At 34.9% G+C, this 140,658-nt stretch overlaps 8 protein-coding genes, 2 long non-coding RNA genes, 1 other non-coding gene and 1 pseudogene across 20 annotated transcripts in view; 5 read left to right on the top strand and 7 right to left on the bottom strand.

Moving 5' to 3' along the window:
• LOC112091566 overlaps positions 1-1,040 on the top strand; it is a 1,263-nt gene extending 223 nt beyond the window's left edge. Inside the window, exons 1-6 of the long non-coding RNA XR_002902192.1 lie at positions 1-75; positions 170-255; positions 390-482; positions 568-619; positions 747-836; positions 939-1,040. The exon at positions 1-75 is cut by the window's left edge and continues 223 nt beyond it. This is a non-coding gene — a long non-coding RNA (uncharacterized LOC112091566). The remainder of the gene's footprint in view (positions 76-169; positions 256-389; positions 483-567; positions 620-746; positions 837-938) is intronic.
• Positions 1,041-15,759: 14,719 nt separating this feature from the next.
• LOC112091573 lies at positions 15,760-15,866 on the bottom strand. Its single transcript, XR_002902196.1, has one exon. It is a non-coding gene; the product is annotated as a small nucleolar RNA R71 (small nucleolar RNA).
• Positions 15,867-28,271: 12,405 nt separating this feature from the next.
• On the top strand, positions 28,272-33,644 carry LOC21409654 (PRKR-interacting protein 1). The gene is made up of 2 exons (XM_010097983.2): positions 28,272-28,577; positions 33,215-33,644. The coding sequence occupies exons 1-2, from the start codon at positions 28,326-28,328 to the stop codon at positions 33,491-33,493; spliced, it is 531 nt and encodes a 176-aa protein (XP_010096285.1). The 5' UTR covers positions 28,272-28,325; the 3' UTR covers positions 33,494-33,644.
• A 15,875-nt stretch (positions 33,645-49,519) lies between these two features.
• On the top strand, positions 49,520-55,263 carry LOC21409655 (protein unc-50 homolog). 2 transcript variants are annotated; one of them, XM_024165524.1, is made up of 10 exons: positions 49,520-49,819; positions 51,517-51,584; positions 51,780-51,805; positions 52,556-52,646; positions 53,130-53,225; positions 53,515-53,583; positions 53,868-53,926; positions 54,015-54,137; positions 54,641-54,712; positions 54,805-55,263. In XM_024165524.1, exons 1-10 carry the CDS (start codon positions 49,730-49,732, stop codon positions 54,867-54,869), a joined length of 759 nt encoding a protein of 252 aa, XP_024021292.1. In that variant the 5' UTR covers positions 49,520-49,729; the 3' UTR covers positions 54,870-55,263. The 2 variants fall into 2 exon arrangements, with proteins under 2 accessions (XP_024021292.1, XP_024021293.1); XM_024165525.1 differs by having other exon boundaries at positions 54,048-54,137.
• Positions 55,264-56,871: 1,608 nt separating this feature from the next.
• Positions 56,872-60,247, bottom strand: LOC21409656 (cinnamyl alcohol dehydrogenase 1). Its single transcript, XM_010097985.2, has 5 exons — positions 60,065-60,247; positions 59,848-59,961; positions 59,382-59,609; positions 58,210-58,649; positions 56,872-57,349 (listed from the first exon to the last, which is right to left on the bottom strand). Exons 1-5 carry the CDS (start codon positions 60,151-60,153, stop codon positions 57,147-57,149), a joined length of 1,074 nt encoding a protein of 357 aa, XP_010096287.1. The 5' UTR covers positions 60,154-60,247; the 3' UTR covers positions 56,872-57,146.
• Positions 60,248-63,277: 3,030 nt separating this feature from the next.
• Positions 63,278-66,654, bottom strand: LOC21409658 (cinnamyl alcohol dehydrogenase 1). The gene is made up of 5 exons (XM_010097987.2): positions 66,472-66,654; positions 66,255-66,368; positions 65,789-66,016; positions 64,617-65,056; positions 63,278-63,755 (listed from the first exon to the last, which is right to left on the bottom strand). The coding sequence occupies exons 1-5, from the start codon at positions 66,558-66,560 to the stop codon at positions 63,553-63,555; spliced, it is 1,074 nt and encodes a 357-aa protein (XP_010096289.1). The 5' UTR covers positions 66,561-66,654; the 3' UTR covers positions 63,278-63,552.
• Positions 66,655-70,638: 3,984 nt separating this feature from the next.
• Positions 70,639-74,490, bottom strand: LOC21409659 (RNA pseudouridine synthase 4, mitochondrial). 2 transcript variants are annotated; one of them, XM_010097988.2, is made up of 11 exons: positions 74,122-74,490; positions 73,969-74,040; positions 73,742-73,879; positions 73,601-73,648; positions 73,418-73,498; positions 72,923-73,036; positions 72,726-72,827; positions 72,255-72,366; positions 71,792-71,838; positions 71,275-71,690; positions 70,639-70,884 (listed from the first exon to the last, which is right to left on the bottom strand). In XM_010097988.2, the coding sequence occupies exons 1-10, from the start codon at positions 74,458-74,460 to the stop codon at positions 71,331-71,333; spliced, it is 1,413 nt and encodes a 470-aa protein (XP_010096290.1). In that variant the 5' UTR covers positions 74,461-74,490; the 3' UTR covers positions 70,639-70,884; positions 71,275-71,330. The 2 variants fall into 2 exon arrangements, with proteins under 2 accessions (XP_010096290.1, XP_024021283.1); XM_024165515.1 differs by having other exon boundaries at positions 70,969-71,690.
• A 14,631-nt stretch (positions 74,491-89,121) lies between these two features.
• LOC21410821 lies at positions 89,122-97,838 on the bottom strand. 6 transcript variants are annotated; one of them, XR_002902184.1, is made up of 7 exons: positions 97,191-97,838; positions 96,022-96,304; positions 95,853-95,931; positions 94,283-95,700; positions 93,631-94,174; positions 92,753-93,191; positions 91,408-92,271 (listed from the first exon to the last, which is right to left on the bottom strand). It is a non-coding gene; the product is annotated as an uncharacterized LOC21410821 (long non-coding RNA). The 6 variants fall into 6 exon arrangements; XR_002902185.1 differs by having other exon boundaries at positions 92,753-92,900; positions 93,069-93,191; positions 94,283-95,931; XR_002902183.1 differs by lacking the exon at positions 91,408-92,271 and adding an exon at positions 89,122-89,483 and having other exon boundaries at positions 94,283-95,931.
• A 5,609-nt stretch (positions 97,839-103,447) lies between these two features.
• LOC112091564 (putative UDP-glucose glucosyltransferase) lies at positions 103,448-112,413 on the top strand (the record flags this gene model as incomplete). Its single annotated transcript, XM_024165558.1, has 7 exons — positions 103,448-104,689; positions 109,481-109,576; positions 110,319-110,562; positions 111,202-111,390; positions 111,462-111,539; positions 111,703-111,968; positions 112,114-112,413. Coding segments are annotated over 7 exons (2,415 nt in total), but the record flags the coding sequence as incomplete, so codon positions are not given.
• A 4,059-nt stretch (positions 112,414-116,472) lies between these two features.
• On the bottom strand, positions 116,473-121,437 carry LOC112091544 (triacylglycerol lipase 1). Of its 3 annotated transcripts, none has more exons than XM_024165518.1 (10): positions 121,037-121,437; positions 120,447-120,557; positions 119,884-120,024; positions 119,147-119,257; positions 118,912-119,061; positions 118,791-118,831; positions 118,623-118,699; positions 118,411-118,506; positions 117,189-117,751; positions 116,473-116,983 (listed from the first exon to the last, which is right to left on the bottom strand). In XM_024165518.1, exons 1-9 carry the CDS (start codon positions 121,232-121,234, stop codon positions 117,426-117,428), a joined length of 1,251 nt encoding a protein of 416 aa, XP_024021286.1. In that variant the 5' UTR covers positions 121,235-121,437; the 3' UTR covers positions 116,473-116,983; positions 117,189-117,425. The 3 variants fall into 3 exon arrangements, with proteins under 3 accessions (XP_024021286.1, XP_024021285.1, XP_024021284.1); XM_024165517.1 differs by having other exon boundaries at positions 117,176-117,751; XM_024165516.1 differs by having other exon boundaries at positions 116,474-116,983; positions 117,197-117,751.
• A 9,953-nt stretch (positions 121,438-131,390) lies between these two features.
• LOC21409663 (methylthioribose kinase) lies at positions 131,391-135,491 on the top strand. The gene is made up of 6 exons (XM_010097992.2): positions 131,391-131,676; positions 132,457-132,766; positions 133,151-133,325; positions 133,414-133,615; positions 134,747-134,961; positions 135,150-135,491. Exons 1-6 carry the CDS (start codon positions 131,491-131,493, stop codon positions 135,316-135,318), a joined length of 1,257 nt encoding a protein of 418 aa, XP_010096294.1. The 5' UTR covers positions 131,391-131,490; the 3' UTR covers positions 135,319-135,491.
• Positions 135,492-137,196: 1,705 nt separating this feature from the next.
• Positions 137,197-137,907, bottom strand: LOC21409664 (annotated as a pseudogene).
• Positions 137,908-140,658: the final 2,751 nt, after the last annotated feature.

The raw sequence follows: 140,658 nt of genomic DNA on the forward strand, positions 1-140,658 counted from the left end.
CAGCTGCCGCCTGCCCTCAAATTTCCACAATGAGTTTTCAGATTTGGAGCAACTCTCTCTCAAAATAGCGACAAGGTAAGTTATGTTCTTCTATTTTTTTCTTATGTTGTGTTTTTCTTCTTGCTTCTATTAGAAAATGTTCGGTGCACACACATTGAAAGCTCGGCAGATTTTCAGTTTGGGGTTGACGAACTGATTGAGTTGTGTAGGAAACATGCTGATGTGGAGGCAGATTTGTCTTCCAAGCTTACAAATGTATGTTGGTTTCGAGATCTTATGCTTTATGTTATATGCCAAAATTTGTTTAGTTAATAAATTATATTTTATGCATAAACCCGAAGAAACTCCCGACTTTTCCAGAATGCTTAATTTCTTGTTAACGTGTTCAGGCTCAGAGACAATTCGATGAATGTTCTAGCTCTTTAAAATGGAACAAGGATCGGGTGGTGGGGCTTGAAATGAAGCTAACCTCATTGCAGGAGGTGATATTTCTGGGGTTTGAAAATTCTATTGACTGTCATTCCTCGTTGTTTCCAGGATACTATATATTTCCTTATAAATGTGTAGGAGTTACGATCAACGAAAGAGGTGGCTGTAGCAAACGAGGAGCAACTCTCAGGTGAACTATCAATAGTGTGTTCTACGAGAGATCCTTCCATTCTTGGAGAAAAAATGGTCATTTGAGATACTTGTTTATTTATTAACACCTTTATTATGTTTTATGTGAATCATTCCCAAATTTTTAGGCAAACAAACTTGTGGAACTATACAAGGAAAGTTCTGAGGAATGGTCCAAAAAGGCAGGAGACCTTGAAGGCGTGATCAAAGCCTTGGAGGTGATTTTTTTTTGGTCGCCGATCTTTTATTTTAATGAATTTGAATTAGCATTTTGGGGGTTTTCCCACCTTATGTGTTCTTTTACTGCTATTTTTGTGTAGACACATCTTAATCAAGATCGGAATGATTACAACGAAAGACTTTAAAAGGAAGTATCTGCAAGGCATCAATTTGAAAAGGTTAGCTTCTATTGTATATTTTTTCCCCAGACATGTAAAATATATTGTGTATTATGGCATATGTTTAAGTTTTCTTTTCTACCAAAAAAATTATATTTCTCACTTTTGGTTAACAAAGAAGCTATTATTTTCCACTTGCTAGTGGAATATTAGTGACAGATCTTTGGCGATTAATGTTATCCATGACTCTTGGTTTGGTTACTAAATGAAACTGCTTTCAAGTTTTTGAATAGGATGAGATTCAACAGATACATAAGAGTTGGGGGAAATGATTTTGCTTGTGAATTTAGATTATTGTATAAATTATAAGGACTACTGTTTTCCTATTATCCAAGTTATTTCGGAGCAATCTTTTATTACGTCATCATTACTTAATGTTGCTTTGAATATTATAATAATGATTGTATGAGACTTTTGTATCATTGTTTCTTTGGCCGTGTATGGTATATCTTGTTTCTTTGGCCGTGTATGGTATATCTTGTTTCTTTGGCCGTGTATGGTATAAATACGGTTACTCTCAGTCTCACAAATACTAATCAGTAACCCTTTTTCCTAGCCCATGTTTGATTAACCAAACAGACAAACGACCCTGCATCTTTTTTCTCTCTCCCGCATTTTTATTTGTATTTATTTCTATAAATATTATAAAATAATTATTTCACATTTACGATAAAATTTCTGAAGATTGACTCGCTGTTTGTTATTCTGTACTTGTACAAAAGGATCTTGTCTAATTCACTAATTCGTGAGAAGATACTGAACTTTTGTATTCGAAAAAAGTTTCAGTGGGGATCTCTGAAGTAGATGGTGATTGATACAGTAATCCTTGATTATAATTTCCAGTATGAGTACTGCGTCCAACACGAAACTTGTGGCTGGTAGTAAAACACCGATTCTCCTGTTGAGATCTAATTCGATCTTCATGAAGAAAAAACTGTCAACCAAGCTACTAACTCCGGATGCGCTTGAATTTGATTTTTATTATGGTTGTGTAATGTTTTTTTTTTATTTGCTTCATTTGAACTATGTGGTTGTTAGGACTTTGTTATGTAGGTTTCATTTCATGTGATTGAAATCTATAATTTCAAGTCAATTTCGGTTCAACAGGTTCATGTCGTGTCTCGGGTTCGCGGGTCAATTCGTGTCGCGTGTCATTTTCGGTTCGTGTCGTGTCAACCCGCAACATGATCGTGTCGTGTTCGTGTCGCGATTCTCAACTATTTTAATGTCACGGGTCGTGTACGGGTCACACGAAAAAAAAACTGACACGGTGTAAACACGACACGAACACGACACGCGACACGAATTGACACCCCTACTTACATGTATTGTTATGTAGATAGTTGGAGAAAACATAAGTCTTCATTGCCTACATTTAAATCCGAAGAAGAAAGAAAGGAAAAAACCTGGTAACAACTCCTGCATAAAATCGTTTAACAAAGCAAAGCAAAACAAAATAGCAAAAGAGCGAAGAAAACCCAAACCAAAGCAAAATAACAAATTAGCAAATCAACAAATTAGCAAAACTAAAACTAATCATAAACATAAGCCTCTGCAAATCAATTCCATTCCAACAAATCCTCCAAATCAAACGCATAGTTACACCCCTCAAAGAAAACCAACCTATTGTTCGCATCTTGGCTCCTAGAGATCACCTTCTCCGACGACATATCCCCATTGTTCAATTTCACGCATAGTAGGTTCAGAAATGTGTAATGGCTCTCATCGTCCCCTTATGGAGCTTTATCCTAGACTATGACATAGTTTGCTACCAAGATTTAGCATCACTTTAGCATAATGTAAAGTTCTCACTTCACTTTAAATAAACCAATTCTCCATATAAGGTCACTTATGAACATAGTTTATACACCAATATGCCAAGAGTTTTTGCATAAACCGGCAACCAACAATTATCACACCATTGAAAATCACTGGACATAAGGATCCACGGCCTCCAAACACATTTAATCATGGCATTTAAATTTCATACCATAAGCGGCCATGTATATATTTTTTATGTAAGGAATGTGTGGTGGCCTTAAGGTTCCACGTATGGAGCAAACTTCATAGGCAATGACAATTACGCTACCAACGTTTAGCTAACTTCGACATATTGGTGGGGATGGCCGTTAGAGTGAAGCAAAGCATACTTACCAAGGAGTTCTAAACCGAAAAGGTTTAACAATATGCCAAGCGAAATGGAATACACCGGCAACACATTATTGTCATAACTTCAAATATCACTCGACATAAGGAATTAGGCCATAATACACAAATTAAACATCATAGCCACGGTGTATATGTACCTGAAAGTGCAGTGAAATATTAAACTATCACATAGCAGTACTTTCACCTAAATCAAACACAAACAAATTATAATTCAAGATAAAAAAGGATCAGATTGATTATCTGACACGAGTCAAGTTCAAACCATTGGTCATACACAAACAAATTATAATTCAAGATAAATGCCTGGCTCCATAAAATTTTCTAAAAATTGACAGGTAGAAAATGGAAAATTGGGAGTCTTAGTAACAAGTGTTGCTGTAACATTAGAGCAATTATTTGGCTCTATAGGTTAAGTTATCCAAGATCAGATCTCGTAGTTTTTTATTTTCATGTCGTTTGATGATCTATTTGTCGTTGAAAACCTGATCATAAAGTTTATTAGTTGTTGTTCTTTGCTATCAAATGAGTAGTGGATGCATGTTATTAGCCCAGAAGCAAGAATGGCATAATAATAACACCATTTTTATATCAACTTAAGCAAAACATAAGAATAGAAAACTTCATTAAACCTGAGGCAAATGACGACTAGCTTCCGTTTCATGTTCCGGTCCAACAACAGGGACGCTGCCCTACCCTTCTCCTGTCGTGGAAGGACTTCAGCCAGCAGTCAAACCATTATTCTCCAAAATTTAGAGCAATTACAGTTTAGAGTAAACAAAAATAACACCCAAAATGGAAGAGGTCATAATTCTCATCAAACAATGTACTTATAAAAACTCGCCCAACATAATAAACGCTCTGAAAATCAAAATGACCCTCTCGAAGCACTTTATGCAATAGCTGCTGCTCCCTTCCTCGCTTGTGTACCTATTGAAACAAAAATTGTACTTCCCAAGTCCAAGGCCCGAGCAAACTAAAAACTACAATCTCATTTCAACACAAAATACAATCAAACAAAATTGATAAGCCAATGCAACTTTAGAAATATTTAAATGAAGTATCTACCAAACTAAACCAAAAAGTACTTCCCAAGTCCAAGGCCAGGGCAAACTATAAAACAAAACCCACATTCACGTTTCAGCTAAAACGAAAATCAAATAATCACCAAAGCCATTAATTACCGACCTGAAAAAGCCAATGCAACTTTTGGAATTAAAAAAAAGGAAAGGAACACAAAGCCCACATTCACATTTCAATCAGAGCAACCATCAAATATTCAGCCATATCCCTAAATGCACCGGAATAAGTAAATTCAACCTCAGAGACAAAAAGCAAAAAGGCCCAAATCAGCAACAAATGAAATAAATAGAAACCTGATCTGAGGTTGATAACGATGAAATTGCTCTGTGAACAACGATCTGAGGCTGAGGATGATGAAAATAACTGAACAAATTAACTTCAAAGTGAACACAGATCTAAAATGGACAGGAAAAATCCTGGAACCCTTTTTGCTGAAGCAAAGAATCTTTTCCCGAAGGTCAAATTCCTGAAGCGGCGTGCCGGTAGGTGAGGGTGAGCCGGTGACGGTGGGTAGGTGGGTCTGGACTGAGAGAAGCGGTGGATCAAAAAAGAACAAGACGAAGCAGAAGAAAATGAAGAAGAAGAAGCAAAGAAGCCGCGGTGCCGGTGGGTGAGGGTGAGCCGGTGACGGTGGGTGGGTGGGTCTGGACTGAGAGACGCGGAGGAGAGAAGCATCGGAGTGTTGGATCAAAAAAAAAAGAAGAAGAAGAAGAAGCGAAGAAGCGGCGGTGCAGGTGGGTGAGGGTGAGCCGGTGACGGTGGGTGGGTGGGTCTGGAGTCTGGACTGAGAGACGCGGAAGAGAGAAGCGGCCGAGTGTTGGATCAAAAAAATGAGAGAGAAGAAGAGTTTGAAAATTGAAAAGTGAAAACCTAATAGGCTGAAATATTTTTTTTGGCCGGCTAAGAGGATCTTCGACTGATCAGTGGGGAAGCTACAACAACATTGAATTTGGGAATCTAGTAGAGCAAATAAAAAAGAGCGAATAGAGCAGTTAATTTGGGAATTTGGGGGGAAGAGCGGATCGAGTGAGGTTTTCTTTTTTTCCTTGGCTGGCTAAATGCCTCTTCGAACAAGTAAGGAAGCTTTTGTTCGTATGGGAATTTCAGTAGCAAGCAGAGTAGAAAAAAAGGGAGAATGCAGCAAGGGGAAATTTGAAAATTTGGGGGAAGCAATTTTAAAAATAGATTTTCAAGTGAGAATTTAAGGGGAAGTTACTTTCACAACCCGCCGAAATATTACATAATCTTTTAATATATATATACATACAGAACATAACTCTTTTAGAACGCTATTAAATACAAAAAAATAGATTTTAATAGCATTTATTTGAAAACGCTATAATGAAAAGTTATTAAAAGTCTCTTTTGTTGTAGTGTTTATGTTTTTGTTAATCTTTCTACACTTATAATTTGTTACTACTGAATCAAAGAAAAATATATCCATCTGCACGTATCTGTCATCAGTGTTACAACTAGTGTTATAACACTCTTTGTGACACCGACCGAAAAAAGGACCTTACAATTGGTAACCGAAAAACAAACCTTTCAATTGGTATCAAAGCGGTTCACTAACCGTTTGCTTGGTGAGATTTTGGGAGTTGGTTTGTTGTAATAGGGATGGATTTTTTGAAAGAAGGTGGTTCGGTTTCACGCCCTCCTCTCCTTGATGGTTGTAATTATTCTTATTGAAAAGCTAGCATGAAGGCGTTCGTCAAAGCACTTGATGAGAAAGCGTGGCGTACTGTGTTAATTGGTTGGACGCACCTCGTTACCAAAAATGAGGCTGGAGAAGAAGTTATGAAACCCGAAGAGAAATGGTCTACTGAAGAAGATCGATTGGCGAATAGCAATTCAAGTGCACTTAATATCATTTCAACGGGGTGGATGCCAATCAATTCAAACTCATTTCTACATATGAGTCGGCCACGGAGGCTTGGGAAATTCTACAGATGACGCATGAGGGCACGGCAACTGTGACACTATCAAGGCTTCAAATTCTCACTACCAGGTTTGAAAACTTACGCATGCTTGAAGATGAAATAATTTCTTATTTCAATTCGATGTTATGTAATATTTCTAATGAGGCTTTTGCACTTGGTGAGAAATTCCTGAGAAAAAAGTGGTGAGGAAGGCGTTGAGATCAGTCCCTCGAAGGTTTGCTTACAAAGTGACAGCTATTGAAGAGAGCAAAAATGTGCGGTCAATGAAGCTTGACGAATTAATGGGCTCTTTGCGTACTTTCAAGATGAACCTAAATGAAAACAAGAAGGAGAATGAGAAAAACATTGCTTTTCAAGCCGAAGTTGAAGAAGTTATGTCCGATGATGAAAAAGACTTAACCAAGTCCATAGCACGGTTATCGAAGAATTTCAACAAGGTGATGAAGAAGTTCAACAAGAAGAGCCATACACCAAACTTTAGAAACTCAAACCATTTCCAGAAGAATAAAGCTGCAGCAAATAACACAGAGATGAAGACAAAAAATAAGGGTATTCAATGCCGAGAATGCGATGGTTACGGCCACATCAATCCGAGTGTGCCAACACTCTAAAGAAGAAGAAGTCTCTGAATGCGACATGGAGTGATGAAGACTCTGAAGGTAGTCAGGAGGATGAAGACCATGTGAGTAACTACGTTGCTTTCAATGTTTATACTGATCAAGGTGTTTCTGTAGACTTACAAAAGGTGTCGCAGACAGTGTTGCAACAAATGCTGAAACAAAATCTGTGAACAGTGAAAACGAATGAGACTTTTTAGATTCTGAAAGTAACAATGATGGTGAGGAATTGACTGTTGATGCCATACATGAAGCTTAAAAGACCATGTTAGGCAAATGGGTTAATGTGTGTGAAATAAATAAGTCTCTACGGGAGCGCGTCAATGAGCTTGTCAAAGAGAATGATGTGTTGAAGAGAGCTACTGATAATTATGAATTCCTTGCTACAAAGAGAGAAAAGAAGTTGAAGGAAACAATGGTTGAACTGGAGAGCACTCAGAAAAATTTGAAAATGATGAATTCTGGTACAAATAAACTGGAACATATTCTTTCATTGGGAAGATCAAGTGGTGATTATCAAGGCCTTGGATACACTAGTGAAAGCTCAACATCCAAGATAATGTTTGTGAAGGAGATACCCACTCCTGAACCTCAGACTATCCCCTGTAAGAAAGTTGTTATCTCACGCCCTCAACATAAGTCAAGAAGGTTTGTTCCTACATGTCACTATTGTAATTTGTCTGGCCACATTAGACCTAGATGTTACAAATACTTGAATGCTTTAAAAAGAGGTATGATCATTGATCCACCAAATTCCACATTCACAAGAAGAACACCTAGAATGAAGATTGATGTACAAAATAATTTTCCTAAACATGTGTGGATAAGAAAATCTAGTTTGAGGTGTCATAGGACTTATACTTCCTTAGCAGCATGTATTAATAGTTGTGAGTGTAGTAATGGTGGCTGGTCCAAGCATTTGACAGGTGATAAGAGCAAGATTGAGAGAGTGTTGTATTCAGGGGGAGTAAGACGGAGAGAAGATTCAGTGGGAGCGAGCTTCAGGGATTAATGACTTGGAAAGATGATCTGTAGGAAAGTGTTGCACCGAGTGTTCTGATTAGTGTTGGTTTCTGAATCGAATTCGGATGCGGAAGCGTGGGGATAGGGGATCAAGTATAACAAAATTTTCATAAAACCTTTGAGATACTCTATAGATTATATTAATTTATGCACGAATAAATTAATCACATTAATTTATTTATTAAGAACTCAATTAGGAATAATACGTGGCGGCCGATTACGATGATAACTTGACTTCTTTGACCTCGAACAATCCTTGCTCCAAAGCCTTGTGTTTAGAAAACCAATGTCTTCCACGTCAATTCTTAGAATCCACAAAGACGTGTGCGTGGGCACACCTAAGACAAAACGGGTTAGAATAAACACTTGAATTTTCACAAACACCAACGCATGCACGATGTGAAATTTTTAGAGAAAAAATATTTTTCCATCCTACAATAAGTGAATTTCGGCCACACTCTGAAAGTTAGGTCAAAAATTGTTTTCAAAAATTGTGTCCACAATTTTCTATCATTCTCTTATTTATAGAGTAGAAGTAGAAGTCAAACTTCTAGAAGGAATCCAATCTCTATCTCCAAGATAAAGCTTGTTAATTATCTCCTATATGAATTTGGAACAAAATATCCTCTTCTATTTTATCCGTTATGGCCGGCCAAGTGTAGATGATTTTATCCCTGTGTGGCGCCAAAAACAGATAGGGAAGGAAGAGAAAATCATCTTTTATCCTGCAGTCCAATTTTGACTCAAATTTAAATTCTAATTTAAGTCACACTTAAATTAATTTGAATTCTAAATTGAACAACTTATCAAATAAGTTTAAATGGATAAATCTAGATGTGTTCAAATTCAAATTTAAATAATCACATTATTTAAATAATAATTAATTCTCAATTAATTATTTCTAAGTGTTTAATTTTAGAATTCTGTAATTCTAAAATTCCTATTTTGCCCTTTGTGTCTGGCAGAATTACTAGGATAACGCGGGGACTAATGGACCTATAATCCCGAGCTCCAATAAAATTAATAATTAATTAAACTCTTTAATTAATTAATTAATTCCATTAATTCCAATAGTTACTCCACTATAAACTTAGAATTGCACTCTCGAAATTATAGATATAAATTACTTCTAAACTGTGAAGTGTCCATTTGATATAGTCATTGCATATAGATCAATCCTCCATAAATAATTCATAATTAGTGCCAGGTAGAATCCGTTAACATCTCTAATTATATCTTCATCCTTGAATACCATTGATTCTCTAATGGATAGTGATTCATAAAACACATTCATGAACCAGAGCGCTCTAACTAATCCAAGTACCGAATCAACATTCAAGAGAATTATTTATCTACTTCTTTCTCAAGAAGGAATGGATTCCATCTCGTATAATAACATTCCCAGCTACCTACTTCATCATGTCTCTAAAATACAAGGAATAGGATTCAGGGTCTCAGAATCCGTACCAAGCAAATCAAAAGACACAAATCCCTAAATAGGAGTTTGCTAAGAACTCAGGATTAAGATCATTCTATATATGACCATTGGTGGACTCAATTAGAATTTCTATACTTAACGAAAATTATTATAAATTCATATTGTATCTCTGTCACTGTTCCACATAATTTCAGTATGCGTAATACACTCATTCAATATCACACCATATTAACAGTGCGGATAACACCGTTCCATTCTAAATGAGAATAACATGTATTAGTAATGTTCTAATTAAAGATTCTGAACTTTAATTAGATTTATTACGAACATCACCTTTTGATTATTATCCTTAAACATTACCTTCTCGTATACAACATTTATATACAATGTTTAAGGTTACATAAATAATCACAAAATTTTCATTTGATATTCATGAAATATTCATAAATATATGCACATAAAATGATGAATAAACTCTTTTATTAAATAAATAATAAATATCCTATTACATCTCATGCTTCTAGGACACCATTCCTAACAATTAGTGCATGAAAATGCACCATAAATATTGCTTTCCATTTATATAATATTAAAATATTTAACATTTAATTAAACAATTCTATTATTTTTATTTAGAGTATTTTTCATTGGAATTTGTCTAGTTGTTGCTTAATTATTTACAGATAAAAAGCAGTGTAAAAAGCTACACAAAAATAAGCCATGAAAGCCATGTTTTCAACCACCCTGAGCCAAGCCTTTCAGCCGAGCCACACAAGCCAATCAGCTTAGCCGAGCCAAAATCAACGCTGTGGGCCCCACCAGTCAGTGCGGAAATCCTCCAGCACACTTCTTCCACTCCGCGCGCGACATGTGGCAACTTTATCCTTTCCTCCAATCGAGCTTTGACACGTGTCTATATAAGGTGCTGAATCCGGATTTCTTCTCCGCGAGTTGCCAAATTTCTTCCCCAAATCATATAGTTGATTTCTCCTAATTTATGTGTAATTTTATTTTATCTCCTTTTCTTTTGTAATTTTCTATTTTTATTGTTTGTTTCCTTATTTGACAGGCAACCTCTAAACACTATAAATAAGAGGGTTAGCCTAAGGTTTTTGTAAGTTTTTAATATTTGGTTTTATGTCGTCTTGTTGTCACTCTCATATTTTCTCTTTAGAACTTGTGAGAATATTTTGCAAGCTAGGCTAGAGTTCTCTTGGTGAGGTTTAAGATGAACTTTTATTAGTGATCCAATTCGGGCTTTTGATTCCTTGTGCTGTAAATTTCAATATCTGAATGAATTAAATCTCATATATCTTTCTATTACTTTTCAAAATATTGTGTGTCAATTTTTATATAAGTCCAGTCATGTTTTTCTTATGTAATTCTGTCACGTATTATTTTATTATTTAAATTAGTTTACAAATTGTCTTTTACTGCAATATTGTGAAATTGATATATTGTCGATTTTGGATAACTTGTAATAATAATATTTTCGGAGTCAACATAGAAATTTAATTTATTCGATTCTTTTATTTTGTGAATGAAAACTTAAATTGGTGAATGAAACATTATGGATTCTCGACTCTTACCCTTTTTTCTACTGAATTTATTTCGCACAAATCTTCTCTCCTTTTTATTTGGAACAAAGTCTCAAAAACTCTTCTTTGTCATTAGTTTACTTGTTATTTATTTTTCTCTAACGCTCTTATTCTGCTAATCTTTCTTGTGATTTTGTTATCTCTCTGTGGATACGACCGCCATTTGTGCTACAATTGACCGCTTGTGAACATCATTTTTGGGTGTTAATTAAATTTTGGTGCCGTAGCCGGGGAGGTGCTACTAGCAAGACTGATCAATAGATTTTTTAGCTAAAGAGATAAGTGCATTTTCTTTTTATTTTATTTTACTCAGTTTCTCTTTCTTAATTTGCGTGATCTATTTTAGCCCCTATTATACATTTATTATTATTATTATTATTATTAATCTTTTCTTTATTATCGTTTATTTCAAAAAAAAAATGCTAGTTGTTGGCTATCAACCTAAGTCACCGTGTATTACTGTTATTGGCTGACGTGTCATTATTCAAGTAATTCATAATTGCTGCATATATATATACTTTTTTTTCCCCTGTCGTCCCTTAATCGAAGCCCAAAAAAAAAAAAAAAAACGTTACCTTTTTTGTATTGCTTACCTTTTTCTTTTTTTTTTTTCCGTAGTCGTGTTGCTGAAAAAAAAATCTCACATTTTTAGGATTTATTTTTATTACTTATTTTATTTTCCCTTTCAGTTTTAAAATTGATTGTGATTTGATTATATAATCTTTTATTTTTTTTAAATTAGGATTTTATTTTATTTTTCCATTTGTATATTTTAATTGTTGACTATTATATTGTTGCCTAATTAAATTTTTCCTTTCAAGTCTTTATTAATTTTTAGGATTGTGATTAGGTTGTAATTAGTTGACTAATTTAGATTCCTAATATAGGAATTTCATAATTTGATAGATTTAGGCTTTGACTTTAGGAATAGTTTCTATTAATTAGATTTCATTTCATAATCTATTCAATAAAATTTAATAATTGATTTTGAGGATAATTGTGTGGTTGCATGGAAAGTACAATCTGAGAGAGTTCTATCTAGGAAAATTGGTACTTAAGTGGGCCTCGCCCCACCAATCTTTCCTGGGAACGTTGCTCTGTCTAGGAGACTATTCATTGAGCTAGAGGTGTCAAATGGGCCGGGTCGTCCATGGACAACCCGGCCCAGCCCGTAATAGTGTCGGATTCAGCACGGCCCGGTTTGCTACTGTTACGGGCCGTGCTGGCCCGGCACGTGTAGTGGGCTAGGGCTGGGCCTCAGCTTCTCAGCCCGCGGCCCAAGCACGGCCCAAGCACGTGGAGGCCCGTGGCACGGCCCTGGTTCGACACGACCCAAGCCCTGATTCGGCCCGACCCAAGCCCGCAAAACGGCCTATGAAATAGCCCATTTCAATCGGTCCAAGGGGCCCTTCACGGGCCCAACGGGCGGCACGTGACGGGCCTCCTGTTTGGCCCGTCATGTGCCTCCCGTTTGGCACGTGACGGGTCAAATAGGAGGCGCCCAACGGCTAGAATCCAGAATTTCACCCAAAAATCCCCTATAAATACCCCTTAATTCCACCATAAATCCCATACAATAATTCACTCTCAACTTCTCATCTCACTCTAATTCTATCTCTCAACTTGTCTCTTTGATTTTGATTCTAAGCTTTTTTCTCGCGTTCATTCATTTTCTTACTCTTTCATTTACAAAGTTCAATCAAGTTCTATCAATTTCCAGAAAATGGCCGCACCAAACTTTCTTGATTTCACTGATATTCCTGAGCTTGGTGATGAGGCATTTTTTGAGGAAGAAATGATGCCTCCCCACCCCACCCCCACTGAACCAAAAAATGTTCTTGTGGATAATGTTTCAGTGCACAACGAGGAAGCTGGAGAACGCAGCAGGGAAAAAAGACCGCGAACTTCTCCGTCATGGCAGCATTTCACCGTGAAGCCCCGACCAAATCCAAAAACAGGTGAGATGGAAATTCGTGCGGTATGTAAATATTGTAAAAAACACTTTTCTAATAAAAAAGGTGGGGGTACTGGTCATCTAGATAGACATTGGAAAGTATGTCTACCGTTGCACCAAGATGGGAGTGTGGACTCCCACCAACAAACATTATCACTCACATCACAGGGGTTACAAAATTTTACATACGATGCACAACGTGCTCGTGAGGCACTAGCTAAATTTCTAGCTAGTGCCGAATTGTCTCTTTCTTTTGCAGATGATGCCTCGTTCGAAGAATTCATCCAGACAGCCTTTTGCCCACAATTTTAACGGGTAAGTAGAAACACACTCGTTCTGATTGCATGAAAGTTTTTTATGCAATGAGACAATCTCTTATTGATAATTTTAGGACTTTTAATTCTACTGTCTCTTGCACTTCTGATCTGTGGGAGGGGTGCAATAAAATTGGATATTTATGTGTCACAGCGCACTACGTTGATGACGATTGGATTTTATAAAAAAGAGTAATTGGTTTTCATTTATGTCCATATCCTCATAACGCATCATCCATTTTTAGTACAATAATGGAATTTTTTGGGTTTTATAGGATAAAAGATAAAGTTTTAACAATTACTTTTGATAATGCGTTAGCTAATATAGCTGCAATTAATCTGTTTAAACATAGTTTGAAACCAACATTTGGAGGGGAAATTTTTCATCAACGGTGTGCATGTCACATAATTAATATAGTAGTTCAGGCATGAATTAAACATATCTCAGCTAATCTTACAAATATTAGAGAATCATTATCATTCATATCTAGTTATGGAGCTCGGCTCCAAGAATTGAAACAATATTGCAGGAACAGTCATACGCGGCCAAGAAAGTTTCCAACTGACGTGAGACATAGGTGGAATTCAACATATTTAATGTTGAATGCAGCACTCCCGTATTCACAGCTTATCACGACATACGTAAACAATAAGAATGATCAAATTTTAATTTTCAATCCTAATTGGCAGATTGCTGAGTATTTTTTTAAATTTCTAAAAGTTTTTTACAATGCTACTGAATTACTTTCTAGAGTTTATTATCCTACTGGACATTTAGCTTTACATCAACTATTTAATATTTCAGAAACATTTTCTTATTATAGGGCTACACAACTTTTTGGAAATATAGTTAACTTAATGGAAAATAAATTTAAAAGTTATTGGTCAGGTTGTCCTATCTTATATGCATTGGCAACCATTTTAGATCCTAGGTGCGGAGTAGATGGAACTGAATCATTGATGACTGCTACCGCGTAGAATTTAGAAATAGATATGCAACTAAGTATTACTAACGTTAAAAAAAATGTTAGAAAAGGTTTTTAGTTTATATGAAGTAAAATACAGCACATGTCAAAAAGAACAGGGAACTTCGTCGTCAACTACCAGTTCGGGGCCTAAAGGATCTTCGTGGAGTTTCTTGAAGAAGAAAGAGAAAACGGCAGGATCATCCTCAACACAAGCGTCTATGAAACTAGTAAAATATTTTGAAGCAAATTTTATAATCGATGACGACAAACTAGACATCTTACAGTAGTGGAAGAGCAAGACCAATCATTTTTTGACACTGTCCATAATAGGTCGTGACAGTCTGACGACTCCAGTGTCAACGGTAGCATCAGAGCAAGGTTTTAGCGCAAGCAACCGAATTCTTAAGGAGAAGAGAAGCAGAATGCATCCAGATATCTTGGAGGGACTAATGTGCGTTAAAGACTGGGAATATGCCAGAAGACAAAAACAACAATACACAGATGATTCGATGCTAGAATATTTTTCTAACTTAGAAATAACAAAATCTTCTGGAAGCACTTAGGTTTGTAATTTACTATTCCTAGCTACTGCACTCTTTTTTCCTTCGCTAAGGTGTTGTCCCGATCTCCCCACGAGTTTTACTTAGCAAGGTTTTTAACAAGGCAATCATTTATGTGTACTCCTATTATGTCAATTCAATAAAATCACATCTTTTGGGGCATATGATATATATATTTTTAATTAAATTTTAAAAAAAATACAAGGGCCGAGGCCTGCTCGTGAAGGGCCTGGGCCCAGGCCCGGCCCTGGCCCTTATGGACTAGGGCCAAGGGCCAGGACCGGGCCTGAGTTTTTCTTCTCAGGCCCGGCCTAAGCACGGCCCTGCACTGTGCATGGCCGTGCCAGGCACGACCCAAGCCCTTAATGGGCTTGGTGTCAAGCGTGCCGTGCCAGCCCGGCACGGCACGTTTGACAACTCTACATTGAGCCAAGAGCTATAGTATTTCCTGTGAGCACTCTCGGTGGTTACAATTTACGTTACTATATAATTATTATCTTTTGTTTTGATTAAAAATTAAAAAAATTAAAAAATTAAAAAAAAAGAGCCGCTTAGGGTGAATGCATCGGTATAGAGAGGAGCTAGGGAGATTTGCTGAACATCCACACTTAGAAACCCATAGTGAAATTCTATCCGACTCGTATTCTACGCCTCTATCTTCACACTCGACGTTGAAATTCGCACTTCAAAATCTATTCGCAATGGCACAACACGAGGAAGTTCAGCAGAGGACGTTGCAAGATTACCTGCACCCAATGCGCACGGCCACCCCATCTTGTATCATGTTCCCACCGAATGCACCACCTATGGATTTCAAGCCGTGAATGATTGCACTTCTCCCAACCTTTCACGGGTTAGAGAACGAGAATCCATATGTACACATCCGGGGGTTTGAAGAGGTGGTGGCCACCTTTCACTGCCGTGCTGAGGCCGCAAACACTATCAGATTAAAGTTTTTCCCTTTTTCTCTAAAGGACTAGGCCAAAAGCTAGTTGTATTCTCTTAGGCCTAGGTCTATTGGTACGTGGGAAGAAATGACGACGACATTCTTCAACAAGTATTTCCCACACCATAAAACTAATAATTTGAAACGACAGATCTCAAATTTCACTCGAAAGGAAAATGAAACTCTCTATCAAGCTTGGGAGCATTTTAAAGATCTGTTAAATCTGTGTCCCTACCATGGATATGAAAGTTGGCACCTTGTAAGCTATTTCTATGACAGACTCAAAATCCGAGAGCTCCAATTTGTTGAGATGATGTGCAATGGGAATTTTCTCCAGAAGGATCCTGACAAAGCTATCGAGTACCTAAATGAGTTAGCTGAGAAAGCTCAAACTTGGACTGGACCAAATGCTACTAAGAGCACCAGTAGGTCCCGACCAGTTGGAGTTTATCAATTAAGGGAAGAGGACAACCTCAAGTCTCAACTTGAAGTTTTGACGAAGCAAATCGAGGCCCTCAAAAGTAAAGATAGTAAAGGAATCCACAAGGTGGCGAGGACAGAGGCACGTGAGCCATGTTTTGTTTGTGGTGGATAGGGCTATCTAGCTCAGGATTGCCATACTTTAAGTGAAATGAGAGGGGTATACGAGGAGCAGTGCAATGCAATGAGCACATACAAGAAGCCTTATGGACCTTTCTCAAGCACTTATAATGATAGTTGGAACCACCACCCAAACTTCAGTTGGAGAGATCCAAACCAACATCCACAATCATCTGAAGGGCAATGGAGATCAGAGCAACAATCTCAACCACCAATGACATATTTTGCGCCTCAAAATAACATGCAGCCGGAAGGGAATTCTCTAGAGGATACCCTAAAAGCTTTTATGGATGCGCAAAATAAGACGAATCAAAGGGTTGATTCAATGCTCACGCAAGTGGTCGAAGAGAACGAGGAAATAAAAAGTCAGATCACAAAGCTGATAGAAGCTTTAACCATTCAGGAGCACGGTAAATTTCCATCACAAGCCCAGTCCAATTTGAGAGGACAACACATGGCTCAAACTTCCAACTCTAAAGGTCAAAATATCAAGGAAGTTAACGCCACTCTACTCAAAGTGGTAAGAATTTTGACACGCCATCGACAAGTAAAACTACTTCGAGTAATGAAGAATCAGCTCAGGAGAAAGAAGAGCCAACAAAAATTCTGGTAAAGGTGCCTTTCCCCCAAGCTCTCCGACCTGCTAGGAAAGTGCCAGAAAATCAAAGTGAGATCCTGGAGCACTTGACACAATTAAAGATCAATCTTCCCTTACTACATGTGATCAAGCAAGTGCCGGCCTATGCTAAGGTTATCAAGGATCTGTGCACCATAAAGAGAAAGCACCATGTCAAGAAAACTGCATTCTTGACGGAACAAGTAAGTGCGGTGATTTAGTAGAAGACACCGCCGAAGTATAAGGATCCAGGTTGTCCCACAATTTCTTGCCAAATCGGGACACAAGAATTCGGCCAAGCGTTACTAGACCTAGGATCGAGCGTTAACCTCATGCCTTATTCGGTCTACTCATAATTGGGTGTTGGAGAGATTAAGCCCACATCTGTGGTTCTGTAACTGGCCGATAGATCCATTAAGAGACCATAGGAATAGTGGAAGATGTTATGTTGCAAGTCAACAAGTTTTATTACCCCGTGGACTTTCTTGTCTTGGATACACAATCTGTGGTGAATATGGAGTCATCCATTCCCATCATTCTAGGAAGACCTTCCTTGCCACAACAAACACACTTATCAATTATAGGAATGGTCTCGTGAAGATATCTTTCGGGAATATGACCCTTGAGGTGAATATTTTTCATATTCAAAAGTAACCACGTGATGATGACTAGTGTCACCAAACATTCATGATCGGCACACTTATCGAGGAAAAGGTTCTTCTGTAAAGCAACTCTGAAGATCTTGGAAACCCCCTCCAAAATTCTAAATCTGAAAGTTTTGGTCCTTGTGAAGTGGCTAATATTTCTGCCATTTTCAAAGAATCATAGGACAGAGGAACCAAGTTTGGGCCACCATGTTTTGAGGAGCTCCCAACAGAAGGAGAAAACCGAAATCATCCACCGAGGAGGCTCCAAAAGTCAAGCTAGCCCAACTACCTCAGGGCTTAAAACATGTGTTCTTGGGAGATGAAGGCACATTCCCAGTCATCATCTCATCTAAACTTGATGCATTACAAGAACAACGATTGATCGACATGCTGATAGAGCACAATTCCAGGATCAAGGTAAAAATAAAAGCGGCTCATGACAAACAGGTCCTGAGGAAGAATTTCAAGTCGAATCAACGGGTTTATCTCTATGATTCCCGTTTGCATCTCTACCCCGATAAGTTGAGGTCGCGGTGGAATGGCTCGTTCATAGTGAAATACATTTTTTCCACTGGTGCTGTCGAGGTTGAGGACCCGACCGATGGAAGAATCTTCAAAGTAAATGGCCAACGTTTGAAGAATTACTTAGAGCGGGAAGCTCAGGCTGTGCTCATATATGGAATGCTCATCATCCAGGTGTCTTCTTTCTCTATATTTCCATAATTTTTGACATTGAGGACACTATCTGATTTTGGTTGGGGGTGGTGAGCATATTCATGCCTAAGAATGAGTTTTGTCATGTTGATATTTGGGTTAACATTTTTGTGTATGATTTAAAATGATTGGTTTGGGTCGATTTTTGCTGTCTTGGTTACTAAGAAATGACTTCCAGAGTTTCTTTTTACACGTGCTAAATCTTGTGGTAAGATGGATGTTAATGCAGCTGAGAAAATTTTTGAGTTTAAGTGCTTGATTTTTAGTGAGTTAAGAGAGTAGAGAAAATGACTTTTGAACCTTCATTGATCTTTTGAGCTGGTAAAATCATTGTTAGAACATCATTACATGGTTAGTGGTATGCTTGGTGCATATGCTTGAGGGATGGATTTTCGGTTAGATAGGAATGATCTTATGTAATAGAGCCTAATTTCTTATCTTATCTTTCATAAAAATAAAAATAAAAATGAGCAAGAGCAACATTTCACAGATCCTATAGTTTGGTGTTAATCACATTTGATGCTATATAGCTGTTTGTCAAAAGAACACCTTTCTACATTCACTTCATTATTGCAGGTTGTCTCTTGCCAAAAAAAAAGAAAAAAAAAGAAAAAGAAGAAAAAAAAAAGAGTAATTTATTTTCCTATGCATTTTTTTGGCTCTTTGTTCGTTTCTGTAAATTTCTGTTTGACCTGAATGAAATCCCAAAAGCAGGTTTGTCGTAAGAATGGTGGAATGTTCTAGTTGTTGATTAACCTATCTTTTGGTCAATGTTCGTTTGGCTGTTTGTCCTAAATTTTACCTTCCTTACATTGAGCGTTGATTATTCCATTTCCAACTCCATGAGAGAAAACCTTTGCACTCAAATATTTCTGACACCTGTGAGATCAATGGAGTTGAGACTTCTACTTGGTGAATTTTTCAAAGCTATATGTGTTATGGTCAGTGGTAAGAAGGTTATGGTTTGGAGCACACACACACGACTCTGGAGTTATGACTGAAATAATCTTGATAGTATCTTTTGACTTCTTACCGACAGTTTGTTTGAAATACTCAGGTGACTAAGCTAGTTAAGACTCAAATTTTCTTTGTGACATGATTTCTCTTGCGCTTGGATTGCTAGAGACTAGCAATAAGCTGGTTGGGGGTTGTGATTAGTGTATGAAAATGTACCTTAAATATTGCTTTTGATTTATATAATATTAAAATATTTAAGCTTTAATTAAACAATTCCATTATTTTATTCAGAATATTTTTCATTGGAATTTGTCTAGTTTTGCTTAATTATTTACAGATAAAAAGCAGTGTAAAAAGCTACACAAAAATAAGTCATGAAAGCCATATTTTCAACCACCTTGAGCCAAGCCTTTTAGCCGAGCCACATAAGCCAATCAGCTTAGCCGAGCCAACATCAGCGCCGTGGGCCCCACCAGTCAACGTGAAAATTCATGCCTGTTTCTTCTCACCATCTCGCACCTCGTACGTCACCAGCACGCCACACCTCAGAGCGCGCGTTCCTTCCACGCAGTAATCAATGCGCGTCCCAGCTTTCTCCCGCGTGGATCCCATGTCTGTGATGCTAGCCTGATTTCCCAATGAATGCTCGCCAACTGTCAACTGTGGATCCCAGCTGTCTCCAACTGCTAGCACACTTCTTCCACTCCGCGCGCGATACGTGGCAACTCTATCCTTTCCTCCAACCGAGCTTTGACACGTGTCCAGATGAGGTGCTGAATCCGAATTTCATCTCCGCGAGTTGTCAGATTTCTTCCCCAAATCATATAGTTGATTTCTCCTAACTTATGTGTAATTTTATTTTATTTCCTTTTCTTTTGTAATTTTCTATTTTTATTGTTTGTTTCCTTATTTGACATGCAACCTCTAGACACTATAAATAAGAGGGTTAGCCTAAGGTTTTTGTAAGTTTTTAATATTCAGTTTTCTGTTGTCTTGCTGTCACTCTCATATTTTCTCTTTAGAACTTGTGAGAATATTTTGTAAGCTAGGCTAGAGTTCTCTTGGTGAGGTTTGAGATGAACTTTTATTAGTGACCAAATTCGGGCTTTTGATTCCTTGTGCTATAAATTTCAACATCTGAATGAATTAAATCTCATCTATATTTCTATTACTTTTCAAAACATTGTGTGTCAATTTTTATATAAGTCCAGTAATGCTTTTCTTATGTAATTCTGTCACGCATTGTTTTGTTATTTAAATTATTTTGTAAATTGTCTTTTATTGCAATATTGTCAAATTGATATATTGTCGATTTTGGATAACTTGTAATAATAATATTTTCGGAGTCAACATAGAGATTTAATTTATTCGATTCTTTTATTTTGTGAATCAAAACTTGAATTGGTGAACGAAACATTAGGGATTCTCGACCCTTACCGTTTTTACTATTGAATTTCTTTCACACAAATCTTCTCTCCTTTTTATTTGCAACAAAGTCTTAAATTACTTGTTATTTATTTTTCTCTAACGTTCTTATTATGCTAATCTTTCTTGTTATTTTGTTATCTTTCTGTGGATACGACCGCCCTTCTGTGCTACAATTGACCGCTTGTAAACATCACTTTTGGGCGTTAATCATGTCCCATCAGGTGTTGCAACATTTTCTGTAATAACAGTTTCTAGAAGAATTTTGTTTTTAATTTTTGCTTTGGCTTATTTTTGTCAAAAAGGGGAGAACATTGTACTTTTATGATTTGTCTAGTTTTTGTAAGTTTTTGAATTTTTATTGAAAATAGGAACTTGTGTTAGTTTTGCCAAAAAAATGTCAAAGGGGCAGAGTGTTAGGATTTTATTAGTTGGCATGTTTTGGTGTTGGGTTATACAAAATTGAAAAACAGGGTCAAGTTCATTTTTGGCGTTTGTGGTGGAAACTCTATTTCAGGATGTTTGCACCGGATTTGGAATGATTTCCACCATAGAAGGAAATCAATGAAAATCAGTCATGGAGCTGATTGGTTTAACTTTTGGTAGCTTTTGATGAGACTATTTTGAAAAGAATCCGTTGAGAAGAAGTTGCTTTATTTAGGGTGATTTTGGTGGGAGAATAGATGGATCTGTTGACCAATTTAGGTTGTATATCAATTAGTGTGCAACCATGAACGTGATGTAGTGCTTTTTGAATGAAATATTCTGCAGCCAAAGGCTGCTTTGATGCTCTTTGAGTGAAAAAAATAAAAGGTGGTTCTTCGGGAGAAGAACGTATTGCTTTCGGGAGAAAGTTTTTAAAGACGAGTGGTGCTTGCTGAACAAGGCCACTAAGAGAATTCTCCACAACGGCGACAACATCAAGGAGAGAGTCTTTGAGTGTATAAGACCGATTGGTATTTGTAATCTCTTTATCTTAGTGGATTGTTCACTGTCTGAGCGTAGCTCCACAGATGTAGGTGTGTGCACTGAACTGCGATATCAATTCCTTGTGTCTTTTATGTTTTTGTTAATCTTTCTGCACTTATAATTTACTGCTGCTGAATCAAAGAAAAAATATATCCATCTGCAAATATGTGTCATCAGTGTTACAACTAGTGTTATAACACTTTTTGTAACACTGGCCGAAAAACGGACCTCAGAGTGAAGAACGCTGCGTTCACTTAGTTTGCGAAATGTCAAGGTATTTTTCAATTTTCTCTTAGATTAAGCAACAATAGTTTGTTAGCATGTTAGTTCACCATGAGTAGTGGATAAAAAACTCAATAAACTAAAATCAGTTCCAGCTCGTTTATTCTAAATTTTTATGTTAATTATATGTTATCAGGTCTATTTCATTTTAACATGCATTCTCTGCAACTAATTTCATTTACTTGAAACACTGCTCTTTTGGATATATAGAAAGAAAACTCGTATTCTTCAAAGGCAAGTATATTTAAATTCCCTCAATGCAAGTATATTTAACTTCCCTCAGAGTTCAGCATCAAAGTTTATTTTCTCCAGTGGTTGCTTCTTATGAGTTATTAAAAAAAAAAAAGCATTTTTGTTCTGTTTTGTGGGAATAAATTCATAGATCTGCTTATTAAATGATAACGTTTCTTCCTTGAAATATAAAGCTGAATATATACACACACATACATATATATATATATATATAATAGTTTGCTAATAAGCATACTTCTTGCAATATGCTAGTTATCTACTATGAATTGAAGTCACATTGCTCTTTACTTACCGGTCTAATAGGTCCAAGTTCCAAGCTCTCAGAACCGCAATCATACATGGATTGAACAACCATTATCAACATCGACAAGCTCGTTTTTCTTGTCATTTCAATATGTGAGTAAGCCCAGCCACTGGCTTTTCGATCGCTTCTGAGATTTTGATATTGTTTTACAAAAATGTGTGTGTGACTAATTCTACTACTTGCAGTGCCCTGTGAGCGTGTGACTGGCTGATTGCTTGAAGGATGAAACTCTCCATATATACCCGTGCACGCTGCATATTTGCTGCTTATTCCCTTTAAAAACTGAAACGTTTTTCTTATACAAATTTATAGATTCGCATATCGTTGTTCCCTTTTGTTGTTTAAAAAATGCAGTATTGTAATGTTGAGAAGTTCTTATTATATATTTGTAGATTAGCATATCCTTGTTTTCTTGTTATACTGAAAATATGCATTGCTATATCCCGCCGACCTCCTAAAATACTGAAAAGTTATTCTTATAGACTTTGTAGGGTAGCATATATATTTGCTAATTATCCCCTTTAATACTAAAAAGTTATTCTTATACACTTGTAGACTTTGTAGATTGACACATCGTTGTTCCAATATTTCTGCAATCATATGAAATCTTGATCATTAATTTTGTTGGACTTTATTTTGTTTCAATCATCTATTATGTAAGACTTGTTTTATATTTATACACATTTTTCAATGTTGTATCATATTTTAAAATATTAAAAAGCAATATTAAATTTTAAAACAAATATAAACAATTCCATTTTTTCCTATATTTTCACAGATTTCATAGATATATTTTTTTCCAAAATTCAGATACCTATATTTTCAACTTTGCTTGTAGTTGTTATAATACTTATATTTCAACCTTGAGTATATGAATAAAGAGTTAAATCCATCAAAAGTCTCCGAATATTTTTCTCTTTTTATAATTAGTTTATGTACTAAAAATTGTACAAACTTAAATCTTAAACTCTTTAAATGTCACAAATTTAGTCCCTCGGTTAATATTCCGTTAAATATTGGATGGAAATTAAGTTATAAATAAATTAGTAAATACCTTTTCTCACCATTTCTTAGAAAAGGGTACATTAAAAGCCCAAGCAATTCATAAAAAGTTCACACATCTGAATTCATCAATAATAAAAAAAAAATTAAATAACCTGTCCATAATCATGGTTTTATTTTTTTTTTAAATGTTTCATGGAAAAAAAAATCTTAACTTTTCCACCAATATATTCAATTTTAACTTATATGTATTATATCTATATATATTTACAATATGTATACATAATAAATGTATAAAGATATTTTATGTAACATACATGATAAATTTTTTGAATATGTTAATGTGTGTTATTTGAGAAAATCAGATCACGTTCTTACTTTCCTACAACAAACAAGGGAATAAGCACAAAAGAGAGAAGTTTTTTTATTTTTTTTAAGACAATAGCATAGCTTTAACAAAAAATCATTAAAGAGTTAAGATACAGGACTAAATAATACAAACACACTCCTTACCCAATAACAGAGAGAACTCCTCAAACTAGTGGCACTATAATAGGGTTCAACCACTTCAAATGACTCCAGATGAACCACATCTCAGTCCTAAAATGGACTACATAAATAAGACTTAGAGCGGTGGGGAGACCACCCTCTAGCGAAGACCTAACACTGGTAGATAGGGACACCATCACCATTATTACAACACAAATAAAAACATAAAACAAAGAAACAAAAAAAGACTCTATAAAGATTCTGAGAATCAAACTAACAAAATCAATCTCCTCAACGCCGGAGGTGTGTGAAACACAGTAGGAGTGGCGTCGGAGAACAGCTCCAAAAATGGCGACAAAAACACCGAAAGCACGACGGCGCGTGGGTCCCACGTGCCACCGCCAACGAGTGGCGACTACCACATGCTTTGGACCACCTTCATCGTCTCCCTTCCACGATCTAGTTCCTGGAGTTTCAACAGAATCCCAAGGCGAATGCGTCCTAGATTTAAGATAGAAGACTAGAAACTACTTCCCGTTGAACAACTCTATTTTGGTGACTATCCACACTTCCGTCGGCACGAACCTGATGCCGGTAACCTCTGCGATCTCTCTGATGAACTTTGGAGGCTGACAACCGACGGATATTCAAGCCACCAACCTGAGAGAACCCATCATCTAAGCTTATTGCAGAGTGTCTCTCTATAACTTTATCTCTCTAGAACTCTGACGGCTAAGGCTTGTCTTATTCATAAAATATTAAGGTGACGTTTGTTTCAAGGGTTATGTCTGGTTTTGGATCGTGGTTCTTGGTTCTGCTACAGTGTTTTTCTCTCACAAAAAATTTAAATTTCAAAAATCAAAATTATGAACTATGGTTTTGAACCCATGAACCAAACGTCACCTAAAAGAGATAAGATTTTAAGGATAGGAATTGAAAATGTATTGAGATATAATTGGACAGGTTGTTTAGTTTTTTTTTTTTTCATTTTTTGAAATGAATTGGATTTTTATTGTACTTTTTTGCAATAAATGGTGGGCAAGTGAATTTACTCATTTATTACAACTTAACTATTAATATGTTAACTTTTTTCATTTAAAATTTAACCCAATATTTAATTGAGGGATTAAATTTGAAACATTCAAAGATTTTAAAGTGTAAGGTGACGTTTGTTTTAAGGGTTCTGTCTGGTTTAGGATTATGGTTCGTGATTCTGCTACAGTGCTTTTCTCTCACAAAAAATTTAAATTTCAAAAATCGAAATCACTAATCATAGTTCTGAACCTATTTACTAACCGTCACCTAAGTTAGTATACTCTTGAGTACATAGACTAATTGTAAAAAGAAAAAAAAAAGAGTAAAAAAGTTTACAGCACGTTTGGTATAAGTGTTCTAGAATCTATAACTATGATTCTGGTTCAAACCAGTGTTTGTTTACAAAAAAGAAAAGTGGTTCTGATTTGACTCACCCAGAAGCAGTGTTTAGTTTGAATGATTATGATTCAAAGTTTGAATCCTGATGTGATGTTTTAAACCAGAATCACCCCTGTTTCTAAAACCACTCCCTTTGATTTTAAGTGATTTAAACCTCTGATTCTGATTTTAGTTTCAGAACCATAATTTAGACCTAAAATCATAAATCATAATTCTAATTCTAAAATCAAAATTAAAATCAAGAGACTTTCGATGAATTTAACTCACGGATAAATTAAAGCCAATGAAAGGAGGAGTGCGGCAGAGAAAAGCCTGCTTTTGGAATGTCTCTCACTGGTGCTAAATTCATTCCCTACAAACCAGACCCTTCACTTCCTCAGAGTTTATAGCCTCATTCATTTTACCGATTTGAATTTAAAATTTGAGTTTTATTACAATTAGTGCTGAACTTTCGGGCGGCGGGCATGCCCGATGCCCAAAAATTTTCGGTCACGGCGGGCAGGCGCCATTCGCCACCCGCTGACCTTTTTGGCTAGGCAAGGGCTCGGGCAGCCCGAAAAAAATCCATTCCGGCTGCCCGCCGCCGGTGGAGAAGTCGACCTCGCCGCCCACAGGATTTTTTTTTTTAATTTTCCCGCGTAACCCGAATTTGCCTGAATTTGCCCAAATTTTTGTGACCGTTAGCCCGATATGCCCAAATTTTTTTGACCGTTAGCCCAAATGTCTGCCTGAATTTTGAACTCTAACGGCTTTTTTTGCCCGACCCGACCGCAGCCCGAATTTTCAAATCCTAACGGCTATTTTTAAGATCGTTGCCCGATTTTTGCCCGAACCTAACCGAAAGCCCGAATTTCACGTAGCCGTTGGAACTGAATTTTTCGGGGCCAAAAAATTTCCTATAAATACCCCCTCCCCCAACCATTTTTCTCACCCAAAAACTCTCATTCTCTCTTAATTTCTCTCAATATCTCTCAAATCTCTCTTAATCTCTCTTAATCTCGCTTAAATCTCTCTCAATCTCTCTTAATCTCTCTCAAAGCGCTCTCAATCTCTCTTATTTTTCATAATGGCTTCTTCCGGTTATAGTGGTGATATTCCCATTGATGCCCAATGCAACATCGAAGAAGGGTAATTTCCTAATGTTTTTCAAACGCAGGAATCACAAACTACATAAAGAGTTACTAAGAAAACTGCAAATCTAAGCCTTGGTGGACGTACTAGAGGTCGTGGACGTAATGGTGGTGGGTGTGGAGGAGAGGCAAGCAGAAGTGCTAGTGCTAGTGTAAGTGTTGCAAGTTCGAAGAAAAAATACAAGCGCACCTCAGCAGTTTGGGACCACTTTAACACATTCGAGGAGGTCGACATAACGGTAACATTAAATACATAGCTCAATGCAAATATTATGGTGATAAATTACAAAGTAACACTATTCACGGCACTACACACTTGAGAAGACACTCTAAAAAGTGTCTTCAAAAGCAAGGAGGCGGACCTGATCTCCGCCAAACACAATTATCGTTTGATTGCCAAACTGACAGTCTAACCACTTGAAAATACGATCCACAAGTCGATCGTATGGAAATGACACGCTTAGTAGCCACATTAGATCAACCACTTAGTTTTACTGAACAAAGGAATTGGCAGCATTGTATTAAAATTGTACATAATCCTAATGCATAACTTTTTTCAAGAACTACTCTTAGGAAAGATGCATTAAAATTATATAAACGAAAAAAGGAAGAATTAATCAACCTTTTACACTCTACTAGTGGTTGTGTTGCGTTAACGGCGGATATTTGGTCTGCCGTTGCCAACAAAGATTATTTAACTGTAACTGGACATTATTATAAATGTTTTGATTTAGATAAGAGAATATTAGGTTTCAAATGTGTTATAGGATCCATACTGCCAATTTAATATATAACACAATTTTATCTGTCATTGATGAATATAGTTTAAGGGATAAAGTAATGGTCATAACATTAGCTAATGCAACTGCAAATACTAAAGCAATAGAACTTTTTAAAAATGATTTAAGTTTATTCGGTAATAATGATATATTTCACCAACTTTGTGCATATCATATAATTAATTTAATAATAAAATCTGGTTTAAAATCAATGTCAGGTCATATTAAAAGAATTAGAGATAACATTGTTTGGATTCAAGGTAGTAATCAAAGAATACAAGATTGGTTTAGATTTCTACATGCATGTAATCAAAATCCTAAAGCATTAGCCTTAGATATGCCCATAAGATGAAACTCCACTTATATGATGCATCAAGGTTTGGGATCGTTCCGACCAACGCTTACACGATACAATCTCACCGGCAAGCCAAGAATGGATCAACGAATTTAATAGATTAACTTTTAGATTTTCAAGACGATCATTCTACTTCAAATTAAATTTTATTATTGTAATTTGTAAATATTTATTTACTTTATATAGTGTTATTGTAATCTTGTATAGACTTTGTAAGTTCGTCAAATTTGTAATTCATCCCCCAATGATTGCACTGTTTTTTCCTTATTAAGTTTTTATCTCAATTGAGTTTTTCTTGGTAAGGTTTTTTATATAATATAAAAAATATTTAAAAATTCGAGCATTTTCAGTCGAGTTCGGGCAGCCCGATCGGGCACGGGCAGCTAAATGCTGCTCGATGCTCGTCTAAGGAGAAAATCGGGTCGAGTCGGGTAGCCTAAAAATTTGGGTATTTCGAACTCAGTCATCGGATAAAAATTCAGACTTTTCGATAGTCGCGAGCGGTCCGTCCAAAATTTTAGCACTAATATAATTAAAAATTCTAAAATATAATTATATTTAACTTTTTTATTATAGTAAAAAAATTTCACATAAAATTATATTTTAACTCAAATTAAAAATTTAAATTAACGAATTCTATAATTCTAATCTTCTCAACTAATTACAGAATTTCTAGACAATTATTATTGGGGCCAGAAGAGAAAAGAAAAATTGAACAAAGAAGTTAGTTTGGGTTTCGAAGACCAAATGTCGACGGGCAAGCCCAAAGACAAGGACTTGCAGATGGTGGCGGGGCCGGTGCCGAAGAAGAGAAGTCTCGCGCTTCCTCCGAAGCCGCCGGCGACGACCGGGTCGACGGCGCTTGTGGAGTATACCCCGCCCGTGCTACAGGAAGAGGATCTCGAAATTAAGCTCCGGCGAATCCTCGAGAACGTCCCCGTCCGCGTCAGCAACACCTCCGGCAGTTCTGCCGGTTCCGGCTCCGGCGACTTTCATCAGGTACAGTTTTTTTGGAATTGGAGTTCTTTTGTTTTGAAACTATTGAGTGGAAATTATTCGCAGAGCTTGTTAAATCCTCAAATTTTCTTGTCTGTTTATGTAGAATAGGGATTAGGATGTATTTGACTTTATTGCAAATTTTGTGTGTGGAAATTCAATTGATTGAAATATACTCATGTAAAACTTTGGCGTTGCTTGTATTGTTGGGAAACTGCTCCTCGTTCAGCTCGGAAACAATTAGTAACTAAGTTCTTCCTTCTTAGAATGATAATCACTATACCATATTAGAGTGACAATAACTAAGTTCTTATTTATTAGAATGATTCCTAGATGGCTTTAATTGGGCTCTTAACACGGTAATGAAATTCCCAAGTTTGTTTTACGGATAAGTATATTTTGTCCTTGCTCTCAATAGTATCGATCCTCAAATTGTTGGGGGGCTATCAGGATGTATACTTGTCTGCGAGGGTCTTTCCAAACTCTAAAGGGGATGCATGTCCAGTGTCCACAATGATGTTAGGCACTCATTTATGGCGACTCCTCAAGTTACAATGTTGGGATATGTGAACTAGTGATTAGGATACTTTGATATTTACTTTTGATGTCTTAGATGTATTGGTTGGACATTAAATCCCTTTAGACCATCTCCTATGCAAATGTCAATGCCAATGCTATATTCTTCATAAAGGTATAAAAATAGCATATATGATGAGTTGTTCTATTCTTTGTTCCAATGCATAAAGTTATTTCACATGCTATACCTACATTTTGTTATAAATTTCAAGCTTTGAAACTTATAAAGGAAAATTTCTAATTTTCAAAATATTGGGAAATGACAATATTTGTAGTTATTAGGTGAAAGTGTCAATTCATTATCAATTAAGCAACCAAAAGGCAAACGTTGGCATATGCTATACTTGGTGCAAAATTTGAATTAACTTACCAAAGTACTGCATTGGAGAATGTTTTTCTTAACAATGTCAAATTTTGGCATTGGCATAGAAGTTTGTATTGCATTGGAGATGGAAATGAAACTGATGAGTGGCTATAGGGGAAATCCACCACCATGTTGAGTGGCTATAGTTCAGCGTCATCAGTTATTGTGTTTTTATGGCCTATCTCACTTTGAATGTGATTCACCCCAAGTTGGAAACGAGTCCCATGCCAATTGAGAATCATATTTTTGGCTTGTTCGCAAAAATTCATACTTTTGACTCTAGAACAAAAGTCAAATTCTCGTAGAGGCTTGAATTAATTAAATTAGCAATTCCACAATTGTAGGAAAGAGATGAAAATATGTTATTGAAGAAAAAGAAATCTGTACTTCTACTAGCCTCCAATCTTATCAAGATTTTACTAAATCTTGCTTCTTTTGTATATGCTTCTGGCAGTTGCTAGTTGTTGTTATGTACCTCGTTGGTCTTGATGATTTAGATTGTCATCAACTGCACGCCCAGAAATTTCCGTCCTGTATATTATGCAAATACTAGTCGATAATGACTCATCTTGTACAGCACTCGTGAATTTGTGTGGCACAGAGCATTATGCTGGCAATGAAGACTACTATTTCTTGGAAGAAAGTCATTGGAATAGGTTGTCTGTTGGGCTGCACTATGGACGACCGCCTAACATTACATCAAGCATCGAACATCTCTCTCTCTCTCTCTCTCTGTATCTCTCTTTCTATACGATTACCTTAGGTTGATCAAACTTGGGGAACCTTTTTTTTTACCCAGAAATCAAAACAGCACACTCCACCTCTTGAGCAACTTATTCTGCCTATAATCAAGTCCAAGCTTCTTCACTGGAACTATCTACGTTAGTGAAACTATTTATCATTTATTGTCATTCTCATTTAAGGTTTAGCTTTAGTTGTGACGCCTCCCTCCCTAGCGGCGGGGCGGCCACCCTATACTACTACTCGTAGGCCGGAATATTGTCTAATCTCGTTGTACCACGTACATACATAGGTGCATTTTTTTTCTTTTTACCTCCGAGTTCTCAACATGTTCCTTAGCATGTTCTTTTGTTATATTAATGTTACATCTAGCTAATACTTTGTAACTTCGGATATGGAAATAATCCCCGAAACTTAAACTTAACTTATTACAGTCCGATGCTCTTTACTAACACCGTACCATCTCTTTCTTAATACTTAATACATAAACTTTTGTTCTACGTTACATTATTTCTGCAGCGGAATTTTTCCTACGCAGACGAAGTAGACACCACTCCTGTGAACCCATGACATATCTGCCATCTTGCATCAGCCATTCCATCAAACATAACTACTATATAGCTGGTTGTTTACCTGTGTTACCTGCAACACGAGTAAACTGATGAGCGTATGCCCAACAAGTATAGACATGCAAACATCTTGAAACTAGTAAAACTGTATAATGTGTCATAATTCAGGAATGCACACATGAATATGTTTCCTTCGCAAAAATGCTTTAATAACTACTTTCTGTCTTTCTGTTCTTGTTACTGTGGGCCTGAGTCCCTGCTTAACTGCCTGGTCTAGTCGGGATCTCTTACTCTTTGAGATTTCCTCCCTTGGGAGGCCGACGACTCGTCAGTCTTTTAACTTTACCAAACTTTAGATTTGCATTTCAAAGTATTTTAAAACTTTATTGAATGCTATGTAATGCTTTCTCTACGTGCACATGCTTAACATGCGATGCATAATGCTTAATGCATACCTTAAACTGAGCATTAGGGTAACCGTATGTTGCCCTTCTGCAATCTAAGGCAGTAAGCCCTCAAATACTCAATATCACAATACTTAGAAATATAAACAATTTTGTAATTCTAAGTTTATCCTACAGTTTACTCGAGTACAAACAAACATATATATATATCTACACTTACAAATAATCTGCTAGTATTCCTGCTTGTTGAGAATTCCTCCTTGCTTCGGTTTTTGTGTCAAAACCTGTATCATGGAAATCGGTATCAATTTCCTATTCTCAACATCAAAATTCCTCATAGTTAGATTTCTAAATCCAATCTCAAACTCATTTTTGACCTTTTTTTCCTCTAAGCCGAATTTTCTAGCTTAAGAGACAAATTCTACAATTTGAGTGTTTCGATTTCTGAAACCTCAATTTACTCATTTTTGGATCTTAAAACTATTACTCATACTTGAAATTTGAAACCATAACTTAACACTTACTATCTAGGTTTAGGAAATTTCGGCAGAGTTTCGCCTAGTTTTTCTCGTTACCCGAGCTTTTAATAGCTCGTTCTAACTTCCGATTTCAGTTCCTGGAGTCAAGATTCATAAGTCTCAATACAAATTTCAACTCAAAAATTGAACAAAAACACAAGTTCCTTCGTATTTAGGGCTCACAGATTTTTAGTCAAAATCTACCAAAATCTCGTTTGATCGTTTCAATTCCTACGCCATTAGACTCCTATCATGGTGCTCTACAAAACCTCAGTTTCGGTTTTTACTTTAACGAAAGTTTTTCGAGATTGGTTACTATTCATCCAAATAAAAAACCATAGGATTTCACTATGAAAAACCCGAAATCTTACCTCTATAAGTTGAGATTTCCCGCTAGAACGCCACGGGTTTTGTTTCTACCGGACTGAACGGAAGAAATTCTAACGAAAACGCTTGATTCCCTTGATTTCTCTATGGTTTCTCTATTTTTCTCTAGGTTCAGCCACTCCAAGGAAAGAAGAACACATTTTGGCATCTAATTCCTTCTTAAGCCTTTTTAAGAAACAATTTAATTCTTGATTAATTTTTCCTATTACTTTCTAATTAAAAGAAAATACTTTTAATTCATTTTCTATTTCTTTCCAACAAAAGAAAATACTTTAATTCTCATAATTTAATTCTACTAATTCTACTTAAGTTGAATACTTAATTTGAGTTGTTCTAAGTTCCTCAAATTTTTCTTGTCGAGACCCAACTTTCCGTTTCTTAAAATGAGTCTCTTTCCGGTACTGATAATCTCCTTCCCGGTATAGGTTCTGTAATGCATTTCTGGACTGCCGGATACCCCGGGTCAAACTTCTTATATTCAACCCAATTCCTTTGGGGATCTCATTAGTAAATTTCTTTTTTTGAAATTTTCATTTCAATCGATCCAGAATTGCTCAAAACGCTTACCCTTGCGGTACTGGTTTTTGAGCTATTTCTCGCTCTAACTGACTCGAGAAAATCTTATTTCAGGAACTCTTGGTATTTTCTTTAATTTTGACATTTATGCTCTTTTTCTAACTTGTCATTTGGTCGCATACCAAATTTTTTAGTTTTTTAGAATTAAAATATACCTGTTAAAATTTTTAATTTTTAACTGATATTGCACTATGCATAACTGATATTTACGAATTTCCTCTGGAGACATATTCGTATTATAACTTTACACATTTTGAGAAATTCTGTTCCGTACATAAAGTTTCTGCACAACATTCTTTCGATCAAGTCAAAATTTCACTACTTATAATTCCGGAAAGAATTATGGTCAAATGCCGGACTGTTCTGATTGGATCAAAATTTTCCCGACATTACATTAGTATGCTGATATTATTTCCCTACGAAAGCTTAATTAGTCTCTACACCTATTCTTCTTTTAATATTAGCTTCTTACGCATGTGTTTTCCTTAATCTCTACTTGCAACAGTATCGACAAATGAGACGAAAAGAGCAGGATAGACTTGCTCGGATGGATGTCGACTTTCAGCGAAGGAAAGAAGTTGCTGAATTCACTATGGGAAGGGAAGAAAGGTTGAAAGCCGCTGAGGAGAGAACTGCCAAAAAGCGCTTGAAACGTCAAAAGAAAAAGCAGAGGAAAAGGGAGAAGAAGAGCACGGGAAATGCAGATGGAGAACATATTAAGAAAGAAGAGTCTTCAGATGAAGAAGGGGGGGACTCTGATAACGGGGAGGTGGCAGCAAAATGAACCAATTGCGCACCAAATATTTGAGTTTTACACCGTAAAATTTGTTTCAAGCTTGTAACATGTGCCTCTTGTCCTCTTTGTAGTAAAACAAAAAATTTGGGAGATCCAGTTTTGGAGTCTAACTTAATTTTGTTTATTTTGTGCCTCGATAGATTTGATTGCTGTGCAGTCTGATTTTGCCGATGGATCAGAAAAAAGATCATTAATTTACAGGACCACACAATTGGAAAATTTTGCTATATTCAATTTTACTATCCGAAATTGTAGTAAATAATATTTTGATGAAACAAAATTTAGTAAATACCTCAGTTTAAAATATTTAAAGTGAATAGCAGTAAAAAAGGACTTTTTATCACCTGAATTTTTATTTATGACTTGTAAAAAGATTTCTTTTCTGTTTAACTTTTTAATTTACTATTATTTATTATAGTTTTTAAATATGTTATTTACTTCAATTTATTTACAGTTACATTGCTATTTACTTTATTCTCCTTTTTACTATTTAAATATTGTTAGAGAAAATGAAATAAATATTTTTAAATTGTATAGATTTTGAATTTTTACCTTATGCATCATAAAAAAAGGTTAACTTTATGAGAAAGGAAATTTAAAGTGCATGAATTTATTAATTTATATTTTTATTCTTTGTTTCTTATTATTATCTTTTTTTTTTGAAAGGTTGATTAATATCATTTTTAGTTAAATACTATATTAGTCAAAGGGTTATTAATTAAGAGTAAGAGGCTGAAATTCAGACTCATACACTCTAAGAGTAAATTGAGCAATTTTCTTAGATATTTGTTTACCTAATTTAATATGCTCCTCAAAATTTAAAATGAGTTAATTTCAAATCCTAAACTATACAAAACCGTTTAAAACACTTCTTCAGCTAATACTATTTTATAAGATTCCATCGAACCATTAATTTTATGAAAACTTATTCTCATTTTTAATTTACTCAAAATCAATAATTCGACTAACATTTATGAAATCCATCATTCTGTTAGTATAATAGTTGGAAGTATAATATCTGGAGCGGGTGTATTAAATGATTTTATGTTGCCCAAAAATGACATAAACCTTTTTTAAAATTCGTACCATGTTAAACTATGTTGAAAAGACATTTATCTGCATACAAACTTTGCATGATATTCATATTAGTATTCAAATTTTGTGGGGAAAAGTTTATGAGAGAGTGGAAGTCAATGTAATCAAGCTTTCAGTGCCATTTCATCAAATATTTGTCAAATTTAGTTAGCATGACACCCCCGGGACACCCCCGGGGCACTCCCGGGACACCCCCGGACACCCCCAGGACACCCTTACGGTACCCCTGGGGCACCCCCGGGACACCTGCGGGACACCCCCGGGGAACCCGCGGGACACCCCCGGGAACCCCCGGGAAACCCCCGGGACACCCCCGTGACACCCCCGGGGCACCCCCAGGACACCCGCGGGACTGATACGAACCCCGCCAACAACGTGACGAAACCCGTAACTAAATATGGGATTGCGATTCAAGATCTTCAAGAATTGATGGAAACCACGACCCGTTGCTTAGCAAAGCAAGAACCTTGGTATGGTGAAGACGCCACAAACGAGTATGGAAAATCCGTTTGATAAGTCAAGTTGAACGCCACAAGGAAACCTTGATAAGTTCGGAATAGTTTCTTCAAGAACTCAAGAAGAATATCTCACAATGTGAATAAAACATCAAAACTATGTTATTAATCGAATTTCAGCCTTAAATAGCCGAAAATAACATGAAGAGTTTAAAAATTATAAAAATCCTAATCTACCCTTAATGAGGTAGACGCCTAAAGCAAGATAATCACCTACAGATAAGATAAAACACTCCAAAAGATAATCCTAAGGAAGGAATCCGAATTTGACTCTAACTCCTTCCTTAAAAACGCCTAAAAGCTTATCCTAGGGAAGGAATCCGAATTTAAATCCAACTCCTTCCTTCTAAGCGCCTATTATGGAATTTAAATGTCTCAAAACTAAAACTTAAATAAAAAAAGATAAGATTATGATGAAATTAAGTCTTTATCCGCAAAGATAAGATTTTGACTAAATTCCTGGCTGTAAAACACGCCTAAGCCTCTTGGTCTCGCCCCTGCACGTGTATCTTGGAATGAGATGTGAATTGGCAATGCAATGGCTTAATTGGCCGTGTTTGGCCGATTCTTTCTCTTCTTCAAGACTTCTAGCTCAATACCTCGTCACCGGACCAACTGGCACATGAATTGGATCGTTAGTATTCCTTGCATTCCTGATGTTGACACCGCCGGGACACCCCAGGACACCACCAGGACATCCCGGGACACCCCCGGGACACCACCAGGGCACCCTCGGGCCACCCCCGGGACACCCCTGGGGCACCCCCGGGGAAACCCCGGGACACCCTCGGGGCCTCCCAGGGGCACCCCCACGCCACCCCCGGGACGCCCCCAGGACACCCCCGGGACACACCCAGGACACCCCCGGGAGACCCCCGGGACACCCGCGTGACACACCCGAGGAACCCCCGGGACACCCCTGTGGCACCCCCGGGAGACCCTCAGGGCACCCCCGAGAGACGCCCGAGTGACCCCCAAGAGACCCCCGGGGCACCCCCGGGGAACCCCCGGGACACCCCTGGGGCACGCCCAGGAGACCCTCAGGGCACCCCCGGGAGATCCCCGGGGCACCCCCGAGAGACCCCCGGGACACCCCCGGGACACCCCCAGGGCATCCCCGGGACACCCTCCGGACACCCCCAGGACACAACCGGGACACCCCCGGGACACCCCAGCACATCACCAGGGCACCCTCGGGCCATTCTCGGGACACCCCCGGGCCACCCCCAGCCACCCTCGGGACACCCCCGGGACACCTCCGGCACACCCCCGGGACACCACCGGGGCACCCCCGGGCCACCCCCGGAGAACCCCGGGGGCTCCCCCAGGCCACCCCCGGGACACCCCTAGGACACCACCGGGACACACCCGGGACACCCCCAGGGCAACCCAGGGGAACCCCCGGGGCGCCCCCGGAGAACCCCCGGGGCACACCCGGGACACCCCTCGGAGACGCCCGCTACATCCCCGGGAGACCCACGGGGAACCCCCGGGGCACCCCTGGGACACCCCCGGGGCACCACCGGGACACCCCGGGGCCACCCCCGGGACTCCCCCCGGACACCCCTACGACACACCCGGGACACGCCCGGGACACCCGCGGGACACCCCCGAGACACCACCTGGGCACCCCCGGGACACCCCCAGGCCACCCGCGGGCCACACCCGGGACACCCCTGGGGCACCCCCAGTGGACCCCGGGGGCTCTGCCGGGCCACCCCCGGGACACCTGATAAGTGCATGAAAATGCACCTAAATTGTTCATAATTGCTAAATAAATTAAGTTTTAATTATATATTTTCGTGGAATTAATTTATTGTAGAAGTATTTGATTTTAATTTAATTTAATTTGTTTTGTAGGGAAATAAGACATTTGGGCCAAAACTAAAGAAAATGAAACTGAAGCCCATCAGCCCATCTGAAGCCCTTTAGCCAGCCGTCAGCCGAGCCGATTTGAGCCAAGCCATTCGAGCCACTCCACAGCGCACGACGTGGCATTTTCTAGCGAGTCCCCCACGTTTCCCACTCAGCCGCGCGAGTGTTCCGTCCACGCCAAGCCCAGGTCGCGAGTTCCAGCCACGCGAGCGTAAGCCAGCCCTTCTTTCCTCTCCACGTGGGACCCAGCTGTTCCCCTGCGCACGCGCGCTTGACGCGCACGGATCCTTCCCCCGGGCGAGTCTCCTCCACGCGCGCGTCAGGCCGTTCAGCATTCCTCTCCGTGTGGGTCCCGTGTGCAGCAGCTGTCCAACCACATACCGCCACGTGTTCCTATGGGTCCCAGCTGTCGGCCACTTCTTCTTCTCTGCGAGTCAGCGCAGGCCACGTGTCCCATGCACAGTAACGTTTCCTTCTCAGCATGCGCCACGTGTACTAGCTGTTGCACTCCTCAGTTTTTCCGGTTTCAAGCGTTTCTGGTGGTTCTTTCTCCATCGTTATCAGCCTTTACCACCAAATTGAAGCCTTGTAAATCCATTTTAATTGGATAAAACGTTTCCGTTCTTTCATTGTTGTTTTTCTGCTAAGTGTTTTTTTTTAAATGCCCTAAAAACTCTATAAATAGGGCCATGTCAAGGTGTTTAGGTGATTGATTTTTAGCCTAAGTTTAGTGACTTTTTCTTTCTTTGGTGAGGTTAGAGATGAGCTTGTGTTGAGTGATCTAATTTGGGTTTTGATTCTTAAGTTGTAATATTCTTAAAATTGAGTGAATTAAATCTCATATTTTCTTTTATCTATTTTTCAGAATATAGTGTGTCATTTTTATATAAGTTCAGTCATGCTTTTCTTATGTAATTGTGTCATGCATTGTTTTGTCATTTAAATTATTTTGCGCGTTGTCATTTACTGCATTATTGTCATATTGATATATTGTCGATTTAGGATAACTTGTAATAATAATAATTTTGTGGAATTAACGTAAGGATTTAATTTGCTCGAAAACTTTTGTTTATGAATCAAGACTCAAATTGGTGAACGAAGCATATAGCGATTCTCGACGCCTTACCATTTTTAATTATATTATTTTCGCAAATATTTTTCTACGCTTATTTTCTCAACAAAAATTCCATTCTCTTTTATTTTTATTTTATTATTTATCTCTTGACACTTTTTATTTGCTAATCTTTTCTTGTCTCTTTTTATCACCTACTCGTGGGATCAACCGTCCATATTGTGCTACAACTGACCGTTTTGTTTCGACACAATTTAGGCGTAATCAAATTTTGACGCCGTTGCCGGGGAGGTGTATCAATAAGATTGTTCAGTAGATAATTAACCAAAGAGGTAAGTACATAGTTTTTATTTATTTGTCTTTTTGTTTGACACGTTTTCTTGTTTGAGTTTCTTGGTCAAGTTATTGGTTTTGTTTTTAGCTTGATGTGGCATTTTGCTTTGTGACGTTCTTTTTTTTGCTTTTTGTGTTTAGTTAAATCATTAGGTTGTCCATTTCCATAAGTTTCAGAGCGATTTCCGTGGCCAATTGTTGAACTTTAGGTTATTAGCTTTAACTATTTTCCTTCTTGTCAGGTAAAAAAAAAAAACGTGTTGCTTTTTGTTCTTTTTTCGTAGCTTTATTTGACCTTTTGTTGGTTTTATTTCCAGTTTGTTTTGGGTTTTGTGTCAGTTCCGTTACTTGTTTTGATTAATTTAGAATTACAATCTTCGTTTTTTTTTTTTTTTAAAGTTAATTGCTATAACTTTTTCGTTTTACTTCTATTATTATTAATTGTCTACAATTACTATTTAATTTTTCATTCATAAAAAGTAGAATGTTCATCAAAAAATGGTCTCACTTGTTGCATTAATTCCTAAAAATCATACATTAATTTAAGAATGTAAAACATGAATAAAATATTTAAATTTTTTCCCCATCCCGACCCCTAGACGCCACTACGCTGATAGGGGCCTTTTAGAAAGTGTTTTACTTTTTTTGTCATTTTTTGAGGCCAGTTTTTGCAGACATCCCCAAAAAAATGTAGGAATGGTGTCTGCCAAATTTTATAATTTTTTGACATCCTTTTTGTTTTATTTTATTTTTCAAAGATGAAAAATAAAGAAAATCATCAAAAAATAGAATATTCATAAAAAATTATTGCCGCTTGTTTCATTAATTTTTAAAAATTGTCTATGAATTTTTTAATGTGAAACATAAACAAAAATATAAAATTTTCACCGATCCCGACCCTTGGGCGCCCCACTACGCCGGCTGGGAGCTTTTTGACAGCATTTTACTTTTTTTTGTAACTTTTTGCAAGCACACCTAGAAAAATGTAAGGATGGTGTCTGCAAAATTTCAAAATTTGTTGGCGTCGTTTTTATTTTATTTTATTTTTTGAAGATGAAAAAATGTAAGGAACGTGTCTGCAAGATTTCATAATTTAAGACGTCACATTTATTTTATTTTTATTTTTCAGTGGTCAAAAATAAAGAAAATCAAAAAAAGTAGAATGTTCATCAAAAAATGGTCCCGCTTATTGCATTAATTCTAAAAAAATCATACATTAATTTAAGAATGTAAAATATGAATAAAATATTTAAATTTTTTTACCTATCCCGGCCTTTGGGCGCCCCGCTACGCGGACTGGGGGCTTTTTGACAGCGTTTAAAGTTCTTTTTGTCATTTTGTGTGCCCGTTTTTTGCAAGTGTGCTTAGAAAAATGTAAGGATCATGTATGCAAAATTTCATAATTTTGTGACGTACTTTTTATTTTATTTTATTTTTTAAATATGAAAAAGAAAGAAAATCATAAAAAATAGAATATTCATAAAAAAAATGGTGTTGCTTGTTGCATTAATTCTAAAAAATTGTGTATTAATTTTGGAATGCAAAACATAAATGAAAATGTAAATTTTTGACTGATCTCGGCCCAGGGGCACCCCACTACGCGTGCGGGGGGTTTTTGACAGCGTTTTATGTTTTTATCATTTTTTGAGGTCATTTCTTACACGCATGCCCAGGAAAAAAGTAAGGATCATGTCTGTAAAATTTCATAATTTTGTGACGTCGTTTTTATTTTATTTTATTTTTCAAAGGCTAAAAATAAAGAAAATCATAAAAAATGAATATTCATCAAAAAATTGTACCGCTTGCTTCATTAATTTCTAAAAATCATATATTAATTTTAGACTGCAAAACATAAATAAAAATATAAATTTTTTACCTATCCCGGCTCCTGGGCGCCCAACTACGCGGGTTGGGGGCTTTATGACAGCATTTCACTTTTTTTTACCATTTTTTAGGTAATTTTTTCTAAGCATGCCCAGAACAATGTAAAGAACATGTTTGCAAAATTTCATAATTTTGTGATGTCATTTTTATTTATTTTATTTTTTAAAGATGAAAAATATCAAAAATCATAAAAAATAGAATATTCATCTAAAAATAGTTCCGCTTGTTGCATATATTCCTAAAAATCATTTATTCATTTTTGAATGGAAAACATTAATAAAAAATTTAAATTTTTTACTCATCCCGGCCCCTGGGCGCCTCGTTACGCAGGCTGGGGTCTTTTTGATAGCGTTTTAATTTTTTTTGTCATTTTTTGAGACTATTTTTTTCAGGCACACCCGAACAAATGTAAGGATCATGTCTGTAAATTTTCATACTTTTTTTACATCATTTTTATTTTATTTTATTTTTCAGAGGTGAAAAATAAAGAAAATCATAAAAAATATAATATTCATCAAAAAATGGTGCCGCTTGTTGCATTAATTCCAAAAAATCATATATTAATTTTTGAATGGAAAATATGAATAAAAATATTAAGTTTTGACTCATCCTGGCCCTGAGCACCCCATTACGTAGGCCGGGGGTTTTTTGATAGCGTTTTAATTTTTTTGTCATTTTCTGAGGCTATTATTTTTCAGGCACGCCCGAAAAAATTTAAGGATTGTGTCTTTAAAATTTCATACTTTTTTGATGTCATTTTTATTTTATTTTCTTTTTCAGAGGTGAAAAATAAAAAAATTATAAAAAATAGAATATTCAGCAAAAAATGGTGCCGCTTGTTGCATTAATTCCTAAAAATCATATATTAGTTTTAAAATGCAAAGCGTGACAAAAAAATTTAAATTTTTGTCCCATCCCGGCCCTAGGGTGCCCCACTACGTGGGCTGGAGGCTTTTTTACAGTGTTTTACTTTTTTTGTCATTTTTTGACGTCATTTTTTTAGGCTATCCTAGAAAAATGTAAGGATGGCGTCTGCAATATTTCATAATTTTTTGACGTCCCTTTTACTTTATTTTTTTTCAAAAATGAAAAAGAAATAAAATCATAAAAAATAGAATATTCATCAAAAAATAGTGCCGCTTATTGCATTAATTCTTAAAAATGATATATTAATTTTAGAATACAAAACATAAAGAAAAATGTAAATTTTTTACCCATCCAGGCCCCTGGGCGCCCAACTACACGGGTCGATGGCTTTTTGACAGCATTTTACTTTTTTATCATTTTTTGAGGCCATTTTTTGTAAGCATGCCCAAAAAAATGTAAACATCGTGTTTGTAAAAGTTCATAATTTTCTGACGTCATTTTTATTTTATTTTATTTTTCAGAGACGAAAAATAAAGAAAATCATAAAAAATAGAATATTCATCAAAAAATGGTGCCGCTTATCGCATTAATTCCTAAAAATCGTATATTAGTTTTAGAATGCAAAACATAAATAAAAAATTTAAATTTTTGACCCATCTCAACCCCTGGGTTCCCCACTACGCGGGCCGGGGGCTTTTTGACATCGTTTTTATTTTTTTGTCATTTTCTGAGGCTGCTTTTTATAGGCACGCCAAGAAAAATGTTAGGATGGTGCATGAAAAATTTCATAATGTTTTGACGTTGTTTTTATTTTATTTTATTTTTCACAGACGAAAAATTAAGAAAGTCATAAAAGGTAGAATATTCATCAAAAAATAGTGCCGCTTATTGCACTAATTTCTAAAAATTGTATATTAATTTTAGAATGCAAAATATAAATAAAAAATTTAAATTTTTTACCCATCCCGGCCCATGGGCGCCCCACTACGCGGGCCGGGGGCTCTTTGACAGCGTTTTACGTTTTCTTTTGTCATTTTTTACAAGCACGCCTAGAAAAAGGTAAGGATGGTGACTGCAAAATTTAATAATAGTTTGACGTCATTTTTATTTTATTTTATTTTTCAAAGACGAAAAAGAAATAAAATCATAAAAAAATAGAATATTCATAAAAAAATAGTGCCGCTTGTTGCATTGATCCTAAAAACCGTATACTCATTTTAGAATGTAAAACATAAATAAAAATATAAATTTTTGACCCATCCCGGCCCCTGGGCGTCCCACTACGAGGGTCGGGGGCTTTTTGACAACGTTTAACATTTTTTCTCATTTTTTGTGGCCATTTTGTGCAAGCATGCCCAGAAAAATGTAAGAATCGTGTTCGTAAAATTTTATAATTTTGCGACGTCGTTTTTTATTTTATTTTAAATTTCAAAGATGAAAAATATAGAAAATCATAAAAAATAGAATATTCATAAAAAAATAGTTATGCTTGTTGCATTAATTCCTAAAAATCATATATTAATTTAAGAATGAAAAACACGAATAAAAAATTTAAATTTTTGACCTATCTCGGCGCCTAGACGCCCCACTACACGGGCCGGGGGCTTTTCGACAATGTTGTACTTTTTTGTATTTCTTTAGGCCATTTTTTGCAAGCATCCCAGAAAAATGTAAGGATCGCGTCTGTAAAATTTGATAATTTTTTGACTTCATTTTTATTTTATTTTATTTTCCAAATACGAAACATAAAGAAAATCTTAAAAATAGAATATTCATCAAAAAAATGGTGATGTGTGTTACATTAATTCATAAAAATTGTTTATTAATTTTAGAATGTAAAACAAAAATAAAAATGCAATTTTTGACCCATCTCGCCCCCGGGGAGCCCAACTACGCGGTTCAAGGGCTTTTTGACAGCATTTTTCTTTTTTTTTATCTTTTTTTGGGGCCATTTTTTGTAGGCATGCCCAGAAAAATGTAAAGATCGTGTCTCTAAAATTTCATAATTTTGTGACATCATTTTTATTTTATTTTATATTTCAAAGATGAAAAATATAGAAAATTATAAAATATAGAATATTCATCTAAAAATAGTTCCGCTTGTTGCATTAATTCTAAAAAATCATATATTAATTTTTGAACGCAAAACATGAATAAAAAATTTAAATTTTTAACCCATCCCGGCCCCTGGGCGCCCCACTACGCAGGCCGGGGTTTCACAACGTTTTAATTTTTTTTTTTTTGCATTTTTTGAAGCCATTTTTTGCAGGCACACCCAGAAAAATGTAAGGATTGTGTCTGCAAAATTTCATACTTTTTTGACGTCATTTTTATTTGATTATATTTTTCAGAGACGAAAAATAAAGAACATCATAAAAAATAGAATATTCATAAAAAAAATGGTGTCGCTCGTTGCATTAATTCCTAAAAATCGTATATCAGTTTTAGAATGCAAAACATGAATAAAAAAGTTAAATGTTTTACCCATCCCGGCCCCTGGGCGCCCCACTACGCGCGTTGGTGGCTTTTTGACAGCGTTTTTATTTTTTTTCATTATTTTCTGGGGCCGGTTTTTGCAGTCACGCCAAGAAAAATGTAAGGATTGTGCATACAAAATTTCATAATGTTTTGATGTTGTGTTTATTTAATTTTATTTTTCAAAGATGAAAAATAAAGAAAGTCATAGAAAATAGAATATTCATCAAAAAATGGTGTCACTTATTGCATTAATTCCTAAAACTAGTTTTAGAATGCAAAACATGAATAAAAAAGTTAAATTTTTGACCCATCCCGGCCCATGGGCGCCCCACTACGCGCGTTGGTGGCTTTTTGACAGCGTTTTAATTTTTTTCATCATTTTCTGGGCCGATTTTTGCAGTCACGCCAAGAAAAATGTAAGGATGGTGCATGCAAAATTTCATAATGTTTTGATGTTGTTTTTATTTAATTTTATTTTTCAAAGATGAAAAATAAAGAAAGTCAAAGAAAATAGAATATTCATAAAGAAATGGTGCCACTTGTTGTATTAATTTCTAAAAATCACATGTTAATTTAAGAATGCAAAACATGAATAAAAAATTTAAATTTTTGACCAATCCCGACCCCTAGGTGCCCCACTACACGGGCCGGGGGCTTTTCCACAGTGTTTTACTTTTTTTTGTCATTTTTTGAAAGCATCCCAGAAAAATGTAAGGATAGTGTCTGCAAAATTTCATAATATTTTGACATCATTTTTATTTTATTTTATTTTTTCAAAGATGAAAAATAAAGAAAATAAAAAAAATAGGATATTCATGAAAAAATGGTGCCGCTTTAGAATGCAAAATATAAATAAAAATATAAAATTTTGACACATCCCGGCCCCTGGCTGCCCCAGTACGCTGGTCGGGGGCTTTTTGACAGCGTTTTACTTTTTTCTCATTTTTTGAGGCTATTTTTCGTAGGCATGCCCAGAAAAATGTAAGGATGGTGTCTACCAAATTTCATAAATTTTTGACGTCATTTTTATTTTATTTTATTTTTCAACGATGAAAAAAATAAAGAAAATTATAAAAATAGAATATTCATCAATCAATGGTGCCGCTGGTTTCATTAATTTCTAAAAATCGTATTACTTTAGAATGTGAAACATAATAAAAAATTAAAATTTTTGGCCCATCCCGGCCCCTGGACGTCCCACTACGCGGGTTGGTGACTTTTTGACAGTGTTTAACTTTTTTTTACAATTTTTGTGGCTAGTTTTTATACAAGCATGCCCAGAATAATGTACCGATCTTGTCTGTAAAATTTCATAATTTTGTGACGTCGTTTTTATTTTATTTTATTTTTCCAAGATGAAAAATAAAGAAAATCATAAAAATAGAATATTCATCAAAAAATGGTGCTGCTTATTACATTAATTCCTAAAAATTGTATATTAATTTTAGAATGGAAAACATAAATAAAAATGTAAATTTTTCACCCATCTCGGCCCCTGGGTGCCGTACTACGCGTGTCAGGGGTTTTTGACAGTGTTTTACTTTTTTTTGTCATTTTTTGAGGTCATTTTTTGTAGGCACTCCCAAAAAAATGTAAGGATATTATCTGCAAAATTTCATAATTTTTTGACGTCTGTTTTATTTTATTTTAGTTTTCAAAGATGAAAAATAAAGAAAATAATAAAAAATAGAATATTTATAAAAAAATAGTGTCGTTTATTGCATTGACTCCAAAAAACCGTATGTTAATTTTAGAATGCAAAATATAAATAGAAATATAATTTTTGACCCACCCCGGCCCTTAGGAGCCCAAATACACGGGTCGGGGGCTTTTTGACACATTTTACCTTTTTTTACCATTTTTTAAGCCATTTTTTGTAAGCACGCCCAAAAAAATGTAAACAACGTGTATGCAACATTTCATAATTTTGTGACGTATTTTTTATTTTTATTTTTTTTAAAGATGAAAAATATAGAAAATCATAAAAAAGAGAATATTCATCTAAAAATAGTTCTGTTTATTGCACTAATTCCTAAAAATCATATATTAATTTTTGAATGCAAAACATGAATAAAAAATTTAAATTTTTAAATTTTTCACCCATCCCGGCCTCTGGGCACCCCAATACGCGGGTCGGGGGGTTTTTTGACAGCATTTTGCTTTTTTTGTCATTTTTTAAGGCCATCTCTATCAGGCACGCCGAGAAAAATGTAAGGATAGTGTCTATAAAATTTTAAAACTTTTTGACGTCGCTTTTATTTTATTTTTTTTTTCAAAGATGAAAAATAAAGAAAATCATAAAAATAGAATATTCGTCACAAAATGGTGTCACTTGTTGCATAATTATGAAAAATCATATTTTAATTTTAGAATGTAAAACATAAATAAAAATATAAATTTTTAACCCATCCCGGCTCCTGGGCGCCTGACTACGCGAGTCGAGGGCTTTTTAACAGCATTTTATTTTTTTTGTCAATTTTTAACCCCATTTTTTTGTAGGCATGCCTACAAAAATGTAGGCATCATGTGTGTAAAATGTCAGAATTTTTTTACGTAATTTTTATTTTATTTTATTTTTCAAAGATGAAAAATAGAGAAAATCATAAAAAATATAATATTCAGCCAAAAATAGTGTCGCTTGTTGCACTAATTTTAAAAAATCGTATATTAATTTTAGATTGTAAGACATAAATAAAAATATAAATTTTTGACACGTCCCGGCCCCTGGACGCCCCACTACGCTGGCCGGGGGCTTTTTGATAGTGTTTCATTTTTTTGTCATATTTTGAGGATATTTTTTACAGGCATGGCCAGAAAAATATAAAGACAGTGGCTATAAAATTTCATAATTTTTTGACATCGTTTTTATTTTCTTTTATTTTACAAAGACAAAAAATAAAGAAAATCATAAAAAATAGAATATTCATCAAAAAATAATGTCGCTTGTTGCATTAATTCTGAAAAATGATATATTTATTTTAGAATGTAAAACATAAATAAAAATATAAATTTTTGATCCATCCCAGCCCCTGGCGCCCCACTACGTGGGCTGGAGACTTTTTGACCACGTTTTACTTTTTTTTTGTCATTTTTAGGGCCATTTTTTCCAGGCATGCTGAGAAAAATGTAGGGACCATGTCTGCAAAATTTCAGAATTCTTTGACGTCATTTTTATTTTATTTTATTTTTTAAAGACAAAAAATAGAGAAAATATTAAAAAAAGTATATTCATAAAAAAATGGTGCTGCTTGTTGCATTAATTTTTAAAAATTGTATATTAATTTTAGAATGAAAAACAACGAAAAATATAAATGTTTGACCCATCTTGGCCCCTGGGCACCCCACTACGCGGGTCGGGGGCTTTTTGACAGAGTTTTACTTTTTTTGTCATTTTTAAGGCCACTTTTTGCTAGCATGTAAAGAAAAATGTAAGGATCGTGTCTGCGAAATTTCATAATTTTATGACATCATTTTTATTTTATTTTAATTTTCAAAGATGAAAAGTAAAGAAAATCATAAAAAATAGAATATTCATAAGAAAATGGAGCCGTTTGTCGCATTAATTCCTAAAAACCGTATATTTATTTAAGAATGCAAAACATGAAAAAAAATTTAAATTTTTGACCTATCCCGGCCCCTAGGCGCCCCAATATGCAGGTCGGGAGATTTTTGACAGTGTTTTACTTTTGTTGAGGCCATTTCTTGCAGGCACGCCTAGAAAAATGTAAGGATGGTGTCTCCAAAATTTCAGAATTTTTTGACTTCGTTTTTATTTTATTTTATTTTTCAAAGTTAAAAAATAAAGAAAATCATAAAAAAATAGATTAGTCATCAAAAAATAGTGCCGCTTGGTGCATTAATTTCTAAAAATCGTATATTAATTTTAAAATGCATAACATAAATAAATAATTTAAATTTTTGACCCATCCCAGCCCCTAGGCTCCCAACTACGCGGGCCGGGGGGCTTTTTAACAGCATTTTACATTTTTTTATTATTTTTTAGGCCATATTTTGCAGGCACGCCTAGAAAATGTAAAGATCGTGTCCGCAAAATTTCATAATTTTTTGATGTCGTTTTTATTTTATTTTATTTTTCAAAGATGAAAAGTAAAGAAATCATTAAAAATAGAGTATTCATAAAAAAAAATGGTGCCGCGTGTTGCATTAATTCTTAAAATTCGTATATTAATTTTAGAATGCAAAACGTGAATAAAAAATTTAAATTTTTGCCCCATCCCAGCCCCTCGGCGCCCCACTACGTGGGTTGGGGGTTTTTTGACAGCATTTTACTTTTTTTGAATCATTTTTTAGGCCATTTCTTCCAGGCACGCCCAGAAAAATGTAAGGATGGTGTCTGTAAAATTTCATAATTTTTTAACGTCAGTTTTATTTTATTTTATTTTTTAAAGATGAAAAATAAAAAAAATCATAAAAAATAGAATATTCATCAAAAAAATAGTTCCGCTTGTTGTATTAATTTCTAAAAATGGTATGTTTATTTTAGAGTGCAAAACATAAGTAAAAAATTTAAAATTTTGACCCATCCCGGCCCCTGGGCGCCCCACCACGCAGGCTGGGGGCTTTTTAACAGCATTTTACTTTTTTTTTATCATTTTTTAATCCATATTTTGCACGCATGCCCAGAAAAATGTAAGGATCGTGTCTGCAAACTTTCATAATTTTTTGACGTCGTTTGTATTTTATTTTTCAAATATGAAAAAGAAAGAAAATCATAAAAAATAGAATATTCATCAAAAAATGGTGCCGCTTGTTTCTTTAATTCCTAAAAATCATATATTAATTTTAGAATGAAAAACATGAATAAAAAAATTAAATTTTAACCCATTCCAGCCCCTGGGCGACACATTACGTAGGTCGGGGGCTTTGACAGCGTTTTACTTTTTTTATCATTTTTTGAGGCCATTTTTTGTCGGGACACCAAGAAAAACCTAAGGATGGTGTATGAAAATTTTCATAATATTTTGACGTCATTTTTATTTTATTTTATATTTCAAATATGAAAAATAAATAAAATTATAAAAAATAGAATATTCATTAAAAAATAGTGCCTCTTATTGCATTAATTCTTAAAAATCGTATATTAATTTTAGAATATAAAACATAAATAAAAATGTAAATTTTTGACCCACCCCGGCCCCTAGGCGCCCCACTATGCGGGCCAGGGGCTTTTTGACAACGTTTTGTTTTTTTGTCATTTTTAAGGCCATTTTTTTGCAGGCATGCCTAGAAAAATGTAAGTATCATGTTTGCAAAATTTCAGAATTTTTTGACTTCGTTTTTATTTTATTTTTCAAAGACAAAAAATAGAGAAAATCATAAAAAATATAATATTGATCAAATAATTGTGCCGCTTATTGCATTAATTCTTAAAAATCATGTATTAATTTTAGAATGTAAAACATAAATAAAAATGTAAATTTTTTACCCATCCCCGCTCATGGGCGCCCCACTACGCGGGCCAGGGGCTTTTATACAGTGTTTTTCTTTTTTTCATTTTTGAGTCCTTTTTTTGTAGGCATGAAAAATGTAAGGATCGTGTCTGTAAAATTTCATAATGTTTTGACGTCGTTTTTATTTTATTTTATTTTTTAAAGATGAAAAATAAAGAAAAACATAAAAAATAGAATATTTATAAAAAAAAATGGTGCCGCTTATTGCATTAATTCTTAAAAATCGTATATTAATTTTGGAATGTAAAACATAAATAATACTTTATTTAAATATTATTATACAATTAGACCATGTTCTCAAACATAAGCCATATTTCAATTCTAGATGTGTAATTTGGTCACAGGTCTAAATCACCCTTTTCTCTTTGCACAAATCAATCAATACTTGGTTTCCTATCATTTCTCTAAAGGGCCTTCACAAAAATGAACTGGGCTGCTTCATAATTTGGTAAAGTTGGGCCTTAGAAACGAAGAGAACGATGAAGACGAAGTCGTCGTCCTAAAGTTTGCTACCTGCCATTTGAAGCACGGGGGACGCAAAGAGAGCTTCTGGTGAAATTCTAGAGATCTCCGGTTAGCCATTGGAGGTGCTAGGAATCGAAGAAGAAGAAGAAGACGAGGGAGACAAAGAGAGATGTTGCCGACGGTCTCGAAAGTGCGGTCGTCGTCCTCTACATCTCGAAGTAACCCAATGTTCGTTCAGTATCTTCGCCGAATAATCAAGGTGCTCTCTCTCTCTCTCATGGCGGATCTGATATCTGTTGAGATTTCAGCTCCATTTTCTTTAATTTCTGTTTCTCTTACGCGCTCGTGCTTACGGATTTGATCGAATTCGGAGCGGAAATGGTGGACTTGACGTCTCGAACCATTGTTCTACGTGTATGTTAGTTTGTAGGATTAGGTCTTCTGGTGCACAACCTTACAATATTCTGCTATATAATTCAATTTTCTTAAATTGTTGCTGGTTTGTTGTGTAGTTTGGAGAATTTAGGTGTTCCTTGTGTTTGGAGTAAAATGGCGTTTGCGCTAAATGTGAGATTCGCGAGGAACGCTTTGATTTTCCTTCATCTGATGCGTGGAGAATTAAGTTCTTGATAGAAATTATTAGTTGATGAACAGAGTTAGGGATGTGGTTTTCTTTACTGAATTCAAAATTAATTTGGCAATTTTACAGTTTTTGAATAGGGAGTTTTAATCCGAAGGAATAGTTTTATAGTTTGCACCACAAGACACAGTGGTGTTGGATTATCCTCCGTTCTGGGGCTGGCCAGTGATGAACTCTATTGTCATTTCTTAGAGTCCTGGAGATTTTCTTTTAACCAGTTAGAGGCGTGGGCATTTTTTTCCCTCTCTCTAAGACTTTAGCTTTTTACCTTAGTGATCTAGCTTGGATGTTTATGAATAGAAATCTCTGGTTAAATAAGCTTTTCAGATTCATGAGTTGGATTTTCTCACGTCAATAAGACCCTGGATCTTGTGAGTCCATTTTTCATGATTAGTCATGATCTTGTAGGCATCCAAGATGTGGACCAAGATGGATCGAATCCAAGAAAGAGAGAGAAGTTAGATGGAGAAGAGAGAATCTAGAAGAAAAAGAGAACCTCAAGAGAGATAGAGATAGAATCATAGGAAGAAACAAAGGCCTCATTCGCTTTGCAGATTCGAGTTTTCAATCCGAGCTGAGATGTGATAATTTCTGAGAGCTTTTAACTGTAGCAGAAAAAGTTAGATGCGATATTTTCTGAGAGTTTTTAACTGTAGAAACCTAAAATTGAAAACTTGAATCGGTGAAATAAACGAAGCAAAAGTGTTTAGGAGAAGAGAAGGAACTCAAGAGAAGGAAATTATAGTCACTAAGCTATTTATAGAGAAATCAAAATAATAAGATGAACATAACTGCATTCTAAATGAGTCTAAACTTTAAATTAAATACTAAAGATAAATAACATATAACTATACAAATTTGAATTGTTCATCACTCACAGTCCAACTTCTGTTTGATAATACAGTTGTAGGTTCAAGTGTTTGCTGAGGAAGTATCTATGTTTTTACATTTTGTGCTAAGAATGGTGGAAGCCCAATGCTGCTCTCGTTGCACCTCCTCCTCCACCCCCCTAAAAAAAGTAAAAAATAAAAAAATTAGAGAGTATGAATCCGTTGACGGTGACCTTGCAGGTGTAAAATTCTGTACAAGCAGCTTTTTCTGCTCCTGAACTGTGTGGTTGTCTTTTTATGTCTTTTATTTGTTCACACTGCCACGGAGTACAACTTTGGAGCTACGATTTTGGCAGCAGCTTCTGCTGCAGCATTGTGTATTTTGTTAGTTGTTTTAGTACTATGCTCTTTTTGCACTTCCGTATTTGCTGATTTATCTGTTTGCTTACCTCAACAATCCCTTTTTCTTTTTTGGTTTATTTGCAGTGGCAACAAATGGATATTGAATATACCTTTTGGCAAATGCTTCATTTATGTACCTCTCCAAAAGTTGTGTAAGTCCAATTATTTGGATTATCATCCTCATAATTGTTTTTTTTTTTTTTTCTGTCATTAATATTTTCATCATGAATATAGTTGAATTTTCTTTTCATCGTGAATTTAGTTGTTGAATTTTCTTTGGGAGATGAATATCTTATTATTTATTGTTGAATTTTGTGCCTTGCATGTGAACTTTGCTGTGAATGAAGTTATCAGCACACCAAGTATCACAAACGTAAGTCCTCTGTCCTTGAATATCTTCAGGATCACACCTTTGCAATGCAATTCTAATGCTTTGAGCTGTATTCATCATTTATTTTTCTTCAGTTAGTTCTTTTATGTCTGGATTCGGTTTGTGATGAATTTTATGTTGCCGTAACAATAGGTCACAAAAATATTACAGTAACTATAGCTATAAACCCAACCTTGTGGTCTTGATGTTGTAAAATTGCAAGAAGTATGCCTTATTTCTTGTTTGAACCAGACTCTCAAATGTGTTGTATGTTTTGGTTTTTACCACACATTGATGTGCTATATCGAATGGGATAAGTTATTTCTTGATTGAATGAGACTCTCAAACACGTTTTTTGTTTTGAATTTTCATCTCGTTGGTTGCTATATAGTATGTTAAGTATTTGATGTCATGTTATGTTTGCTTTTCTTCCCAATGATGATATATCTAGCTGTCTAGCCTCACCATGGAACATGAGAAATTACGTTGAACATGTTTTATCTTGTTAGATATAGGTAAGTCCGGGAGGCAGAAACTACTTCCATTTATTACTATGCAAAAAGTTACTGTAGGTATTAGGATATTTGACCGGGATCAAATGCGTTTCACAATTTTATTTTAGTTGTGTTCACAAATGTCATATGTGTAGTTTGAATGCCTGTGGACTTCTTCTTTTGTCTAAGTGCGAGCTTTTGAAATTGATCCTGTACTCTCTAGGTGTGTTCCTTAACTTTTTTTCCCCTCTTGTTGCAGAAACTAAGAATCAATGGGCACGTGATGACCCTGCTTTTGTTGTGATCTGTAGCCTTCTACTGGCAGTGGCAACAATGGCATATTGCGCTGCGTAAGTTTATTGTTTACTTACTGTTGACTAGGGTTTACTACAGGATAAGACCGGTACCTGTTATATTTATCTAGCTTGGTAGAGGAGATCTTTTATCTGGTCACAGAGCTTGAGGAATGGAAACTCATGAGTTAGTATCTATCTATAGTCTAGCTTGCTAAAGCAGATAATATTTACCACCATTTATCTGGTCATGGGACTTGAGAAATAGATCTATTTTACTGGGTCAATTACCTATATTCATATCCTTTGAGAATCAAAATTACATTTAGGATCTTTTAACTTTTTCCTAAAGTTTAAAAATTAAAAATCTCTTGGTCAAAACTTGGTGCTAGTCATGGTTTCTTATTAAATACCAAAAAGTCTCTCATTGAGTAATAGTTCTTTTATGCGCTTGTAAAATGTCACTTTTCTAAGTTACCAAGTTCCTCAAGAACCGCTGAATTGTTTTGTATCTTATGTTGCTGTATTTACTTATTTCAGGTACGATCATAGTGCTGGACATGCTGTTTTTGTAGTTATTTCAGTGTTGCTTTTCCATTTTTTAATAATGGGGATACTTCTTGCGACATTTTGTTGGTAAGGGATTTAAAATCCTGGAGATTGTTGCTTATTAGTTTAGTAATCGCTTCCATGATAGCTAACCGTGTAACTTATTTATTGGTGATTTATGCATTCAAATCGAGTATGTATTCAATTTGCAAGATATACAGATCAGGCTACTTGATGAAAATTCCTGCCTAAATAAAAATTCTAGAGCTTATGGAAATTTTCAGTTCTTTATGGAAGTTCAATTCTTTTTTATGCTTGGCTGAATCCTGATTTTTAGTGATCCTGCATAATTGCAATATACTCATTGTTAATGCAGGTTCATCACTAATTCTTACCTCCGGGAAGAGGCTCCAAACAGTCACGTGGTAGAGCAACGAGTTGAATGGCAAGTGTTAAATCCTTTTTAACTTAAAATAGCTTTCTGATCCTGTCTGCACAACTGAATTTGGTTTCTCTCGAATCTATGTCATCAAACAGTGAATATTTTCTGTTGTAAATGTGAATAATTTTTTTGTTAAACTAAATCTTTTCTATCTGTTTCTTTAATATGTTCTTTTTCTTTTCTCCTTAAAGAAATCTTCGTCCTTATTTTCTGTGATTTACAGTTATCATCTAATTCAATTGTTTTTGGTTCTGAAATTATCCTTTGTTCTTTTGCGGTTGCTGAAGGCTGTATGCATTTGATGTGCACTGCAACTCTTTCTTTCCGATGTTTGTGATGCTTTACGGTAAGAACAGCAGTAATATTTCATCTTTCTTTCATACTTTTCACTTCGAGTAATGTACCATAACGTTATTGCTGTCCCGGCTTTGCAGTGATCCACTATTTTTTGTCACCTCTTCTGATAGCTCATGGTTTCATTCCTGTACTGCTATCAAATTTGCTATTCATGGTCGCTGCTTCATACTATCATTATCTCAACTTCTTAGGCTATGATGGTAAGATAGAGCTTTTGTTCCTAGTGGATAAGTTGCCGTTTTATGGCAGATAATTTGGTTAATTATGATTAAGATAGTTTGTAAGAGTTGTTTCTTTTTGTGAATTTCCCTAGAAAGCAAGTTTTCTTTATCCATACGTTAGACCCTTTAAATAGCATGGTTTTCGAATTAAATTTAACTCTCTGTTGAATTCTGTTACAGCAGTTATTCATTCTACCTAGCTAAGCGTCCACCATCTAGAGTCTAGACAAAAGTCTGCGTTTGTCCCAGCATTTGTTTTTAAGTTCAGGTCCTGTGACTCCTCGACGAAGAAGTTGGCTTAATAGAACATATTCCTGTTTATTCATCTTTAATACTTCGTAGAATTGAACCTCCACTTACTAAATTGTTTATATACATATAGCTGCATATACACAAATAGTATTATTTTATATGTATTTGTATTCGTATTTGCGTAGATAAGCGTCAGAACTTTGTGCGCCTAACGTAACTTCTTTCTGCAGTCCTACCCTTTCTTGAGAAGACAGCCTTTTTCCTATATCCAATTGGTGTTGTCATCGTCCTTTCTCCCATCTGTAAGTCTTAAGTTTTGCATTATACTCTTGAACTTGTTTTTGCTTTGTTTATATTACAGCTTAACGGAGATTTTTTTTTTTTCACTTGGCAGTTATTTTGATTGGCTTCAATCCGTCAAGATATTTTATTAACATCTACTTCAGTCATCGTTTATGATTTATTAGAACCCGACACTTGAAAAGAACACATAATTGAGGTGGGTGAACTAATTCAGAGACAACATGGAAAAGTAGAAAAAGAGTTTTAGGACGCTTGATTGTTTCTATCCTATCTAAAAAGTGAGAGAGGGTAGATGGTCCCACATGGAGAAAATAGAAGGCTTCTATATTTGTGTGGGCCCCTTTCACCACGATGAATGAAGACTATGAGAGAGGGCGTCCAAGTGTTTTTTGTTTTTTGGGTGTTCGGAATATTGATCAAAAGAGCTGTATGGAATGTAATGATTTCCACACCCCCCATGTTAAATCTATTTTCTGTACCAAAACATATTTTTGACAAATCTTATAGTTGTTGACTCCTTCAAGGGTTTGCTATTTCTGCCCTCTAAAAATGTCTCTTGTTATAAAAATAAATCGCTAAGCATGAATAAGAATAGAGAGACGTGAGAAAGAGAAATGGATTAACAGTTTTTTTCATTATTCATCTTTCTGAATGGACAAATACAAGCTCTCAAACTTGTCTATATAAGAACTATAAAGAAAGAAAGTCAAAAGTAGTTATAAAAATAAAATATCACCAAGTGCTGGTTAAGAAGTAATGAAAGTTGAGACATACAGGTTCTAATGGCATTCAAAGTGGAGATTATGAAGTTCATAGGTCTAAGTTTAAACTGACTGAACCAAACCAAAATGATTATACATGATTTGATTCGGTTTGTTGTCGTCGTCGTTGTCATTTTTTTCTTTCTTTCTTTTTATTTATTTATTTATTTATTTTTATGATTTCAAACAGAACAAACTAGGTTAACACCACAACTTTTAAGTTAATGCCCGATTTCTTAAAGAATACACATTCTCCCTTGTGCTACACAATTTTATTATCTTCCACCGAAGCAATAGGGATTGTTGGCTAAATTTAGATTAAATTTGTAAATAATTGGCTGACTTAAATTTTTTACTGTAAGTCATGGTTAAATCTCTTTTACTATTCTTTTAGTTATAAATATAGTTCTCTCTATATTCCCCTTTTGGCTAGACGTTGCGAGTACTTTTCAAATCCATGCGCTGTTGGTGAGGTTTAGAATATTAAGAAGAGTTGGTGAAGTCTTAAGTGGACAAGGGGAGCTGCTATTGCAGAACATGCGTATATAGAATAAAGCTTTGGTGGTGGGGACCAGATAGATATATTTATCCATTATCTGCTACCACATTTTATTTTTAACTTAAAAGGTCGATGTCCATATTCGAGTACTGCTGATAAACTTTCCCACAACAATTTCTGGTGCTAATGACGCCTCCTTTACTACTGCTGATGGTTACTTGTCGTCTCAACTTCTTATGTTCTTGACATTTCAACTTCTAATTAATTATTTCCGGTTTTACAAAGTCATAAATGTATGCTTTGGTAGGCCATTAGGTGGTAGAAACAAGGACTCCAATAATCATATAAAAACAACGAACTACACAATTGCGGCTTCACATTTTTGCCCTCACGATAATCAATTGAATAATTGACATTGGTGGTCCTAAATTCCTTTAGTAGGTTTTACTTTCATTTCTATTTTTTTTAATTTTAACAAAACGATTTTCTAACTATTTAAACATTGATAATTAAAACCTTTCTATCTATTTTCATTAATTTTGTCATAATTTCCTGTAAGTGACTCATTACTTGAGCTCAGATTGTTATGAAAAGACTAGAATATGCTCACTAATATGGACTCGTAAATGAAAACCAACGTGTCACTTATTAAATAGATTAGAGATCAACTATGCCTATATTGTGGTTTGTGGCTGTTCCTTTTGGTTTATTTCATATGGTGCATTTTTTCAGTGAGAGATTGGAGTACAGCAAGAATCCTTCAATGAGTGGCACCACACTAACTAAAGAATGCGACAGCACATCCTCGGATTTCTCAATGAATGGACTTTAGACCGCACATAATTCACCCAAATTAAATCCACTCAACGAGCGCAACATGGTTTTTTTCCTTTGGACATGACCAAATTTTGAGGCCTTTCACTCTCATTACGAGACAGACAAATCCAAGTGATAGATTGGTGACCACACTACCAAAACCACAAATGCAACACATATTTTATAATTAAACCGCAATAATTGAACTGTCCAAATATTAAACAAACAAAGCAACTTGGAACAAAAGAAAACAAAGCTTTTTCTCTCTTTTTCAACTTTGTACGCATGTAAACTGTTTGTTACTCAACTTGATTAGTACTTTCCCTTTTCTCTTCTTTTTTCATTTTGGTTTTTTGGTCACTCGTCAAGCTTGCTTCCGGCGACATCCACAACGAACCTATACCTAACGTCGTTCTTCTCCAATCGCTCAATCGCTTTGTTAACATAATCCATCTTCACGATTTCGATCATCGAAGTTAATCCCTTCTCTTTGCAGAACTCCAGCATCTCCTCTGTCTCCTTCATGCTCCCTATGAAGCTCCCGGTGATGGACTTCCTCCCTATACACACACAATTCCATCAAGAAAAAAGATTACTATCCATTTGAATCTTACACCCTTGAATAAAATATAAGCAAATTAATCATTAATGATCACCACTACACTTTTTTTTTTTTTTTTTAAATTATCACTACTCATTTTTAACTAAGCATGTATTCTGCGTCTAGCTTTTAAAATTGTAATTTTATGTCAATTTTTAGTTAATAGTTTAACCAAACTCACACGACTAATTTATGACATTTTACAAAAATCAAAGGATATTGAGCCTAACTCAACCTAACAAAACCGACTTGTTAAGGGATGATTGCCCTCACCTTATTAAGTGGATCATACCAATATCTCCGGCCAATGTAGAATTATAATAGGACCCACATATTTTTATGTTAAGAGGTACAATTTATGAATAATTAGGCTCAATACCACTTTTGAAAAGTCATTTAGTCCTGTCACTTGTTTGTAAATTAAACTTAAATGCTTTCTTTAAAGTGATAAATGTAAATTCTCTAACTGTGGTGTTCCTCTAACTCATCTTGTAATTACACAATAACTTCTGGAGCAATGCTACTACTATATCCCAGTGGAATTACGTAGGGTTGGACCGGAACGTCAAACATTGGTGAGCCCCACTTGATGAGTCATCCTTTGTGGGGCCTGCCATATCTTTCACATCCCCACCAAACTTCGTCGAGATGTAAACATTTTCCTAATTTCTAATAATTAGGAGATAGTCACCCTAGATAATGTTACCAATTTGATTTAAGTAATCGGAGATTTTGATCCAAAACAAGCAATTAATATAATATGAAAAGAAAAGGAAAAGAAAAGGAAAAAAAAAAGAATTTTAAATCTAATCTACTTACCAAGCATGACCATGGGGGTGACAAATTGAAGAGGCTTGTTGATAACACCCATCAAGATGAGCTTCCCATCAAGCTTCAATAGCGAGAGATAAGGCTCAAGAGGGTGGAAAACCGGCACGGTGTCGATTATGTAGTCGAAGGAGTCGAAAGCCTCTTGCATTTTGGCGGCATCGGAGCTGACGAGGTAGTCATCGGCGCCGAGATGGTCAAGAGCCTCCTCTTTCTTCTTGTCGGAGGAGCTTATGACAGTGACATGGTGTCCCATTGCCTTGGCTATCTTCACCCCTATGTGGCCAACACCTCCAAGCCCAAGAATTGCTCCTTTCAACATGCTCTGTGTCAGCCCGAAGTGCTTCAACGGGCTGTACACCGTCACCCCAGCGCACAATAGTGGCGCCGCCTGCTCTGGCACCATTCCTTCTGGTATCTTCGCCACAAACCTTTACGTACGCAACAAGAAAAAGAAAAAGAAAACTCAAATAGTCAGAAACAGTCTTCTGCATTTTTTTTTTTTTTTTACTATAATATGATTTTAATTTTAATAAAATCTAATAATTAAAAACTGTTCCTATCGATGGACCCACAAGAGAAAGTCCCATAAAACATACATATGAAGGTTTCTGTTATTTGAAAATGACCTCACCTTTGATTTTAAATTTTGCTAAATGTATAAAGAGCCCTTCATTTTACTAAAAGTTAAGTTAATGAGAACGTGGCCAACAAAGTTAGTTGGTACTTAGTCTTATTTTATTTTTTTATCTAGCACTAAAAATATTTTATAAATTATACAAGTTTTGATTTTTTTTCTTTTTTTACACCACTACGCACCATAAGTCATACTTGATAATTCACAATAATTGTGACAGTGACAAAAATAATCCAAACTCATTCTATCCCTGAATTATCCCTTCTAAATTCAACTCTTTTTTTTTTTTTATAATTTCAATTAAAAATTAGTTTAAGATAATCTGATGTTTTAGATACACTAAAAACAATAAGTTCTATTTCTAATAAAAATCATGATAACACTCTTTTTAAAATAGAATTTTTAATTGATTATGTAAAGAAAAGCAAACGGAATAGATAATTAATTAACGAAAGGAGTCAGAATATTATACATATGCATATATATATATATATATATGTATATATTTGTTAGTTAGGTAGCTTACTTCTGATCGACGACCATGGCCTCGGCGAATCCGCCATGAGTGGGTTTGCCGTCGGTGTAGACGCTGTTATATGACCAGATTTTCTTGTTGCAGTACTGCTCGCTGTCGGATTTGCAAGGCTTGCAGTTTCTGCAGCTTCCCACCAGGCACCCTGCTCCCACCACATCTCCCACTTTGAACTTTCTCACTTCCGATCCCACTTCCACCACTTCCCCCACAACTTCATGCCTATCACAGTGAGGAGTCCAGAAAATTTTGTCAGTGGAGGTTAATAATTAAAAAATAATAGTAATTAATGAGATTATAAAATTACAGTTTTAATGTTTAGTAGGAGCGATTTATGTATATATAATTTCTTGAAAAAAAAAAAAGTTGAGTGGTGGGTTACTGGGAATAACTAGGCTCCGTGCATGAAATAGATTATATGTATATATATATGTATATGTATATTGATATATGTACGTACCCAGGAACCATGGGATAGTTGGACATGCCGAGATCATTCTTGACCTGGTGAACATCGGTGTGACAAACTCCACAGCATAGGACCTTGATGTACACATCTTCCGGGCCTGTGTTTCTGCATGTAGTCATGTTTTTCATAATACATAATTAATTAGACCACATATATATATATATATATAAATATACATTTATGAATATTAGTGATTGGTGATTGTCACCTAAGAGTGTATTTGTAGGGTGAGAGAACACCAGATGAGTCCCTTGCTGCCCATCCTGTAATTGTTCTTTCCTCCTGGATGCTCCCCATTATTTCCGATTGAGAGATGATCACTGTTTCTGAATGAGAAGAGAAGAGAGATAGTGGGTGGTACACAAAACTGATCTGTTTGGGTTGGCTTAAAAAGCAAACCAATATATATATATATATATATATATATATATATAATATACACACACATATGATAAATACACGACAGGACGTGATGAAAATTAGAAATTCAAAAGCAAAGGAAATCTTGGACACCTCATACCCTTCTATAGTGGGGTCTGGTGGGGGTAGGTGAAGTCTGATTTGGGAATTTATCCTCTCTTGCTTCCACCAGAATTAAATATATGACCAAATTTATCAGAGGTCTGCTAATATATATTAATAGAGTTGATCCTATACCGTGTGTTCACTTTCTATTAATATGATTGCTAAAAATGGCTGATATATAATTATAAAGATCGTTGTTTGAATCATAGTGATTTGATTTAGTTTGTAAAATCTGTGATTTGAAATGTGATTCCAACTCATTTAGATACCTAAATAAATTGTAATTTGAATTGAAAATAAAATTCAAATTGTATTTGAATAGAGTATTGAAAACTGTCATTAAAGTATTCTAACAAAACCTTATTATGAATGACACATTTAAATATGCAATATAGATGAGGATTTGTTCTTCTTTTCATTATGAACATATTGAAAACAAATTATCTTAATCGGAATTTAAACGAAAAAATTAAAGATATTTTTAAACTTGAAGTTAAAGAGAGAAAAAATAAAAAGTAAATTATTTTAATTGTAGACAACAGATTGTTAAATTTAGAGTTGGGGTTAATATTAATGGTCCTCTATAATTAATTACCTTTGGAAGGCAATTTGTCATTTTTTTTAAAAGAAAAATAAAATTTAGGGTTGGATCTTGGCTAACAGTTGCGGGCTTCTACCCGGCCCGTTTAATCCGACCAAAACTTGCGGTTTTAGTTGCACCATAGTAGAAATAACATTTTTTTTGGAAAAAAATAGAAAATTACTCCTGAGAGTGTATGAGTCTAAACTTTTATCTCTTACTCTTGATAAATATCTTTTTATTAGTATAATTAGTTGACTAAAAATGTTATCAATCAAGAATAAATAGTAAAAATTTTGATTCATACACTTTTTAAAAAGTATTTATCAAAAAAAAATTTTTGAATTAGCACAAAGCAGGTTTATTACACTTTCGGTGGGAAATTTAATAAAATATATACATAACTTTGTCAAGATGTACATGATTTATATTTTATACAGTATATATATATATATATATATATATATAAGAGATGCTTGGTATACTTGATCCACTAAAGAACATGGGAGATGCATTAACTACGATCCCTTTAACTCTAGATGCTCTGCAATCATTAAAATGAAAGCATGGATCTAACCTCTAATACTTGTAATATAATACAAACAAATACTTTTTTTTTTTCTCTTACACAAACACTTTTTTTTTTCTCTTACACAAATACTTTTTTTTTTTCTCTTACTAAAAGTTCAAGAATTTTATTGATCAAGAGCTCTCAGAGAGCAAAATGTCAGCAACATTTGAGTTAAGGATCCCCGGTACAACAAACCCAGAGCATCTATTCCTAAAAGCTCAAACACACAAAGAATGAGCAGCCTGCTTATACCTTCTAGGAATTCAACAGAAATTTACACAAATTACATACAGTCATCACCATGAGCAAAAGCATCAAGAATTGTCTTGCAGTCACCCTCAATGTCTACTTCCAGCCCCCGCCTTTCACTAGAGCCAAACAAATATTTGATGAAATGATTGATATCAGCCAAGAAAGCAAAGTAAATCTACTAAAACTAAGATTTATATATATACACTATAAAATTGATTTGTATATAAAATTTTCTTTTACAATTTCAAAATAATAGCTAGGACATTATGAAATCATTAAAATAGACGTCATAAAGAATCCTCTATAATTTGGTCGCTGTTTAGTAGGTGGCATGTAATTAAGATCGTACATGTGTAAATTTCTGCAAATAAGAAATTTGATCTTTTACGCAATATCAACGGGTTGATGAGCATATATCGTTTTCTATAACAAACCTGACATGGATATATATATATATATATATATACACACACACACACACACACATATACATATATATATATATATATATAATTCCCCTTTTGGCTAGACGTTGCGAGTACTTTTCAAATCCATGCGCTGTTGGTGAGGTTTAGAATATTAAGAAGAGTTGGTGAAGTCTTAAGTGGACAAGGGGAGCTGCTATTGCAGAACATGCGTATATAGAATAAAGCTTTGGTGGTGGGGACCAGATAGATATATTTATCCATTATCTGCTACCACATTTTATTTTTAACTTAAAAGGTCGATGTCCATATTCGAGTACTGCTGATAAACTTTCCCACAACAATTTCTGGTGCTAATGACGCCTCCTTTACTACTGCTGATGGTTACTTGTCGTCTCAACTTCTTATGTTCTTGACATTTCAACTTCTAATTAATTATTTCCGGTTTTACAAAGTCATAAATGTATGCTTTGGTAGGCCATTAGGTGGTAGAAACAAGGACTCCAATAATCATATAAAAACAACGAACTACACAATTGCGGCTTCACATTTTTGCCCTCACGATAATCAATTGAATAATTGACATTGGTGGTCCTAAATTCCTTTAGTAGGTTTTACTTTCATTTCTATTTTTTTTAATTTTAACAAAACGATTTTCTAACTATTTAAACATTGATAATTAAAACCTTTCTATCTATTTTCATTAATTTTGTCATAATTTCCTGTAAGTGACTCATTACTTGAGCTCAGATTGTTATGAAAAGACTAGAATATGCTCACTAATATGGACTCGTAAATGAAAACCAACGTGTCACTTATTAAATAGATTAGAGATCAACTATGCCTATATTGTGGTTTGTGGCTGTTCCTTTTGGTTTATTTCATATGGTGCATTTTTTCAGTGAGAGATTGGAGTACAGCAAGAATCCTTCAATGAGTGGCACCACACTAACTAAAGAATGCGACAGCACATCCTCGGATTTCTCAATGAATGGACTTTAGACCGCACATAATTCACCCAAATTAAATCCACTCAACGAGCGCAACATGGTTTTTTTCCTTTGGACATGACCAAATTTTGAGGCCTTTCACTCTCATTACGAGACAGACAAATCCAAGTGATAGATTGGTGACCACACTACCAAAACCACAAATGCAACACATATTTTATAATTAAACCGCAATAATTGAACTGTCCAAATATTAAACAAACAAAGCAACTTGGAACAAAAGAAAACAAAGCTTTTTCTCTCTTTTTCAACTTTGTACGCATGTAAACTGTTTGTTACTCAACTTGATTAGTACTTTCCCTTTTCTCTTCTTTTTTCATTTTGGTTTTTTGGTCACTCGTCAAGCTTGCTTCCGGCGACATCCACAACGAACCTATACCTAACGTCGTTCTTCTCCAATCGCTCAATCGCTTTGTTAACATAATCCATCTTCACGATTTCGATCATCGAAGTTAATCCCTTCTCTTTGCAGAACTCCAGCATCTCCTCTGTCTCCTTCATGCTCCCTATGAAGCTCCCGGTGATGGACTTCCTCCCTATACACACACAATTCCATCAAGAAAAAAGATTACTATCCATTTGAATCTTACACCCTTGAATAAAATATAAGCAAATTAATCATTAATGATCACCACTACACTTTTTTTTTTTTTTTTTTAAATTATCACTACTCATTTTTAACTAAGCATGTATTCTGCGTCTAGCTTTTAAAATTGTAATTTTATGTCAATTTTTAGTTAATAGTTTAACCAAACTCACACGACTAATTTATGACATTTTACAAAAATCAAAGGATATTGAGCCTAACTCAACCTAACAAAACCGACTTGTTAAGGGATGATTGCCCTCACCTTATTAAGTGGATCATACCAATATCTCCGGCCAATGTAGAATTATAATAGGACCCACATATTTTTATGTTAAGAGGTACAATTTATGAATAATTAGGCTCAATACCACTTTTGAAAAGTCATTTAGTCCTGTCACTTGTTTGTAAATTAAACTTAAATGCTTTCTTTAAAGTGATAAATGTAAATTCTCTAACTGTGGTGTTCCTCTAACTCATCTTGTAATTACACAATAACTTCTGGAGCAATGCTACTACTATATCCCAGTGGAATTACGTAGGGTTGGACCGGAACGTCAAACATTGGTGAGCCCCACTTGATGAGTCATCCTTTGTGGGGCCTGCCATATCTTTCACATCCCCACCAAACTTCGTCGAGATGTAAACATTTTCCTAATTTCTAATAATTAGGAGATAGTCACCCTAGATAATGTTACCAATTTGATTTAAGTAATCGGAGATTTTGATCCAAAACAAGCAATTAATATAATATGAAAAGAAAAGGAAAAGAAAAGGAAAAAAAAAAGAATTTTAAATCTAATCTACTTACCAAGCATGACCATGGGGGTGACAAATTGAAGAGGCTTGTTGATAACACCCATCAAGATGAGCTTCCCATCAAGCTTCAATAGCGAGAGATAAGGCTCAAGAGGGTGGAAAACCGGCACGGTGTCGATTATGTAGTCGAAGGAGTCGAAAGCCTCTTGCATTTTGGCGGCATCGGAGCTGACGAGGTAGTCATCGGCGCCGAGATGGTCAAGAGCCTCCTCTTTCTTCTTGTCGGAGGAGCTTATGACAGTGACATGGTGTCCCATTGCCTTGGCTATCTTCACCCCTATGTGGCCAACACCTCCAAGCCCAAGAATTGCTCCTTTCAACATGCTCTGTGTCAGCCCGAAGTGCTTCAACGGGCTGTACACCGTCACCCCAGCGCACAATAGTGGCGCCGCCTGCTCTGGCACCATTCCTTCTGGTATCTTCGCCACAAACCTTTACGTACGCAACAAGAAAAAGAAAAAGAAAACTCAAATAGTCAGAAACAGTCTTCTGCATTTTTTTTTTTTTTTTACTATAATATGATTTTAATTTTAATAAAATCTAATAATTAAAAACTGTTCCTATCGATGGACCCACAAGAGAAAGTCCCATAAAACATACATATGAAGGTTTCTGTTATTTGAAAATGACCTCACCTTTGATTTTAAATTTTGCTAAATGTATAAAGAGCCCTTCATTTTACTAAAAGTTAAGTTAATGAGAACGTGGCCAACAAAGTTAGTTGGTACTTAGTCTTATTTTATTTTTTTATCTAGCACTAAAAATATTTTATAAATTATACAAGTTTTGATTTTTTTTCTTTTTTTACACCACTACGCACCATAAGTCATACTTGATAATTCACAATAATTGTGACAGTGACAAAAATAATCCAAACTCATTCTATCCCTGAATTATCCCTTCTAAATTCAACTCTTTTTTTTTTTTTATAATTTCAATTAAAAATTAGTTTAAGATAATCTGATGTTTTAGATACACTAAAAACAATAAGTTCTATTTCTAATAAAAATCATGATAACACTCTTTTTAAAATAGAATTTTTAATTGATTATGTAAAGAAAAGCAAACGGAATAGATAATTAATTAACGAAAGGAGTCAGAATATTATACATATGCATATATATATATATATATATGTATATATTTGTTAGTTAGGTAGCTTACTTCTGATCGACGACCATGGCCTCGGCGAATCCGCCATGAGTGGGTTTGCCGTCGGTGTAGACGCTGTTATATGACCAGATTTTCTTGTTGCAGTACTGCTCGCTGTCGGATTTGCAAGGCTTGCAGTTTCTGCAGCTTCCCACCAGGCACCCTGCTCCCACCACATCTCCCACTTTGAACTTTCTCACTTCCGATCCCACTTCCACCACTTCCCCCACAACTTCATGCCTATCACAGTGAGGAGTCCAGAAAATTTTGTCAGTGGAGGTTAATAATTAAAAAATAATAGTAATTAATGAGATTATAAAATTACAGTTTTAATGTTTAGTAGGAGCGATTTATGTATATATAATTTCTTGAAAAAAAAAAAAGTTGAGTGGTGGGTTACTGGGAATAACTAGGCTCCGTGCATGAAATAGATTATATGTATATATATATGTATATGTATATTGATATATGTACGTACCCAGGAACCATGGGATAGTTGGACATGCCGAGATCATTCTTGACCTGGTGAACATCGGTGTGACAAACTCCACAGCATAGGACCTTGATGTACACATCTTCCGGGCCTGTGTTTCTGCATGTAGTCATGTTTTTCATAATACATAATTAATTAGACCACATATATATATATATATATAAATATACATTTATGAATATTAGTGATTGGTGATTGTCACCTAAGAGTGTATTTGTAGGGTGAGAGAACACCAGATGAGTCCCTTGCTGCCCATCCTGTAATTGTTCTTTCCTCCTGGATGCTCCCCATTATTTCCGATTGAGAGATGATCACTGTTTCTGAATGAGAAGAGAAGAGAGATAGTGGGTGGTACACAAAACTGATCTGTTTGGGTTGGCTTAAAAAGCAAACCAATATATATATATATATATATATATATATATATAATATACACACACATATGATAAATACACGACAGGACGTGATGAAAATTAGAAATTCAAAAGCAAAGGAAATCTTGGACACCTCATACCCTTCTATAGTGGGGTCTGGTGGGGGTAGGTGAAGTCTGATTTGGGAATTTATCCTCTCTTGCTTCCACCAGAATTAAATATATGACCAAATTTATCAGAGGTCTGCTAATATATATTAATAGAGTTGATCCTATACCGTGTGTTCACTTTCTATTAATATGATTGCTAAAAATGGCTGATATATAATTATAAAGATCGTTGTTTGAATCATAGTGATTTGATTTAGTTTGTAAAATCTGTGATTTGAAATGTGATTCCAACTCATTTAGATACCTAAATAAATTGTAATTTGAATTGAAAATAAAATTCAAATTGTATTTGAATAGAGTATTGAAAACTGTCATTAAAGTATTCTAACAAAACCTTATTATGAATGACACATTTAAATATGCAATATAGATGAGGATTTGTTCTTCTTTTCATTATGAACATATTGAAAACAAATTATCTTAATCGGAATTTAAACGAAAAAATTAAAGATATTTTTAAACTTGAAGTTAAAGAGAGAAAAAATAAAAAGTAAATTATTTTAATTGTAGACAACAGATTGTTAAATTTAGAGTTGGGGTTAATATTAATGGTCCTCTATAATTAATTACCTTTGGAAGGCAATTTGTCATTTTTTTTAAAAGAAAAATAAAATTTAGGGTTGGATCTTGGCTAACAGTTGCGGGCTTCTACCCGGCCCGTTTAATCCGACCAAAACTTGCGGTTTTAGTTGCACCATAGTAGAAATAACATTTTTTTTGGAAAAAAATAGAAAATTACTCCTGAGAGTGTATGAGTCTAAACTTTTATCTCTTACTCTTGATAAATATCTTTTTATTAGTATAATTAGTTGACTAAAAATGTTATCAATCAAGAATAAATAGTAAAAATTTTGATTCATACACTTTTTAAAAAGTATTTATCAAAAAAAAATTTTTGAATTAGCACAAAGCAGGTTTATTACACTTTCGGTGGGAAATTTAATAAAATATATACATAACTTTGTCAAGATGTACATGATTTATATTTTATACAGTATATATATATATATATATATATATATATATAAGAGATGCTTGGTATACTTGATCCACTAAAGAACATGGGAGATGCATTAACTACGATCCCTTTAACTCTAGATGCTCTGCAATCATTAAAATGAAAGCATGGATCTAACCTCTAATACTTGTAATATAATACAAACAAATACTTTTTTTTTTTCTCTTACACAAACACTTTTTTTTTTCTCTTACACAAATACTTTTTTTTTTTCTCTTACTAAAAGTTCAAGAATTTTATTGATCAAGAGCTCTCAGAGAGCAAAATGTCAGCAACATTTGAGTTAAGGATCCCCGGTACAACAAACCCAGAGCATCTATTCCTAAAAGCTCAAACACACAAAGAATGAGCAGCCTGCTTATACCTTCTAGGAATTCAACAGAAATTTACACAAATTACATACAGTCATCACCATGAGCAAAAGCATCAAGAATTGTCTTGCAGTCACCCTCAATGTCTACTTCCAGCCCCCGCCTTTCACTAGAGCCAAACAAATATTTGATGAAATGATTGATATCAGCCAAGAAAGCAAAGTAAATCTACTAAAACTAAGATTTATATATATACACTATAAAATTGATTTGTATATAAAATTTTCTTTTACAATTTCAAAATAATAGCTAGGACATTATGAAATCATTAAAATAGACGTCATAAAGAATCCTCTATAATTTGGTCGCTGTTTAGTAGGTGGCATGTAATTAAGATCGTACATGTGTAAATTTCTGCAAATAAGAAATTTGATCTTTTACGCAATATCAACGGGTTGATGAGCATATATCGTTTTCTATAACAAACCTGACATGGATATATATATATATATATATATACACACACACACACACACACATATACATATATATATATATATATATACACACACATACATATATGAAAGTAGAGAAGCTTACGCTTGGTTTAGGACTCCACCACCCAAGTCCCAAACGTTCTACCTAAGAAAACGACCTTTTCTCGATAATAGAAGTTTGCTTCCAAGTTTTCCTTCTCAGCTCACCAAACCTCTTTCGACACTTATATGTAAAAAAGGACTTTGACAATCTAAGAGCCTGATGAGTGACAAAGACCGTTCATTTTGCTCATTCCAGTTTAGCGAACCGAACGGGTCCAAAGAAAGCAAATCCTTTTGATAAAGTGGTACCAAATCACTCGGTGGAATTGCATAACTCATTCATTCATCCATCAATTTTTCTTGCCCAATACAGAAATTTAACCCAACTAGGAAAAAGATTGTCACGTCCCCCCTACAATTTTTATCATAAATTATATTCAAAAGGTATGTCGTAATTGTTCTTAAGATAAGCTTTCCTTTGTTTTTTTTGGAAACGACAGAACATAATTATCTGATCAGTTAAAATGGTAATAACCTATAATTAAAAGGGAGCTGAAAAACAATTATTAATTTTTAGATACATGTTAAGGGTCTGATAACTTAAATATTGAGGAAATATTGAAGGTATATAGTCAAGAGAGCTGTTTATATTTCCTCGTATCAGTCCGAATTTTCAAGTGTGTATTTACAAGTAAAAACAAGAAAAGTTTTGAGGTTTGTAAAATGAATGAAATAAAAGGTCAAAGGCCATTCTATTCCAACTAGAATTCAATCTTTTTACTATAATATTTTCTCTCATAAAGATTTGAATTTTAATTTAAGTTTGCAACTTAAATCTATGAAAAGAACACCCCCATAATATTCTTAATCTCTGTTAAGATAATGATCAAAAATCAATTTTAACAACTACTTTTGTCGTCAACTCGAATGCCTTAGCAAATATGATAATCTCTAAAGAGTTTTGACTTGGTAGTAACATTTCGAAGAAGACCAATCTAATAACAGATATACCTACAAATATATTATATAATAAAAGAAGAGAAGAAATGAGGTTTCAACAGCTTATTGACGTAAACTCCAGCCTTCGAATAAATAATTAAGGGCGACCTTTTGCCTTTCATATACATTGTTCCTGTGCATTCGCTCCTTATCTGCTCGACTGCAATGATCATTATTATGATATTGATTGCCACTAAGAATTATACTTAAAAAGAAACAGTAAAAGAGGACGTGATATACATTATTATGTTACGGCGTGCGTGTCAAGTATAATTTTATTCCTTTTTAAGTATAATTCTTAGTGGCAATCAATATGAAGTCAGTGGTGGGGCCATCATGGTGTTCAACTTTTCACGCATCCAGCAAATACGAACCACAAATATTCCTTTTTTTTTTTTTTTTTCTACTCCACAAGTTAAAAGTGATAACGTAGCTTTCAATCTCTTCCACCATGCCCAATCGAAGATAAATGACCGTTAAAAAGGGAAAAAAAAAATTTTGATCTGCTTTTGTAGTATTGATTTGTTTAGTTACTGTGAGAATTACAGAGCATCTATTATTTGCCAACTGCTAGGTCTATAATTCTAGAACATAAGTCTCATTATAGCACGAGTCGTGGAGAGCCAGAGGTCAATACCCATAGAAGTATGACTAATTTAAAACCAAAAGAGTTCTCATCCTGCGGTTAAGAGGATACTCTACTGAATAAGATCGTTGCAAGGTCAACATACGTTTAGTTATTGCCAGTGATCTCGTTATGCATTAATTGCATAACGTGTCATGTTTTTTAAGACCGTTTAGTTCACTAATTCGAGTTTTTAATTTGAGTTGAGATGTGATTTTATGTGAAAATTTTTTACAGTAACAAAAAAGTTAAATGTGACTGTTTCTGAGAGTTTTTTACTGTAGTAAAAAAATTAAATGTGACTGTTTCTGAGAACATTTTACTATAACAAAATTAAAATTTTAAATTTAAATCGGTAAAATAAATGAAGAGGACCATACTTCCACCCACTTTAGTGCAGATGTCAGCGTCTGATGCATAAATCCCAAACGGGTAAAAGCTTGATTAACCAAAACTCCCGTTAGAGTGGAAAATGGCAACATAAACAATACGGAGGCATGCTAAAACTCCTATTGTGCACTTTAAACAATATGAACGGGCATTTGGAATTTGTACTTGAAGCCACAGACTTTGTCCTGCCTGCAGAAAAATCCACTGGTCAGCATAGTGTAGATAGAAATTATCTTATAGCAAAACAGGGACAATATCAGCATGAGCACTTACAAGACCATTACTACTTCTAGGTTGTTCGAAAATCTAACCAAATGCCTCTTTGTTTAACACGAATTTATGGTGGCTGCTAAGCCAGAAAGTAACTGAAGCAAGTCTTTTGTTCCGTCTCTTCTCTTAGACTTTAACGGTACAGCACTTGTATTTCAGAAATAGAATTTACCAAGAAAAGGTGGGCACGGCAAAAGATTGCCTCATCCCAAAGTAATAATATGCCTTTAAACTTAACAAAGAATGGAATGTCTTGGTGAATAATTCTGAGTCGAAACTGCTAGAAATAACATGAATTTTAAAAATCACCTCAAAAGATGTTGATATAGGAGAATGAAGAGGAAACTTGGAAGATATAGGTGTCTCTATGAGTTTGTAAGATGCCAACTTCTCTGCATGTATGAAGGCAGAGGAGCATCCAACTTGAGCCTTTCTAGCCGTGAAAGCTCATAGTCTGAATACCGTTGAACATTTTGCAAAACATGAGATATATTGGGCAAAACCATTTGTTTACAATGAAGATGTAGTCGTGGATGTTTCTCGGAGATACTTCCATTATCCATATTCAGACCAAAGGGGAGGTTTTTCCTCTTTGGCAGCACCTCAATACATTTGTTATCAGGATCAGGCCAATGTAAAGGTTTCCAGTCCCTATGCGCCTGCCACCCGTATTTATAATCTCCAACCATCGGGGTTCCCAAAACCTCAGCACAGTGGACACGGAGCTGTGCACAGGGTTGAAGTAGTCATGAATGCAAAAGAAGTCAGTAACACCAAAGGAAAAGTTTTTAGTAAGACATCGAGATCAATACTTTCTCAGCCATACCTGGTGCTTTCTACCAGTTAGAGGAGAAAGCTCTAACCATGTATAACCTGCATATTAACTACAGCATAAGAAGAATAATATTTAAACGAGAAAAGTCATTTTGCGTACTAGTTTCAAGTTTATTCACAGCAGCTGAGCAGGGTAGTTATCTTCAATCAAAAGAGTTCGAAGAAAATTGCAGGTTAAACCAGCATTAAATAACGAAAATTACACTGGACTACTCCAAATAGCACATCAAAGATTAAAAACACAATTAATAATTATTCCTCTTGAGACATATACAGATCCTAAAAGTAGTTTATATACCTCCTGCCTGCTGTCTTAAGCAAGGTAACATGTAAATGATAAATAGCGAAACTCAAAAAGAGCATATTTGACTTATGCTTCCTAATTTGAGATCTAAAGCTGTTTAAAAGCTGCATATAACAGCAATGTCAAATTTGCAATGGATTTTATTGCTAACCATGGGATGATGATCCAATCACTTTATACTTTGTAATCGCATGCTGAGATGACAAAGTATGTGAACCATTCACAACTGTAATTCGATCAGATTTCCCATTGTCCAACACCACCTGAAAGCAATCAAACTTACAAAATTTCAGTAGCCGCAACATACCAAAGAATAAAAATAAGATAAAAACTGTCATCCTGTTGTTTATCATGCATGCAACGCAACATCCTCGATCAAGTGTTTGGCTTGGCCAAAGATATCTTTGATATCCAGCTGATAGCTGGAATGAGAGTAGCATATACAATATAATATAACATCAGAGTCGATGAGTTTGTTCAGTACTAGCAAGACATACTTTTATTAGACTAATCTTGGAAGACATCTAAACAATGAGAACATTTAAGCTGTGAAAAAGGCAACTCAATAAATTTCAGTCAAAAAATTCCGAACTTACATTCCCTAATTGAATCTACAACTAACCTTTCTCAAAGGTGCTGAAATTAAACCATTTGGATGTCTTGGAGATCCAATGACAAAAGCCCAATACCTTCGTTGTAGAACTATTTTTCCCTTGACAGTTTCCTTTTAAAGATAAAAGCATATCAGGTTGATTTAATATGTTTAGCTTTTCACTGATGACAAATACAAATATACACCTAGATTCGGCATTTACACACATCATTGGATGCTCCAAATGTTTTTTCTCGGAAGATGGAGTGCAAAACTGTGGCGCTTGTTTGTGTCCGTCCCATGACCAAGATTCCACTACAATCTCGGTCAAGTCGATGTACCTAAAAGACACAATGCTTATAATTACAAGAAGACGAGACATATGTATGAGAAACCAGAAAAATATTGCAAAATATAAGAAAGATCCCAGTTAACGATGCTATGAAAAGAATAGAACGGCCAAAGACGCTTGAAGTTGAAAAAACATGTCATAGACTCATAGTAATAATTCCTCCTCTGGGGAGTGAAGTGAAGGCGGTATTCTCTAGTTCATGCATTCTTCATATTGTCAAACGGCAACCAAAGCCTAAACTAAACAATAGCTCTAGATGGAATTCCCCTTCCGACTCTCTTTCTTCCCTTCCACCTTTTGCCAATGTTCGGACATTCTATAATAGTTCCTATCAATGAAAACCAGATAAGAAAGTTCGCATTAAACTCACCAGACGAGGGGGTTCCGTATAATCATAACTTAAGCAAGTGACAGCCAATTGGTCTAAACTCGTTTTGATTCCAATACCTCCCTGTCCAATAAGACACATTTTCAAAGCTAAATATACAAATCACTCTCAATCCACAACCAAAAACATGAAACCACCAATGAACTTCGAAAAAAAATAGCTAACCTGAACAGGAAGCCCCGGAGGTTTATTGACAACAACAATGGCCGGATCCTAAAATTTCAACAATCAATGAGAGTCATATCATATGTTTTTTACCCAATTATGCACATCAAATAAGAAACAAAGCAAAAGTATCTAGAAAACCTTATACAACTCAAGGCTACGGATAAACTTCACTTCTTCTTCATTACAAAAGCACTCTTTTTTCTCCACAGGAAGCTCTTTTACAGAAATGGGAAGAAATATCTTGTCTCCCAAGTTCAGGGAATCTTTGGCCGACACCTTAAAATCAGCTTCAAACATCAAAAATCAAATCTTTCTTACGAATAACCATAACAACATGTTAGGACGTAAAAAATTACATCAGTTACCCTTCTTAATCGAGGTTTGCCTAATTGATCACCGGCATTACAATCTTCCACGTTAAAAGATTCTCTTCGAACCTGTAATAAAGTAAAGCAAAAACAGTAAGAATTGGCTACACGCTAGGGTTTCGGCGAGGAAGAACCGGAATGAAATCGCACCTGTCTGAGGCGGAAGAGCTTCTGAACGAGGCTTCTCGGGAGCTCCGGGCAGCACCTGACGACCCATTTCAGCGCCGTGGTGGCGGCGGATTTCGAAGCTTGGAGGACCTTTACGTCGTCGTCTTTTGCTCCGGCGATCGCCTTCCCCAAAACGGCGCCGTCCACGGTGGCTGTGTGCGGTGGCAAAGTGAACCATTTCGTGCCGTTCTTCTCGGAGGAGGCGGAGTAGTGAGAAAGATGATAGTGGAAGGTTGAAGGAGAAAGTTTGGCGACGCAATGGTCGGCGGTGCGAGGTGGAGAGAGGAGGAGGAGGCGGCGGAGGAGGCTGGAATTTGACATGTTGGGGTTTTGGACTTCGACGTGTGGGGTGATATGGTGGTGACTTATTGATAGAAGCGGGCTTTCGTGTGAGAAAATCAGCCCAGAGTTTAGAGCGTGGGCTTTGAAAGTTTGACAGCCCATATAATGTATAGTCATGTTTTTGAGTAATTGCGGGAAATACCACGAATTCTCGGTGTGGATTGATTTATGCCACCCATTAATAAGGTTTTGCAAATTCTACTAACAATCTAAAACAAAAAATGATTGTGAGGACGATTTTCTCTTTTTCTTATTCCCCACGGTCTATGGTCGACGACTTCAAAGTATAACGGTAGGATACCGGTTATTGCCGTTTAAAAACTTTGACATACATCTTAGTATCATGCTAGTAGACTAGCAGTCACTGGCCGGATGTCACTGATTGCCAGAACTTTTAGTATCACAACGGGATACCTATAAGTATATGGTAGGATATAGGCGGTCACCCGTGGTTACTGGTGGTATTGTAGTATGATAATATAATATTAGTACTTTTGATATTTATTCTTAATATGGCACTGTGGAATTTTCTGTAAAAACGTTTTTCAACGAACGAAAAAAGAGCAGTTTGAATATTTTTATTTACTTTTAAATATGGTATAGGTAATGCTTAAAAATTACACTATCATCACTCAAACTTGCAAGAGTCATTGTGCTCTTTCAAACTTTTTGTTGGTCAACTTTTGAGAGAAAACAAAAAAAATATAATGATTAAAGTAACACTATTTTATTTCGACCACTGTTGTAAATTTATCTTATGCTACTAATAATCTACAAATTATTGTTTCATAACCTTTAATTTATTTTTCATAACATGCAGGTTATCTTTTCATAACTTACTAGTTGTTTTCCATAATGATATTAAAATTGTGTAGTCACATAAATAATAAAGTTGGAAAAAATAATGGTTAAACTTTAATTTTTTTAATTTTTTTGTTATTTAAGTCTTAATTAATTAAACTAATTAATAAAAATTAATTAATTATTAAAGTTACCACAATGCATTTTAAAAACATCTGGGGCCTTGGCTCAACCTATAGCCTCAGGCAATTACCTATGTGGCTTTATGGTTGAGCCGGGTGTTTTTTTTTCTTTTTTTTTAAGGAAGGTACTGAATTTTTTTGGTGTACTGGATATTGCAAGCTATATATATCTTTTTTGGGGTGACGTTGAAACTTGAAAGCTATATTTGGCTGGTAAAGAGGATTTTTTTTCTTAAAAAAAAAAATCTGTTATATACTGAAATATGCACTGGTTTGGATAATAACAAAAGTAAGAATAATACTAACAATAACGGAACGGTATTTAGGAATATTTTTGCAATTAGCCATTCTTTTTACGACTTCCATACGGTTTCAACAAGTTTAATGCGGATTTGCTATGAATTAGAAGATTGGGCCGTATTGTATCCTTCTAAAGGCAAGAAAGATCGTTCCAAATTAACTCTCTCTTTCCTTTTACTGTTGCTGTACTTCTGAACATCATTAATCAAAACTGTGATATAGAACTGGGCAAATATATAGCAATAGGCATTAAGTCTGAGCGTGTGGCACCATATTGGAAATCCAAGTATGATATAACGATATATACAGTTCGATTCGAACTCTCGTACAGTAAATAAAGTAAATAAATATGTAAATTAAATTATCACCTATAAACATATAGTTCTTGTAAAATGATCACATTATGCCCTGCAAAAATGTTATAGGTATACACATACACATATTACATATATATATATATATATATTTTGTCGAATAACTGAAAATAACAAGATCAAATCAAACACAAGAATACTATATTGGTCGATCTATTCTCAGTTGTGCCCCTCTCTAACAGAAGCTTTGATTCGAACCAGAAGCCGACTATTTACACTGGATCTGTGACCCGGACCGCTTGGACTCGGTCCTGAATGCTTAACCGCCCTAAGTGTGAATTGGTCCAACGTACCGGCCTCTATGCCTCTCCAAGAACCGGCCAACTTCATAGTGTTGGACGCCTGAGTTTCGGTACCATAAGAGAAAAAACTCAGTAGAAGAAAAAGAAGAAGAAAAACAGAACCAGAACGCAGAGTTCTCGCTACTCCAGCCATTATCTTCTTCTTCTTCTTCTTCTTCTTTTGTTGAAAGTCTGACAAAATCGATTTTGACACTTGTAAGATTTAAGCTACGGTGCAACTAGTACTATTAACATGTTGTTTGCATGGGAAATATTTAACTATTTTTTTCGGTTATGTGCTTCACAATTTATGGATACTACAACTAGTAATGCCTTTTTATAGGAGTGCTATAGTAGTGAAGGAAATTTTTGAATATTTTTTCCTTTTCCACCTAATTTTTTGTTGGTAGTCACGTGCTGTTTTCATAAAGAGAAGTGCATTGAACGGAGAAAAAGGCACAATGAATTTTTCTTGCCGCCGTTTGTGGTCTCTTTCAAGTTGAAAATTGATATGTTTAATAGTTTATGTAGGTTATACTTGTACGTCAAAAAGAGAAAATATTACATTACGATTGATATATTTCGAGAGGATGAATAGTAGTACTATCAATATCAGTTAGACATCTTGGTCACTTCTAATTAAGCAAAGGTCCACAATTCTCTTATCTTCTACTAGAAGCCATCCTCTAAAGGCCATCCAATATTTTAACTCAGTCTGAAAGTTTAGGTAGATTATGAAAGAAAAAACAAATATATATTTTTGTAACGTTTTCTTAGATGTCATTTGTGCACAGTTTTAGTTTTTTCTTTTTGTCTGGAGATTTCTACGATAAATTTTGAAAAAATAAACTATTAATAGTTCTTTAATTTTAACCATCAGATCTTCATAAAAAATTATCTATCCATTCTACTTTTTCAGTTTTATATGATTTGATTATATTTAATTATTAGAAATAGATATTACCATTGAAAGGCTCATCTTAGAAGGACGCTGTTTGTTTTTCTCAATTACTTTGACTATAAAGATACAGATGAATGATTCTATAAGAATTAAGAATTAAGATCCCATTAAAAATATCACTGTTAAAGCTCGATCCACAATGTTTTTGTTTCATGTTGAGACTCCGAAATTTAACCTTTTCTTACGCGATACTTCACATACTTAAATTAATGTATTTGATTGACAAAAAACAGCCACTCCTCTGGAGTAACATGGATCACCTTATCTTATCCCTCAAGGCACTTATTTTTCAATTACTTTATTTAGATTCTATTCATGATACTTTCAACGCTTAGATAGCATATTTCCAAGGTTAAACTTTTCATGTGTCACGTAATGAAATTCTGCCACTAGGTACAAGTTACTTGCACAAAACATTTGACTCCAAAACCATATGTGGTGATGGTATAGCAATGATAATTTACCAGGACTCTTTCAACTAGCATCTAGAGATCGACCCTAATCATAGTCTGCAATGAAATTAAAAGCATGTTTTTTAACGGCCTACCCAATATTAATTGGGCTCATGTGATTTTGGGCTCTTTAGATGCTAATCGATGAAAATATGAGTTAGACATTTTTTTATTTCTCAAACTGTCAAATGACCGGTGGGCTGAGTACATGAGGGCACTACTATTTTTGTTTTCTCTTTTTCTTTATTTATTTATTTATTTATGATTATTATTTTTATTTTTACAAGAATAAAAACCTTTGACTCCAAAATTACTTTTAAAAGAGTCCGTGAAGTCATTATCCGAATTCCTATCTGATTTTGGAAAATAAGGTCATCCTGATAAGAGAATATTACAAAGTAGGTGGTAAGGATTTAGTCGTGATTCACCTTCATATTCAACGTCTCTTTCACTTCCCAATCTAAGTCCTAGTCAACTTAGTTTCAAATACTTGGAAGTACAAAAAAAGATTTGATTTCGGTTCCATGCAAGAATCAAGGGAATATTACCATGTTTTCACTGTAACAAATGAACATTAATGGAATGTTACCTAATTTGATGATTTGAAAGTTAGGTTCTAATGGCCCCAATATTCGGATGTACAGAATGTTACTTTAACAGATAATAGTCAAGTTTATGGTTCTATTTCTTATAATATCCAAGTGCTAGTCAACTCAGTTTCAAATGCTTACAAGCAAATAAGATTTGGGTTTGGAGTTTCGGTTCCATGCATGATCAAATCACGGAATCCTAGATTACCATATTTTTACTGCAACGACTGATTGGAATGTTACCTGATTCATAGATTTGAAAGTTAGGTTAAACTCTAACAAATTATGGAAAATTTTGTGGTTCTTATTACTATTATATGATATTGACGATTGACATTGTCATATAATATGGTTGAATACTCGTATCACTTTCGTAAATGTCATACTTCTCACTTTATTATCCGTCACTCATTATATTGGTAAAGAGAAAGTCAAATATTGCGTACTAATGAGTGGCATGTACGTTATGGCCGGATAACAAAATCCTATACCTTTAAATTGATTCAAGAGGCTTTACATTTTAGTTATAACAATTGTTATTTGTCTTTAACTTATCAACTTAATTATAATTTTGTTGTTTATTTATCGTTATTTGTTTATTGTGCCGTTTATCCTAATTTGTATATTATTAAGTGTACGTTATAAATAACCAAATTAACTATTGTAATGAGAAGATTTTATTGTTGAGATGTGCTTTCTCTTTAATTTGGAATTTTTCTCTTTGCTATGGATTTGGCGCGATTTTCCCAATTCCGCTGAATCATAAATCTTCGCTATAAGCAAGGTGGTGATCTACTAAACATTCTAAGATTTTGAGATGCATATACTCATTTTTTTCAAGTATTGGACGATGCAATGGGAAAAATTGCTTGAGCTTTGAAAAAAAGTTGACAACTGTTGGAATTGTTCAAGTTTAAATATAAGAAGGAGACTTGTAGCTTAACAACTAAAGTCACGCATTAGTAACTTATGAGGTGGAGTGGCACTTTATAAGCTATCACACAACATAGTGAATTCATGAAGTGGAATTAAGTGAGTCTCTTGTGGCTTGCAATGAAACTCTAACGTGACACGTGGTGTATGAAGAGAATAATATTTATTTTTAATTTTAATTTTAAAATTCAAATATAAAAGTAAATTAAATAATTTTAATTTATTTTTTGGGTTTTTGAAAGGTTGCGGCCTTTTAGAAACAATATGTTTTCGGTTTTTTAAAATTACATGAAGATTACAACTTTTTTGATTGGATAGCATTTATCTTTAAAAGATGCAATTAAAGGTTGCCATTTAATTTTAAATAAGGAAAACGTGATCAGAAGAATTCACTCGGAAAATCTCATTTTCTTTCTTTCTCAGAAAAATGCTTTCTTTGTTATTAGTGTTTTGTGTTTTTTCTCTTCTGCTAGAAACACACATAAAGACTTGTCATGTCATATCGTGGAGGCAATTTGCCATTGAAATCCGCAGGCAATCAGCTCACATAGGAGAGGGGGCAAATAACGCTTTAAAGAAAGTGCATTTGTTACGTGTTTCAAGTCTTTATTATTAAATTTTCAACAGTAGTGTTATTCAATGGAGACTAAAACCATTGTTGTCACAATCAAATTGATGAATTAAAACTTAGTGAAACTAGACTGATTTGATGGAATGAATTCCACTCGCTGCTGGCAAGACAAACTGAAGGTCTTGTTAACCGCTCTGGGGATTTTCTATGTTCTTGATCTATTGTAGACTTAATGAAAGAACAAATTTCACGGCATGGAGAGTGGAAAGTATTGGATTGATGTACTGTAAAGTTCAGCAAAGTCCTTGAATCGCTTGTGTTTTCCTTTTTTTCTTTTAATTGTACAATTAATTTACGCATGTTTATTTATGTGTTGAGACATGAACAGGGCATACATTGTTACCTCTATAAAATTGGGAAATGGAATAACTTAAATTATGTACTAAAAGTCTAAAATATGTGTCAGCTGAAAAATGTTAGACCTAGCTATATAACAGGTAGAAAATTATTATTTATTTTGACTGCTTGAAAGGTAGAAAATTAGCTACCTAATTTATAACCTTCACCGAATAGCAACGTTCAATAAGCTTCTTTTTTTTTTTTTTTTAATAGTTGACTCGGATGTTGGGAGAAGAGACGTAAACGAGAGAAAGAATATGTGGAAAACAAATGCATGACATGATCCGACTTCATGGCGATTAAGTTAGAGAACAAATGTAATAACATCTGAATTTTTGTATTAAATTTTAAAATCGACCAATGTAGCAAGTACTGATTTTGTTCATCTTTTAATTGGTAAGATACATTTTCTTTTATAAATTCAATTAAAATACTTATTGCTTGATAATAAAAGAATAACGTGATTTATTTTATAATGTTTACAACTATTAAAATGTTGGTATAAAAATAAAAATTCATGTATCATTTCTAGTTGACAGAGTATCGGAAACTGATGAGCAGAAACACGGAAACATGTAAATCAAATGATAACTTTATTTATTTTGCTTCCATACTTGATTTAGCTCAATTATGTCCATGTTTTCTCCAAATCAAGCTTCCGGTCGGGAAAAGGATGGGCTGCTACTTTCTAAAGTATTGCTTAATTTCCGTGGCCTTTGTTATTAAAACTAGAAAGAATATTCCTATCAACTTACCGACAGAAAGGAAGAGCCAGAGGGAGAAACAGAGGAATAGGAGAAGGGAGAGAAATATAGCAGATGGGGAAGAAATAGTTATTTAGGAAGAAGAAAATCAGAGAAGGGAAAATATTTGTATTTTATTAATTATCAAAGTCTGAATTGAAACATACAAATATCATATAGACATAGTAATTGTAAAAATAATCTAACTCCTAATACTATTTAATCTTAAATAATCTTAATAAAGAAACATAAGGGTGACGTTTGGTTCATGGATTCAGAATCATGGTTCATAATTCTGATTTTTGATATTTAATTTTTTTTTGAGAGAAAAACACTATAACGAATCAAGAACTATGGTTTTAAACCAGACAAGAACCCTCGAAATAAACATAGCATAAATAAAATAACTTTAAAATAACTCTAATTCTAATAAAATTCTAATCGTGTTCTCCATCAATTGCATATAAAGTTTCTTATTTCAATGTCTCAAAACCAAATCTAAACTCCAAACCAAACGAATATTAGCCTACCCCACCCTCAACCCTCCATTATGAGGCGGTACCTGTGAGAATAATTGCCAACTCTAGTAAAATCAACTTCTGAGCTGAAAGAACTATTTTAGCTTAGAAAAAACAAATGAACAAATAATAAGATAACAATATAATAATTACATAAATAGTTATTCATCCGTCCTTAAAACTCCATCTCCCTCTGACCAAATTATAACTTGAAAGATTTCTAGAATACTCTTTCTTTTTCACTTGTAATAATACCTGAAATCAGCAAAAGCTTGTTTACTAAACAACTGCAATTTTAAGAATTAGGTTTTGGATATAAAAAGTTTGGCGTTCAAGTAACTTATATATGTTATGTTTCATGTAATGTTATAACTGATGTGTTATTTCTTCATGATAATTTGTTCTGAATAGTATGTATACTATTTCCCGCATGATCAGCAAATTATTCACAGAGTCAACAATAAATTTTGAATTAATACAAAAGTTATGTACTGTGATCAAACTTCCTTGCATTCCATTCCTCAGCAAATAAATAAATAAATAAATAAATAAATAAGCATGTTTATGACATTTGCAATTCCATGTATGTTTCGTGATATTTAGCTATTAACTAGCACATTGGTCCTCAGTGTGGGACGTCCCACAATTTTCCGTGCACGAACCAAATGATGAATCGAACCATTTGAAAGCCCTAATTATATATGCTTGTCACTATCCAGATTTAATATTGTATATTATCATTATTGGTTAATTTATCATATACCAAAGATCATCTCTGATTTAATTTAAGCCAGTCTTTATGAGAAGAGTTGCCTAAAGTTTTCTTGATCCATTATAGCTATTAACATAAAACATATAAGCATAGAATAACATTAGTGTTTGAAGGGAAAAAAAGGTAAATATTTCACTTGAACAATAAGACTACTGTCTTCAGTACAAGTACAAAGTGGAAAAAGACATTCTGGCCCTGGGATCTCTTCCAAACAAATAATAGATCAACATTCATGCATAGATATATAGTTTTGTGTAATATTGAGAATTAGGCAACGATTCCTCTGAAGCACTGTTATAATGCATGCATTGAGTAAGCAGCATAAAGAATCTTTCTTTTGACTTTGATTCATGGCATTGTCGTACACAAAACCAAAATTCTGACTTCATATGCATATGTTTTCATGATTTCCATTAAACTCTGCCTTGTGGGTTCCATATTGGAAATGGCACAAACCAAAAATGGTGCCTCCTCAACAAATCAAAATCTTTACTTATATCAACCAAATTACTTCCCTTTTCTAGTCAAACAAGCTACCCTTTTGCCCAAAGGCCAAAAACCGTAACAAGCATAAATCTTACTATATTATCATTATAATGACATGTCTTTCTCTTGTTACTAAAGTTACCTCAAACACTATAAATAGCCCTGATCTTTTCCAACTTATTATATAGCTTAGAGCTCAAGCGTGACTAGCTAACAAATTAAAATTTACAAAAATATACATTCTTAAGCTTACATTTATAAAACCAAAATGGATAGGAAACTGATGATCAGCTCCATTTCCTCTTTCCTTATTGTTGTTTCTCTCCTTCTGATCTTGATGATCGTTGATCTTTCTTCAGCAGAAGCTCGGCCATTGAAGAGCTTGAGGTCAAACAAGTACTACTTCATGATCAAAGAGATTGAGACTAGTAGTACAACTTCGACAGCGCCGGGACCCGACGAAAAACGACACAAATTTCAAAGCGTTCAAACTCTGAAGTGGGCCAAGAATTCTGGTCCTGGCCCTGGACAAGGACACAAGAATGTTTCTGCAGACAGTAACAAGTGAAGCAATAATAATTCTATGCATGTCGAACATTGTTCCGCTGAATATGCTAAAGGGGTCTGGTCCTATGTATAGTATTTCCATACTTATGTTGTAATAACGTCACTGTTACTGGATTAATCATTAGACATACAATATACTACTTGTGAAAGTGAATTTAAGTGGATATGTTCACTCTGTAAGTTTGTGAAGTCGTACTTTTTTTATTTGAATGAAATACTAAAGTTGTCTAATTAATATACATTTTCGTATTAAAATAATAGAGGTAATTGAGATATATTTAGAACTTGTCATGTAATTCTAGCTGCAAATCAAGCATGCTAGCTAGCTTACGTATAACAACAAGCTATAACATTGCTTCTCGGCCGATATATGATCCTTGCCCAACTATTATTGTCTAAATTGATAGATATAAGAGAGTATGTATAACGACATAAATAACATATATGCGCATATATATATATATATATATATATATATATATATATATGTATAAGTGTGTACGCGCGCGCTTGATGCATGTATGTATGTATGTAAAACGTCTTAACTTATATACATTATTGCGCGTTGCAAGTTGTAGAAAGGTAAACCCCATCTCAAGATACTGGGCACTTCATTAATATTTCATCTTTGGATAAAATATTAACTCGTAAGTGATATCTTGGTGTAGTAATCAAACACTGATAATAAGAACACGCCAAATAATAAATCTTTCTTTGGACTGATTTATTGTTCACATGTAAAACTGAATAATCATCACGCGTTTATTACCATAGGTGCACATGCAATTCTGTTAAATATTGACATTCCTTTGGGCCGATCAATATTCACATAAATTACATATACACAACCGTTTATATTTCAAAACAAATTAATTTCCACAAGAGAGGTCACTTTGACAACATGTTACTTCAATTAATTCATCTCAAAATATATATAACCATACCAATATCTGAATTTAAAATTACACCAACCATACCAATATCTGAATTTAAAATTACACCAAAATGAACAAAAAATTAAAAAAAAAAAATTAGTCAAAGTCAATGGTCAAGTCAACTGTCAACAATTGACCGGTCAAAGTAAATTGTTAAAAGGTTGACCAGGTCGGGTAAACCCAACCCTGATCCTAAACCATCCCACCTCTTTGTTACCTGTGGAGGTAACCCTTCTATCCTTTTTTTTTGGTTGGAGCTGCGGGCCAAAGCCCACGCCCCCTTCTCTTCCATCTACAGGCCTAAATGGGCCCGAGCTTGTCTACAGCAGCTCTAGGCTGAAGCCCATAGCTTGCTGCCCTAGGGGTCACAACATCATGTTGCGACCCTGATCTGTGCGGCCGCCGACTAGCGGCCGCTTGTCCATCTACCACAGCTTACAGCTGCGGCCTTTCATCGCTGGTGCGGCCTAGAGCTGCGCTGGTGTTCCCATAGCGCCGGCGGCGGCAGAAGCGGCCACCGGCGTGGTACCTTAAAAAAAAAAGTTTTTTCTTCTTTGGCGGCAGCCAAAGGCCGCCGCTCTCCTTATGCTGCTGCGGCCAACAAGCCGCGGCTGTTCTTACCGGTGCAGCCTTACGGCTACGACCGGATTCTACTATGGCGGCGGCGGAACAGTGCCGCTGGTCAATAAACAATCAAAATCCCTTTTTCATATTTTTTTTAAACCGAAAATAATATATATAAAAAAATATGAATTCATTCATAAAAAAAATTCATCCAAGTTTCTTCTCAATAATTCGACATGAATAGACTCTGATACCATTCGTTAGAAATCAATGATTTGGTGAAAATCATCACCTAAAAATTAAGAACATTCATGTTAGATCATCAAGAATTAATAAATCTAAACGGAAACGTACCTGAATCCATATTGACTGATAACTCTTTAGAGTCGTGTAATTTATCTTTCAGATCAAAACATTTTCTTAGAGAACCCTTTAACTTTCTCTCTATACTCTCTCTGATGATGGTATATTGACTGATAACTCTTTAGAGTCGTGTAATTTATCTTTCAGATCAAAACGTTTTCTTAGAGAACCCTTTAACTTTCTCTCTATACTCTCTCTGATGATGGGTTGTCAGAAGGAATAGAATGTAACGTGCGATATGTGGATCATAACCGCTATATATAGATAATTTTCCTGTTATCTTTTGGTATTTCTATTTTAATCCATCATAAAAATAAAAATTACCCTTAAGTCTCTACACGTTAAAGGCCCACACCCTATTAGATACATTAAAGCTTAAAATACTCAAACCTTAATAGATCACTTTTAATTGGACTTAATCTTATATAACAATCCATAACACATAATTATTTACATATAAGCCTAATATTAAATTAAGAATCCAACATAAGTGCATGCTTGATGCATGCATGTATGTATGTAAAACGTCTTAACTTATATACATTATTGCGCGCTGCAAGTTGTAGAATTTTTTAGAACAGAAATAATGGGACAAAGTTTTAGCCAATACCTAGATGAGGCTATTCTACATCCATATCCACTATCATTCCGTCCCATGTACACAGAGGAACTGTAGATGGTTAAGCAGGTTGGAGTATTGGATAACTAAGGGATATGCAGCCTCTCTTAGCATATTCACAGATAATACTTGTAATTTTACAGGTTACACCTAATATTAGATTAAGGATCCAACATAAGTGCATGCTTGATGCATGCATGTATGTATGTATGTAAAACGTCTTAACTTATATACATTATTGCGCGCTGCAAGTTGTAGAATTTTTTAGAACATAAATAATGGGACAAAGTTTTAGCCAATACCTAGATGAGGCTATTCTACATCCATATCCACTATCATTCCGTCCCATGTACACAGAGGAACTGTAGATGGTTAAGCAGGTTGGAGTATTGGATAACTAAGGGATATGCAGCCTCTCTTAGCATATTCACAGATAATACTTGTAATTTTACAGGTTACACGTAAATATGCCTTTTAAACTGAATGCTCTGTTAAGCTCTTAACAATTATTATTTTTTTTATATAGATATGTGTAAAAACACTAAAAAAATATATGCATATACATATATATATATATATATATCGGAAATTTTCAAGAATGCCAAAAAAAATAACACTATTTTATTTCTATCATTAATTTAAATTTAACATTTATGTCATTAATATTTTAATATGATGAATGCTCTTAAGCTCTTAACAATTATTATTTTTTTATATAGATATGTGTAAAAACACTAAAAAAATATGTGCATATACATATATATATATATATATCGGAAATTTTCAAGAATGCCAAAAAAAAAATAACACTATTTTATTTCTATCATTAATTTAAATTTAACATTTATGTCATTAATATCTTTCATATTCTAATAGATTTTTTTCTGGCAGGATATTTTTTATACTCTACTAGAATGCATTTTATATTCTACTAGAATATTTTAAATAACACTATTTTATTTCTATCATTAATTTAAATTTAACATTTATGTCATTAATATTTTAATATGATATCTTTCATATTCTAATAGATTTTTTTCTGGCAGGATATTTTTTATACTCTACTAGAATGCATTTTATATTCTACTAGAATATTTTTTGATGACATAAATAATAGGATGGTGAAAAACAATGATTATCTTATAATTTTATCAATATTTTTTATGTCCTACACGTTTCATTTCTATTAACGCCATATATCAATCAAATCATATCTTTAATTTGAATATGGTTTTTTAGATTAAGACAAACGCATTTTGTAAGATTCAGTTGGTTATTCTTGGACAACTTTAATTTATAGGAACGGACTTCAATAAGGTATAAGAATTTTTCCCCTCTAATAGGAAAAGATAATTTTATGATTATCACTCTAAAGTACTGGTCAAAAGTCAACAAAATACATTTTATAGAAATCATCTCCTCGACTGTGGAGTAGTCTACTAAGTTACCAGCGTTAATCGACCCAATAATGTTCGGCCTCCTTCATTGGCAACTTTATCGTCTGAGTAATCTACCAGATTACCAACGGTAATCCACCAACATTCTCGTCTTTTTTTATGTAGACTACCGGTTGTCTCTGGCGTCGGTTGCCGTAGTAATCTAAGACCTTACTCGGTAATCTACAAACTTAATTAATTCATGAAAACAACACGTATCATTGGCCATTTCCAGGGCCGATCCCTAAATAATCTATTAGATTACTACCTGTAATCCACTAAAAATAACGAGCACACAGGGTGGAACTTTCTTGATCTTCTTTTTGGATGAATGATTATTTTCTTAGCGAGAGAAAAAAAAAAACCCAATTAAAGGTAACAAATAACAAGGACAGATCACAATGCAGCAGATTATCCAAATTCAAATTATGAACAAATTAATTAGATTTAAAACTTGGACTACTTTTTCCACAATGTAAGAAGAACCGAGGATGCTACGGTACTGTTTAGCATGATCTGGAATCAACTTTACATGGCAACTGATATGCTGGTACATCCTTTAGCTATAGCCTATCGTTGTTATCAACGTACAATTAACGATCTTCAATTTATGTCAAATAACTTGGAAGGGTTGAGAAACAATTAAATAGACGAAAGAATAGCACAACAAATGTTGTTTCTTACCATTAGATTTAAAGCTAAATAATGGTAGAAGACTGTTATCTCTTGGTTGTCTTCTGCAACATCGGACAAGAACTTTGGATCGCGTTGATGTGAAAATGAGGCCTTGGAGTATTCAATGCTGCAATCAAGCCCCCCCAAATGTAGTTTGAAAAGTCTACCAAAACACCACTTCAGGAGGTGTTGTCACTGGGTCCAAATCTGCTGTTCTATAAGTAAATAATTGACCACACATTCTTACTAAAGAAAGATTATTAGAACTAGAAAAACCACTTCCAGATTTTATTTATTTTTATATAAAAAATAGATTTAAATATCTAAATCTCAATTGTGCAGTTCCTTTTTCCATTATTTCAAAAAAAAAAAAAAAAAAAAAAAAAAAAAAAAAAAAAAAAACTGATTTCAAAATTTCAACCGTGCGAGAGATTTACAATACTAAATCTGCCGGTACCCTTCCTCACATTTTAAGTTGAAACCAAGCATGTAAAAATTGAAACCAAAGCTGCAAAAGCTTTGTATAGTAAGGTTGTCTATCACCTTTATTACTTCTTATTTTGTTTTTACTTTAATCGAAAGAAAACACCCTAAATTGGAGAGTAAGCAATCAGTGATCTCTTATATAATATGTCATGACACTAAAATATTATCTTGTATTAGAATGATACAACATAATATAATACACTTTAAAATACAATACAAAACTATCCAACATGACCATATATATATACACACGTGTGTGTACATACATACATGTATGGGAAAAATCTCCCCACCAACGAAACAAAATTCATAAAAATTGGAAACAGTAATACGTTGGGAAGCTACGTGCCTGATTCCCAGCTCAATGTCAGATCACGTTAACCTTCTCCACATGCTAGTTTTGTTACAAACATATAATAAACATTTTATGCACTAGTGTTTTAGTCGATTTCTGACAAATTTTTAAATTCGTGTCATGTTATTGAGGTCTAACATGTTTTGTCGAATTCATGTCCACAATAGCACGATACATTAACACAAATGACCATCCCTTTTTATTAGATTAGTTGAAATATCACATCAAACTTAAAAATTAAGCAAAACTGACAAAAAAAGATTTGACAGTACCGGTTTAAACTTTGTTGTTAAATTTGTTGCAGCAAATATAAGAAACACATGAAATAGTAAAAAAAAAACACAGGAAATTGATATCACGGTTCGGTAATCACTTATCAGCAGGGCCACACCTAAATATTAAATAATCCACTAATTGAATAGTGTTACAACTCAAATGGACTTATGCAATCTAAAGACACCCTCTCTTAATTGCCGCCTAGGTCTTCCTGTAACAATTAGCCGGATTTGTTCAATGAGCACTACTCGTCTTTAAACTGCATGACGAATTCTCTTTGGCTGGCAATGCGCTCCAAAACTTCTAATTCTTCTCTCGAAGAACATTGGTTGAACTCCCTTCAACACTTCAAATCGTCTTCTCCTGAAGAATGTGAAAAATAAAGACTCACAAAATGAATTGACTCTCAGTAATTCTAAGGCTCTAAAGCCCACCGAGACCATTATGAGACTCCAAATATATAGCTAAATAAACTAGTTGTCAAAGATCTTTAATGCCATCCGCTGTCAACAATTGTTGCAAATTATGTTGCAACAAACACTGCAACAGAGCTATAGAATCTGATTCGAAGTCAACTTTTACAGATTCCTAATATCACTATAATGCAGTATAATTCTTGTCGAATATTCCATGAACTTGGACATTTTGGTACAATAGAGTAAAATCTCTTCTTGCAAATTAAGCAACTCATCAAAATTTAACTTTCCAAAAACATATAAAAGTTGACTTCAATCAAATCAATTCAATAAAAAAGTTTCTTTAAATACTTGCTGCAAATCATAGTTTCTTAAACATATTCCATCAATCATCAAAGTTATCCAAAATAATCATAGTTGACTCATCAAAATAGGAAACTAGATAAGGGAAACAAATTTCAATCAAAACCGATTCTTTCTAACTATAAAACCTGCAGCATATCAATATCCAAAAATCAAATCACAGCTGAAAATCAATCTCCAAATCAAACCCAAAATCAAATCCTTCAATTTGTAAAATAATGCCGATCAAAAATCCCAACAGACAGTTAAAATTAGGGTTAACAAGACTTAACTATCTGTAAGTTTTATTTCTCTTACTTTATTCTAGAATTCTCAAAAAAAAAATACAAATAGGAAGAAAAATATAAATGGGGTGCTTTAGTCATCTTCTCCACCATTGAAACAATATTATTGCTAAAGATCCATATGCGCTCAGTAAAGTCAGTGACTACGTTAGCCGAGTTAAACAAGTTGTGCAAAGTGATAGTTAACCATCACTAGTTTTTCAATACGGTGAAAAAAATTGTCACATATAAACTAATTTTCTGTATTCGTGGGTATCAATTGTCGAATCTTGATATCGACAAGTGAATTAATGATTATAATAAAAATATCATGAGCTGAGGACGCCACGCTGCTTTTTAGCATCATTTGGAGTCCACTTTACATGGCAACTCCTTTCAGACAATTCAATGGTCGTGAGAATAGCACAATGTTTTTTTCTTACCATGAGTTGAATAATGGTGGAAGAATGTTATCTGTTGGTAGTCTTCAACTACTGAGGCGATAAAATTAACACTAGTAAGTGCACTAATCGTTCAAGTAATAAAATGATAAGTAAGATATCGCTTCCCAACGAGGATTGGTAAAATTCACAAATAAAGTGATTAAACTGACTATGTTATTCGAGATTGTAAAATTTGGAGTAATGTGAAGTAAAACTAAATAAAAATTAAAGATTAGAAAAATATAAAGATGCAAGATTTAAGAAAGAATTCAATAAGAGAAAATGTTAGAGAGTTGATTTCACCTACACCGTTTCATCCATAAGCTCAAAAGAATGAATTTCAATTATTATTAACCATGAGATGGTAGAATTCCCTAATGCTCAATTATCCATATTTCGGGTCTAATCAATTATCACATACATTCTTAACTTCAAATATCCTTATTTCATGTATATTCTAGATTAATTCAATATGAGATGCCTTAGAATTTGTGGAATCGTTTTTCAGTTAAATCTCCCCCTTGGTTACAATTTAAACTGACCACATGAATCCTTGAATCTCTATTCGGTTAATTCTCATCCACTCATGGCATGTTCTATATTTTGCTTGAATATTATTCACATCCAAGATTCAATTCACAATTTAATGTTTCATATCACATAGCTCCTCTATTGGAAACATCACTATGATCAATTCCAAATTAAATGAATAAAAAGCCCTAAGAACAATAGAACACACTCTTCACGGAAGAATAATAAATTGTAACTCATTCAAATTGAAACTCAGAAATCATAGGTTCGGATCCATCAATCTCTAACTAAAAGTATTAAACCATAATGAAATTAAATAAACCAAAGTAAAGTCTGGAAAACATCACCATAGAAAATCTGAAAGAACAAAAGAAGAACAAAGGGTAAATTTGTAATGGCCGAATGTTTTCCACCAAGAATCAGCCTTTCCTTCTCAACAATCCCTCCGGGTCAATCTCCGAAAGCTCTGGCCCAATCCCTCTTGAAAAGTCCTGGGTTAATCTCTCTTTTTCTCTCTTTTTCCCTCTAGAATATCTCTCTGTTTCCCTCTGGAATTCTAGCCAAAAATCCCATGTTTCCCTCTGGGGAAAATCCCAGCAAAAAACTCATGATTTCCTCTGGAATTCCAGTCAAAAATCTCTGGAATATCTAGCCAAAAATCCCCCTGGAATATCCCAGTGAAAAAACTCTGGAATATCCCAGCCAAAACCCTTTTCCGTTCCTGTTTTCCTCTTTTAAAACTGATTCTCTATTTTAAAACTGATTCTCTCCGCCCCAAATCTCTCTCTCTCTCTCTTCCCGGGTCTTCCTCTGGTTTCCATCTTCAAACTCTTCGTTAGATAGGGTTTTGTCCACTTTAGTCGCAACTTCTTATCTTCTCCAAGGCAGCCCCCAACTCGAGCTTATAAACTCAGGAAACACTCTTTACAAATGAAAGCCCTAAATCCAGCGTGCAATCAGAGGAAGCAATACCGTGGAGGCTCTGAGGAATGAAGCACAATGTCGTTTTGGCTGGGATAATGTCCTCCGTGTGTGGGCTTCACTGGGCTGAGATTGGGCCTTTTAATTGTGGGCCTTTATAGCGTGGCTTCTATGGCATGGGCTTTTCTGGACCTAAGTTGGTAGATTACTTAATCTTTTACCCATCCAGCAAAATTAGATAAAAAAGACATCAATTTGTCAATGTAATACCTTAAAACAAGCTAATATTAAAATTACAAGAGCTTAATAAATCGATATAAAACCAACTCATCAAACTCCCCCAAACTTAACATTTTGCTAGTCCTTGAGCAAAAAGATGAAACAAAATAAAGCATAATCTAAAACTGTCGTCAAAACAACTGCGTAAGAATCGATTCAGTTTGATGTACCAAGCAAGCCTCAAAGATTGCACAATTCTCATAATTCCAGAAAAATCTCAAACCATGCAAAGTCTAGAATTTCAAATCCGGTGCAAGCCTCACCCTACCTGTGATCCCTTCAACTATTCAAACAAATAACCTTTCACACTTAAACAATTGCAATCCTAATAAACTTATTCAAACCAGAATCCCTGTTTAATCTCTTAAGAGAATGTATGAGTAATTTTTTGAATTTCATAAGCTTGCTTTTCTTACCCGTCTCCACTAATGTCGACAACCATATCAAACTCAGATCAAAAGGTCTTTATTAGGCTTGTAGCAAAGTCATTTCAAATGGAAGGCTCCAATCTGGTGGTACTACAATAGGGGCGGTCACAAGCTTCTCTTTCAACACCTAAAATACCTGCAAGCACACATTAGAAAACTCAAATTTATTTTCTTTTATTAGGAGATTAGAAAGAGGTTTTGAGATTTTTGAGAAATCTTTGATAAATCTCCTATAGAATCATGCATGCCTGAGGAAGCTTCTAACAGCTTTAACTATAGTAGGTGAAGGTAGATTCTCAATCACCTCCACCTTTGCCCTATCAACTTCAATCCCCTTGGAGGAGATCTTATGCCCTAGAACGATCCCTTCTTAAACCATAAAATGGCATTTTTCCCATTTAAGTACAAGGTTGGTTTCTTCACACTGCTGCAAAACCAAAGATAAATGATGAAGACAATCTTCAAATGTTAGACCAAACAATGTAAAGTCATCCATAAAAATTTTCAAAATTTTTTCGTTCATGTCCGAGAAGATTGCCATCATGTAACGTTGGAATGTCGCCGGTGCATTACAGAGGTCGAAAGGCATTCTTCTGTAAGCAAATGTGCAATAGGGGAAAGTGAAGGTTGTTTTCTCTTGGTCCTCGGGGGCAATATGGATTTGATTGTATCCAGAATAGCCATTCATAAAATAATAATACCTATAACCTGCCAATCTCTCTAACATTTGATCAATAAATGGTAAGGGAAAGTGATCTTTTCTTATGGCATCATTTAATTTTCTATAGACAATACACATACACCACCCTATAACAGTTCTAGTGGGCATTAATTCATTATTCTCATCTCAACCACTGTTATCCCACCTTTCTTTGATACTACTTGTACCGGGCTAATCCATGCACTATCAGAAATATGATAGATAATACTTGCGTCGAGCAATTTGACCACTTCCTTTTTAACTACCTCCTGCATTGTTGGATTGAGGCGCCTTTGAGGTTGAACCTTGGGCATGAAATTTTCCTCCCTAAGGATATTGTGTGTGCAAATGGATGGATTGATCCCCTTAATGTATGCTATGGTCCAACCTATTGCCTTCTTATGTCTTCTTAGAACTTCCAACAATTTTTATTCCATTTCACCTATCAATAAAGAAGAGATAATTACAAGAAATGCATGTTCTTTTAAATAAGCATATTTGAGATGAGATGGAAGGAATTTGAGTTCTAATTTTGGCTTTTGTTCTCTCATGTCCTCAGAATTCTTTGAATTTATTTCCAACAAATTTTCTAAATTTTCGGCTTCCTCTGGACATGTGTTATCCTCATCCATAGCAATGTATCTTTCTAGAGGATCATCCTTAAGTGCTTCCCTTTGGCACTCCTCAACAAGATCATCAAAGATGTCCACCTAAAAACAAGAAGATGACAAAGAGTCACAAGGATGTTTCATAATTTTATACATGTCAAATTCGATTTTATCATCATTCACTCTCAGAATGAGTTTTCCTTGTTGCACCTCAATCAAAGCTCTTCCCGTGGAAGGAAAGGTCTTCCTAATATTATAGGCACTTCTCGGTCTTCCTCCATATCAAGGACAATAAAATCCATGGGGAAAATAAATTTATCCACTTTTACTAGTACGTCTTCAATAATTCCCCGCGGTCTCTTTATTGACCGGTCTGCCAATTATAAGGACATAGTGGTTGCCTTAACTTCTCCTAAACCAAGCTTCCTGAAAATTAGAAGAGGCATAAGATTAATGCTTGCACCTAGATCACATAAAGCTTTATTAAAATACGAATTTCCTAAAGGGCAAGGAATAGTAAAACTCCCTGGATCTTTCAATTTATGAGGCAACTTATTTTGTAGAATGGCACTGCATTCTTCTGTCAACATGGCTGTTTCATGTTCTTCCAACTTTCTTTTGTTGGACAAGATTTCCTTCAAGAATTTAGCATAGCCGGGCATCTGTGACAAAGCTTCAGCAAAAGAAATCTTAATTTGTAATTTCTTAAAAATTTCTAAAAATTCAGAAAATTGCTTATCTAGCTTGTCTTGCTTGAGCCTTTGTGGGTATGGAAGAGGGGGCATGTAGTTTTCAGAATTCACCACCCCTTTTCCCTTAGCTTTCTTATTCAAATTCAACCTCTCCTCTTGAGTGGTTGTTGCTTCCTTCTCTTCATTAATGGTTGAATCCTCTTGTATGTTGGACTCGGCCACTTTAGTATTTGGCTCATCCAATTGTTTCCCACTCCTCAATGCTATGACCTTGCATCTTGGGTTTCTTTTCGGTGTTGCTCGGGAGGGAGGCTTGTGTACGCCCTGAGACCAAGTTTGCAAGTTGCCCTATTTGAACTTCTATATTCCGAATTGAGGCTTCTTGATTCTGAAATCTTGTTTCAGCCGTGCTCAAGAACTTAGCCATCATATACTCCAAATTTGATTTCTTCTCTTGAGGTGGGAATACAGGAGGTGGTTGCTTCACATTATTTTGATTCCAAGCAAAGTTCGGGTGATTTCTCCATCCTGGATATTGGTGTTGCTATACGGGTTGTTTTGCCTTTGGAAATTTGATACAAAGTGTGTCTGCTCAGAAAGTGAACTAGATGAGACTTGGTTACCTGTTTGGCATTCATGGTTCGGGTGGCTGCCTCCACAAAAATCACATGTATTTGACATTAGGAGTTGTAGTCCATCCATCTTCTTATTGAGAGCCTCTATTTGTGCCGCCAAAGATGTGATGGCATCAACATTATGTAAACCCGTAGCCTTCCTTGCAGGGAGTCTCTCGGCAGGCCATTGGTAAGAATTTGTAGCCATTTCATCGAGCAACTCATAGGCTTGTTCAGGTGTTTTTCTCATGACTATTCCACCTGCAGCTGCATCAATCATATTGCGGATTGTGGCAGTAGAACCATTATAAAATGTTTGTACCTGAAGCCATATTGGCAGCCCGTGGTGAGGACACTTTCTCAGTAGATCTTTAAAGCATTCATATGCCTCATAGAGTGATTCATTCTCTACCTGCAAAAACATAATAATTTCGTTTCGCAATTTTGCAGTTTTCACAGGTGGAAAGTACTTACCTAGAAATTTTTGTGCCATTTGCTCCCATGTAGTGATGGATCCTGAAGGTAAAGAGCTTAACCAACTTTTTGCTTTATCCTTCAATGAGAATGGAAAAAGCCTCAGGCGAATAGCATCTTCCGACACTCAATTGTGCTTAAAAGTATCACAAATTTCTAGAAAATTTACCTCCAAATTGTACCGAGTGTTGAATCATTTGAATGATGGCCGGTTTAATCTCAAAATTATTTGCTTTGATTGACGGTCTTCTTATGCTATATTTGGCTCCTTCCATTGATGGCATGGCATAATCCCTCAATGGTATGTTTTCCTCTTCATTGACTTCGTCCTTCATCACATTAACAGGTGCGGCTGCCATTCTCCTCAAATGATGGGTTGTTCGCTCAATTTCGGGATCAAATTCTTCAAGTATCTCCCCACTAGTACGTGTCATGCACTAGAGAAGAAAAACCTGAAAAATAAAATAAAAACAAAAAATAGTGAATAAGAGTTCTCAAATTAACGGGTTAAACCACAATAAATGTAAATTTCTAACTCAATCCCCGGCAACGGCGCTAAAAACTTGATGCGATAAAATTAACACTAGCAAGTGCACCAATCGTTCAAGTAATAAAATGATGAGTAAGATATCGTTTCCCAACGAGGATTGGTAAAATTCACAAATAAAGTGATTAAACCGACTATGTTATTCGAGATTGTGAAATTTGGAGTAATGTGAGGTAAAACTAAATAAAGATTAAAGATTAGAAAAATATAAAGATGCAAGATTTAAGAAAGAATTCAATGAGAGAAAACGTTAGAGAGTTGATTTCACCTACACCGATTCATCCATAAGCTCAAAAGAATGAATTTCAATTATTATTAACCATGAGATGGTCCCTAATGCTCAATTATCCATATTTTGGGTCTAATCAACTATCACATACATTCTAAACTTCAAATATCCTTATTTCAGATCTATTCTAGATTAATTCAATATGAGATGCCTTAGAATTTGTGGAATCCTTTTTCGGTTAAATCTCCCTCTCGGTTACAATTTAAACTGACCACATGAATTTTCTTGAATCCATATTCGGTTAATCCTCATCCACTCATGGCATGTTCTATATTTTTCTTGAATATTATTCACATCCAAGATTCAATTCACAATTTAATGTTTCATATCACATAGCTTCTCTATCTGAAACATCACTATGATCAATTCCAAATTAAATAAATAAAAAGCCCTAAGAACAATAGAACACACTCTTCACAGGTTCGGATCCATCAATCTCTAACTAAAAGTATTAAACCATAATGAAATTAAATAAACCACAGTAAAGTCTCGAAGACATCACCATAGAAAATCTGAAAGAACAAAAGAAGAACAAAGGGCAAATCTGTAATGGCCGAACGTTTTCCAGCAAGAATTAGCCTTTCCTTCTTAGCAATCCCTCTGGGTCAATCTCCAAAAGCTCTGGCCCAATCCCTCTTGAAAAGCCCTGGGTTAATCTCTATTTCTCTCTCTTTTTCCCTCTAGAATATCACCATGTTTCCTTCTGGAATTCCAGGCAAAAATCCCATGTTTCCCTCTGGGGAAAATCCCAGCAAAGCACTCATGTTTCCCTATGGAATTCCAGCCAAAAATCTTTGAAAAATCCAGCCAAAAATCCCCCCGGAATATCCCAGTGAAAAAACTCTAGAATATCCCATTCAAAACTCTGGAATATCCCATCCAAAAACCCTTTTCCGCCTATTTTTTTCTTTTAAAATCGATTCTCTCTGCCCCAAATCTCTCTCTCTCAGCCACTCTCTCTCTCTCTCTCTGCCTGGATCTTCCTCTGGTTTCCATCTTCAAACCCTTGGTTAGATAGGGTTTTTTCCACTTTAGTCGCAACTTCTTATCTTCTCCAAGGCAGCCCCCAACTCCAACGTATAAACTCAGGAAGCACTCTTTACAAATGAAAGCCCTAAATTCATCGTGTAATCAGAGGAAGCAATACCGTGAAGGCTCTGCGGAATGAAACACAATGTCGGTTTTGGCTGGAATAATGTCCTCCATGTGTGGGCTTTGCTGGGCTGAGATTGGGCCTTTTAATTGTGGGCCTTTATAATGTGGCTTCTATGGCGTAGGCTTCTATTAGGTGGGCTTTTCTGGACCTAAGCTGGCAGATTACTTAATCTTTTACCCATCCTGTAAAATTAGATAAAAAAAGACATCAATTTGTCAATTTAATACCTTAGAACTAGCTAATATTAAACTTGTAAGAGCTTAATAAATCGGTATAAAACCAACTCATCAACTACCTTAGACAAGAATGCTCGTTTGGTTCATAAATTTTAATAAAAAATTAAGAATGGCCTATTTAGTTTATAGATTTTAACCAAAAAAAAAAAAGTTAAACAAAATCTAAATTTTGTAAAATAAAATATTGTAAGAAAAAAGTTTTGAGAATAATTTTTAAACATATGAAACAAACATATGGAATGTTTATCGATAATTTTGGATAAGCGATTATTGAAACTTTAACCCCATTCTCTTGATTTCACTACTATTTAACCAAAATATTTATTGCGTCTATGTTAACATTTGAAAAAATGTATTGTTAGTAGGTTTTTTATTTTTTAACTGTTAAAGCTATATAAAAAATAATTTATTTTGCCTACTTTTATTTTAATGTGATTTTGACTGTGAATCTAATGATCAGAATACACATGACCGATATGATAGCTTACCGTAGAAACACAAATATAAGCATTCTATGCTAGTCGTATACCCTAGTAGTAGGACCGATTATTTTTAGCATTAGATGGCGACATAACTCAAAAATGGCACAAGCTATAAATGGATTTGTATGTCAATTGAATTAACGTGTTAGTTATATGTTTGATTTAATTTTAAATAGTGTTGAATTGATATTGTTATAGGTTTTAAAGTAATTTTATCAATTTTCACTGACAAGATTAACTAGGATTAAATTGGTCATTGTTTCGTGTTAACTCACCGCGACTTATTTATTAAACATGTTCACATATCATGTTTTGTTTCATGTATAATAAACGTTTAATATTATTGCTTTGGCCGATTGTTTAATCATATATGTCATATTCATGTTGAGGTCTTGTAACACATTTTTTTAAACCGATAAAATTCTTTGAAATAGATGTTAGAAATTAACTTGAATAATATTATGGTGTTATTAGTTAATTCTAACATCACATTGAGTTATTTGTTACAGGTGAACGCGACGAGAACTCGAGATGCCGATAACAAGTTCATGTCATTTTATAGAAATTGTATATATGTTCTTTTTTTTTTTTGATGATTTGATAAATAAATATATGTTCATGATATGATGTACTTCATATTGTAATGCATGGAATTATAAGTGTCTTAGAAAAATTCTAAGTTTTTCTTGATTTTTCTTTTTAGACAAAAGAACTATTTCTATGACGTTAATTTCCACTCTATTTTGGACCTTTAAAATTCTAAATTATTCCTTTAGTTTATACAAAGCTGTAGATCCTTTTATGAGCTTTCCAATGCCTTCTCATTTGAGCAAATCGGAGATCGGAGTAAGAAGATGGGGCCAGTATATCATCTGAATATCCAGCAGTCTCTGACCAGGTTACTGCACACGAACAAGAATAGAAATTTTAGAAGTTGACATAACTCTTGTATTTTTCTTTCACACGATTTTACACTCTAATGACAACCATTCTCCCTGCTGTTAAGGGGTCATTTAATCATAGAATTAATCCTCAATTAATGCCAAATTAATCACTTTTAATTTTATATGGTTTATGAGTCAATAAGTATTTTCTACCCCCTCTCTCTCTCAAGCGCCCTAGCCACGAAAGAGTTTTTCATCATCTTCATTTATCCTTCTAAGAAGAACACAATATTAGAAAGGTTGTTTTAAAGGTATGAGTTGCTACCCTGATATTTCATGTTTTTGTCATTGATGGAGAGAGATGTTCATATATTGCTTATAATTTTGATTGATGGTGACATGTTTAGAATTTCTTTTACGCCTATGTGATTTGCTAATCCTCTATTTTATTTATTTATTTATTTATTTACTGTTGATAATGTTAGAAACACGTTTAGGTTGTTTCCATGATGTATTTGAGTTATATATGATTTCTAATTAGGTGTTGATGTGATTTTTTTTATATGACCCATGTTTTAATAATTTTCGGATATGATTATGTTGAAGTATGTTAGAGTTGTGATTAATGTAATAAGCTGATAGACATGACTTTTCGATGAGTTTTGGATGATTTAAAGAGAATTTGTTGGCTAAATTCAGATTATAGAGTGTGCTGGAATTTTTACATATTTTATGACCTGATTTTAGAATAGTATTTGAGGGAACAAATATGCTCTTTGTGTTATGGACCGTGGTAAGAGAGATATGGTTTGGTGCACATACACAACTCTGGAGTTATGACTGAAGTAGTTTTGATTGCATTTTCTGATCACTTACTAATGTTTTGTTTGATTGCTAAGGTGATTTTGCTTGTTTTGATTTGAATTTTCAGCTTGACATGATTTTTCTTTCACTTGAATTGCGAAGGACTAGCAATAAACTAGTTAGGGATTGTGATATGCGCATGAAAATATACTTAATTTGTTTATAATTGTTAAATAAATTATGTTTTAATTAAATATTTTCGTGAAATTAATTTTATATGAAAGTATTTAATTTTAATTTATTTTTTAATTTTTTTTTTATTTTATAAGGAAATAAAGACATTTGGGCCATAATCCCAGGCAAAGAAAGCAACTCAAGCTCAAGGATTTTATTTTATAAAGAAATAAGACATTTGGGCCATAATCCCAGGCAAAGAAAGCAACTCAAGCTCAAGGAGTGCTAAGCCAATCTCCATTTTCTTTGACAAATCCACACATGCACGTGGGTTCTTGGACCAATATGGCCATTGCACATCCACACGTTGTAGGTGCAAAAGTCAGCCTCAAACACAAATGGGCCACAAAGCTAGCAAAGCCCAACTCGAAAGGGCAAGAGCTAAATTCGGCTCAAGAAACTAGTAGCCCAAGTCAAGCCACAATTTGCTTTCCTCGTGTGAAATTTCTCCTTGCCGAGTCCAGACCATGTGCGCAGGACAACCCCAAGAAACCCAAGGGTCCCGCCGCGCACAGCTTTTCATCTGCTCCCCTTCGACACGTGTCCATGCACTTGGAATTTTTTTTCCGTTCCAAATCGTTTCTGTTGGTTTTCTTCCTCCACTTTATCAATTTTTACTTACCAAATAAAGCCTTCTAAATTTCAATTAAATAGAAAAACGTTTTTAATTTTATTTTTTTTTATTATTTTTGTTACCGATTGTACCTTTTAACATGGCCCAACAACTCTAAAAATAGGGCATTTATTAAGGTTATTAGTTGTTGATTTTTAGCCTAAGTTTAGACATTTTTTTTCTAATTTTCTTACTCTTATTATCATATTTTTTCTTTAGAATTTTGTGAGAATTATGTGTAAGTTAGGCTAGAGTTCTTTGGTGAGGTTAGAGAGAAACCTATATGTGAAGTGATTTTGAGTGGATTTTGATTTTCTGTTTGTTTTCCAAAGTTTATATATTTGAGAGATTAATTTTCTTCTATCTTTTTTCTAATTTCTCTCATAATGATATATTTTCTTGTCAACTTTTATATGAATTTAGTCATGCTCTTTTTATGTAATTGTTGCTCAATTTAATTATATCGATAATATTATTTTATGAGTAGTCTTTTACTGTAATATTACCAATGGTATATTGTTGCTTTTAGGATTTCTTGTAAGAACAATTTTCATTAGTTTTCAACGTAAGAATTTTACTCACTCGAATACATTTTAATTCACATGTTCTTCAAATATTTATTTTTTGATTGTTAGTTTGGGATGTTAAACTTTCAATTGAGTAATCTTAAAAATCAAAATCCATTCGGGTGAACAAAGCATATAGGGGAATCTCGACGCCTTACTGGTTTTAATTATATAATTTTCTCATATACTCTTCTTACGCTTAAACTTCTCAACAAAAATTTCATTTTCTTTTATTTTATTTTATTATTTATCTCATAACGTTTTTTATTTGCTAATCATTTCTTGTTCAATTTGTCTCCTCCTTGTGGATACGACCACCCTAACTGTGCTATTGCGACCGCTTTATTTTCAACACATTTGGGCATAATCAATGACGTTTATTGTTGATGAATTAAAATGTTCATTTACATTTATAAGATTTAAGTGTCTTACTAAGCCCTTGCTTATATAAGTTATTTCATGTTGCAGACGAACTAAAGGGTAAAGTTATAGCCATGGAGAATCTTAGAGTGGATGCGAGCTATGCGTGATAGGAAAACGAAAGAAATGATCATAGAATGAAAGTGCTTAATTTTAAATAAAGTTTTTAATTATTTAATTTTTATTATTTTTAGAACTTTGGTTTATGGTGGTTTTGATTTGAAGAATACTTTAGATTTTTTTTAAGTCATTCAAAATAAAGTGTTTCAAGCTTAACTATTTTCTGCCTTCTTTAAGAGGTAAATATTTAAAAGTTAAGATAACTGTGACGGCCCGTGAGGAGTCGTTACAGGTCTAATATGTTTTGTTGAATTTGTGTAGACAAGAGCTAAATATATTAACGCAAATTGTCACCCCTCTTATTGTTATTATATATTTTTAAATATTAAAAGATGTCAAAATCACATCAAACTAAAAATTAAGCAAAACTGACAAAAAAAAAAAATACTTGTATAGATTTGACAATTTGAATTATCAAAGACTTGAGTATTAGTACGTTTCTTTTTCCTTACTTTATTGTAGAGTTCTCAATATATATACACAAAAGGGAAGAAAAATACAAATGGGATACTTCAGTTACCTTCTGCACCAACAAAACCAATAATGGTCAAGATCCATATGCGCTCACCAAATCTCAACAACTGTGTATGTCACAGGACATAAACAATTGTACCAAGTGATAGTTAATCATCACTAGCTTTTCAATACGGTACAAAAAAATCGTCACATATAAACAAATTTTCTATGGTCGTAGGTATCAATTGAATCTTGATATCGACAAGTTACGTGTATCTGTTGGGGATATTACATATATATATATATATATATATATATAATTTCCTCACTAGCTTTTCAATACGGTACAAAAAAATCGTCACATATAAACAAATTTTCTATGGTCGTAGGTATCAATTGAATCTTGATATCGACAAGTTACGTGTATCTGTTGGGGATATTACATATATATATATATATATATATATATTCACAAATAGATTTATCTGCACACGAAGGAAATTCTCAGCATTATGGAAGGATTCAAAAAACATTGTGCAATAGTAATCAATCATATCGGAGTTTGCATCAAAGAGGATTTCAGGTAAAGGATGATCCGCTTTCCAGAATTTCCATAAGGGGTTAATCAACCAGTTAACAGCCCACCAGTTATTAGCCATTTTAACATTGTATTTCTCGGTCTTGTGTTGACATGTTCCCAATGAGAGTACAACAAGACGAAATGAATTGACGTCCAATTTCTTCTCATCCTTCTCAATGTCTTCCGACCTTCTTTTCACTGCTTCGGTAAAGATATCCAAAAGTACCCCAACGACAACCCAGAAGACAAAACGACCCCTTTTATCGGCTTCGATTTCTTTGACGACGGCATACCGGACGACGATAGCAGGCGCAGCGACTTCGATTTCTACTTCTCACGACTCGAGAAAGCCGGTAAAGAATCAATTCCTCAACTGATCAAGAAGCTAAACGACAACGGTCGTCCCGTTTCGTGCCTCGTCAACAACCCCTTCATCCCGTGGGCCTGTGACGTGGCCGAAGATCTCAAGATCCCCTGGGCCACTCTCTGGGTGCAATCGTCTGCCGTGTTCGCAGTTTACTACCATTTCTTCCACCAAACGGTGCCGTTTCCTTCCGAGGCAGAACCGGATATCGACGTCCAGTTGACGAGCATGCCGGCTCTGAAACGCGACGAGATTCCCAGCTTCCTGATAGCTGGGAATCCGTACGAGGTTTTTGGAAAAACGATCTTGGAACAGTTCAAGAATCTCTCCAAGTCGTTCTGCGTGTTGGCAGACACTTTCGAAGAGCTTGAGCAGGACATCATTAGGGCCTTGTCCGGGTTCTGCATGGTGAGGCCCATTGGGCCTTTATTCAAAGGCCCAAAAGATATCGCCGTGACTCGCGGCAGCGAGTGCTTAGAATGGCTGGATTCCAAGCCGCCGTCGACGGTGGTTTACATATCGTTTGGGACGGTTGCTTACTTGAAGCAGGAACAAGTGGATGAGATGGCTCACGGCGTTTTGAATTCTGGGATGTCGTTTTTGTGGGTGATGAGGCCTCCTAAGAAAGAGTCGGGATTAAAGCCTCACGTTTTACCGGAAGGGTTTTTGGAGACGATTGGAGACAGAGGAAAGTTTGTAGAATGGAGCCCGCAAGAACGGGTCTTGGCTCACCCGTCGGTGACGTGTTTTCTGACTCACTGCGGTTGGAACTCGTCGGTGGAAGCGCTTACTTTGGGTGTACCGGTGGTGTGCTTTCCTCAGTGGGGAGACCAAGTCACGAATGCCAAGTTCTTGGTTGATGTTTTTGGTGTTGGGGTTAGATTGGGCCGTGGTGAGGCTGAAAATAGAGTGGTTCCGAGGGATGAGGTGGAGAGGTGTTTGGTGGAAGCGACGGTCGGAGAGAAGGCGGCGGAGATGAAGAGGAATGCGGTGAGGTGGAAGAAGGCAGCGGAAGAGGCGGTGGAGAAGGGTGGTTTGTCTGATCGGAATCTTGACGAATTTGTGGAGGAAATAAGGAGCAGAAGTGTTATATTTTTTTTTTTTAATTTACTGCTAAATTTAGAAACAAAATTGTTGTGGGGGAAAATGTGGAGGACGCGTGGAGGAACAATAATGTGACACGTGGCTTTAACCTCTCATCGCAAAGCAATAACCCTCGACGTTTGGGATTCCTTTCCATTCCGTCGAGGAGAACCCAAGTAAGAAGTCTAACTTAGGACGTCTATTTCATCAGGCGTCGACAAGTCGTACCGTCAACCGTACAACATAGAAATCCCTCGTCATAAAAGGCACCGCCAAGAAGGACAATTGGGCTAAACAACACTGGCGACGAGGGGAATGCTCCTTGGGGGAAAGCCTGACATGGCAAGTTGTGTACAGTAATGGGGATGTCTACAATGCAGGCATTAATTGCCAACCCTTAAACCGCCCCATGGGGGACAGAAAAGGGTTACAGGCTTGCACAGAGCCGTAATAGGAAACTAATTGGCAGAGTGAACAGTACTCCGAGTGATTAGTGGGTCACGTCTGGGCCTAAAAAGGAAGAGCACTTGAGTGCTTCTGCCGACGAGGGAAACCCCCCCAGTGAAGGAAGCTCCAATATAAAAGAGGGAGAGCCCCATACAGAAAGGGGGTTCACGTTCGAAAAGAGAGAAAAAAGAGCAAGAGAGCAATTAATGTAAATTGTAATCACCTCAAAAAGAATATACAACCACAGTGGATGTAGCTCTGATTTTATAGAGTGATTTTATAGAGTGAACCACTATAAAATCTCTTTGTGTTCCTTTATTTTAGAGCATTGTCCTTTCAAATTGTTCATCCTTCTAAAAACATCAAACACCTTCGGCACAAAACTCTTACATATAATCTATATTAAAACTGGTAACCCAATGGGAAACCTAGAGGTAACTCGGCCTATTTTTGTTGACTAAAATTCACCATCAACAAAAATGGAAGTACGAATTTCCCTTTGCTAATTAGCTTATAACGGTGGATCAAGTTTGCCTAAGGAATCTATTTAATCTCCTAAAGTTGGAGCTTATAGAGCTCGAGTGGTTGTTTCTCTGGTGAGTATCAGTAAGATAGGTGGCAAGAAAATCTTTGTATACACTATATATATATATATACACACATATATATACATATATGTATATGTAGTTTTATAGCGCTAAATTCGTAAGGTGAAACGAGTATCTTATGCACAGCTTATCTATCGAAGCGGGATTAGTCTGCTATCTATAGCTGTGAAATTTAGCAGCTCACAACTGAGCTCGCTTTCATATAAGTTGTTCTAATTTGGATTTTTTGGTTGTTTGAATTGTTTCCTGGTTAAGTTTTTTTTTTTTTTTTTTTTTTTTTTTTTTTTTTTTTTTTTTTTTTTTTTTTTTCATACGATAGTTGCTAGTGGTTGTAATTTGTTTTGGAGTCTTTTTCTTTTGTTTTTTTTTTTGTTTTTTTTTTGTTTTTTTTTTGTTTTTGTGTCTTCCTCTACTAAAAGATGTTACACAATGAGTCTGGAGTCCAGATTTATTGTGTTAAAGTTTCTATCTCATTGGTTGTCCTCGATATTGTCATATCATCTAAATTTAAAAAATTGTTCACATTATAAATACTAATACTAAAATTGCTTAATAATTAAATGAGTTATTAAAACAGTATTGAGGCATGATAACTCTAGGAATTAGAGCTATTTTAGGCATTTTTAGGCTTATAGTTAGCTTATCCAAAGGTTTAGTTGTTAATTTTATGCTTTATTTGTTCAACTTTTGGTTCATGTGGTGCACCCTATTGAAATTTAGTTGTGTGAGGTTTCTGTGTTAACTTTGAAGAAAAGTGCTAACGTGTGGCAAAAAGGGTGTCATTTCTGATTTGCAGGTTTTGTGATGATAAATGCTGCAGTATTTTCTGCAGCAAAAATGTGAGAGTGCATTTAGTGGATGACGTTAGTGCACAACTTTACACGGGAATTAGGACACAGAATGCATAAGACGAATTTGGTGCCTAGTCAGCTGGACCCAACATGCCCCCTCAGCATCCTTGGTTGCCCTAAAGAGGGGTGCACCTGGAAACCCGAAAAAAGAGCATGGGGAGCGCCGCAGGAAGAATTTAAGAGAAAAGAGGGGAAAACAAAAGACCCATACGGGGAGTGAAAGAAAAACTGGCAGCAGAGAGTAAAAAGGAAAATTAGAGAGAAAGAAAGAAAGAAAAGCTAGTACGGAGGAGAGAAATTTGCTAGAAATCTCAGGGAGTGAAGCCACGGGAGGAATCCACCAAGTTTCATCTAGCCTTTACTATTGCCCTCCTCATTTTGGTTTATCTTTCCTCTTCCTCTGTATTCAATTCATGGCTGTGCATTTTGTTGGAATTAATAGAGCAAGTATGAGCTAAAGTAACTTGGCTGGGATGATAAAGTACACCGATCTGTAATTGACGTTGTTTATGCTTACTTTGGCTATTTTGATGTTGTTCTAGTTTGTTCAATATAAACGTTATTGTTCATTTTTGTTTACTAATTGGCCATCTAAAACAGAAAACTGTGAGTTCAATTGGCTGGAAAGTTTGATTGGAATTTAGACAAATATTGAACAATGTGTTGTTTAGCTAAATTTCACAAAGAAATATAGCTGATTTACAAGTAGTATAGGAATATACACTTATCTCACATAACCCAATTGAAACCTATACTTAACTTAACCTCTACGTTTAGATTTCTCATAGGAATATGTTGAAATATGAGTAAAGAGGCGAAATCACAAGTGGATCGGGAGATTCCTGTATTAAATGCGCGTTTCAGGTTAACCTACAGCAACGCTGTAGCAAAAGTTGTAGCATAAATAGCCAGATTGCAGGAAAGGGGAAATTGAATCCCAATTATTCACATATATTGATTTTCTCCTTTGATAACTTAGTGTGCATTTATTTACTTGCGTTTATTGCAATTCTTTTAGTCTTCATAATTGAATCAAACCATTAAATTTGTTTATATTGCATCTCTTGAATCTTACTAGGAAAAATATTAATAATTTCCGTGGAAACGATACTCTACTCACACTTTATTACTTGAGGCGACTCGTGCACTTGCAAGCACACAAATTAACGCAACAAGGCATAATCAATAGGATAGTTGTCGAATATCCTATCAAAAAGGCAGTCCAAAACTACATATGGAAAATCACTAACACTAGTATAGAAAGAGAAAAAATATTTATTTAAAAAGCATTCTAAGCATTTTGATGATGTTTTAAAAAGCATCGTCAAATCAAGAACTGTAAAGATGAAAACTACATATGGAAAATCACTAACACTAGTATAAAAAGAGAGGGAAAAAAACATTTAAAAACATCCTAAGCATTTTGATGATGTTTTGAAAAGCATCGTGAAATTGAGAACTGTAAGGATGATGATTTTTAAGCATTTTCAAATGGGCATTTGGACGTCGACAGCCCATTTATTGACAATTTTTGGAGAAATCGTCCTTAAATGTGTGCCTAAATAATGGCCTAAATTATTGAGTGCCTCAATAAATGTGTGTCTCAATAATTTAGACCATTGAGGGGCCCCCCAGCTGGCAGCTTTGCGGGACTTATGAAAAATTAATTACATAATTTTTTTAACAATTAAAGTATTATTTATTTCGCTGATTTGAGTTTAGAATTTGAATTTTGTTATAGTGAAAAATTTTCACAAACAATCACATTTAATTTTTTTTACTACAGTAAAAAATTCTCACATAAAATCACATCTCAATTTAAATTAAAAATTTAAATCAATAAATTAAACGAGTTTTAAGTCAAAGTTTTGTTTGTGGGACCCACCACTAACTCCTGCCCCCTCTTTTCTGTTTCTTCCTCGTCTTCTCTTCGTGTTTTCACTTCTCTGCAGCATACAATTGCGATTGTTGGACTTCCAAAAAAAAGCTGCAATTTGTTAGCTTAAAAGTGAAAAAAAAAAAACGTGAGGTTTTTACTTTTATTTTTTTTTTAAAAAGAGTGGGATGCTACACTAGTTTTCTAAATTGATTTGTAGCAAAATGGTCTAGACTTTTCTGAAAGACCAACTTAAAAATGGATTTTGATTTCTGTTAATGGTTAAATTTAGTCAACTAAAAATTAACTCTTTGGAAGCATTCACAGATGTCTCTCACGGATTAATCAAGGTTTATAGTTGCTGAAAAATAAAGAACACAAATATTTATAGTAGTTCGGTAAGAATTTTTTGCATACGTCCACTTGTGGATGCACTAATATTTTGTTGATTATAATATCTTCTGTAGTAAAAATAGTTCGTAAAAAACTTAATGGAGGAGGCCGACTCTATTTATAGGTCCTTTACAGATTAGAAATTTCTTCTCCATTTTCCGAGGAGATCACCCCCTTAACCCTAAATCTTAGGATCTCGCAGTTGTACTTCCACGATTTCATCTACCAAATCGGGACAATCACCATTATCGGTTATCTAATTTCCTAATCCGAATCATGACAGTTATTGCAGTATATCTTTTCCTGAGATGACGGGATTTAGTTTAGATTTGACCGGGCTTCTCTCTCGACGTCGTGAAGTTCACGGCTTCAACGGAGTCATCGACACATATCCTCCTCATGCATGAACTCTCGTCGTCTTGAAGGCATCCTACGTACGACCATTTCCTCGGCGTCAGCGATCAGCTCTCGACTGGGAATGTCTCGATGCTTGGCATTCAAAGGAATGGTCGATTGCTCGACAATGTCGTAACAATTACCCCCAGCTTGGAATCCCGCGTTGCAATGTTTCAGGCTATACAGCGTTGAGAGTATTACGTGGCGATTTCTTCTCCTGCAGGTTATGGCGGCTGCCTGTCAGTACAGTGCCATCATTGCAGCGAGTTTCTCGGGCAGTGGAGCGGTCTTGTCAATCATGTCAACAGTCACGTCTCCTGTACCCTGATAACACGTGGCAGTCGAGGGGAAACTTGCAACTGTTGGATTAGATCCATCTCTCCCGCTCTTTTCCCAACCGTTAGATCGCGTCTCTTCAGATTTACCGTTGGATGAGGTTAGTTCAGATTCAATGGTCGAGATCTGAAGTCCTTTGGATTTCCCTGAGACCCATGGGCTTCCACTCTTCGAGTATATATACTCCTCGAACAATTCACGGTCATTCATTCGTAAACTACGCCGTTACTCTGCCAGATTTCCTCCAGAACTTCCCTTCTCCAATTTTGACTTTTGTGCACATTTTCCGTACATTGTTCTCCTCAGTCTCTAAGCTTTCAGACCGTCTCAAGAACTAGTAAGTTGTTTTGGTCCTTTTGCTCCTCGCATGTGATTTCGAAACCGATTCCTGCAAAAATAATGCTTCGAAGAGAACAATATAACTATAAAAATTTACTTACTCTGTTGTTGATCATGAATGTGGGCTGAATCCTTGTAGCAGCACCCTCTTGGGTTCTGTTGCTCTTGTTGGGGTTCCTCAAACTCATTTCTAGGCTTTGGGGACCCTTACATGAGTTTTCCCTCATTTCTGGGTTTACGCGAGTCTAGTATTGTTAATCCCGGGCTCTTGGATCATTTGATCCGAACATACTTCTGTCTCTTCTCAAACTCTATTTCTGATCTCTCAACCATTAGGCCTTAACTCGACCTTTGTTGTTTATTTCCATAATATGTCACCAAAACAGGTTAGAGGTCGAGAGGTCTCCACGTCCAGGGTCAAGGACGACCCTGAGGAAGCTATGACGTCGAGCACAGCATCGATCGACGACGGAGATTCTCTGCTTCAACTGGCAGAGGAATACGCTGAGGGGTCGGTCTCGACCCCTCAGCCAGATGAGCTCATTCTCCTCGACGATAAGGATGATGGTCTACGGGTCGGCCCCTCTATAGATCGTGGCTATGGGGTGGTGTCGACGAGTGGCATCTCGGGCATGGTGACTAATGTCAACCTGTCAACAATAAAGCCCTAGATTGCCATGAACGCATTTCGCGATGCGGGGATCGATGCCAATAGCTTTTATTTAATTATTCCTACCCCTAATGATAGAGCTTATAACCCCCCAGCTAACCATATGACTTTATATACCCAATCCCTTAGCTTCGGGCAAACTCTTCCATTCCACCCATTCGTGAAGGCCTACTGTGGCCTTCATAAGATTTCTCCTGCACAACTGTCACCCAATTGTTGGGTGACAATAAACTCCATAATTATTTTGTGGAGGAAATTTTTGAACCTCGACATAATCGTCGAGGAGTTTTTGTACTGCTATGCCCTTAGGGGTTCCCCGAGTCAAAGGGGATTCTTTTATTTGTGCTCTCACACCAAATCCAAACCTCCAGTCCCCCCCCCCCCCCCCCCGTCGTTATCGAGAAGACTTCCAGTTGTCATGGGCGGAAGTCCTAATTCTTTTTCCTTGGTGGCAACTTCAATTCCCACCCGCTCGACGGCGAGCATCCCATGGGAACTCAAACCGTATTTAGCAAATACTGTAGGTCTTCGCTTTGTTGGATTTTTATAGAATCTTTTCGTTCGTTGAGCTATCTTTCATATCTCAATCTTGAATGCAGGTGAAGTTCCTTCTCGACCAAAGCTTTCTTCTGCTACTCTAGCGCTGGTCGAGCAAATCCTATCTCTTTCCAACTCCAGCCGTAGCTCTACCGTTCTCAATACACCGGAGAACCACCGGTTGTACGGTCTGGTCGTCACTCTCGACCCTCCACGCCAACCAGTCGTCCCTCCTGCAGATTTCCTCAAAGGTAAGCTGGAAATGAAATTTGATTCGTTATAGTCAACCTATTTAGGATCTGATTCCCTTTTTATTTCGCAGCCATGTCATCCACCATGAGGTACGTTCTCCCGAGCAAGTCAAAGAAGAACAAGGGAGAAGCCTCCTCTAAGTCATCGGGTTAGCCGATGACCAAAGCTACCCCTGCCTATGATGTCCCTGAAGTCCTCGACCGGTCGAGGATTGTTATAACTCCCCCTCCCAAGAGACAGAGGGTAGACGAGGGCCAAGGCCCTCCAGCGATCAAAAGGTCATCTCGGGACTCTCAGCACCTGGACAATAGGGAAAGGCGCCGATGTAGCTTCCAACTTGGAGGTTCCTCCTGCGCCTGAGGAGCCCTTTGTGATGCCAGGGTCGAAGATTAACAACCCCCAATTTCAGGTGTCTGATGTGATCGACCACCACCTTAACGAGGCTCTTCGGCTCCCTCATCGCTTTAGCCTTCCCATCCAGGCTATCTACACGCACTTTCATGAGGACTCTTGGAACAACTTTGCTGGGATGGGCCTTCTAGAGAGCCAGTGCGTAGCTATGATGCGCCAAATCTCGGTATGTTTTGCCTACTCACCCCTCGACCTTTACTCTTAAGTATCTGGACTTCATGCCTTAACATGCCCCCTCATCTTTTTTTGTTGTCCAGGCTCTCGAAGTTACACTTCTAAATTATATAGAGCACGAGATTTTGCTGAAGTAGGACACCTCGTTGAAGGCTTCTGAGGAAGAGCTTATAGCTCTCCGCGCTGCTCAGACCGAATTCTCTATGGATTTGGAGGTCGAGAGGGCCAAGGTCCGATCCCTTGAGGAGAAGATCGCCAGGGAGACAAACGAGAGTTTCCAGAAGGGCTTCAACGAAGGAAGCTCGAAGGTGGTCAAGGCATATCTTTCCTCTCCCAACTTCCAGCAGAAGAAGCAGGACGCGGTCGAGGAATTTATGGCTTCCAAGGAGTTCTGCCGGTCGATCGATGCTCAACTGGAGACTTTTAAGCCATCCTAAGAGTTCAAGAATTTAGCCGACCAGCAGGTGGAACTGTTCAAGTCCTCAGCTGCTTTTGAGGGCCTTCTCGCTCAGAGGCTTGATGCCTACAAAGCTTCCGTTGAGTTTGAGGACCTTCAATTGTCCTTGATGAGGTCTCCTGGGGACTAGATTCTCGATTGTTTCTGAAGAAAATGCCCTGAGGTCGACTTGTCCTTCCTTGACGAGTTTGACGATGAGGGGGTGGATGAGACGGAAGCCGGTCCATTAGGGGAGGTCGAGCTAGTGCCAGGAGCTGGGGACACCGAGCAGGCACCGGGGGATAGGACGACGTTTTAAGAACATTTCTCTTTTTTTGTAAGGCCGTAAGGCCGAGATATTTGAACTTGTCATTTTGTAACGGCCATAAGGCCGAGACATATTTTTTCCTTATATATATATATATATATATGTGTGTGTGTGTGTGTGTCTTATTTTGCGTATGACTGTCGTAGATATATGACGTTTATATATATATATATATATTGTATGGTTAAGTATGGTTAAGCCAGGGCTTACTACCTTTGCAGACTTTGGGGTGGCCGTAACCTTGTTTGGCTGTAGACTTGTTGCCCCCTCGTTAAAGATAAAGTTTTTAACTTGTCTTTGACGCAACATTGGTCGACGTTTTATTGATCGACGTAGATTAGAGATTTTTAAACATGTAGAACCAAGTCGAGCGCGATGTAGTAATTCATCATGTATTATTCTACACAGATCAAATGAGTAGAGAATTAAATCGGACTTATATTTATGTAGAATTTACAAGTTGACTTTTCAGCCTACAAAAAGCAAAAGGGAAAACAGAACATAAGAAAAGTACTAAACTTAGCTTTTAGGTCGACCTTTCTCGCCGGTGGAGCTGTTCAAGTCCTCGGCTGCTTTTAAGGGCCTTCTCGCTCAGAGGCTTGATGCCTACAAAGCCTCCGTTGAGTTTAAGGACCTTCAATTGTCCTTGATGAGGTATGCTGGGGACCAGATTCTCGATCAATTATGAAGAAAACGCCATGAGGTCAACTTGTCTTTCCTTGACGAGTCTGACGATGAGGAGTTGGAGGAGACGGAAGCCCATCCATTGAGGGACGTCGAGCTAGTGCCAGGAGCTGGGGACGCCGAGCAGGCACCGGGGGATGGGGCGATGTTTTAAGGACATTTCCCTTTTTTTTGTAAGGCCGTAAGGTCGAGATATTTGAACTTGTCATTTTGAAACGACCATAAAGCCGAGACATATTTTTTCCTTATATATATATATATGCCTTATTTTACGTATGACTGTCGTAGATATGTGACGTGTGTATATATATATATTTATTTATTTTTTGTATGGTTAAGTCAGGGCTTACCACCTTTGCAAACTTTGGGGTGGCCGTAACCTTGTTTGGTTGTAGCCTTGTTGCCCCCTCATTAAAGATAAAGTTTTTAACTTGTCTTTGACGCAACCTTAGTCGACGTTTTATTAATCGACGTAGATAGTAGATTTTTAAACATGTAGAACCAAGTCAAGCGCGATGTAATAATTCGTCATGTATTATTTTACACATATCAAATGATTTGTACCAAAATGGTCTAGACTTTTCTGAAAGACCAACTTAAAAATGGGTTTTGATTTCTGTTGATGGTTAAATTTAGTCAACTAAAAATTAACTCTCCAGGAGCACTCGTAGACGTCTCTCATAGATTAATTAAGGTTTATGGTTGCAGAAAAATAAAGAACATAAAAATTTATAGTGGTTCGGCAAGAATTCTTTGCCTACGTCCACTTGTGGATGTACTAATATTTTGTCGATTACAATCTCTTCTGTAGTCAAAATGGTGCGTAAAAAACTTAATGGAGGAGGCAGGCTCTATTTATATGCCTTTTACAGAGTAGAGATCTTTTTTCCATGTTCTGAGGATATCATCCCCTTACCCCTAAATCTTGAGATCTGGCAGTTGTACTTCCACGATTTCAGCTACCAAATCGGGATAATCACCATTATCAGTTATCTGATTTCCTAATCCGAATCGTGACAGTTGTTGCAGTATATCTTTTCCTGAGATGACGGGATTTAGTTTAGATTTGACCCGGCTGCTCTCTCAGCTCAAGCGGAGTCATCGATGCATATCGTCCTCCTACATGAACTCTCATTGTCTTGAGGGCACCCTACGTACGACCATTTTCTCAACGTCAGCGATTAGCTCTCGACTGGGAATGTCTCGGCGCTTGGTAGCCAAAGGAACGGTCAATTGCTCGACCGTGACGTAACAATTTCATTTTAATTCCTATTCAAAATGGGTTTTTTTTTGGAAAATGATCGGCGTCGACGGGTCGCAGATCTGAGGTGGTGACAGACGTGTGGGCTCGCTGGAGTTTGGCAGCGTGAGCGGGTTAGGTGCGCGAGGCGAAGCTTCTGTACGTCGGAGGAAGGGTGAGCTTGTCGTCATTGGTTTTCGCGGGGAAAAGGGCGTAGGTGGGTGCAGCAGGTGTTTGATGTCGGAGTTTATGGAGGTCGATTACTGTCATGATTGCCCGAGGCAGCCGATCGTCCTAGATCAGAGATCTTTTTTTTTTTTTTTTTCTTATGGTCATTGGTTTTTGAATATGGATTGGGTTTCAAAGGAAAGAAAAAAAAAGCTCATTTTAACTCTTTCAAGAAAAAAAAGAAAAAGAAAAAAAGAGAGATAGTGCCCATTAACAACAAATGTACATAATAATATTATTTTTGAAAGTTTTTTACTGTAACAAAACTTAAATTCTAAACTCAAATCATTAAAATAAACGGGCCTAAATTATTTACATATTTCACTTATGTTCATCAATAAATTATTTTCACGTCTATTAATGAATCAAATTTCTCACTCTTCTAGACATTCAGATTTTCAGAAGATAAAGCATCATGCACAACTGTCATGCATTTCGATGTTGTTATTGAAAATTTCGGCGCTCATTGAAAACATCCTCTTAAAAATAGCTAAACCAACATAACTTTTTTTTCTTATTTTTTTTTTCCTTCATGTCATACCTACGTTGTCTAAACTAATATTTATAGTAGTAAAGGTTTCTGAAAACCCCAGCATATATAAATGTATAAGACATGCGACACAACTATAAAACGTGGTCATTAATAATAAACTAATATTGGTAATGAACGGAAGTTGTGTGTGTGAGAGAGAGAGAGAGAGAGAGAGAGAGAGAGAGAGAGAGAGAGAGAGAGAGAGAGGGAGAAAGAGAGAGAGAGAGAGAGAGAGAGAGGGGGGGGAACAATGGAATAGAAAAATGCATTGATATAGAGGAAAGGAAACAGCAGCAATGATGCTGATAATGATAATGTATTGTTCTGTAATATGCATCCCTTTTACTTATGTTGGAGCATAGTCTAGCAGTATTATTATTATTTAAGGGAAAAAACAAAGTTTCCATCAATTTGAGTTTTTATGAGAAGGGCGCATATGCTAAATATATTAATTAGTTTTGTTAATTAGTTGAAGTCCTGTAATGAAAACTTAATTCACTTGCTATGTTAGTTGATAATTATTTTTTATTTTTTGAATTCATTTATTTATTTGTTCATTGCTGAAACTATGCTAGTTGATAATTGAGAATACACCATCCTGACCTATTTTCTTATCTCTTGATATCCTTTTCATTTTCCTTTCCTTCCTTTAGGTACCTACGTACAGTAAAAATATTGTCAAAAAATTAACAGAAGGATGAATGTTGGAAATTCGTACGCTGACACATTACATTTGAGGCAACATTCATGTCACACCATGATGTCAACATTCATTGCAATAACTAGTAGTTTAAGGGAAAAACTCATTTTTAATGTAGGAAAATCTATACGCTGAAACACTTATTAGTTTGTTTGATTTATGCATTTACATCAGTTATTTTGATTCTGAATTTAAATTTTGTAAAAGAACTCATTAGCAGAAAATTCTTTTATTCAAAATTTTTTTTATAAGAGAGTAGAATCAGAATCATAAGTTACAAGCAATTCCCACCAATGCTTTCACAAAACATGTAAACTCCGGACTATCAAATAGAAAGTTCCGCCGGTGGCAAATCTTAGCAGGCACTTCAGCCTCGTTAAACAAAATCACAAACCTCTTGCGGTGTTGTTTAGAATCCAGGAAAAACCAAAACAAAATGTACCAACAGCAATAATATTTCGACAACTCAAAATTAGTCCAACTGTAACAAGCTTGCTTTACACTTTACATAGAATATAGCTGCATGCGATTGACACAAGTAGAAGAAGATGACTCAAACGAAGCATTAATATAAGCAACAGCAGAAGAACCAGATGAGAAAACGGCAGTTGCTTATGTCTATACAATTGTCTATAGGGAAACATAATTTGATAGTTAAGGCTGTCGTTCAAGTAACTTCCATTCCCAAGAGGGAGGCTTTTCTATATGCACCTACCAGTCTTACATTTGAATGAACTTGGTCCCTTAAGCTTCCCAACCATGCATGTCTGACTGTGTGTCAACTGATATTGAAATGTACTTTTCTTGGTAAGAGATAATCGGGCTCTTTGACAGTTGAAACCTCGTTTTGATATTACCACTGCAACACATTCAAAGAGAGCAGAAATCATTACATTGTTGTTATCTGAACCAGGAAAAACAACAATGAAATGGAGGGGATACCTGATAAACCTACGTTCTTACCAGCGCTGCAACACATTCAAAGAGAGCAGAAATCATTACATTGTTGTTATCTGAACCAGGAATAACAACAATGAAATGGAGGGGATACCTGATAAACCTACGTTCTTACCAGCTACCGCACTTCTCTTCCGCTCTGTCCACTTCTGTTTTTCTTCCCCTGTCTCTTCGTTACAGCTACATAGAACAATTACGTGAAAATAATGTGAACGTACAATATATGCATGTATATATACACACACACACTACTATATTCATGAACATTACAAATTACTCGGTCCAAGCAAGGAGACACTTGTTTTGTTTTTTTTGTTTTTTTTTTTGGCAACAATACCAAGCTGTCACTTTAGACTACTAGCTTTTGCCCTTGACTGAAAGAAGCTGATCATAGGCTCATATACATCTTTCTTTGCATTTACGCTGACAATGAAGTCCACATGACCATAGTTCTCAAGATAAAGTAACTCTGGTTTAGACTTCAATTTCCTGACGGTGTATTCAACATCCGTCACATCTCCTAGAGCGTCATTGCCCCCGTAGGCTATCCATAGTGGCAGTGTCTTGGGTATATGGCCAAGTTTAAATTGAGGGGGGTTCAATTGGCCATAGTGCACCAGGTTTTTCAATAATCCATAGTCATACATTGAGAAAGCACCCTTACGAATCACTGCGAACCAAAAATAAACAATCAAATAAATAAAGTTTAGAGGAAGGGGAAAAGAGTCACGCAAGGTGTAGCCCTTCAGTTTCTGAAGGGAAAATTAGAAGCAATATTACTTAATGAGTCGTTTGCCACTAGAAGCTCTCACATGCTTAAATAAGAGTGCTAAAATAAATAAAATAATAATTTAAAAAAAAAACCGAAAAACTACGAAAATTGACCAAATCAAATCAACTAGAAAGTTTCCTTCTTTCATTTAGTTTGGTTGGCAGTTTGAACAAACTCAAACCCCCGAACAGATCAAAATTTTGTTATAAAATTGTTAACAGCTTAATGTTACTTTATACTTTTATTTGTCTATAGATGGTGTAATGGGAAAATCCAATTCCCTTTCTAGTGTTTATTGTACTTACGAACAATAATTTTATCAGTATAATTACTAAAATATCCTTCCACGTAATTCATGCCCTTTGATAGGAAATCAATACCAAGAGGATGCAAGTATTGATCTTCCCTTTCCTCATTCTCTATATTATGTGGGGCCCATTAAACTCCCATTACTAATTTTATAAGTAAACACGTGATTATATGGGAAAAGGAATCACTGATAGTTCTTCCTTTCCCTTTCATGCAAAGTAAACGTGCTCTAAGAGTAAAGAGCATACTTTGGAATAAATGGTTCACGTTCTTTGTGGATGATGGGTGTGGTTCATACTCAAGATAGAAGTTCACACGTGAGTTGTTGAAGCAACAATTCTTCCCTGCAATGTTACCAAAACAACTTGCTTTCAAATTTGATCATAGATACAGAGAAAGATACAAACATAGTATCGAGAAAACATTCTATAATTTCAATTGGAGAGAGTAGAATATTAACCTGTTATAGAACTAAGCAGGTCATTGCAATCTATATGGGCATCGCATATGGCATCAATAAGGTTGATACACCAAGCACTGAAGATTAGGGGAAAAAATAATGATGAGCTAATATGATATAAACCCGTAGTATATGAAAATTGGAAGAAAAGGATTAACTTGAATAGACCTTCTCAAGTTGAGTTCATGAATACCCATGGCCAAAATAATCTGTTGAAGGTGAACATAGGTGGTCATTTCAGCACCACAAACTTGTTAGTGTAAATCAATAATAGCAGAAAAGGGCATACCTCATCAAGATGCATATTAACCAGTCGAAGTACAAGCCCAGCACTTGCGTGCCCTAAGTACGCTATTGGGGAGAGAAGACTGGCAGCTTCAACCATATCTCCAATATTTATATCCGGCTGAGTGAAAGCAGCCAGACCCATTATAGTTCCCTGAAAATAACAAAGCACCCTGAGCTATATAAAATCAAGTTTTAAAATAGCAGGTAAGGTATCAAGAAAAGGCAAGGTCAAATACCAGCGAATGTCCAACATAAAAAACTTTGGAGTTTGTTACTGAATTTATATAGCAAAGCATTGCTGGAAGGTCATGTAGAGCCAACTCCTGCCAACTCCAATCCCAAAAAACCTGCAATAGAAGCATAAGCCCATTGTATTAACCATATAATTAACAAAACAAGACTTGGTTCTGATGTATATTTACAATCCTTTATTATTCTATGAAAACTTTGGATAGATCTACCATATTAATTAATGGAACACGGTTATGCATATCATACATTTTGGAGCGCACTAAAGTTAGAATTACAAGATCATATATCTAATGTTCTTTATCGAATCAGATTTTATATATGTGCGTGTCTGCATGTTTTTCCTTGCTCCATATCTAATGTATTTTCCTTTCTTGGTACTCCATATCTGTTCACTTCTGTTCAAGCAACATTTATATCAGTATGTTTTTCCTTGCTCCATCTCCATTACAGATCCCTTGTGCTCATCACTATTCAGCCCTTAGTGGACCTAAACCAGTCATTTTTTTATATCCCAATTTACTGCTACTTAAATAAATGCAAAGAAGCAATCGGGCATCAGGACGACAACTTGGATGTTCCAATGGAATTCATAAATCTCCACCATGAGTTTAACCAACATGGAGCCACAGTTAACAACTCTCTTCATCACTTGGGATAAGAGAAACAAAGAAATAACTCCAAGGAAGCGAAAAAGAAAATGATATTTATACACAAGGCATACCTTATCTTTTACGGATAAAGATACGTGCCCATGACTCCATCGCGTTCCACGCACATTACCCACCCAAACATCAAAACCCTGATCTGCGAGGATGAAGCCCAAGGACTCTTCGGGGGGATTTAGAAACCAAGCATCACCACCCTGTTTATGTAATGATCAACAATGAGGTCAAGGGCAGCCGATTACCAAGCGAGAAAAAGCTTCAATTGTTTCCGTTTATATTAAGAAAAGGGCCAGTAAAACATAGCTTTTCCAACGATAAAAACTAATCTAAAATAGATAAAGCACTTATAGAGCTAAATCTTTTTTCTTGTACAGCTTAAATGATCATAAAATAGCATGGATAAAGGAATTATAGAGTTAAAATCTTTTTCCTCTACAGCACAAACAATAAAACAGAAATGTTCTGTGAAAAAGAATCCCCTTTTTCTTTCACTTAGGCAAGCATACCACAAAATTCAAAGCCCTCGAGTCATTTTTCATCCTTTTTTTCTTTTTTGTCCACCCCCCACCTTTTCACAAAGAAAGGGCCAAATAAGAAAACAAATTGTGGGAAATCTTACCATAAAGAGTCCATGCTGAAGCAAAACCGGAGGACCCGGATTTTGTCTCAAATTCCCAGTGCTAGTCGACACACGTTGTAGAGCCAATACGTAACCATCATCTGTTACGGCCTGAACGCAAGAAAAAAAAAAAAAAAAACACACACACACACACACACACACAACTCAATACGAAACTTTGGCTTTTAAATAATTATGATTATCATACTCAAAACAAAAATGCAATCAATATTAAGAAAAGCACCTAAAATTGCAGGGGAAATTAAATTCAACTTAACAAAAGAAAAATAGAAGTCAAATTCTGATTCAAGCGGGATCAATATGATGAAAATTAGAGTTCTTTTTCTTTGTTTACTTTTTCTTTTAATTTATTTGGATTGTTTATTCGTATCAAATTCAAGACCGATTAGATTGTCCAGTAATATGACGGTGAATATGCCCAAAATATGTATCCGAAAGCGTAGTAACATTCAATTATATGATCACCTTACATTTTCCTACAGTTTCTGAGCAACCAAACAAACCTTGATGAATATAAATGGAGTTTGTACACATATACATAGAGAGAGAAGGAGGAGAAGAGTGAGAACCGTGTGTTCGGAGCAAGGGTAACCAGCAGGCTGAACAAGCTGCGAACAGAGACTGGCGGAATCTGAAGGGCCGTCGAAATAGTGATATCCGGAGAAATTTAGGGATGATTCGCCGGCGATTATGGAGGCGAAAAGCGAGAGAAAGAAAGAAATGATCATCATCATCGCCGTCGTCGTCACCGCCACAGAAGTCGCCATGTGAATGAACAGACGGCAGGGGATGGCGGAAATGGGCGGGAAAGGAGAACTCCAGAAAAACAATACAGAGAGTTGGGGCAGAGACTCACAGTCACCGGGAAAACATGGCTTGTGCCATCAACTACCCCAGTGCGAATTTGTGTGGCTCCACTTGTTTTTTCTTTCTTTCTTTCTTCCTTTTTTTCCTTTTTTTTTTCCTCTTGTTTTCTTCTTTATTTGGACTTTTTTTATGAGAAAAAGATTTTTCTTCCATCGCCCGGCACGTACAAGTATTTTTTTTTCTTTATTCAGCCAAAAAAAAAAAAAAAGTATTAGTGTCTTTGGAACAATAATTGAAAATAGGAAAATAATAGGTAATAGGCCAATATGAAAAGCTTAAGAAAGTATATATGTTATTTTTTAGTTATAGAAATTAATAAGTCATAATTTGTCAAGTTATGGTTCATAATCAAATAAGTTATGGATAAACTTGTCAAGTTATGGATAAACTTGTCAAGTTATGGTTCATAACCAGATAAGTTATGATTCATAACCAGATAAGTTATGGACAATAACTTGTCAAGTTATGGTTCATAACCAGACAAGTTATGGACGAAAACAGTAATTTGGCCTATTTATTAACTTATGTAAAGTATTAGCCTATTAATTTTAATTCATCTCAAGTATTGGCATATTTCCCTCTTTCTCCCTTGAAAAGGTGTATCATGGTTAGAATTAGAGGTGAAAGTTAGTCACTTGGTCCGGCCCGTTCAAACCGGCGACTTGAATGGACATTTTAGGTCGGATTGGGTCGGTCATAAATGAGAGAGACGATTCAGTTTGACCTTAAAATTTAAAAAGTTTAGAGCCGAAAAATCTTTAAAAAGAGGGTGTTTAAGCCGGATTGGTCCTAATAAACTTTTGGGCTTAAAACTTTGACCCAGCCAGTTCGGATGTTAGCACCAAGCTGAGCCGGCCTGTTTAGCTCGCCCAAACTTACAGCTCTAATTGGACTTATGTGTTATGTCTAGCATCTAAAGTTAAGAATGTATAACTTTTCTTATATGCTCATGTAACATCGTTATGTGCTTGTTTAGTGAAAAAGTGCAAACCTTGATTCCTATGGTTTTATTACAATGTTTTTTTCTTGTAAAATTTGAATTTGAATTCAAATCATTTAATTTGAACTCATGAATCAAACGGACATTATATGTCCTCGTAACATTCAATTTGTTTTAACATAACATTTAATAATTATAATCCTATACATGAAACATTAACAGTTACACTTATGCAAATGGAGTGTTATACATAAAAATGATAGTACTTAGACACGTGAAAAAAAATTACATGTGCTCAATTATATGGGTGCCTGACTTAAAACTCTACCTAACATTATTAACTATTGATAACTTTTTAATTATTATATATTCTTTTAAAAGAATTATGATATGTTGTAGTAATGCATTATTGCAAATTTAATTATTGAGTTTTTGTTATAGAGAATAACAATAATGTTATACATTCTTCTCATGATGTTGCGTAGAAGATTGATTTTTCTTAAAGAACTTAATTTAAAAGATATAAAAATTGTTTCATAACACTTCTATAGTTTTAGATGGTTAATTTTTATTAAAAAAAATTATTAAATTCTTCTTCATATAATACAATTTTAGTTAGGATATATCTTAAAAACTATTTTAAAAATTTAGTAAAGATTCTTGTTCTTATTTTAATATAATTTTAGTTAGGGTATATGGAAAATTATCTTTTAAAAAGGTAGTTTTTTTAATAAATCTCTAAGTTTTATTAATCCTTATTGTGTTTTCAATTAAAACTGTGAGTCGGAGATTGACGACTTAATAGTGGTGAATTAGGGATTTTTCAATATTAAACAGTGTTTAATAAATATCAGTAAATGATTTACCATTATCCTTGGTGCTTAATCACTTATCGATCATTGATCAGCGTATCAATTATTTTGATGGCATCCGCCATTTTTCAAACAGAAGGAGAGGGAGTGAGAGTGAGTGCGTGTCTAGACATTAATTCACATAGAGATTTTCATGGTAGATACTGAAAAAACAAACTACCAAAATGATTATTTTTAACCGTCAAATCAGTATTAAAAATTGTTTATATATTATTTTTTTTTATGTACTGTAATTTTGATTAGATGCAGTGGTCAAAAACTAAAATTAATGTTAGAAAGACCCAAATAAAAAAAGACCTTATTAAAAGAGGTGGCCAAATTGACCACCTTACCTAACTTTTTTACGATTAATTTAATAATTTAGAGTTTTTTTATAAGTAATAATCTAAAGATTTTTTTAGGGAAAAAAAAAAAACTAATAATCTAAAGTGATACCCTATCATAGACTATTTTGTGATTTATGATGAGAAATTTCATGATGGAATAATGTCCTTTTTTTTTCTCTCTTCGGTTCTTTTTCTAATACAAATTTTTCGTACCATCTAAATTTATAATCATATGTAATAGATACTGATAGTGAAAATTCATCAACAATAACTCTCTAAAAAAATAACCTCACTAATGGATTGAACAGAATAATAAATTGAATGTAAAAAGTAAATGAACATATAAATTTATAGTAGTTCATAATCAATTAATGAACAACAATATATACCCACCCCTTTCAGCGAGGTCGGGATCGGAAACCGCCCTTTCAAATTGAAAAATCAAGATCGCATCTTGCAAATTTGTAATAGCTTTAAGTGTAAAATTATAATCAAACATGACCGCTCGACAGAGACGTAGCTACTATAGGCTCAATTTTTTTTTTCCTTCTTAAACATATATAGATACATATATATATATATATATATTGTACTACATTAAACTTCAAAAGCAATTGAAAATAAATCTTATTCCCTTAAAAATTTAATAAATAACACTTTTTAAAAAGTACAATAATATAAAGTCCTTTATTTGATTGCTCAACCCAATATGCCCTTAACTTACTCAGGAAGGAAAAAAAAATACACAAGTTTAAGGGATAAAATTATTTTCGTACTATATATTATAGTAAAACATACATTTAGTACCATGTGTTTTCAATAATATAAAAGTAATACATCGACATTTTTAAGAACATCTTTTTGGTATTCTGAAGCTGATTTTTAAGACGTAAAATGACTTTAATACCATTCTATTCAATTAACCAAAAATTAATAAATTTAGAAAAAATCATGAGCTGTTTTATTTTGTTGTTTTCTTTTAAAATGTTATAAAATATTTTTTGATTTAAAAATAACATTGATTTCTATTTAATTAATAGGAAGGATAATCTGGACATTATTTGTTTCAAAAATCAATTTCAAAATGTCAAGAAGATGTTTTTAAAAAAGTCAATAAACTGTTATAATATTATTAAAAATATATAATATTAAAAGTATATTTCGTTATAATAAAAAGTACTTATTCTTGAGTTTAAACAACAACTTTTCCCTTTGTCATTCTTTATTCCCTAGTTTTTACTGTTTCGATAAAGATTCTTTTGAAGCCCAAGTAACAATTCACAAGTAAATTCCAATTTTCAATCTAAACAATCAAATACTATAAGCGAAGAAGGACAAGTGAATCCATTACAGTTCCTTTCAGTGCGTAACTTTTATTATTTTATTTTTCTCTCATTTTTGTAAATCTTATTTGAGCAATTACAACGTAAATAGTTGAATGATAATTTACTCGTAGGGAAAAAAACTAAAAACGCTACTCTAAATGATAAAAAATATTATTTATATCACTCAAATTAAAAATAAATAATTATTATTTAATTAATAAATAAGAAAATAAAAATCATAATGCCACTTAATTATTTAGAATATCATAAATAATAAATCTGCACAAAATCATGATAAATCATGTACTTTTTTTCTTACTTGTATATGTTCAAAAAGGCAAATAACCTTGATAATTAGGTTGTTCTCAACATGTTTAATTATGATTTTGATTTATTTTTAAATAGCCATTAGTCCGTTGTTAGAAAAACTAGGATGGGGTTGTGACTACGGCATTTTTATTTTTGGGTTTTGAAATTTTAAATGAGAAGACAATCTTGTACATTATTGAATGCAAAGAAAGAAAGAAAAAAACAAATGAAACTCATCAAGTAAAAAGGACATCAAATACATATGTTATAAAGTGATAATTAAATAATTCCTTTATTCAATTTTTAATATATACAGAAATCTGATGACTTACAGAGGTATTTTCATGTTTTATTTACGAACATCCATAATTAATGTACTTTTTTTTTTCATTTTTTGAACGCTAATTACTTTTGAATAATAAATCGCTTAAGAAGTTTCTTGTAAAAATTTATTAATGCATTTAATAGGCACGTTAAATACATCTAATAATTTTTCTATGAACGATTCAAAAGATAAATGTAAAAATAAAAAGTCTCCTATGCATATTTGATAATATTCAAGCTCTACTACCCAAGCGGTTTAGATAACATGAATGTGATGGTAGAATAGCATGTGTGTGTGATGAATTGTAAACGATAGTTCGTATTTTCAACTTTCAAGGAACCGACAATAAAGTTTAGAACAATAACTATGATCGATATTTGAAATGACTGGATTTAATTAATTAACTACAATAATTTCTTCTAAAAACGACTATTTTAGAGCAATAATGACTTCGCATACGACAGTATAACATAAAAGGGAGTGTTTTCTTCAACACTAATAATTAAACGACAACCCCTTCAAAAAAAAAAAAATAATAAACGACAATTGCTTTCCTAATCAACATCCATTAACATGGGTATAGTTCCTTGAAAAAAGGCTTAAAACGATAAAATTAAAATAAATCGACAACAAAGTTACAAATGACAATAACATCCAAAACAAAGAATTGCAGAAACGACAAAATAACAAGCTTCAGAATCCACCAAATGGAAAACGTCTCTTGCAAACGACCATAACCTTGAATCAACGAGAATGAGCAAAAACGAAAAGGAACGATTAAAACGAAATAATTTAACATGCTGAACTTTAAAAACGATGGCGTCTTGGAAAATGACTTGAACGTTTTTGCAAGGGTATTTTGCATATTTGTCCTCTAAATTTTTAGGTTTTTGACAACTTGCCCCATAAACTTTTTAATTTTGACAATCTATCCTCCAACTTATAAACCCGTTACAATATGTGTTACTTTGATGTGATTTTGATCAGATTCAACAATAAAAGTTTATTAGAAATGACAAGAACTTTATAAAACCCATAATTAAAAGGAAATCACTCTAAAAACCAACAATATGATCATTGACGACGATGATTCTTTCGCCCTCTAATTGATGATGATGATTATGTACCAATAATAATCTACATAGATAAAAAGCGCGAAAGTTTAAAGCCCTCTCCTTCTGCTATGTGTGTTGTTGTTTCGTTCCAGTTGTTTCGTTCTTTTTTTTTTTTGCTTATTTATTACTTTATTCTTAGGCCTTTAATTTTTTTTTATTTACATTCTTATTCTTCATTGATATTTCTTCCACTTCATTAAATTATTTTTTATTTTCTAATTTATCAATAATATTTTTTTTATAAATATATCCCTACTCAAATACTTTTACTACAATTCTCTACATATGTTAGATTAGATGCGTATGTTAGATTAGATGCATCTGACTAATTTTGTTGTGCTTTTTTACACTGAAATAATTCTTCTAAAAAATGCCCTTAATAACAACATTCGTCTACTTCTCATATTACACCCTAATTAACTTTCTATTTAATTTGTTTTTAAATATTTTTTATATTTAAAAAAAAACAGGTACTAAAATATAATTTATTCTCAAATATGCTCTCACTTAAACATTTTTTCCTATATGTACACCTTAATTAGTTCTCTATTTGATCTTATATTCTATAAAATAGCGTTTTATTTTCACAATGAAAATGTAGTATTATTCTTATTCTAACTAAAAAAATGTAAACACAATCACCATTTTTATGTACTTTTAACTCAAATCATCTTAAAAATATAATTATTTATTATCGATGGCTACATAAAAAAGACAAGGTATCTTTAAACGATAATAAATTTGTGAGATGATATATAACTTGTTTTGAAAACGCCAACAACTACAGTCAGTGGCGGAGCCAGCCTTTCACTTCAGTAGGGGCGTACACTAAATTTTTTTAACAAATTATCTTATTGGGGGCATATAAGAAAATACATTTATTTTAGTGGGGGCATATATTATTTCAGTGGGGACTTAAGTGTAAAATTTTAAAATTTTTAAAGGTAATATTTTTTTCAAAAAAAAATTGAGTGGGGGCGGTAGCTCCCACTGAGCTGTACTCAAACCCGCTACTGACTACAAGTTCATAAGACTTAACGACTATACTATTGTAATGACCAAGAAAATCCTAGAATTAATTAATGTAAATTTATTTATTTAAGTCAAGAATTTTTCTTAAGAATATACTGTCATATATAGTGACTGTAGGATTTACGGAATTAATAGCAGTATTCCTAAATTGTGTAGTAAGTTTTATGATTAGTTCATATTTTAAGAACAAGTAAATTTAGTTGATAAATATTTACTACAATTAAGGTGAAAGAATTCTCCGTGCATATACAGTTTGAGAATCCTAATATGAGGAATCTCTTAGTGCAGTATAATGTTAACAGCATATAGAGAAACGCTCTGACATTTAAAGAGAAAACCCTTAATTCCCAAATAGATAAGAGGGAATTAAAGGGGTAGTATTTCAATAAAGAAATTCAGATGCAATATGAGTTCAGAAGTTGACAAAGTCGAGAACTGAAATTTCCTATCGACTAGGTAAATTTCCAAAAGTCAGTATGAAGTAATAGGCATAGCTATGAGAATAGAACATCAATGGGTGATTGCCAAGTGTCCACTAAACCTTGCTTATGTAAGCAAGATGACATCAAGTAAGTAATTAGAAATTTAAGTTAGGTAAGATACTATTACCGACTTTCAGACTGCAATAAGTAAGGATGTGCAAAATGTTATGTTAAACCCACAAGTGGGCCAACTCATGAATCTTAAGGTTAAGAAGTGAGAAAGAATTGAAAAACATCAATTCTAGAGTTTTAGAAATAATCAGAACGAAGAACGGATGAAAAATGGGTCCGGAAGGCCAAATCGCGTAAATTGGGGTTTCGACTGATTTAAGTAGACCGAGTCCAAATTTATTGACCAAGAGTTGACCGAAACGTCGCCCTCAAAAAGTTAGTCAAGAATGGTCAAAGTTGACTAAGTTACCAACTGTCTGAAAAACGCTGATAAAACGCACACTGGACAGGAAATTAAGCTGAACCAAAATAGAATAATTATTAAATGATCAATGGTTGAGATTAAAAGCAACAAAAGATTCAATGGAGGAGATTTTGACATGTAGAAAGAGGGATGAAGGGCAGCCAGCCAACTTAATGAGGAAGCAAGAGATATTTGTTGTAAATTTTGCAAAAAAGTCCTTGGAAAAGTCAAATTTTGCATTGTTTGTTTTCTTACTTTTTGATGGTCGGTTCAATGATGAAAAAATACATGTAAATGGTCACTTTCATGTGGAAAAGAAACCAGAGAGCCCAGCCAAGAGAAATAGAGAGGAAAAACGTGTGGACCTAAGGAGAACGGGCCGGGCCGGCCCCTTCTTGCATTTCTACATTTTGATGATATTTTTATTAAATTAGTAATGAAAGACACGGTCGATGAAAATTTCAAACATCTCAATTAAAATGTAACACAAATCTTTTAACTCTTCAATTTTTAGTCCCTTGAATTTAATAAAAAAATTAGTTTTTTGTATAGACACCCTTTCAACTTTACAAGTTTGCAAATTGTTTCTTTAACTTTTAATCTTGGCAATTTACTGCCTAAATTTTAAAATTTATTGCAATGTTGGTCAAATTGAAAACAATGTTGAAAATTCAGACTGTTTCTTCCACATAAATGTTTAACGATGCTAATTTTACTCTTTTGTATCGAATTGATCCCCACATAGACATTATGAGTGAAGTTTTTTTTTGAAAGGGATTAGCCATTTTAGGGGAAAGTTGGGGTTTACCAATTTGTGTATGGACACTAATTTGATGCAAAAATATTAGAATTAGTCTAATTAAATGTTCACATTGAATAAACCGTGTAAACTTTTAACTTCGTTTTCAATTTGATTAACATTACAATGAATTTTAAAGTTTAAAGGGTAAATTGTCGAGATTAAAAGTTAAGAGACCAATTTGACAAAGGCATAAAGTTGAGGGGGGTGTTTGTACAAAAAAGCTTAAATTTTTTTATAATAAATTTAGTAAAATATGACACATTACAACAATTTTATAAAGTCAGAAAGTTGATTATTAAAATTAAAAAATTTAGAGGACAATTTATTAAACCATGGTATGTTCGGGGTAATTGTTATAACCCACATAATCGGAAAAGAATCATCCGAAACTAACAATTCGGGGTAATTGTTATAACCCACATAATCGGAAAAGAATCATCCGAAACTAACAAAAATATTATCCTGTTTGACATTTAAAAAAAAAAAAACTTAGCCAAGAAAATTAAAACCTTTTCCAAAGGAGGGAGGTAATGGTTGTCTCTAATTTGTTTAATCAAGGTGGGGAATCCGGTTCCACCCATGCCATTCACCAAAAATCACAATCAACACTGTCTAAGATAAGGGTTATTAAACAGTCCAAAGACTATGTTTGGTAGTAATTCTTAGAGTCTAAAATTAATTTTTTAGCTATTCATAACTGAAATTTATGTCTAGTAAAAACCATAAAAAATAATTCTTAAAGAATTTTTGTAGAATTTACAGTCAAAATTAAAAATAGTTCAAAGACAACTTTGACTTTTAGATTGTGCGATAATCACTTTAAGTACAATTAATAAAATTTTTATAATACCCATAATACCTCTAAAATCAATACTTATATAATTAATGTTTACCAAACACTCAACTGCTTTTTATAATAACTATTTTTTTTCAACACAATTAATAGTAATTTTTTTTTAAAATCTATAGCACATCTACCGATCAAGTTCAATGAACCCATAAAGGCTTAGTTTGATATTGCTTTTCCCTCTTAAAATCAGTTTCTGCTTGTAGAAGAAACTGAGTTTAGTGTTTGGTAAATCTCTTAAAAAGTGCTTTTTGAAGAATTTTTTAAAAATCTACAGTCAAAATCAGAAGCAGCCTAAAAACAACTTTAGCTTTTAGATTGTGCGGGAATCAGCATAGTACAATTAATGAAACTTTCATAATATCCATAATACCCCTAATAAAATTTAAAATTTACAATCTTTCCAATCTAAAATTCAGACTTGTAATATAATATAATATAATATAATACTAATATTGTAACAAATAATATCATAATTATATTAATAACTATAATATTATTATTTTATCATATAATATGATATTATAATAATATTATAATTATTTTAATAATATGATATTATAATTATAATATGATATTATAATTATAATATGATATTATAATTATTATTTTATAATAATATCTTAATGAAGGAAAACAGTAAACCAACAGTGGAGCTTCAAAGACGTCTAATTCTTTTGATGTTAACCGTTAAGAAATACGTTATTATTTTATTGATGAATTTTCACCGTTCACACGTGTTTTTTTTTATTTTTACGTGACTTTATGCAGATCTGATAGACAGAAAACTTAACTTACCAGTATATTGGCATACTGAAGAAAGTCCTCTCTTCATATATAATAGAAGTAAAAACTTTTTCTTTCGTTCGTAATATTGGAAAGTATTATACTTTTCAATGTTGTACTGTCATGGCTAATGGTTACATTAACATGGTTATAATGTTTTTACGAGTTCAAGTCGAGAATTTGAGTTAAAATATATGATATTGTAATTATATATATTATATTATAGTATAATATAATATAATCGTAATTTTTAATTATTTACAGTAATTCAACATCATAATTTATCAAATGTTATTATACTAATTTTAGAACTAATATAATTATTATAATTATAGTTTATCAAACACTTAATTATTTTTTATAACAGTTATTTCTTCTAAAAATAATTTTTCTAAAATCTAACTAAGCCAAATTCCGCAAAAGTGGTCCCAAATAGCAAACACTCATTTTTTCTTGGATACTTTTCTTAAGTTCCAATCAAACCTTAAAAAGAAGAACTCCTTTCTTGTTTAACGTTTTCAACGTTCCCAGCCTCAAACACACGCACTTTCTTCTTTTCTTCCATCGCCGCCGTTGAGAGATGGCTTTCGCCGAGTATCGGCCGTTGGATGAGAAATCCCTGGTGGAGTACATAAAGACCGTCCCTTCTCTCTCCTCGAAGCTCGGCGACAACATCGACGGCTTGACCATTAAGGAAGTCGGAGATGGCAACCTCAATTTCGTCTACATCGTCATCGGCTCCTCTGGCTCTTTCGTCATCAAGCAGGTAATTTTTTTTTTTTTTCGTTTTTTGGTAATCTTACTTCTAAGTGTTATTGCCTTTGATCAATTCTTTTTTTAATTTTTAATTTTTAATTTTTTGGGTATTCCAAGTTGATTGGTTAGTATTGATTGATAGCACAGAAATTTGGTAATAAATGTGTATATAGTTTCATTTATGCTATTCTAAGTTGATTTATTGATGTTTTGATGTGGTGTTGAACAATTTTTGCATTTTGGTAATTTGTGGTTGGATTTCATTAGAAAGGGAAAGGGTTTAGTTAAGTAAAGTAGATGTGGGGTTATAGTAAATTGATGATCGGTTGCCTCTTATTAGAGCTAATTAATTAGTTTTAAACTAATACACTGGTTAATTCATTCCAGCAAACTTATGTAGATGAAATGTTATGTTGAGCTGATTAGAGTGTAGGAATGAGTATTTGTCAAAAGTATTTTTACCTGGTTTCTGTTGGGAATTAAAATCTCTAATTCCTACTAATCGAGATCGTTAACAAACGAGAAGAGGGACAACATAGACGGTACACAAGATTTATAATGGTTTACTCTCAATGCGACTGCTAGTCTATATTTAGCCCGCAAGAGAACATCACTATAGTTGGATAAAGAACTACAAAGTACAATCACTAAAAAAATGCCTCTCTCTACAAGGCGAGAATTACACTACGCATAACTGAACGGTTTCCTTCCATGTTATTGTGAATTTGAGTATGTTACATGGTCTCCTTCCGTGTATCTTACGAATTTATGTGTTTTTGTGACTGCGAAGGCTCTACCGTACATACGCTGTATTGGTGAGTCGTGGCCAATGACAAAGGAGCGAGCATACTTTGAAGCAGTAGCACTAAAAGAGCATGGCCGTTGGTGCCCTGATAATGTGCCAGAAGTTTATCATTTTGATCGTACTATGTCTTTAATTGGCATGCGCTATTTGGAGCCCCCACACATAATCCTAAGGAAAGGGTTGATTGCGGGGGTTGAGTACCCGTTACTTGCGGAACACATATCGGAATACATGGCAAAGACTCTTTTCCACACATCCCTCCTTTATCGTTCCACCACTGAGCACAAAAGTGCTGGTATTTACTTGGAACTTAATTATTCCTATCTCTACTTGTTTTGAAGTTTAACCAATTTAATTTATAGTCTCTTTAACACTGATTTGTGATGAGAATGGTCGTGGCTCTTTTCTTGAATTTTGTGTAGATAGGCCTTGATCTGTACATTATGAGAAAACTTGATTATCTGATATAATGCCATCTAGTCATTTTCCTTAATAAGAGCTTATTATTTTTTTTAACAGGCTTTTGTTTTGATGATTAACAACAATATATGGCTTGCTCATTGCTTGTATCTTTTATTGGAGCTTAAACGACTTGAATTGATCCTTAAGATATTCGAATTGTGGTATATTTAGCTCTTGAGGGCCTGGCATATGCTGATAGGCATTGTAATTTTTGCAGTTGCTGAATTCTGCGGGAACGTGGAGTTATGCAGACTCACTGAGCAGGTTGTTTTTTCTGACCCTTACAAAGTCTCTCAATATAATCGGTGGACTTCCCCTCATCTCGATCATGATGCTGACGCTGTTCGAAATGATAATGCTCTGAAGGCTGAAATTGCTGAGTTAAAATCCAAGTAAGCATTTTAATCTTAGTAGCAGAATTTTTTTTCCAATTTTCATTTTTTTAATTGCCAAAATAGATTAGAATTGCCTTTGCTGTAGGTTCATTGAGAGAACCCAAGCTCTAATTCACGGTGATCTTCACACTGGTTCTGTCATGGTTACTCTTGAATCAACTCAAGTTATAGATCCAGAATTTGCATTTTATGGACCAATGGGTTTTGATGTTGGTGCGTTTCTGGGAAACCTGATTTTGGCTTACTTTTCGCAAGATGGACATGCTGATGGCAAAAATGATCGCAAAGTATGTCTCATATATAATTGGTCTCTTATTCATTATCTTCACGTTTTTCTAGCTCTCCCTGACATAGCATTATTTATGCTGTGTATTCATCCTTTTTATTTCTTGCGTCACTAATGAATTTTTATTTCCTTCAGCAAAATATCACTCATCTGTCATCTTTTTCTGTTTTGCTCATTATTTATTACCTGACTTGAGCTGCATTTCTCCTTTAGTTTTCGTGAAAGAAACTGCAATAGTTATGTGCTGCTTGAGACTTGAAAAAATAACCTTGTTATTCATTTTTTAAACCTTGTTTCTGAGTTGGCCTGGTACTCTGTCGTCAAGTGTGCTTCTTTTTCATGCATCTTGAGATTTTGTGCGCTTCTTAGTGGTGGTTTTTTTTTCATTGAAGAAGATTAGAAACAACATTGAGTAGCCAATGGGAAGGACTTGATCATTAAAAACGAGACAATAAATTTGAAATGCCTTGAACCAGGAGGAATCACTTCAACGCCTTGATAATTATGCTAGGAAGAGTTTTAGGCTGTGTTTGGAGTTGTTTTTGTTTTTGTTTTTCACATTTTTCGAGAAAGAAAAAATGAAAACGGGAGAGAAACGGCGTTTGGCACAATTAAAGACAAAAAACGGAAATGAAAACGATTTTTTGGTTTAGTGTAAAATGAGAGAGAAATGAAAAACGACTTTTAGTTGTTTTTCATTTTTTGTTTCCGTTTTCTCTTCTCTCGAGTAAAGAGAGAGAGACATGGATTTTTTTATACTGAAAACAATCTCTTGATAAAACTACTAAACGCATTTTCAAAAATGATTTCTGTCTGAGATTGAAAACGTTTTCATTTCCATTTTCATACAAAAAAACAAAATCATTTTGGTTCCAAACGAACCCTAAAATGTTTTATGTTTGAGCTGGGAGATGTCTTGTTACATCTCTCAACTGTTCCTTTATTGTTATCAGAGAGAACTTTTGAACATTTTTATTACATGGAATCCAGAGCCAATTGTGACTTTTCTCCCGCTCCTTCTGGAATCAGGAAGGCGTAGTTTACATCCTTTCTCCAAAAGATCCTTTACGTTTTAAATTCTTATTGCCTGCCTATTTTTTGATAAACAATCTAAAATGACTCTCTGCTACAGAAATACAAGGAATGGATTTTGAGGACAATTGAAGACACTTGGAATCTTTTTCACAAAAAATTCATAGCTCTCTGGGACAAGCACAAGGATGGTTCCGGTGAGGCATATCTTCCCGCAATTTATAACAACCCTGAGCTGCAACACCTTGTTCAGAAGAAATATTTTGAGGATTTGTTCCACGACACACTTGGATTTGGTGCTGCCAAAATGATAAGGTGAGACGAGACATTACAAATTCATGTCTTCTCCTTTCATCACGTTTCTGCATACTACGTGTCAATGGTTTCTAAATTCATGTCTTTGGAGGAATCGAATCGCGTCTTGTTATTCTTTTTTGGTATTTCAATATTCTGGCTCGATTTGGTTCTATCTTAATGTGCTTTCAATTAATTTTAATTGACAGGAGAATTGTTGGTGTGGCACATGTCGAGGATTTCGAGTCAATTACTGATGATACCAAGCGAGCCAGTTGTGAGCGTCGAGCTCTTGAACTGGCGAAGCTGCTTCTCAAACAAAGGCGAAAGTTTCATGACATTGGTGAAATCGTTGCAGCCATAAGGCAAATTCAGTAATAGTTAGTTTCTGATTGAATAATGGTTGATAACTGGCTTGATACATATATATATATATATATATATATATGTATTTTCCGAGTGATCAGGACAAAAATTTGTTGCTTTGGTGTGCTGCCGAATATATATGATGATATTAAATAATAATATGGGCTCTCGGTGTGTATTAGTAAGGGCTGCCATTTGTGAATGCTTGATGAATGTTCTGTTGATTAATCATGGTTGTTATCATCATGACATCGAGTGGATTTCACCTAGTGATATATGGAAATTCAACGTTGCATAAAATCAAAAACAGATGAAATTGAGAACTTTCTGGTGTCTTAATATTTAAAATAGTCCTAAATAAATTCTAAAAGATAAATATATGGAAATTCAACGTTGCATAAAATAATTAAAAAAAAAAAACAGATAAAATTGAGAATTTTCTGATGTCTTAATATTTAAAATAGTCCCAAATAAATTCTAAAAGATAATTATAACTTTAATGTGAAATATTAAAATAAACTGAACGTTAATCCTATGCTCATCACATATTCCAAAAGCAATTATTTTGGTTTTCAATTCACATCACTTCATATATGAAAATAAATGTTGAAAATCTGTACTCTTTCTCGAGAGATCATTCCTCTAAAACTTAAATCCAGAAGTCAGATATTAGGAATTAAAACACACAAATGATCTATTGGTATTCAATTCACATTACTTCATATATGGAAAAACGTTGAAATATCTGCGCTCTTTCTTGAGAGATTTCATTCCTAGCAAACCAGAAGACAGAAATAAGATATCAGGAATTAAAACACACAAATGATCTATGTCTAAGGGAATGAAAGAAACAAAAAACTAAGGGCATGTTCGGTATAGTTTAAATAAACTGTTTTTTTTAAAAAAAAAAATTTAAACAAAAAAAAAAAGAAAATAAAACACTATTAGAAAGAGTGATATTATATGAGTTTATTCAACGCTCTTTTATTTTATTTTATTTTTTAAAACAAAATAAGTTAAAAGGTTTTACGATATCAACAAACCATAAATAATCTTTTAACTTACAAAACAAAGCATAAATTAATTACTTGTATGTGTTTCTTCGCAACCATGTTAGATGCTTACAGTGCTTCCCAATCGCCTCAAGTGCAAGGGTTCCAATGAATTGAGAATGACTCAAATGTATAAAGCGTATGTTAGCGAGCTTTGGAGCATAGAACATGTAGAAAATTAGACCAATAACCCCATAGAAGAGACAAAATTATAACGAAGTTTAAACTCGAATTTTTTAAAGAGAAGAAAAAAAAAAAGAAAGAAAAAGAAATCAGTCTATTTATCTCTCTTATCTGGCAAGAAAGTTTAGATTTTTCTTTGAGACAAAAAAATTTAGATCATGCCACTGTTTCTTGCTATTGCAATGATAGTCAAGTGGGCACTTGAGGATGCAAGTGGCAACGGACCATAACAGCTTATCCGATAATATACAAACGTTTTTTTTTTTTTTTTTTTTTTTTTTTTTCCCTTTTTGGCGGGACCCATGCACCTTTTCCGATCGAAAGGCAAAAGCCTTAACCATACTCAACCGAAAATTGCACATTAATCAGGCGCCATTAATGCATGCTCGAGTTTTGACATGATCATCAATTAAGAACAGAACTGAAACAACGATGATATAACTAGATAATTAATCAGTACTAAACCAGATTTCTGCTTCTGGTATTATTAGTAGTGTTATTAATTTGTATCAAATTGCATTTTAATTCAACGTGCATGGCTTGATCTGCTACCCGCCAACCCAATAGCTGCATTAATATTGAAAGAAAAATTGTTTATTATTCATTAATACAGCATTTTATATATATAAGCATTTCATTATGCTGTAGCAGCTCCCTAGCCTCCATAAGTGCGCTTGTAATCGCCCCAGAGCTGATAAACGGTCTTTCCCAGAAGCTGTCTGAAGTAATCGTCAACGTAACCAGTCAGCCTCAATTTCTTGTTGAGTTCAGCCACAAAGTTACTTCTCAAGCCAGTGCAATAATCAAGAAATCTTGCAGTAACATCGTACCCTTAGTAGAAGCTATCCCCTCCTCCTGGCTTTGCCCAGTTGCTCGGAATATAACCCGACCTCAACCTCACGTAGTCCGCGATTCCTTCGATCAACCATCCCGGGGCTTGCCCGTTTCCATTCCACTGCAAAACATGAGTCAGTTCGTGGTATAGAACCCCTGTGATCTCCCTCTTGACATCGCCGGAATACCTCGCGATGTACCTTCCGTTGAGATGGATCTCGTTGGTCGTTGCATATGCCGGGACTTGAACCTGGCTGTCGGGGAAGTTTTCGAGGGTCAAGACGAGTCGATTGATGTCCTTTCGTTGCGCAGCTGAATATTGCTCGAACCATCTCCATATATCGTACGTGGCAGTTATGAGAGTCTGCCTGGCATATGAGACTCCGATTTCTCTGGTGAAGCGGGCATATCCGGCGCTGGATCCAACTCTGTTGACGAAGTCGTAAACGTTGATTGCGTGGGTGCCCATGCTGGTAACCTCTAGGGTTACCACGGCCAGGAAGGAGAGGGAAAAGAAATGGTGATTAGTCATTACTGTTATATCTGAGTTAATTACATTCAGTTACTCGAGTAAAATAAAGTGCAGAAAGTAAAAGAACACACAATATGATATCACAGTTCGGTGCCCACACTTACTCTGTGGAGCCACGCCCAGACAATAAACAGTTACTATGTTCCAGAAATTACAGACACTGGACGGACTTATTCACTCAAGGACTCTCTCCTAGACAATGACGCCGCTGTGACGAATCTCCACAGTGATTTGTTTAGCGTGCACCACACGTCTTCTTAACTGCACGGCAAACTCCCTTCGACCGACAGAGCTTCCTCCCGAAAGCAACAAATCCCTCTCCCGAAGGACGATCTCAATAATGCACAAGGCTCAAAAAAACTCACAGACTCTTTTATGAAAATATTCTATTAAACCCATCTACCGCCTGAGCAACCTGAAGCTTCTTCAATTATAGACCTTCTAAAACTCTACTTCTTTCACGTTAATGACATACCCCATAACAAATCTCTTAATCCAACTAGATAGCTTATTCAAATTCTCTCCACGATCTTCTCCAAGTAATATGCATGCTATCTTATCTACACAAATAAATTTGCTTCATTATCTCCACATGCACAATATCTTCACAATGGCTTAGTTATCACCTTGGCTCTATATTAATCACCTCACGTAAATTCAAGTAGCAATATATATATATATATATATATTCAAAGATGATGCCTTTGAAGTATATCTCGTAGAGACCCAATTGAAACAAACCAATGCACATTCGGATAATACATCTCCTTTTTAAATCTGAATCACTCCTTTAAAATAGCAACTTAATCTCCACATTATCTCTTTCTAGAATCCCATTTAAATTCAAATAACCAATGCCTTATCTTTATCTCTCTAAATCTCAACCAATGTCTTATCTTCCTTTGACCAAGCCTTTATCCTTATCTCTTCAAATATTAACTTAACAAAATCTGCAACTTTAACTTCAAATCTGATTCGAATTCTTCTTCCACAATCTGAAATCTTCTTGAACCTATTTTTTGAATTTTTACAAGATTGTCAATAAATTGCCAACTAATAAAAATACCTAACAATCTCCCCCTTTGGCATTTTTTAGAAAAACTAACAAATGACCCTAAAAATTCAAAAAACGTAAAGGATTACATTGTTCTCTCCTTTTTGACAAAAATAAGCCAAAGACACAATGAAAAAAATAAAAAAATTACACCCTAGAACCGTCTTTAGCAGCTGATGTCGCAGATCATGTTGTAACATTAGTTGGAACACTTGGTGCAACACTTCGCACTAGATATCTTCGAGAGCATTGATCTCTATAGCTTACTCCCCCTGAATTTTTTCTTTGTCTTACTCCCCCTGAATTAGTACATGCTTCTAAAGAAGTATAAGCCTTATGACATCTCAAATCAGATTTCTTTACCCACACATGTCTAGAAAAATTATTTTTCACATCAATCTTCACGTTAGGTGTCTTCTTTGAGTTTGCAAAATTTAGTGGATTAATAAACATACCTTTCTTCAAAACATTTAAATACTTGTAGCATCTCGGTCTTATGTGGCCAGGTAAACCGCAGTAATGGCATGTGCGGACAAACCTTCTATGTCGAGTGGATGAGATAGTAACATTCTTACTGGAGGAAGTCGGAGGCTTAGGAGCAGGCGTCTTCTTCACAAACACTGTTTTGGATGTTGAGCTCTCACCAATATAGACAATGCCATGTCGATCACCACTCGCTTTTCCTATTGAGAGAATGTGATCCAATTTTGAGGTGCCCGAATTCATCATCTTCAATGACTTTTGAGTGTGCTCCAATTCACCTCTTGTCTCCTGCAGCTTTTTCTCCTTTTCAACTGTTGGTCTCCGAATCGAATTCGGATGCGGAAGTGTGGTGCGGGGGGAGAGGCAGATCGTGTATAATAAAAATTTTCATAAAACTTTTGAGATACTCTATAGATTATATTAATCTATGCATGAATAAATTAATCTCATTAATTTATATATCCCAAGAACTCAATCAGGAAAAATACCTGGAAGCCGACTCGGATGATAACTTGAGTTCTTTGACCACGAACAGTCCTTGCTCCAAAGCTTTGTGTTTAGAAAACCAATGTCTTCCATGTCAATTCTTAGAATCCACGAAGACGTGTGTGTGGGCACACATGAGACAAAACGAGTTACAATAAACACTCGAATTTCCACAAACACTAACGCATGCATGATGTGGAATTTTTGGAGAAAATTTTTTTTCCTTCCTCTCTAGAAAGAGAATTTCGGCCAGCCTATCAAAATAGGGCAGAAAAATTGTTTCAAAAATTGTCTTCACAATTTTCTATCATTATCATATTTATAGAGTAGAAGTCAAACTTCTGGAAGGAATCCAATCTCTATCTCTAAGATAAAGCTTGTTAATTATCTCCTATTTGAATTTGGAACAAAATCTCCTCTTATCCTTATCCATTGTGGCCGGCCACCTTAAGGGGATTCTCATCCCTGTGTGGCGCCAATATCAGATAGGGAAGGAAGAGAAAATCATCCTTTATCCTGTAGTCCAATTTTGACTCAAATTCAAATTCCAATTTAAGTCAAACTTAAATTAATTTGAATTCTAAATTGAACAACTTATCAAATAAGTTGAAATGGATAAATCTAGATGTGTTCAAATTCAAATTTAAAAAATCACATTATTTAAATAATAATTAATTCTCAATCAATAATTTTCGAGTATTTAATTTTAGAATTCCGTAATTCTAAAA

The sequence above is a fragment of the Morus notabilis genome, unplaced genomic scaffold, assembly GCF_000414095.1.
Source record: "Morus notabilis unplaced genomic scaffold, ASM41409v2 Scaffold115, whole genome shotgun sequence".
NCBI lineage: Eukaryota > Viridiplantae > Streptophyta > Magnoliopsida > Rosales > Moraceae > Morus > Morus notabilis.

Coding starts and splice junctions, on each gene's coding strand:
- LOC112091544 (XM_024165518.1), bottom strand. CDS start 121,234: ATGGCGACTTCTGTGGCGGTGACGACGACGGCGATGATGATGATCATT. Junction 119,258..119,883: donor CTTTATCCGTAAAAGATAAG/GTATGCCTTGTG, acceptor CTTCTATTGCAG/GTTTTTTGGGATTGGAGTTG. Junction 118,700..118,790: donor CATGAACTCAACTTGAGAAG/GTCTATTCAAGT, acceptor CCTAATCTTCAG/TGCTTGGTGTATCAACCTTA.
- LOC21409654 (XM_010097983.2), top strand. CDS start 28,326: ATGTCGACGGGCAAGCCCAAAGACAAGGACTTGCAGATGGTGGCGGGG. Junction 28,578..33,214: donor GCTCCGGCGACTTTCATCAG/GTACAGTTTTTT, acceptor TACTTGCAACAG/TATCGACAAATGAGACGAAA.
- LOC21409656 (XM_010097985.2), bottom strand. CDS start 60,153: ATGGGGAGCATCCAGGAGGAAAGAACAATTACAGGATGGGCAGCAAGG. Junction 59,962..60,064: donor CCCTACAAATACACTCTTAG/GTGACAATCACC, acceptor GACTACATGCAG/AAACACAGGCCCGGAAGATG. Junction 59,610..59,847: donor AACTATCCCATGGTTCCTGG/GTACGTACATAT, acceptor TCACTGTGATAG/GCATGAAGTTGTGGGGGAAG.
- LOC21409655 (XM_024165524.1), top strand. CDS start 49,730: ATGTTGCCGACGGTCTCGAAAGTGCGGTCGTCGTCCTCTACATCTCGA. Junction 51,806..52,555: donor GCACACCAAGTATCACAAAC/GTAAGTCCTCTG, acceptor CTCTTGTTGCAG/AAACTAAGAATCAATGGGCA. Junction 54,138..54,640: donor CAACTTCTTAGGCTATGATG/GTAAGATAGAGC, acceptor TTCTTTCTGCAG/TCCTACCCTTTCTTGAGAAG.
- LOC21409659 (XM_010097988.2), bottom strand. CDS start 74,460: ATGTCAAATTCCAGCCTCCTCCGCCGCCTCCTCCTCCTCTCTCCACCT. Junction 73,880..73,968: donor GCAAACCTCGATTAAGAAGG/GTAACTGATGTA, acceptor GCTGATTTTAAG/GTGTCGGCCAAAGATTCCCT. Junction 71,691..71,791: donor TAACTGGTAGAAAGCACCAG/GTATGGCTGAGA, acceptor CCCTGTGCACAG/CTCCGTGTCCACTGTGCTGA.
- LOC21409663 (XM_010097992.2), top strand. CDS start 131,491: ATGGCTTTCGCCGAGTATCGGCCGTTGGATGAGAAATCCCTGGTGGAG. Junction 132,767..133,150: donor CACTGAGCACAAAAGTGCTG/GTATTTACTTGG, acceptor TAATTTTTGCAG/TTGCTGAATTCTGCGGGAAC. Junction 133,616..134,746: donor ATGGCAAAAATGATCGCAAA/GTATGTCTCATA, acceptor TCTCTGCTACAG/AAATACAAGGAATGGATTTT.
- LOC21409658 (XM_010097987.2), bottom strand. CDS start 66,560: ATGGGGAGCATCCAGGAGGAAAGAACAATTACAGGATGGGCAGCAAGG. Junction 66,369..66,471: donor CCCTACAAATACACTCTTAG/GTGACAATCACC, acceptor GACTACATGCAG/AAACACAGGCCCGGAAGATG. Junction 66,017..66,254: donor AACTATCCCATGGTTCCTGG/GTACGTACATAT, acceptor TCACTGTGATAG/GCATGAAGTTGTGGGGGAAG.